This window comes from Aquarana catesbeiana, linkage group LG11 (genome assembly GCF_042186555.1).
Source record: "Aquarana catesbeiana isolate 2022-GZ linkage group LG11, ASM4218655v1, whole genome shotgun sequence".
NCBI lineage: Eukaryota > Metazoa > Chordata > Amphibia > Anura > Ranidae > Aquarana > Aquarana catesbeiana.
The window spans coordinates 212,333,776-212,477,954 of record NC_133334.1 but is presented as its reverse complement, the minus strand read 5'-3'; positions in this window follow the sequence as shown (position 1 = coordinate 212,477,954).

Below are 144,179 nucleotides of genomic sequence, written 5' to 3'. Positions count from 1 at the left end.
GGTAATTGTCTGGGAGCCTCCACCCGCGACCTAGAGGCCTCGTCAGGGTGGACGGACTCTTTTTCGGCGGTAATTGTCTGGGAGCCTCCACCCGCGATCTAGAGGCCGCGTCAGGTTGGAGGGACTCCTTTTCGGTGGTCATTGTCTGGGAGCCTCCACCCGCGAGTTAGAGGCCGCGTCAGGGTGTAGGGACTCCTTTTCGGTGGTAATTGTCTGGGAGCCTCCACCCGCGACCTAGAGGCCGCATCGGGGTGGAGGGACTCCTTTTCAGCGGTAATTGTCTGGGAGCTTCCACCCACGATCTAGAGGTCGCCTCAGGGTGGAGGGACTCCTTTTTCGGAGGTAATTGTCTGGGAGCCTCCACCCGCGACCTAGAGGACGCATCAGGGTGGAGTGACTCCTTTTCGGTGCAAATTGTCTGGGAGCCTCCACCCGCGACCTAGAGGCCGCGTCAGGGTGGAGGGACTACTTTTCGGTGGTAATTGTCCGGGAGCCTCCACCCGCGACCTAGAGGCCGCGTCAGGGTGGAGGGACTCCTTTTCGTGTTAATTGTCTGTAAGCCTCTACCCGCGACCTAGAGGCCGCGTCAGGGTGGAGGGACTCCTTTTCGATGGTAATTGTCTGGGAGCCTCCACCTGCGACCTAGAGGCCGCGTCAGAGTGGAGGGACTCCTTTTCGGTGGTAACTGTCTGGGAGCCTCCACCCGCGACCTAGAGGCCGCGTCAGGGTGGAGGGACTCCTTTTCGGTGGTAATTGTCTGGGAGCCTCCACCCGTGACCTAGAGGACGCGTCAGGGTGGAGGGACTCCTTTTAGGTGGTAATTGTCTGGGAGCCTCCACCCGTGACCTAGAGGCCGCCTCAGGGTGGAGGGACTCCTTTTCAGTGTAATTGTCTGGGAGCCTCCACCCACGATCTAGAGGCCGCCTCAGGGTGAAGGGACTACTTTTCGGTGGTAATTGTCTGGGAGCCTCCACCCACGATCTAGAGGTCGCCTCAGGGTGGAGGGACTCCTTTTTCGGTGGCAATTGTCTGGGAGCCTCCACCCGCGACCTAGAGGCCGCATCGGGGTGGAGGGACTCCTTTTCCGTGGTAATTGTCTGGGAGCCTCCACCCGCGACCTAGAGGCCGCATCGGGGTGAAGGGGCTCCTTTTCGGTGGTAATTGTCTGGGAGCCTCCACCCGAGACCTAGAGACTTCATCGGGGTGGAGGGACTCTTTTTCGGTGGTAATTGGGAGCCTCCACCCGTGACCTAGAGGCCACATCGGGGTGGAGGGACTCTTTTTCGGTGGTAATTGTCTGGGAGCCTCCACCCGCGACCTAGAGGCCGCATCGGGGTGGAGGGACTCCTTTTCGGCGGTAATTGTCTGGGAGCCACCACCCGCGACCTAGAGGCCGCGTCAGGGTGGAGGGACTCCTTTTCAACGGTAATTGTCTGGGAGCCTCCACCCGCGACCTAGAGGCTGCATCAGGGTGGAGGGACTCCTTTTCAGCGGTAATTTTCTGGGAGCCTCCACCCGCGACCTAGAGGCCGCATCGGGGTGGAGGGACTCCTTTTCGACGGTAATTGTCTGGGAGAAACCACCCGCGACCTAGAGGCTGCGTCAGGGTGGAGGGACTCCTTTTCAGCGGTAATTGTCTGGGAGCCTCCACCCGCGACGTAGAGGCCACATCAGAGTGGAGGGACTCCTTTTTCGGAGGTAATTGTCTGGGAGCCTCCACCCGAGACCTAGAGGCCGCATCAGGATGGAGGGACTCCTTTTTGGTGGTAATTGTCTGGGAGCCTCCACCCGCGACCTAGAGGCCGCGTCAGGGTGGAGGGACTCCTTTTCGGTGGTAATTGTCTGGGAGCCTCCACCCGCGACCTAGAGGCCGCATCAGGGTGGAGGGACTCCTTTTCGGTGGTAATTGTCTGGGAGCCTCCACCCGCGACCTAGAGGCCGCGTCAGGGTGGAGGGACTCCTTTTCGGTGGTAATTGTCTGGGAGCCGCCACCCGCGACCTAGAGGGCGCGTCAGGGTGGAGGGGCTCCTTTTCAGGGGTAATTGTCTGGGAACCTCCACCCGCGACCTAGAGGCTGCTTCAGGGTGGAGGGACTCCTTTTCAGTGGTAATTGTCTGAGAGCCTCCACCCACGATCTAGAGGCTGCCTCAGGGTGAAGGGACTCCTTTTCGGTGGTAATTGTCTGGGAGCCTCCACCCACGATCTAGAGGCCGCCTCATGGTGGAGGGACTCCTTTTTTCGGTGGCAATTGTCTGGGAGCCTCCACCCGCGACCTAGAGGCCGCATCGGGGTGGAGGGACTCCTTTTCAGTGGTAATTGTCTGGGAGCCTCCACCCATGATCTAGAGGCCGCATCAGGATGAAGGGACTCCTTTTCAGTGGTAATTGTCTGGCAGCCTCCACCCACGATCTGGAGGCTGCCTCAGGGTGGAGGGACTCCTTTTTCGGTGGCAATTGTCTGGGAGCCTCCACCCGCGACCTAGAGGCCGCATCGGAGTGGAGGGACTCCTTTTCCGTGGTAATTGTCTGGGAGCCTCCACCCGCGACCTAGAGGCCACATCGGGGTGGAGGGACTCCTTTTCGGTGGTAATTGTCTGGAAGCCTCCACCCATGATCTAGAGGCCGTGTCAGGGTGGAGGGACTCCTTTTCGGTGGTCATTGTCTGGGAGCCTCCACCCGCAAGTTAGAGGCCGCGTCAGGGTGGAGGGACTCCTTTTCTGTGGTAATTGTCTGGGAGCCTCCACCCGCGACCTAGAGGCCGCATCGGGGTGGAAGGACTCCTTTTCGGTGGTAATTGTCTGGGAGCCTCCACCCGAGACCTAGAGAGTGCATCGGGGTGGAGGGACTCCTTTTCGGTGGTAATTGTCTGGGAGAAACCACCCGCGACCTAGAGGCCGCGTCAGGGTGGAGGGACTCCTTTTCAGCGGTAATTGTCTGGGAGCCTCCACCCGCGACCTAGAGGCCACATCAGAGTGGAGGGACTCCTTTTTCGGAGGTAATTGTCTGGGAGCCTCCACCCGCGACCTAGAGGCCGCATCAGGGTGGAGGGACTCCTTTTCGGTGGTAATTGTCTGGGAGCCTCCACCCGCGACCTAGAGGCCGCGTCAGGGTGGAGGGACTCCTTTTCGGTGGTAATTGTCTGGGAGCCTCCACCCACGACCTAGAGGCCGCGTCAGGGTGGAGGGACTCCTTTTCGGTGGTAATTGTCTGGGAGCCTCCACCCGTGACCTAGAGGCCGCGTCAGGGTGGAGGGACTCCTTTTCGGTGGTAATTGTCTGGGAGCCGCCACCCGCGACCTAGAGGGCGCGTCAGGGTGGAGGGACTCCTTTCAGGGGTAATTGTCTGGGAGCCTCCACCCGCGACCTAGAGGCTGCTTCAGGGTGGAGGGACTCCTTTTCAGTGGTAATTGTCTGAGAGCCTCCACCCACGATCTAGAGGCCGCCTCAGGGTGAAGGGACTCCTTTTCGGTGGTAATTGTCTGGGAGCCTCCACCATCGATCTAGAGGCCGCCTCAGGGTGGAGGGACTCCTTTTTCGATGGCAATTGTCTGGGAGCCTCCACCCGCGACCTAGAGGCCGCATCGGGGTGGAGGGACTCCTTTTCCGTGGTAATTGTCTGGGAGCCTCCACCCGCGACCTAGAGGCCGCCTCAGGGTTGAGGGACTCCTTTTCAGTTGTAATTGTCTGGGAGCCTCCACCCATGATCTAGAGGCCGCCTCAGGATGAAGGGACTCCTTTTCAGTGGTAATTGTCTGGGAGCCTCCACCCACGATCTAGAGGCCGCCTCAGGGTGGAGGGACTCCTTTTTCGGTGGCAATTGTCTGGGAGCCTCCACCCGCGACCTAGAGGCCGCATCGGAGTGGAGGGACTCCTTTTCCGTGGTAATTGTCTGGGAGCCTCCACCCGCGACCTAGAGGCCACATCGGGGTGGAGGGACTCCTTTTCGGTGGTAATTGTCTGGGAGCCTCCACCCATGATCTAGAGGCCGCGTCAGGTGGAGGGACTCCTTTTCGGTGGTCATTGTCTGGGAGCCTCCACCCGCGAGTTAGAGGCCGCGTCAGGGTGGATGGACTCCTTTTCTGTGGTAATTGTCTGGGAGCCTCCACCCGCGACCTAGAGGCCGCATCGGGGTGGAGGGACTCCTTTTCGGTGGTAATTGTCTGGGAGCCTCCACCCGAGACCTAGAGACTGCATCGGGGTGGAGGGACTCCTTTTCGGTGGTAATTGTCTGGGAGCCTCCACCCGTGACCTAGAGGCCACATCGGGGTGGAGGGACTCTTTTTCGGTGGTAATTGTCTGGGAGCCTCCACCCGCGACCTAGAGGCCGCATCGGGGTGGAGGGACTCCTTTTCGGCGGTAATTGTCTGGGAACCACCACCCACGACCTAGAGGCCGCGTCAGGGTGGAGGGACTCCTTTTCTACGGTAATTGTCTGGGAGCTTCACCCGCGACCTAGAGGCCGCGTCAGGGTGGAGGGACTCCTTTTCAACGGTAATTGTCTGGGAGCCTCCACCCGCGACCTAGAGGCCGCATCAGGGTGGAGGGACTCCTTTTCGGCGGTAATTGTCTGGGAGCCTCCACCCGCGACCTAGAGGCCGCATCGGGGTAGAGGGACTCCTTTTCGACGGTAATTGTCTGGTAGAAACCACCCGCGACCTAGAGGCCGCGTCAGGGTGGAGGGACTCCTTTTCAGCGGTAATTGTCTGGGAGCCTCCACCCGCGACCTAGAGGCCACCTCAGAGTGGAGGGACTCCTTTTTCGGAGGTAATTGTCTGGGAGCCTCCACCCGCGAACTAGAGGCCGCATCAGGGTGGAGGGACTCCTTTTTGGTGGTAATTGTCTGGGAGCCTCCACCTGCGACCTAGAGGCCGCGTCAGGGTGGAGGGACTCCTTTTCGTGTTAATTGTCTGGGAGCCTCTACCCGCGACCTAGAGGCCGCGTCAGGGTGGAGGGACTCCTTTTCGGTGGTAATTGTCAGGGAGCCTCCACCCGCGACCTAGAGACCGCATCGGAGTGGAGGGACTCCTTTTCCGTGGTAATTGTCTGGGAGCCTCCACCCACGATCTAGAGGCCGCCTCAGGGTGGAGGGACTCCTTTTTCGGTGGCAATTGTCTGGGAGCCTCCACCCGCAACCTAGAGGCCGCATCGGGGTGGAGGGACTCCTTTTCGGTGGTAATTGTCTGGGAGCCTCCACCCGAGACCTAGAGACTGCATCGGGGTGGAGGGACTCCTTTTCGATGGTAATTGTCTGGGAGCCTCCACCCGTGACCTAGAGGCCACATCGGGGTGGAAGGACTCTTTTTCGACGGTAATTGTCTGGGAGAAACCACCCGCGACCTAGAGGCCGCGTCAGGGTGGAGGGATTCCTTTTCAGCGGTAATTGTCTGGGAGCCTCCACCCGCGACCTAGAGGCCACATCAGAGTGGAGGGACTCCTTTTTCGGAGGTAATTGTCTGGGAGCCTCCACCCGCGACCTAGAGGCCGCATCAGGGTGGAGGGACTCCTTTTCGGTGGTAATTGTCTGGGAGCCTCCACCAGCGACCTAGAGGCCGCGTCAGGGTGGAGGGACTCCTTTTCGGTGGTAATTGTCTGGGAGCCTCCACCCGCGACCTAGAGGCCGCGTCAGGGTGGAGGGACTCCTTTTCGGTGGTAATTGTCTGCGAGCCGCCACCCGCGACCTAGAGGGTGCGTCAGGGTGGAGGGACTCCTTTTCAGGGGTAATTGTCTGGGAGCCTCCACCCGCGACCTAGAGGCTGCTTCAGGGTGGAGGGACTCCTTTTCATTGGTAATTGTCTGAGAGCCTCCACCCACGATCTAGAGGCCGCCTCAGGGTGAAGGGACTCCTTTTCGGTGGTAATTGTCTGGGAGCCTCCACCCACGATCTAGAGGCCGCCTCAGGGTGGAGGGACTCCTTTTTCGATGGCAATTGTCTGGGAGCCTCCACCCGCGACCTAGAGGCCGCATCGGGGTGGAGGGACTCCTTTTCCGTGGTAATTGTCTGGGAGCCTCCACCCGCGACCTAGAGGCCGCCTCAGGGTGGAGGGACTCCTTTTCAGTGGTAATTGTCTGGGAGCCTCTACCCATGATCTAGAGGCCGCGTCAGGGTGGAGGGACTCCTTTTCGGTGGTCATTGTCTGGGAGCCTCCACCCGCAAGTTAGAGACCGCGTCAGGGTGGAGGGACTCCTTTTCTGTGGTAATTGTCTGGGAGCCTCCACCCGCGACCTAGAGGCCGCATCGGGGTGGAAGGACTCCTTTTCGGTGGTAATTGTCTGGGAGCCTCCACCCGAGACCTAGAGAGTGCATCAGGGTGGAGGGACTCCTTTTCGGTGGTAATTGTCTGGGAGCCTCCACCCGTGACCTAGAGGCCACATCGGGGTGGAAGGACTCTTTTTCGACGGTAATTGTCTGGGAGAAACCACCCGCGACCTAGAGGCCGCGTCAGGGTGGAGGGACTCCTTTTCAGCGGTAATTGTCTGGGAGCCTCCACCCGCGACCTAGAGGCCACATCAGAGTGGAGGGACTCCTTTTTCGGAGGTAATTGTCTGGGAGCCTCCACCCGCGACCTAGAGGCCGCATCAGGGTGGAGGGACTCCTTTTCGGTGGTAATTGTCTGGGAGCCTCCACCCGCGACCTAGAGGCCGCGTCAGGGTGGAGGGATTCCTTTTCGGTGGTAATTGTCTGGGAGCCTCCACCCACGACCTAGAGGCCGCGTCAGGGTGGAGGGACTCCTTTTCGGTGGTAATTGTCTGGGAGCCTCCACCCGCGACCTAGAGGCCGCGTCAGGGTGGAGGGACTCCTTTTCGGTGGTAATTGTCTGGGAGCCGCCACCCGCGACCTAGAGGCTGCTTCAGGGTGGAGGGACTCCTTTTCAGTGGTAATTGTCTGAGAGCCTCCACCCACGATCTAGAGGCCGCCTCAGGGTGAAGGGACTCCTTTTCGGTGGTAATTGTCTGGGAGCCTCCACCCACGATCTAGAGGCCGCCTCAGGGTGGAGGGACTTCTTTTTCGATGGCAATTGTCTGGGAGCCTCCACCCGCGACCTAGAGGCCGCATCAGGGTGGAGGGACTCCTTTTCCGTGGTAATTGTCTGGGAGCCTCCACCCGCGACCTAGAGGCCGCCTCAGGGTGGAGGGACTCCTTTTCAGTGGTAATTGTCTGGGAGCCTCCACCCATGATCTAGAGGCCGCCTCAGGATGAAGGGACTCCTTTTCAGTGGTAATTGTCTGGGAGCCTCCACCCACGATCTAGAGGCCGCCTCAGGGTGGAGGGACTCCTTTTCCGTGGTAATTGTCTGGGAGCCTCCACCCGCGACCTAGAGGCCGCCTCAGGGTGGAGGGACTCCTTTTCAGTGGTAATTGTCTGGGAGCCTTCACCCATGATCTAGAGGCCGCCTCAGGATGAAGGGACTCCTTTTCGGTGGCAATTGTCTGGGAGCCTCCACCCGCGACCTAGAGGCCGCATCGGAGTGGAGGGACTCCTTTTCCGTGGTAATTGTCTGGGAGCCTCCATCCGCGACCTAGAGGCCACATCGGGGTGGAGGGACTCCTTTTCGGTGGTAATTGTCTGGGAGCCTCCACCCATGATCTAGAGGCCGCGTCAGGGTGGAGGGACTCCTTTTCGGTGGTCATTGTCTGGGAGCCTCCACCCGCGAGTTAGAGGCCGCGTCAGGGTGGAGGGACTCCTTTTCTGTGGTAATTGTCTGGGAGCCTCCACCCGCGACCTAGAGGCCGCATCGGGGTGGAGGGACTCCTTTTCGGTGGTAATTGTCTGGGAGCCTCCACCCGAGACCTAGAGACTGCATCGGGGTGGAGGGACTCCTTTTCGGTGGTAATTGTCTGGGAGCCTCCACCCGTGACCTAGAGGCCACATCGGGGTGGAGGGACTCTTTTTCGGTGGTAATTGTCTGGGAGCCTCCACCCGCGACCTAGAGGCCGCATCGGGGTGGAGGGACTCCTTTTCGGCGGTAATTGTCTGGGAACCACCACCCGCGACCTAGAGGCCGCGTCAGGGTGGAGGGACTCCTTTTCTACGGTAATTGTCTGGGAGCTTCACCCGCGACCTAGAGGCCGCGTCAGGGTGGAGGGACTCCTTTTCAACGGTAATTGTCTGGGAGCCTCCACCCGCGACCTAGAGGCCGCATCAGGGTGGAGGGACTCCTTTTCGGCGGTAATTGTCTGGGAGCCTCCACCCGTGACCTAGAGGCCGCATCGGGGTAGAGGGACTCCTTTTCGACGGTAATTGTCTGGGAGAAACCACCCGCGACCTAGAGGCCGCGTCAGGGTGGAGGGACTCCTTTTCAGCGGTAATTGTCTGGGAGCCTCCACCCGCGACCTAGAGGCCACATCAGAGTGGAGGGACTCCTTTTTCGGAGGTAATTGTCTGGGAGCCTCCACCCGCGAACTAGAGGCCGCATCAGGGTGGAGGGACTCCTTTTTGGTGGTAATTGTCTGGGAGCCTCCACCTGCGACCTAGAGGCCGCGTCAGGGTGGAGGGACTCCTTTTCGTGTTAATTGTCTGGGAGCCTCTACCCGCGACCTAGAGGCCGCATCAGGGTGGAGGGACTCCTTTTCGGCGGCAATTGTCTGGGAGCCTCCACCCGTGACCTAGAGGCCACGTCAGGGTGGAGGGACTCCTTTTCTGTGGTAATTGTCAGGGAGCCTCCACCCGCGACCTAGAGGGCGCGTCAGGGTGGAGGGACTCCTTTTCAGGGGTAATTGTCTGGGAGCCTCCACCCGTGACCTAGAGGCCACTTCAGGGTGGAGGGACTCCTTTTCAGTGGTAATTGTCTGGGAGCCTCCACCCACGATCTAGAGGCCGCCTCAAGGTGAAGGGACTCCTTTTCAGTGGTAATTGTCTGGGAGCCTCCACCCACGATCTAGAGGCCGCCTCAGGGTGGAGGGACTCCTTTTTCGGTGGCAATTGTCTGGGAGCCTCCACCCGAGACCTAGAGACTGCATCGGGGTGGAGGGACTCCTTTTCGGTGGTAATTGTCTGGGAGCCTCCACCCGTGACCTAGAGGCCACATCGGGGTGGAAGGACTCTTTTTCGACGGTAATTGTCTGGGAGAAACCACCCGCGACCTAGAGGCCACGTCAGGGTGGAGGGACTCCTTTTCAGCGGTAATTGTCTGGGAGCCTCCACCCGCGACCTAGAGGCCACATCAGAGTGGAGGGACTCCTTTTTCTGAGGTAATTGTCTGGGAGCCTCCACCCGCGACCTAGAGGCCGCATCAGGGTGGAGGGACTCCTTTTCGGTGGTAATTGTCTGGGAGCCTCCACCCGCGACCTAGAGACCGCGTCAGAGTGGAGGGACTCCTTTTCAGTGGTAATTGTCTGGGAGCCTCCACCCGCGACCTAGAGGCCGCGTCAGGGTGGAGGGACTCCTTTTCGGTGGTAATTGTCTGGGAGCCTCCACCCGCGACCTAGAGGCCGCGTCAGGGTGGAGGGACTCCTTTTCGGTGGTAATTGTCTGGGAGCCGCCACCCGCGACCTAGAGGGCGCGTCAGGGTGGAGGGACTCCTTTTCAGGGGTAATTGTCTGGGAGCCTCCACCCGCGACCTAGAGGCTGCTTCAGGGTGGAGGGACTCCTTTTCAGTGGTAATTGTCTGAGAGCCTCCACCCACGATCTAGAGGCCGCCTCAGGGTGAAGGGACTCCTTTTCGGTGGTAATTGTCTGGGAGCCTCCACCCACGATCTAGAGGCCGCCTCAGGGTGGAGGGACTCCTTTTTCGATGGCAATTGTCTGGGAGCCTCCACCCGTGACCTAGAGGCCGCATCAGGGTGGAGGGACTCCTTTTCCGTGGTAATTGTCTGGGAGCCTCCACCCGCGACCTAGAGGCTGCCTCAGGGTGGAGGGACTCCTTTTCAGTGGTAATTGTCTGGGAGCCTCCACCCATGATCTAGAGGCCGCCTCAGGATGAAGGGACTCCTTTTCAGTGGTAATTGTCTGGGAGCCTCCACCCACGATCTAGAGGCCGCCTCAGGGTGGAGGGACTCCTTTTTCGGTGGCAATTGTCTGGGAGCCTCCACCCGCGACCTAGAGGCCGCATCGGAGTGGAGGGACTTCTTTTCCGTGGTAATTGTCTGGGAGCCTCCACCCACGACCTAGAGGCCACATCGGGGTGGAGGGACTCCTTTTCGGTGGTAATTGTCTGGGAGCCTCCACCCATAATCTAGAGGCCGCGTCAGGGTGGAGGGACTCCTTTTCGGTGGTCATTGTCTGGGAGCCTCCACCCGCGACCTAGAGGCCGCGTCAGGGTGGAGGGACTCCTTTTCTGTGGTAATTGTCTGGGAGCCTCCACCCGCGACCTAGAGGCCGCATCGGGGTGGAGGGACTCCTTTTCGGTGGTAATTGTCTGGGAGCCTCCACCCGAGACCTAGAGACTGCATCGGGGTGGAGGGACTCCTTTTCGGTGGTAATTGTCTGGGAGCCTCCACCCGTGACCTAGAGGCCACATCGGGGTGGAGGGACTTTTTTTCGGTGGTAATTGTCTGGGAGTCTCCACCCGTGACCTAGAGGCCGCATCGGGGTGGAGGGACTCCTTTTCGGCGGTAATTGTCTGGGAGCCACCACCCGCGACCTAGAGGCCGCATCAGGGTGGAGGAACTCCTTTTCTACGGTAATTGTCTGGGAGCTTCACCCGCGACCTAGAGGCCGCGTCAGGGTGGAGGGACTCCTTTTCAACGGTAATTGTCTGGGAGCCTCCACCCGCGACCTAGAGGCCGCATCAGGGTGGAGGGACTCCTTTTCAGCGGTAATTGTCTGGGAGCCTCCACCCGCGACCTAGAGGCCGCATCGGGGTAGAGGGACTCCTTTTCGACGGTAATTGTCTGGGAGAAACCACCCGCGACCTAGAGGCCGCGTCAGGGTGGAGGGACTCCTTTTCAGCGGTAATTGTCTGGGAGCCTCCACCCGCGACCTAGAGGCCACATCAGAGTGGAGGGACTCCTTTTTCGGAGGTAATTGTCTGGGAGCCTCCACCCACGATCTAGAGGCCGCCTCAGGGTGGAGGGACTCCTTTTTCGGTGGCAATTGTCTGGGAGCCTCCACCCGCGACCTAGAGGCCGCATCGGGGTGGAGGGACTCCTTTTCCGTGGTAATTGTCTGGGAGCCTCCACCCGCGACCTAGAGGCCACATCAGAGTGGAGGGACTCCTTTTTCTGAGGTAATTGTCTGGGAGCCTCCACCCGCGAACTAGAGGCCGCATCAGGGTGGAGGGACTCCTTTTCGGTGGTAATTGTCTGGGAGCCTCCACCCACGATCTAGAGGCCGCCTCAAGGTGAAGGGACTCCTTTTCGGTGGTAATTGTCTGGGAGCCTCCACCCGCGACCTAGAGGCCGCATCGGAGTGGAGGGACTCCTTTTCCGTGGTAATTGTCTGGGAGCCTCCACCCGCGACCTAGAGGCCACATCGGGGTGGAGGGACTCCTTTTCGGCGGTAATTGTCTGGGAGCCTCCACCCGCGACCTAGAGGCCGCATCAGGGTGGAGGGACTCCTTTTCGGCGGTAATTGTCTGGGAGCCTCCACCCGTGACCTAGAGGCCGCATCGGGGTAGAGGGACTCCTTTTCGACGGTAATTGTCTGGGAGAAACCACCCGCGACCTAGAGGCCGCGTCAGGGTGGAGGGACTCCTTTTCAGCGGTAATTGTCTGGGAGCCTCCACCCGCGACCTAGAGGCCACATCAGAGTGGAGGGACTCCTTTTTCGGAGGTAATTGTCTGGGAGCCTCCACCCGCGAACTAGAGGCCGCATCAGGGTGGAGGGACTCCTTTTTGGTGGTAATTGTCTGGGAGCCTCCACCTGCGACCTAGAGGCCGCGTCAGGGTGGAGGGACTCCTTTTCGTGTTAATTGTCTGGGAGCCTCTACCCGCGACCTAGAGGCCGCATCAGGGTGGAGGGACTCCTTTTCGGCGGCAATTGTCTGGGAGCCTCCACCCGTGACCTAGAGGCCACGTCAGGGTGGAGGGACTCCTTTTCTGTGGTAATTGTCAGGGAGCCTCCACCCGCGACCTAGAGGGCGCGTCAGGGTGGAGGGACTCCTTTTCAGGGGTAATTGTCTGGGAGCCTCCACCCGTGACCTAGAGGCCACTTCAGGGTGGAGGGACTCCTTTTCAGTGGTAATTGTCTGGGAGCCTCCACCCACGATCTAGAGGCCGCCTCAAGGTGAAGGGACTCCTTTTCAGTGGTAATTGTCTGGGAGCCTCCACCCACGATCTAGAGGCCGCCTCAGGGTGGAGGGACTCCTTTTTCGGTGGCAATTGTCTGGGAGCCTCCACCCGAGACCTAGAGACTGCATCGGGGTGGAGGGACTCCTTTTCGGTGGTAATTGTCTGGGAGCCTCCACCCGTGACCTAGAGGCCACATCGGGGTGGAAGGACTCTTTTTCGACGGTAATTGTCTGGGAGAAACCACCCGCGACCTAGAGGCCACGTCAGGGTGGAGGGACTCCTTTTCAGCGGTAATTGTCTGGGAGCCTCCACCCGCGACCTAGAGGCCACATCAGAGTGGAGGGACTCCTTTTTCTGAGGTAATTGTCTGGGAGCCTCCACCCGCGACCTAGAGGCCGCATCAGGGTGGAGGGACTCCTTTTCGGTGGTAATTGTCTGGGAGCCTCCACCCGCGACCTAGAGACCGCGTCAGAGTGGAGGGACTCCTTTTCAGTGGTAATTGTCTGGGAGCCTCCACCCGCGACCTAGAGGCCGCGTCAGGGTGGAGGGACTCCTTTTCGGTGGTAATTGTCTGGGAGCCTCCACCCGCGACCTAGAGGCCGCGTCAGGGTGGAGGGACTCCTTTTCGGTGGTAATTGTCTGGGAGCCGCCACCCGCGACCTAGAGGGCGCGTCAGGGTGGAGGGACTCCTTTTCAGGGGTAATTGTCTGGGAGCCTCCACCCGCGACCTAGAGGCTGCTTCAGGGTGGAGGGACTCCTTTTCAGTGGTAATTGTCTGAGAGCCTCCACCCACGATCTAGAGGCCGCCTCAGGGTGAAGGGACTCCTTTTCGGTGGTAATTGTCTGGGAGCCTCCACCCACGATCTAGAGGCCGCATCAGGGTGGAGGGACTCCTTTTCAGCGGTAATTGTCTGGGAGCCTCCACCCGCGACCTAGAGGCCGCATCGGGGTAGAGGGACTCCTTTTCGACGGTAATTGTCTGGGAGAAACCACCCGCGACCTAGAGGCCGCGTCAGGGTGGAGGGACTCCTTTTCAGCGGTAATTGTCTGGGAGCCTCCACCCGCGACCTAGAGGCCACATCAGAGTGGAGGGACTCCTTTTTCGGAGGTAATTGTCTGGGAGCCTCCACCCACGATCTAGAGGCCGCCTCAGGGTGGAGGGACTCCTTTTTCGGTGGCAATTGTCTGGGAGCCTCCACCCGCGACCTAGAGGCCGCATCGGGGTGGAGGGACTCCTTTTCCGTGGTAATTGTCTGGGAGCCTCCACCCGCGACCTAGAGGCCACATCAGAGTGGAGGGACTCCTTTTTCTGAGGTAATTGTCTGGGAGCCTCCACCCGCGAACTAGAGGCCGCATCAGGGTGGAGGGACTCCTTTTCGGTGGTAATTGTCTGGGAGCCTCCACCCACGATCTAGAGGCCGCCTCAAGGTGAAGGGACTCCTTTTCGGTGGTAATTGTCTGGGAGCCTCCACCCGCGACCTAGAGGCCGCATCGGAGTGGAGGGACTCCTTTTCCGTGGTAATTGTCTGGGAGCCTCCACCCGCGACCTAGAGGCCACATCGGGGTGGAGGGACTCCTTTTCGGTGGTAATTGTCTGGAAGCCTCCACCCATGATCTAGAGGCCGTGTCAGGGTGGAGGGACTCCTTTTCGGTGGTCATTGTCTGGGAGCCTCCACCCGCAAGTTAGAGGCCGCGTCAGGGTGGAGGGACTCCTTTTCTGTGGTAATTGTCTGGGAGCCTCCACCCGCGACCTAGAGGCCGCATCGGGGTGGAAGGACTCCTTTTCGGTGGTAATTGTCTGGGAGCCTCCACCCGAGACCTAGAGAGTGCATCGGGGTGGAGGGACTCCTTTTCGGTGGTAATTGTCTGGGAGCCTCCACCCGTGACCTAGAGGCCACATCGGGGTGGAAGGACTCTTTTTCGACGGTAATTGTCTGGGAGAAACCACCCGCGACCTAGAGGCCGCGTCAGGGTGGAGGGACTCCTTTTCAGCGGTAATTGTCTGGGAGCCTCCACCCGCGACCTAGAGGCCACATCAGAGTGGAGGGACTCCTTTTTCGGAGGTAATTGTCTGGGAGCCTCCACCCGCAACCTAGAGGCCGCATCAGGGTGGAGGGACTCCTTTTCGGTGGTAATTGTCTGGGAGCCTCCACCCGCGACCTAGAGGCCGCGTCAGGGTGGAGGGATTCCTTTTCGGTGGTAATTGTCTGGGAGCCTCCACCCACGACCTAGAGGCCGCGTCAGGGTGGAGGGACTCCTTTTCGGTGGTAATTGTCTGGGAGCCTCCACCCGCGACCTAGAGGCCGCATCAGGGTGGAGGGACTCCTTTTCGGTGGTAATTGTCTGGGAGCCGCCACCCGCGACCTAGAGGCTGCTTCAGGGTGGAGGGACTCCTTTTCAGTGGTAATTGTCTGAGAGCCTCCACCCACGATCTAGAGGCCGCCTCAGGGTGAAGGGACTCCTTTTCGGTGGTAATTGTCTGGGAGCCTCCACCCACGATCTAGAGGCCGCCTCAGGGTGGAGGGACTCCTTTTTCGATGGCAATTGTCTGGGAGCCTCCACCCGCGACCTAGAGGCCGCATCGGGGTGGAGGGACTCCTTTTCCGTGGTAATTGTCTGGGAGCCTCCACCCGCGACCTAGAGGCCGCCTCAGGGTGGAGGGACTCCTTTTCAGTGGTAATTGTCTGGGAGCCTCCACCCATGATCTAGAGGCCGCCTCAGGATGAAGGGACTCCTTTTCAGTGGTAATTGTCTGGGAGCCTCCACCCGCGATCTAGAGGCCGCCTCAGGGTGGAGGGACTCCTTTTCCGTGGTAATTGTCTGGGAGCCTCCACCCGCGACCTAGAGGCCGCCTCAGGGTGGAGGGACTCCTTTTCAGTGGTAATTGTCTGGGAGCCTCCACCCATGATCTAGAGGCCGCCTAAGGATGAAGGGACTCCTTTTCGGTGGCAATTGTCTGGGAGCCTCCACCCGCGACCTAGAGGCCGCATCGGAGTGGAGGGACTCCTTTTCCGTGGTAATTGTCTGGGAGCCTCCACCCGCGACCTAGAGGCCACATCGGGGTGGAGGGACTCCTTTTCGGTGGTAATTGTCTGGGAGCCTCCACCCATGATCTAGAGGCCGCGTCAGGGTGGAGGGACTCCTTTTCGGTGGTCATTGTCTGGGAGCCTCCACCCGCGAGTTAGAGGCCGCGTCAGGGTGGAGGGACTCCTTTTCTGTGGTAATTGTCTGGGAGCCTCCACCCGCGACCTAGAGGCCGCATCGGGGTGGAGGGACTCCTTTTCGGTGGTAATTGTCTGGGAGCCTCCACCCGAGACCTAGAGACTGCATCGGGGTGGAGGGACTCCTTTTCAACGGTAATTGTCTGGGAGCCTCCACCCGCGACCTAGAGGCCGCCTCAGGGTGGAGGGACTCCTTTTCAGTGGTAATTGTCTGGGAGCCTCCACCCATGATCTAGAGGCCGCCTCAGGATGAAGGGACTCCTTTTCAGTGGTAATTGTCTGGGAGCCTCCACCCACGATCTAGAGGCCGCCTCAGGGTGGAGGGACTCCTTTTTCGGTGGCAATTGTCTGGGAGCCTCCACCCGCGACCTAGAGGCCGCATCGGAGTGGAGGGACTTCTTTTCCGTGGTAATTGTCTGGGAGCCTCCACCCGCGAGTTAGAGGCCGCGTCAGGGTGGAGGGACTCCTTTTCTGTGGTAATTGTCTGGGAGCCTCCACCCGCGACCTAGAGGCCGCATCGGGGTGGAGGGACTCCTTTTCGGTGGTAATTGTCTGGGAGCCTCCACCCGAGACCTAGAGACTGCATCGGGGTGGAGGGACTCCTTTTCGGTGGTAATTGTCTGGGAGCCTCCACCCGTGACCTAGAGGCCACATCGGGGTGGAGGGACTCTTTTTCGGTGGTAATTGTCTGGGAGCCTCCACCCGTGACCTAGAGGCCGCATCGGGGTGGAGGGACTCCTTTTCGGCGGTAATTGTCTGGGAGCCACCACCCGCGACCTAGAGGCCGCATCAGGGTGGAGGAACTCCTTTTCTACGGTAATTGTCTGGGAGCTTCACCCGCGACCTAGAGGCCGCGTCAGGGTGGAGGGACTCCTTTTCAACGGTAATTGTCTGGGAGCCTCCACCCGCGACCTAGAGGCCGCATCAGGGTGGAGGGACTCCTTTTCGGCGGTAATTGTCTGGGAGCCTCCACCCGCGACCTAGAGGCCGCATCGGGGTAGAGGGACTCCTTTTCGACGGTAATTGTCTGGGAGAAACCACCCGCGACCTAGAGGCCGCGTCAGGGTGGAGGGACTCCTTTTCAGCGGTAATTGTCTGGGAGCCTCCACCCGCGACCTAGAGGCCACATCAGAGTGGAGGGACTCCTTTTTCGGAGGTAATTGTCTGGGAGCCTCCACCCACGATCTAGAGGCCGCCTCAGGGTGGAGGGACTCCTTTTTCGGTGGCAATTGTCTGGGAGCCTCCACCCGCGACCTAGAGGCCGCATCGGGGTGGAGGGACTCCTTTTCCGTGGTAATTGTCTGGGAGCCTCCACCCGCGACCTAGAGGCCACATCAGAGTGGAGGGACTCCTTTTTCTGAGGTAATTGTCTGGGAGCCTCCACCCGCGAACTAGAGGCCGCATCAGGGTGGAGGGACTCCTTTTCGGTGGTAATTGTCTGGGAGCCTCCACCCACGATCTAGAGGCCGCCTCAAGGTGAAGGGACTCCTTTTCGGTGGTAATTGTCTGGGAGCCTCCACCCACGATCTAGAGGCCGCCTCAGGGTTGAGGGACTCCTTTTTCGGTGGCAATTGTCTGGGAGCCTCCACCCGCGACCTAGAGGCCGCATCGGGGTGGAGGGACTCCTTTTCCGTGGTAATTGTCTGGGAGCCTCCACCCGCGACCTAGAGGCCGCCTCACGGTGGAGGGACTCCTTTTCCGTGGTAATTGTCTGGGAGCCTCCACCCACGATCTAGAGGCCGCCTCAGGGTGAAGGGACTCCTTTTCGGTGGTAATTGTCTGGGAGCCTCCACCCACGATCTAGAGGCCGCCTCAGGGTGAAGGGACTCCTTTTCGGTGGTAATTGTCTGGGAGCCTCCACCCACGATCTAGAGGCCGCCTCAGGGTGAAGGGACTCCTTTTCGGTGGTAATTGTCTGGGAGCCTCCACCCACGATCTAGAGGCCACATCGGGTTGGAGGGACTCTTTTTCGGTGGTAATTGTCTGGGAGCCTCCACCCACGACCTAGAGGCCGCATCGGGGTGGAGGGACTCCTTTTCAGCGGTAATTGTCTGGGAGCCACCACCCGCGACCTAGAGGCCGCGCCAGGGTGGAGGGACTCCTTTTCTACGGTAATTGTCTGGGAGCTTCACCCGCGACCTAGAGGCCGCGTCAGGGTGGAGGGACTCCTTTTCAACGGTAATTGTCTGGGAGCCTCCACCCGCGACCTAGAGGCCGCATCAGGGTGGAGGGACTCTTTTTCGGCGGTAATTGTCTGGGAGCCTCCACCCGCGACCTAGAGGCCGCATCGGGGTGGAGGGACTCCTTTTCGACGGTAATTTTCTGGGAGAAACCACCCGCGACCTAGAGGCCGCGTCAGGGTGGAGGGACTCCTTTTCGGTGGTCATTGTCTGGGAGCCTCCACCCGCGAGTTAGAGGCCGCATCAGGGTGGAGGGACTCCTTTTCCGTGGTAATTGTCTGGGAGCCTCCAACCGCGACCTAGAAGCCACATCAGAGTGGAGGGACTCCTTTTCGGAGGTAATTGTCTGGGAGCCTCCACCCGTGAACTAGAGGCCGCATCAGGGTGGAGGGACTCCTTTTCGGTGGTAATTGTCTGGGAGCCTCCACCTGCGACCTAGAGGCCGCGTCAGGGTGGAGGGACTCCTTTTCGTGTTAATTGTCTGGGAGCCTCCACCCGCGACCTAGAGGCCGCTTCAGGGTGGAGGGACTCCTTTTCAGTGGTAATTGTCTGGGAGCCTCCACCCACGATCTAGAGGCCGCCTCAGGGTGAAGTGACTCCTTTTCGGTGGTAATTGTCTGGGAGCCTCCACCCACGATCTAGAGGCCGCCTCAGGGTGGAGGGACTCCTTTTTCGGTGGCAATTGTCTGGGAGCCTCCACCCGCGACCTAGAGGCCGCATCGGGGTGGAGGGACTCCTTTTCCGTGGTAATTGTCTGGGAGCCTCCACCCGCGACCTAGAGGCCCCCTCAAGGTGGAGGGACTCTTTTTCAGTGGTAATTGTCTGGGAGCCTCCACCCACGATCTAGAGGCCGCCTCAGCGTCAAGGGACTCCTTTTCGGTGGTAATTGTCTGGGAGCCTCCACCCACGATCTAGAGGCCGCCTCAGGGTGGAGGGACTCCTTTTTCGGTGGTAATTGTCAGGGAGCCTCCACCCGCGACCTAGAGGCCGCATCGGAGTGGAGGGACTCCTTTTCCGTGGTAATTGTCTGGGAGCCTCCACCCTCGACCTAGAGGCCACATCGGGGTGGAGGGACTCCTTTTCGGTCGTAATTGTCTGGGAGCCTCCACCCACGATCTAGAGGCCGCGTCAGGGTGGAGGGACTCCTTTTCGGTGGTCATTGTCTGGGAGCCTCCACCCGCGAGTTAGAGGCCGCGTCAGGGTGGAGGGACTCCTTTTCCGTGGTAATTGTCTGGGAGCCTCCAACCGTGACCTAGAGGCCACATCGGGGCGGAGGGACTCCTTTTCAGTGGTAATTGTCTGGGAGCCTCCACCCGCGACCTAGAGGCCGCATCAGAGTGGAGGGACTCCTTTTTCGGCGGTAATTGTCTGGGAGCCTCCACCCACGACCTAGAGGCCGCATCAGGGTGGAGGGACTCCTTTTTGGTGCTAATTGTCTGGGAGCCTCCACCCACGACCTAGAGGCCACGTCAGGGTGGAGGGACTCCTTTTCGGTGGTAATTGTCTGGGAGCCTCCACCCGCGACCTAGAGGCCGCGTCAGGGTGGAGGGACTCCTTTTCGTGTTAATTGTCTGGGAGCCTCCACCCGTGATCTAGAGGCCGCGTCAGGGTGGAGGGACTCCTTTTTGGTGGTAATTGTCTGGGAGCCTCCACCCGCGACCTAGAGGCCGCGTCAGGGTGGAGGGACTCCTTTTCGGTGGTGATTGTCTAGGAGCCTCCACCCACGACCTAGAGGCCGCGTCAGGGTGGAGGGACTCCTTTTTGGTGGTAATTGTCTGGGAGCCTCCACCCGCGACCTAGAGGCCGCATCAGGGTGGAGGGACTCCTTTTCATGTTAAATGTCTTGGAGCCTCTACCCGCGACCTAGAGGCCACGTCAGGGTGGAGGGACTCCTTTTCGGTGGTAATTGTCTGGGAGCCTCCACCTGCGACCTAGAGGCCGCGTCAGGGTGGAGGGACTCCTTTTCGGTGGCAATTGTCTGGGAGCCTCCACCCGCGACCTAGAGGCCACGTCAGGGTGAAGGGACTCCTTTTCGGTGGTAATTGTCAGGGAGCCTCCACCCACGACCTAGAGGGCGCGTCAGGGTGGAGGGACTCCTTTTCAGTGGTAATTGTCTGGGAGCCTCCACCCGCGACCTAGAGGCCGCTTCAGGGTGAAGTGACTCCTTTTCGGTGGTAATTGTCTGGGAGCCTCCACCCACGATCTAGAGGCCGCCTCAGGGTGGAGGGACTCCTTTTTCGGTGGCAATTGTCTGGGAGCCTCCACCCGCGACCTAGAGGCCGCATCGGGGTGGAGGGACTCCTTTTCCGTGGTAATTGTCTGGGAGCCTCCACCCGCGATCTAGAGGCCGCCTCAGGGTGGAGGGACTCTTTTTCAGTGGTAATTGTCTGGGAGCCTCCACCCACGATCTAGAGGCCGCCTCAGGGTGAAGGGACTCCTTTTCGGTGGTAATTGTCTGGGAGCCTCCACCCACGATCTAGAGGCCGCCTCAGGGTGGAGGGACTCCTTTTTCGGTGGTAATTGTCAGGGAGCCTCCACCCGCGACCTAGAGGCCACATCGGAGTGGAGGGACTCCTTTTCCGTGGTAATTGTCTGGGAGCCTCCACCCGCGACCTAGAGGCCACATCGGGGTGGAGGGACTCCTTTTCGGTCGTAATTGTCTGGGAGCCTCCACCCACGATCTAGAGGCCGCGTCAGGGTGGAGGGACTCCTTTTCGGTGGTCATTGTCTGGGAGCCTCCACCCGCGAGTTAGAGGCAGCGTCAGGGCGGAGGGACTCCTTTTCCGTGGTAATTGTCTGGGAGCCTCCAACCGTGACCTAGAGGCCACATCGGGGCAGAGGGACTCCTTTTCGGTGGTAATTGTCTGGGAGCCTCCACCCGCGACCTAGAGGCCGCATCAGAGTGGAGGGACTCCTTTTTCGGCGGTAATTGTCTGGGAGCCTCCACCCACGACCTAGAGGCCGCATCAGGGTGGAGGGACTCCTTTTTGGTGCTAATTGTCTGGGAGCCTCCACCCACGACCTAGAGGCCGCGTCAGGGTGGAGGGACTCCTTTTCGGTGGTAATTGTCAGGGAGCCTCCACCCACGATCTAGAGGCCGCCTCAGGGTGAAGTGACTCCTTTTCGGTGGTAATTGTCTGGGAGCCTCCACCCACGATCTAGAGGCCGCCTGAGGGTGGAGGGACTTCTTTTTCGGTGGCAATTGTCTGGGAGCCTCCACCCGCGACCTAGAGGCCGCATCGGGGTGGAGGGACTCCTTTTCCGTGGTAATTGTCTGGGAGCCTCCACCTGCGACCTAGAGGCCGCCTCAGGGTGGAGGGACTCTTTTTCAGTGGTAATTGTCTGGGAGCCTCCACCCACGATCTAGAGGCCGCCTCAGGGTGAAGGGACTCCTTTTCGGTGGTAATTGTCTGGGAGCCTCCACCCACGATCTAGAGGCCGCCTCAGGGTGGAGGGACTCCTTTTTCGGTGGTAATTGTCAGGGAGCCTCCACCCGCGACCTAGAGGCCGCATCGGAGTGGAGGGACTCCTTTTCCGTGGTAATTGTCTGGGAGCCTCCACCCGCGACCTAGAGGCCACATCGGGGTGGAGGGACTCCTTTTCGGTCGTAATTGTCTGGGAGCCTCCACCCACGATCTAGAGGCCGCGTCAGGGTGGAGGGACTCCTTTTCGGTGGTCATTGTCTGGGAGCCTCCACCCACGAGTTAGAGGCCGCGTCAGGGTGGAGGGACTCCTTTTCCGTGGTAATTGTCTGGGAGCCTCCAACCGTGACCTAGAGGCCACATCGGGGCGGAGGGACTCCTTTTCGGTGGTAATTGTCTGGGAGCCTCCACCCGTGACCTAGAGGCCGCATCAGAGTGGAGGGACTCCTTTTTCGGCGGTAATTGTCTGGGAGCCTCCACCCACGACCTAGAGGCCGCATCAGGGTGGAGGGACTCCTTTTTGGTGCTAATTGTCTGGGAGCCTCCACCCACGACCTAGAGGCCGCGTCAGGGTGGAGGGACTCCTTTTCATGTTAAATGTCTTGGAGCCTCTACCCGCGACCTAGAGGCCACGTCAGGGTGGAGGGACTCCTTTTTGGTGGTAATTGTCTGGGAGCCTCCACCCGCGACCTAGAGGCCGCGTCAGGGTGGAGGGACTCCTTTTTGGTGGTAATTGTCTGGGAGCCTCCACCCGCGACCTAGAGGCCGCGTCAGGGTGGAGGGACTCCTTTTTGGTGGTAATTGTCTGGGAGCCTCCACCCGCGACCTAGAGGCCGCGTCAGGGTGGAGGGACTCCTTTTCGGTGGTAATTGTCTAGGAGCCTCCACCCACGACCTAGAGGCCGCGTCAGGGTGGAGGGACTCCTTTTTGGTGGTAATTGTTTGGGAGCCTCCACCCGCGACCTAGAGGCCGCGTTAGGGTGGAGGGACTCCTTTTCGTGTTAAATGTCTGGGAGCCTCCACCCGAGACCTAGAGGCTGCGTCAGGGCGGAGGGACTCCTTTTCAGGGGTAATTGTCTGGGAGCCTCCACCCGCGACCTAGAGGTCGCGTCAGGGTGGAGGGACTCCTTTTCGGTGGTAATTGTCTGGGAGCCTCCACCCGTGACCTAGAGGCCGCCTCAGGGTGGAGGGACTCCTTTTCGGTGGTAATTGTCTGGGAGCCTCCACCCGCGATCTAGAGGCCGCTTCAGGGTGGAGGGACTCCTTTTCGGTGGTAATTGTCTGGGAGCCTCCACCCGCGATCTAGAGGCCGCCTCATTGTGGAGGGACTCCTTTTTCGGTGGCAATTGTCTGGGAGCCTCCACCTGCGACCTAGAGGCCGCGTCAGGGTGGAGGGACTCCTTTTCGGTGGTAATTGTCTGGGAGCCTCCACCCGCGACCTAGAGGCCGCGTCAGGGTGGAGGGACTCCTTTTCATGTTAATTGTCTGGGAGCCTCCACCCGCGACCTAGAGGCCGCGTCAGGGCGGAGGGACTCCTTTTTGGTGGTAATTGTCTGGGAGCCTCCATCCGCGACCTAGAGGCCGCGTCAGGGTGGAGGGACTCCTTTTCGGTGGTAATTGTCTGGGAGCTTCACCCGCGACCTAGAGGCCGCGTCAGGGTGGAGGGACTCCTTTTCCGTGGTAATTGTCTGGGAGCCTCCACCCGTGACCTAGAGGCCACATCGGGGTGGAGGGACTCCTTTTCGGTGGTAATATTCTGGGATCCTCCACCCGAGACCTAGAGGCCACATCGGGGTGGAGGGACTCCTTTTCGGTGGTAATTGTCTGGGAGCCTCCACCCACGACCTAGAGGCCGCGTCAGGGTGATGGGACTCCTTTTCGGCGGTAATTGTCTTAGAGCCACCATCCGCGACCTAGAGGCCGCGTCAGGGTGGAGGGACTCCTTTTCAACGGTAATTGTCTGGGAGCTTCACCCGCGACCTAGAGGCCGCGTCAGGGTGGAGGGACTCCTTTTCAACGGTAATTGCCCGGGAGCCTCCACCCGCAACCTAGAGGCCGCATCAGGGTGGAGCGACTCCTTTTCGGCGGTAATTGTCTGGGAGCCTCCACCCGCAACCTAGAGGCCGCGTCAGGGTGGAAGGACTCCTTTTCGGTGGTAATTGTCTGGGAGCCTCCACCCGCAACCTAGAGGCCGCCTCAGGGTGGAGGGACTCCTTTTCGGTGGTAATTGTCTGGGAGCCTCCACCCGCGATCTAGAGGCCGCCTCAGGGTGGAGGGACTCCTTTTCGGTGGTCATTGTCTGGGAGCCTCCACCCGCGAGTTAGAGGCCGCGTCAGGGTGGAGGGACTCCTTTTCGGTGGTAATTGTCTGGGAGCCTCCACCCGCGACCTAGAGGCCGCATCGGGGTGGAGGGACTCCTTTTCGGTGGTATTTGTCTGGGAGCCTCCACCCGCGACCTAGAGGCCACATCGGGGTGGAGGGACTCCTTTTCTACGGTAATTGTCTGGGAGAAACCACCCGCAACCTAGAGGCTGCGTCAGGGTGGAGGGACTCCTTTTCGGTGGTAATTGTCTGGGAGCCTCCACCCGCGACCTAGAGGCCGCGTCAGGGTGGAAGGACTCCTTTTCGGCGGTAATTGTCTGGGAGCCTCCACCCGCGACCTAGAAGCCGCCTCAGGGTGGAGGGACTCCTTTTTGGTGGTAATTGTCTGGGAGCCTCCACCCGCGCCCTAGAGGCCGCGTCAGGGTGGAGAGACTCCTTTTCAGTGGTAATTGTCTGGGAGCCTCCACCCGCGACCTAGAGGCCACGTCAGGGTGGAAGGACTCCTTTTCAGCGGTAATTGACTGGGAGCCACCACCCGCGACCTAGAGGCCGCGTCAGGGTGGAGGGACTCCTTTTCGGCTGTAATTGTCTGGGAGCCTCCACCCGCGACACGGGGGGCCGCGTCACGGTGGAGGGACTTCTTTTCGGCGGTAATTGTCTGGGAGCCTCCACCCGCGACCTAGAGGCTGCGTCAGGGTGGAGGGACTCCTTTTTGGCGGTAATTGTCTGGGAGCCTCCACCCGCGATCTAGAGGCCGCGTCACGGTGGCTGGACTCCTTTTCGGTGGTCATTGTCTGGGAGCCTCCACCCGCGAGTTAGAGGCCGCGTCAGGGTGGAGGGACTCCTTTTCGGTGGTAATTGTCTGGGAGCCTCCACCCGCGCCCTAGAGGCCGCATCGGGGTGGAGGGACTCCTTTTCGGCGGTAATTGTCTGGGAGCCTCCTCCCGCGACCTAGAGGCCGCCTCAGGGTGGAGGGACTCCTTTTCGGTGGTAATTGTCTGGGAGCCTCCACCCGCGATCTAGAGGCCGCCTCAGGGTGGAGGGACTCCTTTTCGGTGGTAATTGTCTGGGAGCCTCCACCCGCGTCCTAGAGGCTGCGTCAGGGTGGAGAGACTCCTTTTTGGCGGTAATGGTCTGGGAGCCTCCACCCACGATCTAGAGGCCGCGTCAGGGTGGAGGGACTCCTTTTCGGTGGTCATTGTCTGGGAGCCTCCACCCGCAAGTTAGAGGCCGCGTCAGGGTGGAGGGACTCCTTTTCGGTGGTAATTGTCTGGGAGCCTCCACCTGCGACCTAGAGGCCGCGTCAGGGTGGAGGGACTCCTTTTCGGTGGCAATTGTCTGGGAGCCTCCACCCGCGACCTAGAGGCCACGTCAGGGTGAAGGGACTCCTTTTCGGTGGTAATTGTCAGGGAGCCTCCACCCGCGACCTAGAGGGCGCGTCAGGGTGGAGGGACTCCTTTTCAGAGGTAATTGTCTGGGAGCCTCCACCCGCGACCTAGAGGCCGCTTCAGGGTGGAGGGTCTCCTTTTCTGTGGTAATTGTCTGGGAGCCTCCACCCACGATCTAGAGGCCGCGTCAGGGTGGAGGGACTCCTTTTTGGTGGTAATTGTCTGGGAGCCTCCACCCACGATCTAGAGGCCACCTCAGGGTGGAGGGACTCCTTTTTTGGTGGCAATTGTCTGGGAGCCTCCACCCGCGACCTAGAGGCCGCATCGGGGTGGAGGGACTCCTTTTCCGTGGTAATTGTCTGGGAGCCTCCACCCGTGACCTAGAGGCCGCCTCAGGGTGGAGGGACTCTTTTTCAGTGGTAATTGTCTGGGAGCCTCCACCCACGATCTAGAGGCCGCCTCAGGGTGAAGGGACTCCTTTTCGGTTGTAATTGTCTGGGAGCCTCCACCCACGATCTAGAGGCCGCCTCAGGGTGGAGGGACTCCTTTTTCGGTGGCAATTGTCAGGGAGCCTCCACCCGCGACCTAGAGGCCGCATCGGAGTGGAGGGACTCATTTTCCGTGGTAATTGTCTGGGAGCCTCCACCCGCGACCTAGAGGCCACATCGGGGTGGAGGGACTCCTTTTCGGTGGTAATTGTCTGGGAGCCTCCACCCACGATCTAGAGGCCGCGTCAGGGTGGAGGGACTCCTTTTCGGTGGTCATTGTCTGGGAGCCTCCACCCGCGAGTTAGAGGCCGCGTCAGGGTGGAGGGACTCCTTTTCCGTGGTAATTGTCTGGGAGCCTCCAACCGCGACCTAGAGGCCGCATCGGGGCGGATGGACTCCTTTTCGGTGGTAATTGTCTGGGAGCCTCCACCCGCGACCTAGAGGCCGCATCAGAGTGGAGGGACTCCTTTTTCAGCGGTAATTGTCTGGGAGCCTCCACCCGCGACCTAGAGGCCGCATCAGGGTGGAGGGACTCCTTTTCGGTGCTAATTGTCTGGGAGCCTCCACCCACGACCTAGAGGCCGCGTCAGGGTGGAGGGACTCCTTTTCGGTGGTAATTGTCTGGGAGCCTCCACCCGCGACCTAGAGGCCGCGTCAGGGTGGAGGGACTCCTTTTCATGTTAATTGTCTGGGAGCCTCCACCCACGACCTAGAGGGCGCGTCAGGGTGGAGGGACTCCTTTTTGGTGGTAATTGTCTGGGAGCCTCCACCCGCGACCTAGAGGCCGCGTCAGGGTGGAGGGACTCCTTTTCGGTGCTAATTGTCTTGGAGCCTCCACCCACGACCTAGAGGCCGCGTCAGGATGGAGGGACTCCTTTTTGGTGGTAATTGTCTGGGAGCCTCCACCCGCGACCTAGAGGCCGCATCAGGGTGGAGGGACTCCTTTTCGTGTTAATTGTCTGGGAGCCTCCACCCGCGACCTAGAGGCCGCGTCAGGGTGGAGGGACTCCTTTTCAGGGGTAATTGTCTGGGAGCCTCCACCCGCGACCTAGAGGTCGTGTCAGGGTGGAGGGACTCCTTTTCGGTGGTAATTGTCTGGGAGCCTCCACCCGTGACCTAGAGGCCGCCTCAGGGTGGAGGGACTCCTTTTCGGTGGTAATTGTCTGGGAGCCTCCACCCGCGATCTTGAGGCCGCTTCAGGGTGGAGGGACTCCTTTTCGGTGGTAATTGTCTGGGAGCCTCCACCCGCGATCTAGAGGCCGCCTCAGGGTGGAGGGACTCCTTTTTCGGTGGGAATTGTCTGGGAGCCTCCACCCGCGACCTAGAGGCCGCGTCAGGGTGGAGGGACTCCTTTTCGGTGGTAATTGTCTGAGAGCCTCCACCCGCGACCTTGAGGCTGCGTCAGGGTGGAGGGACTCCTTTTCGTGTTAATTGTCTGGGAGCCTCCACCCGCGACCTAGAGGCTGCGTCAGGGTGGAGGGACTCCTTTTTGGTGGTAATTGTCTGGGAGCCCCCACCCGCGACCTAGAGGCCGCGTCAGGGTGGAGGGACTCCTTTTCGGTGGTAATTGTCTGGGAGCCACCACCCACGACCTAGAGGCCACGTTAGGGTGAAGGGACTCCTTTTCGACGGTTATTGTGTGGGAGCTTCACCCGCGACCTAGAGGCCGCGTCAGGGTGGAGGGACTCCTTTTCAACGGTAATTGTCTGGGAGCCTCCACCCACGACCTAGAGGCCGCATCAGGGTGGAGGGACTCCTTTTCCGTGGTAATTGTCTGGGAGCCTCCACCCACGACCTAGAGGCCGCATCGGGGTGGAGGGACTCCTTTTCGGTGGTAATTGTCTGGGAGCCTCCACCCGAGACCTAGAGGCCACATCGGGGTGGAGGGACTCTTTTTCGGTGGTAATTGTCTGGGAGCCTCCACCCGCGACCTAGAGGCCGCGTCAAGGTGGAGGGACTCCTTTTCTGCGGTAATTGTCTGGGAGCCACCACCCGCGACCTAGAGGCCGCGTCAGGGTGGAGGGACTCCTTTTCGACGGTAATTGTCTGGGAGCTTCACCCGCGACCTAGAGGCCGCGTCAGGGTGGAGGGACTCCTTTTCAACGGTAATTGTCCGGGAGCCTCCACCTGCGACCTAGAGGCCGCATCAGGGTGGAGCGACTCCTTTTCGGCGGTAATTGTCTGGGAGCCTCCACCCGCAACCTAGAGGACGTCTCAGGGTGGAGGGACTCCTTTTCGGTGGTAATTGTCTGGGAGCCTCCACCCGTGAGTTAGAGGCCGCGTCAGGGTGGAGGGACTCCTTTTCGGTGGTAATTGTCTGGGAGCCTCCACCCGCGACCTAGAGGCCGCATCGGGGTGGAGGGACTCCTTTTCGGTGGTATTTGTCTGGGAGCCTCCACCCGCGACCTAGAGGCCGCATCGGGGTGGAGGGACTCCTTCTCTACGGTAATTGTCTGGGAGAAACCACCCGCAACCTAGAGGCCGCGTCAGGGTGGAGGGACTCCTTTTCGGTGGTAATTGTCTGGGAGCCTCCACCCGCGACCTAGAGGCCGCGTCAGGGTGGAAGGACTCCTTTTCGGCGGTAATTGTCTGGGAGCCTCCACCCGCGACCTAGAAGCCGCCTCAGGGTGGAGGGACTCCTTTTCGGTGGTAATTGTCTGGGAGCCTCCACCCGCGTCCTAGAGGCCGCGTCAGGGTGGAGAGACTCCTTTTCAGTGGTAATTGTCTGGGAGCCTCCACCCGCGACCTAGAGGCCACGTCTGGGTGGAAGGACTCCTTTTCGGCGGTAATTGACTGGGAGCCACCACCCGCGACCTAGAGGCCGCGTCAGGGTGGAGGGACTCCTTTTCGGCTGTAATTGTCTGGGAGCCTCCACCCGCGACACGGGGGGCCGCGTCAGGGTGGAGGGACTTCTTTTCGGCGGTAATTGTCTGGGAGCCTCCACCCGCGACCTAGAGGCCACGTCAGGGTGGAGGGACTCCTTTTCGGCGGTAATTGTCTGGGAGCCTCCACCCGCGATCTAGAGGCCGCGTCAGGGTGGCTGGACTCCTTTTCGGTGGTCATTGTCTTGGAGCCTCCACCCGCGAGTTAGAGGCCGCGTCAGGGTGGAGGGACTCCTTTTCGGTGGTAATTGTCTGGGAGCCTCCACCCGCGACCTAGAGGCCGCATCGGGGTGGAGGGACTCCTTTTCAGCGGTAATTGTCTGGGAGCCTCCTCCCGCGACCTAGAGGCCGCCTCAGGGTGGAGGGACTCCTTTTCGGTGGTAATTGTCTGGGAGCCTCCACCCGCGATCTAGAGGCCGCCTCAGGGTGGAGGGACTCCTTTTCGACGGTAATTGTCTGGAAGCTTCACCCGCGACCTAGAGGCCGCGTCAGGGTGGAGGGACTCCTTTTCAACGGTAATTGTCTGGGAGCCTCCACCTGCGACCTAGAGGCCGCATCAGGGTGGAGCGACTCCTTTTCGGCGGTAATTGTCTGGGAGCCTCCACCCGCGACCTAGAGGCCGCGTCAAGGTGGAAGGACTCCTTTTCGGCGGTAATTGTCTGGGAGCCTCCACCCGCAACCTAGAGGACGTCTCAGGGTGGAGGGACTCCTTTTCGGTGGTATTTGTCTGGGAGCCTCCACCCGTGAGTTAGAGGCCGCGTCAGGGTGGAGGGACTCCTTTTCGGTGGTAATTGTCTGGGAGCCTCCACCCGCGACCTAGAGGCCGCATCGGGGTGGAGGGACTCCTTTTCGGTGGTATTTGTCTGGGAGCCTCCACCCGCGACCTAGAGGCCGCATCGGGGTGGAGGGACTCCTTCTCTACGGTAATTGTCTGGGAGAAACCACCCGCAACCTAGAGGCCGCGTCAGGGTGGAGGGACTCCTTTTCGGTGGTAATTGTCTGGGAGCCTCCACCCGCAACCTAGAGGCCGCGTCAGGGTGGAAGGACTCCTTTTCGGCGGTAATTGTCTGGGAGCCTCCACCCGCGACCTAGAAGCCGCCTCAGGGTGGAGGGACTCCTTTTCGGTGGTAATTGTCTGGGAGCCTCCACCCGCGTCCTAGAGGCCGCGTCAGGGTGGAGAGACTCCTTTTCAGTGGTAATTGTCTGGGAGCCTCCACCCGCGACCTAGAGGCCACGTCTGGGTGGAAGGACTCCTTTTCGGCGGTAATTGACTGGGAGCCACCACCCGCGACCTAGAGGCCGCGTCAGGGTGGAGGGACTCCTTTTCGGCTGTAATTGTCTGGGAGCCTCCACCCGCGACACGGGGGGCCGCGTCAGGGTGGAGGGACTTCTTTTCGGCGGTAATTGTCTGGGAGCCTCCACCCGCGACCTAGAGGCCGCGTCAGGGTGGAGGGACTCCTTTTCGGCGGTAATTGTCTGGGAGCCTCCACCCGCGATCTAGAGGCCGCGTCAGGGTGGCGGGACTCCTTTTCGGTGGTCATTGTCTTGGAGCCTCCACCCGCGAGTTAGAGGCCGCGTCAGGGTGGAGGGACTCCTTTTCGGTGGTAATTGTCTGGGAGCCTCCACCCGCGACCTAGAGGCCGCATCGGGGTGGAGGGACTCCTTTTCGGCGGTAATTGTCTGGGAGCCTCCTCCCGCGACCTAGAGGCCGCCTCAGGGTGGAGGGACTCCTTTTCGGTGGTAATTGTCTGGGAGCCTCCACCCGCGATCTAGAGGCTGCCTCAGGGTGGAGGGACTCCTTTTCGGTGGTAATTGTCTGGGAGCCTGCACCCGCGTCCTAGAGGCCGCGTCAGGGTGGAGAGACTCCTTTTTGGCGGTAATGGTCTGGGAGCCTCCACCCGCGATCTAGAGGCCGCGTCAGGGTGGAGGGACTCCTTTTCGGTGGTCATTGTCTGGGAGCCTCCACCCGCGAGTTAGAGGCCGCGTCAGGGTGGAGGGACTCCTTTTCGGTGGTAATTGTCTGGGAGCCTCCACCCGCGACCTAGAGGCCGCATCGTGGTGGAGGGACTCTTTTTCGGCGGCGGTCTGAAGACGTCAGGAGACGAAGCGCGCACGACGGACCCACGCTTGCTGTGTCACTTCCTGCAGACTAGTGGGAGGATTGTAGCACATCTCCAGCTGATCGCTGCTTCCCCCAAGTCTGTACCCACTTTGAGGACAGTGACTGAGCACAACATCCAAACAAACACTGGAGCGTCAACCCCCCCCCAGTGGTCATTGGGTGGGTGAAGGATAGCTCATTTTTTTGGACTTGTGCGTTCTTTCAAGTAATTTTTTTGAACTTTATTTTTACATTTCTTATTTTATGGCTTTGGATTTTAAATTATTTTAAATAAAAATATTTTTTTGGGACTGTATCACACTATGGAAGCCCTTTTTCTTTATTCTCTGACATATAAGGAGTAATTGCAGCATGCAAATTGGAAATACTTGGAACATAGCAGCAACCAGCAGCAAAGCCCTTGTGTAACAGTACAGGCCTGATACCCCTGTAGGGGTTCCGACATCTGGTGAGTGAGCAATTTAAGGGGGATCGCAGAAGTCACCGTTCAACCCTGTATACACGAAAGTCACTCCGAAAAATATGTGTCTGATTGTCGCATGAACTGCATGGGACTTTGCTACATACTCCTATTATTACCACCATTTATGAACTGTATGAATATTGAGATCCCTAGATACACCCACTGTGCATGTAATCCTTTTCCCTTACAGGAATTAATTTATTGGGTTTCTATATGGTTTTTTTTTTTTTTGCTATACATATTATGCTTCTAATGTGCAAACAGTGGTAATGTATTTTGTGGCTTTGGAGAAAGCATACGGACTCCTTAGGACTATATGGGATGCATAATGGGTTTCTTCTGATATACCACCACTCATGTAGGAGGCATACAAATATAAACTGACCCATACGCATACACCCCAGCCATTGAACTGCAATTCTTACAGTTCCTAGTATTTTATATCAGGAGGTATAACACTGAATCTCTTCTGTACACCAACTTGAAGATCTGGGTGATAATCAAAAAATAACGTTTGTATAACGTTCCCCTGTATAGGCTGAGCCAAACAGGTTTTCCGGTAGCGCCATTTTCCCTAATATTTCTTAGTATCATTATTTTGCAGGACACCCCTAGCGAGTGTCCCTGTGTAAGGGAGGCAGCAACCTGTAAAGCTTTACACATATATCTATCCTAAGCGCGTTTTTTTACTATTACTTATCTTTTTCGGCGGTAATTGTCTGGGAGCCTCCACCCGCAACCTAGAGGCCGCATCGGGGTGGAGGGACTCCTTTTCGACGTTAATTGTCTGGGAGAAGCCACCCGCAACCTAGAGGCCGCTTCAGGGTGGAGGGACTCCTTTTCAGCGGTAATTGTCTGGGAGCCTCCACCCGCGACCTAGAGGCCGCATCAGAGTGGAGGGACTCCTTTTTCAGCGGTAATTGTCTGGGAGCCTCCACCCGCGACCTAGAGGCCGCATCAGGGTGGAGGGACTCCTTTTCGGTGGTAATTGTCTGGGAGCCTCCACCCGCGACCTAGAGGCCGCGTCAGGGTGGAGGGACTCCTTTTCGTGTTAATTGTCTGGGAGCCTCTACCCGCGACCTAGAGGCCGCGTCAGGGTGGAGGGACTCCTTTTCGGTGGTAATTGTCTGGGAGCCTCCACCCGTGACCTAGAGGCCGCCTCAGGGTGGAGGGACTCCTTTTCGGTGGTAATTGTCTGGGAGCCTCCACCCGCGATCTAGAGGCCGCCTCAGGGTGGAGGGACTCCTTTTCGGTGGTAATAGTCTGGGAGCCTCCACCCGCGTCCTAGAGGCCGCGTCAGGGTGGAGAGACTCCTTTTCAGTGGTAATTGTCTGGGAGCCTCCACCCATGACCTAGAGGCCGCATCAGGGTGGAGGGACTCTTTTTCGGCGGTAATTGTCTGGGAGCCTCCACCCGCGACCTAGAGGCCTCGTCAGGGTGGAGGGACTCCTTTTCGGCGGTAATTGTCTGGGAGCCTCCACCCGCGACCTAGAGACCGCGTCATGGTGGAGGACTCCATTTCGGTGGTAATTGTCTGAAGTATATTTTTTTTCCTGGCATTATATACTATAAGCAGGAAATATAAAAAAAAAACATAGATATTGGTATACTGTAGATTACCCCATGATGTTTTTCAGGCATGAGTAGTATACTATACATTACATGAAAACCATTTGGATGCCTCCGTTTTTATCAATACTCGCGACAACACGAATCTGCAAGACAGGGTCTTCATTTGGTGGAGCAAATGCCCGGCAGACAGGACAAGTTGGGGTTCGTCGAAGCCATCTGTTAATACAATCAGAATGGAACGTGTGAGAACATGGTAATGTTCGGGTGTCCTCTGCATTATACTCACCGAGGCAAATGGAACAGGTAGGCTGCTCCATTGCCGGTGGACTCTGTGGCGCTGGGTGTTGTCTCCTCCGAAGTTGTCCTCTTTTCCGGTGTGCAATTGCCTCCTCTCCGCCCTCCTGACAGGATCGCCTTCCACGGGACCGACGTCGTGAAGCTCGTGGCATGGTGGTGGTAACTGATGCCGGTGTACCTGAAAAAACTAAAAAAGTTTAATAATAATAATAACAATATATACAATAATAATACGATAGCAATATATTTGAATAAAAAACGCTAATAATCTCAGGAGACACAATCTGACGACGTGACTCGGTCAGCTTCCAGTGCAGGAATGTTTTGAAAAAACTGCAGTCCCGTTTGAACCGGTTTGCAGCCCACTGTGACATCACACACCTCTTACCAGCTGACACTTTTCATGCCTGAAATCTTTGACTGGGAAGGAATACCTCGGTCATGTAACACTGTAGCCAAATACATTTAATATCATTTCATAGATTTTACATACAATTAAACTGTACTATGGCCATTTTAATGACTGGGTATGCTGGGCATAATTCTCAGTATCTCTTCTTATTCTGTATGTATGGACCCTGCACAGTACCACTTCTATTTTCCCCTATGCTGAGTATAATTCTCAGTATCTCTTCTAATGCCCCGTACACACGGTCGGACTTTGTTCGGACATTCCGACAACGAAATCCTAGGATTTTTTCCGACGGATGTTGGCTCAAACTTGTCTTGCATACACACGGTCACACAAAGTTGTTGGAAAATCCGATCGTTCTAAAGGCGGTGGGAAAAACACATACGTCGGGACTATAAACGGGGCAGTAGCCAATAGCTTTCATCTCTTTATTTATTCTGAGCATGCCTGGCACTTTGTCCGTCGGATTTGTGTACACACGATCGGAATTTCCGACAACGGATTTTGTTGTCGGAAAATTTTATATCCTGCTCTCAAACTTTGTGTGTCCTATCACACATTTTCCATCGGAAAATCCGACCGTGTGTACGGGGCATTATTCTGTATGTATGGACCCTGCACAGTACCACTTCTATTTTCCCCTATGCTGAGTATAATTCTCAGTATCTCTTCTTATTCTGTATGGATGGACTCTGCACAGTACCACTTCTCTTGTCCCGTATGCTGGGTGTTTTTTCCAGTATCATACTTACCTAGGTGGATGCTGCATCTGTCCCCCGGCCCCTCTACATGGAGAACCGAGTGATCGAAAACTGTAGATCCCTCGGTTCTGACAGCTCCGTGAGCAGAGAGCTGCAGACTGTCAGTCACCGCTCTCTGCTCTGCCCCCTCCTCACTCACTGGAGCGCTGGGATGTAGAGGGGTTGGAGTGTTCGGCTCAGGCTCTCAGCAGCTCACTGGGAGGCTGATCCGGGTGTTGGTCCAGGGATCTGGCGGATCCCAACTTCCATTGTTGTGATGACATGGATTTCTGGACCGACTTCTGTGACGTGTCACAGGAGCGCAAAACGTGCTTTGGCTGTACTTCTTTAACCGCTTCTGGACCACCTCACGCAGATATACTGCGGTAGAAGGGCATGTACAGGCAGATTAACGTACCTGTACGTTGCCCTTTAAAAGGCGGCTTGCGGGCGCGCGCGCCAGGAGCTCCGTGAGAGTGATCGCTGGTCCCGTGGAGTCGATGTCCGCAGGGAAACCCGCGATCGTCTCACGGAGAGGAAGAACGGGGAAATGCTGATGTAAACAAGCATTTCCCTGTTCTGCCTAAATACACTGTCACTGATCACAGCTCCCTGTAATCGGGAGCGGTGATCAGTGTTGTGTCACACACAGCCCCTCCCCCCCACAGTTAGAATGACTCCCTAGGATACACTTGACCCCTACAGCGCCACCTAGTGGTTAACCCCTTCACTGCCAGTCACATTTACACAGTAATCAATGCATTTTCAATTGAACTGATCGCTGTATAAATGTGAATGGTCCCAAAATCACGCTAAAAGTGTCCGATCTGTCTGCCATAATGTCGCAGTCACGATCAAAATCATCAAAATGCCATCAAACTATTCCCTATTTTGTAAACGCTACAACTTTTGCGCAAACCAATCAATAAACGCTTATTGCAATTTTTTTTACCAAAAATATGTAGAAGAATACGTATCGGCCTAAACTGAGGAAAAAATGTTTTTTTAATATATTTTTTGGGGATATTTATTATAGCAAAAAGTAAAAAATAATGTGTTTATTTCAAAATTGTCGCTATTTTTTTGTTTATAGCGCAAACAATAAAAACGGCAGAGGTGATAAAATACCACCAAAAGAAAGCTCTATTTGTGGGGAAAAAAGGACGTCAATTTTTTTTGGGAGCCACGTTGCACAACCGCGCAATTGTCAGTTAAAGCGACGCAGTGCCGAATCGCAAAAAGTGCTCTGGTCTTTGGGTAGCCAAATGGTCCGGGGCTTGCCAACCAGGCCAATTCTGACATTTTTCTCCTACAAAAAAAAATCCTACAAAAATCATCATTTTTTTTGCTAGAAAATTACATAGAATCCCCAAACAGTATATATATTTTTTTTAGCAGAGACCATAGAGAATACAATGGCGGTCATTGAAACTTTTTATCTCGCACAGTATTTGCACAGCAATTTATCAAATGAGTTTTTCTGTTTCATGCTTTAAAAAAAACCCCAAAACATTAAAGTTAGCCCAATTTTTTTACATAATGTGAAAGATAAAGTTACGCTGAGTAAACGTTCTGTGCCCCATTGGGTAGTGTGCGCCCCCTGGTGGGGATCTCTGTGCCCCCATTGGGTAGTGTGCGCCCCCTGGTGGGGATCTCTGTGCCCCCATTGGGTAGTGTGCGCCCCCTGGTGGGGATCTCTGTGCCCCCATTGGGTAGTGTGTGCCCCCTGGCGGGGGATCTCTGTGCCCCCACTGGGTAGTGTGTGCACCCCGTCAGGGATCTCTCTATCCCCACTTGGTAGTGTGTGTGCCCACAGGTGGCCCCCTGTATCCTAGCAACGGTAAACACTGGCCGGCCGGGCCGCCCACTATGTGGAAATCCGTGACATAAGGACGCCCGTCCGGTCTGAGCCAGTTACAAACATAGGAGCTGTCATATGAGAGGGGAGACTTACAGTGGGCAAGTGGTGACCCAATAAAGATACCAGCCCAGGAGACTGATGGGGCCTCTACTGGTCCCGGGCCCTCGTGCATGGCCAGTCCGCCCCTGGTTACATTACATTTATCATTTGATATATAATAAAGTACATTTTGTATTTTTACTAATTCAGTTCAGGTTATACTTTGTTACTATACCTCAGTGCCTTACTATTATGCTCCTTATGGCAGCTTCTCCTACCTGTCGTCTAAAGGGTGCGCAGCCTATTGCATTAGGGTGTGCACCCCAAAGCTCAAATACACATGTGTGTGTGTGTGTATATATATATATATATATATATATATATATATATAATATATATATATGAACTTTCCCAGTCTTAGTTCATAGGGTTCATATTGAGTTGAGGCACTGATGTTGGATGAGAAGGCCTGGCTCGCAGTCTCTGCTCTAAATTATCCCAAAGGTGTTCTATCGGGTTGAGGTCAGGACTCTGTGCAGGCCAGTCAAGGCCAGTCTGCTCTAATTCGTCCCAAAGGTGTTCTATTGGGTTGAGGTCAGGACTCTGTGCAGGCCAGTCAAGTTCCTCCACCCCAAACTCGCTCACCCATGTCTTTACAGACCTTGCTTTGTGCACTGGTCCAAATCATTTGGTGGAGGGGGGATTATGGAGTGGGGTTGTTTTTCAGGGGTTGGGCTTGGCCCCTTGGTTCCAGTGAAGGAAACTCTTAAGGCGTCAGCATACCAAGACATTTTGAACAATTTCATGCTCCCACCTTTGTGCGAATAGTTTGGTGATGGCCACTTCCTGTTCCAACATGACTGCACACCAGTGCACAAAGCAAGGTCCATAAAGACATGGACTTAGCAAGGGTGATGGAAAATTAACTTCAAGTGCAAAAATTCACATTATAAAATAGTAACTAAAACATATAAAATTAAGCGTAACAATCTAAAAAATAAAAATTCCAAAGTGCTATAATGGTGGGAACCTCCCAACTAAAAAGTTGTTGCACTTGAGGTTAATCTGTATGCCAAATATCTATAGGAGGGGTTTCCACCATCCCTGCTAAGTTTTTAATGTATGTCTTATTTTCAGTTTGATGTTATATGTGAAGTTACATATCATAGAGACCGGTATTGTGGTAACAATGAAGTTTATTGAGATTTCCATACATTGGGGGGTTCTACCATTATTGTTAAGTTATTGATCAGTAAGTTAGTGCTGCACTTTTTTTTTTCTGGTGTGGAACACATAACAGTGCTTAGCGGCAGACCTTTCCCTGACACTTTTTTATTTAACTACCTCCAGTAGTTTGTTGTAAATAGTAGTGTGGTGATTACCTAATATACAAAAGATTGGCATGTGGCATTAATAAACATCAACAGATTTCAGTTGTGCCCCACCAGGCCGGCCCCCCCATGGAAAATGTGCCCGTCTGCCGAGTTCATCGCCCCATCCCTGCACTCAGTGCACTGATGGGCACTGATTGACACTGATGGGCACCACTGATGGGCACTGATTGACACTGATAGGCACCACTGATGGGCACTGATTGACAGCACTGATTGGTACGGATAGGCACCACTGAGGGGCACTGATTGGTACGAATAGGTACCACTAATGGGCACTGATTGACAGCACTGATGGGCACTGATAGGCAGCAATGATGGGCACTGATAGGCAACAATGATAGGCAGCACTAATGGGCCCTGATTGGCACAGATAGGTGGCACTGGCAGCACCAATGGCACTGTGAGTCAACACTGATGAGCACTGATAGGCAGCACTGATTGGCACTGATGGGTACTGACAGGTGGCAACGATTGGAAGTAGGGATGAGCCGAACACCCCCCTGTTCGGTTCGCACCAGAACATGCAAACAGGAAAAAAATTTGTTCGAACACGCGAACACCGTTAAAGTCTATGGGACACGAACATGAATAATCAAAAGTGCTAATTTTAAAGGCTAATATGCAAGTTATTGTCATAAAAAGTGTTTGGGGACCCGGGTCCTGCCCCAGGGGACATGGATCAATGCAAAAAAAAGTTTTAAAAACGGCCGTTTTTTCAGGAGCAGTGATTTTAATAATGCTTAAAGTCAAACAATAAAAGTGTGATATCCCTTTAAATTTCGTACCTGGGGTGTGTCTATAGTATGCCTGTAAAGGGGCGCATGTTTCCCGTGTTTAGAAAAGTCTGACAGCAAAATGACATTTTGAAGGAAAAAACTCATTTAAAACTACCCGCGGCTATTGCATTGCCGACAATACACATAAAAGTTCATTGATAAAAACGGCATGGGAATTCCCCAAAGGGGAACCCCGAACCAAAATTAAAAAAAAAAAATGACGTGGGAGTCCCCCTAAATTCCATACCAGGCCCTTCAGGTCTGGTATGGATATTAAGGGGAACCCCGGCCAAAAAAAAAAAAAAGACGTGGGGTTCCCCCTAAATTCCATACCAGACCCTTTAGGTCTGGTATGGATTTTAAGGGGAACCCCGCGCCAAAAAAAAAAAAAAAAAAACGGCGTGGGGCCCCCCCAAAAATCATACCAGATCCTTATCCGAGCACGCAACCTGGCAGGCCGCAGGAAAAGAGGGGGGACGAGAGTGCGGCCCCCCTCTCCTGAACCGTACCAGGCCACATGCCCTCAACATTGGGAGGGTGCTTTGGGGTAGCCCCCCAAAACACCTTGTCCCCATGTTGATGAGGACAAGGGCCTCATCCCCACAACCCTGGCCGGTGGTCGTGGGGGTCTGCGGGCGGGGGGCTTATCGGAATCTGGAAGCCCCCTTTAACAAGGGGACCCCCAGATCCCGGCCCCCCCCCTGTGTGAAATGGTAAGGGGGTACTTACCCCTACCATTTCACTAAAAAACTGTCAAAAATGTTAAAAATGACAAGAGACAGTTTTTGACAATTCCTTTATTTAAATGCTTCTTCTTTCTTCTATCTTTCTTCATCTTCTGGGTCTTCTGGCTCTTCTGGTTCTTCCTCCGGCGTTCTCGTCCAGCATCTCCTCCGCGGCGTCTTCTATCTTCTTCTCCTCGGTCCGCTCCGCACCCATGGCATGGGGGGGAGGCTCCCGCTCTTCTCTTCTTCTCTTCTTCTCTTCTTCATTTTCTTCTCCGGGCCGCTCCGCACCCATGCTGGCATGGAGGGAGGCTCCGGCTGTGTGACGGCGCTCCTCGTCTGACAGTTCTTAAATAACGGGGGGCGGGGCCACCCAGTGACCCCGCCCCCTCTGACGCACGGTGACTTGACGGGACTTCCCTGTGACGTCACGGGGAATGCCACAGGGAAGTCTATTCCTCTAGTCCCCCCCTCCCCCCTACACATCCCGACACTGGACCCGATCTCACTGTAAGGTGACATCACTTCTAATGACACTTACTATATCTCCGGTGAAAAAGGCTGTAGTTGTAATCTCCAAATAACCCGCTGTAGGGCGCTGTGCCTCTTCTATGACGAGCGGCTCTAAGACACTCCCTGACGCTGGTAATCCCCGGAGGAAAATGGCGCCGCTCAGCCGTCTCGTGCTCGGTCTGACCGTTTTCCGCCCGCCCCCTCCGCCAATCAGAGTAAACGCCCCCCCCCCCCCCCGCATGGGTCGCCATCTCAGCCATGATGTCCAGTGACAGGAGAAGACATATAGCTGGATTCGGCGTTCTTCGCCCTCCAGCCCGCAGGTGGCAATAGAGAGCGCCGCTGTGCAGTGAGGGAAGGCTGTGCCCGTTCTCACTCATTCTCTCCCCTTGTCACTGGAGGGAAGAAGATGTTTCTCAGTCTGTGTGCGGGGGTGGGGAGACAACTTACCACAGTCTCTCTCTCTCTCTCTCTCTCTCTCTCTCTCTCTCTCTCTCCTCTCTCTCTCTCTCTCTCCCCCTCTCCCTCTCTCTCTCTCTCTCTCTCTCTCTCTCTCTCTCTCTCTCTCTCTCTCTCTCTCTCTCTTGTTTGGTGGTATTTGATCACCTCTGCGTTTTTTTTTTTGCTCTATAAACATAAATAAGACCAACAACTGAGAGAGAAAAAAAAAGTTTTACTTTCTGCTATAAAACATTTCCAATAAAAGTAAAAAATAAAAAAATGTTCTTCATCAATTTAAGTATTCTGCTACATATTTTTGTTAAAAAAAATACCAATAAGCGTATTTTGATTAGTTTGCGCAACAGTTATACCTTCTATAAACAATGGGATATATTTATGGAATTTTTATATATATATAATTTTTTTACTAGTAATGACAGCGATTTTTAGCGGGACTGCGAACATTGTGGCGGACAAATTGGACACTAAGCCGAGGTTCACATTGGAGCGATTTGTCATGTGATTTGAGAGATCAACTCGCCTGACAAATCGCAGCCTATTGGGGACAATGGCTCTGTTCCAATCAGTGTGACAACGATGTGCTAAAGTCGTTTCTGTGCTACTTTTGCCGATTTCAGGTGCGGCTTCAATAGACATCTGTACATGAAGACTCACACATGTCTATCAAGTAGCACCTGAAATCACGCTGACCTTGCTGCTTTGAAATCGCGCTACTTCAAATGAAATAGCGCAATTTCAAAGTAGCATCAATGTGAACCAGGGCTAAGTGACGCTTTCTGGGGACCAGGGACACTAATACAGTGATCAGTGCCTAACCACTTCAGCCCCGGAATATTTTACCCTCTTCCTGACCAGAGCACTTTTTGCGATTCAGCACTGTATCGCTTTAACTGACAATTGCGCGGTCGTGCGACGTTGTACCCAAACAAAATTGATGTCCTTTTTTTTCCCACAAATAGAGCTTTCTTTTGGTGGTATTTGATTGCCTCTGCGGTTTTTATTTTTTGCGCTATAAACAAAAAAAAGGGACAATTTTGAAAAAAACACAATATTTTGTACTTTTTGCCATAATAAATATCCCCATTTTTTTTTTTAAAGCAATTTTTTCTCAGTTTAGGCCAATATGTATTCTTCTACATATTATTGGTAATAAAATTCGCAATAAGCGTATATTGATTGGTTTGCGCAAAAGTTATACGGTAGCGTCTACAAAATAGGGAATAGATTTATAGCATTTTTATTTATTTTTTTTTAACTAGTAATGGCGGCGATCTGCGGTTTTTATCGGGACTGCGACATTATGGCGGACACATCGGACAATTTTGACACATTTTTAGGACCATTGGCATTTATACAGTGATCAGTGCTATAAAAATGCATTGATTACTGTAAAAATGTCACTGGCAGTGAAGGGGTTAACACTAGGAGGCGATCAAGGGGTTCATTGTGTTCCCTAGTGTGTGTTCTAACTGAAGGGGGGAGGGGACTGACTAGGGGAGATGACAGATCCCTGTTCATACTTTGTATGGACAGACGATCTGTCTCTTCTCCCCTCAGAGAACTGGGATCTCTGTGTTTAATCATTGAGACTGCCGGGCACTCGCATCAGCTCTGGGGGCGAGCTGCGGGCGTGCGCTCTTAGTGGCCACCAGAGGGAGCGATGTAACATAACGGCAATTCGCCTGCCCGTGCCATTCTGCCGCAGTACAACGGTGGCGGCTGGTTGGCAAGCGGTGAAAATATGCACTGTCACTGTACTAATTACACTGGCAGGGAAGAGGTTAACATCAGGGGCGATCAAAAGGTTACCCGTGTTCCTTGGGGGTGCTTTCTAACTGTGGGGGAGGTGATTTGACTGGAGGAAGACAGAGATCCATTTTCCTGATTAGCAGAAACACAAGATCTCCATCTTCCCCTCTGACAGAATGGCAAACTGCCTTGTTCACATAGGTAGACCGCCGTTCTGTCTGCCTCAGGAGCAATCAGCGGGTCCCAGCAGACATCAGGTCCACTGGACCCACTGATTGGCTTCTGCTGTGTCCAATCACAGCGGGTCGCCGGCGGGGCCCCTATCCAAAAAAAAAAAAATCATGGACAGGACAGGTACAGGATTTTGCTCTGAAGGGCCGCCCTGCCGCAGTATATATATGTGGGACGGTCCGGAAGCGGTTAATAAATCCTAATTGTATCCTTTTTGGGAAATCGCTCATTCCAGTGCTGCTGAGACTCTGGTCACATGGTTGCTGCAGAAAATATGGTTACTATTTAAACAAAGCTACTGATTGGCCAGTTCTGCCTGAATTACAACATGCTAAAGCTAGGTGCACACGTGAGTGTCGGCTTCTTCAGTTGTGTTTGCATGTGATTTTCATGTATGTTCATGTGTAAGGGTTTTTGTTTCAGCCAATTGGAAGGAGGTTACTTGGAGGAGGAGACTGGCTATTAGGCACAAAAACACGTGTTAAGTGTGTTTTTCAGGCGCTCCAATTGATTTCTGTTGGGCTAAAAACATGAGATCCTTCCCCAAAGAAGTGTCTGTACTTCTCTGGGATGACAGCACATCACTCACATGAGAATGGGCCTCATAGAATGGAGACTTTACTGTTCAATGTTGTCATGTATTTGGAAACATGGGACACATTTCTCCAGTCTGTGACCAGCAACATACGAGGCTGATAGTAAGCCAAATTGAAGTACTTATAGTAGTTGCATTTTAACCACTTGATGCAAAATCTCATACCTGTACGTCATTCTGCTACAAGTGGTTGTATACCGGGTGATATGCAGCTGCAGGCATCACCCCGCTACTGTTTTTTTAGAGCTGGCGGTCGGCTTTCTTGTGATAACAACCAATGCGGGTAAGCAGCCGCTCAATTGTTATCACAAGCAGCTGGAGGGGACGTCCCCATCGCCGCTATGTCCGGGATCTCCGTCCCACCAGGAGGCCCCAGCGACCAGCCGATATGTCCGCTGGCTGGCCGGATACCCAAACAAAGCGAATCGGCTTTTATCGTGTCTCTTAGGATATAGTAACCCCTAAGCAGCGGCACAACCGGTTTACTCGGCAGCCAACATCGCCAGCTTTAAAAAAAAAGTCAGCATTCAAAAACGCCGATCTTGGTGTTTTGACTACTTTTAAATGCAAAGGAGGGATTTGGGGCCTTATAGATCCCAGATCCCCCCCAAAAAATAAACTCCAAAACGCTGCAGTTGGTCCTCACTTTACAGCTACTTATTTGGGTGATCTAGGGCTGGGGAAAAAATCGAATTGAATCTTGAATCGAGTTGAGAGGTTAAATCGATTCAAATTTTCAGCAAATCGATTTTTAAATTTTTTTTTTCTCACCAGGGCCGGCGCTGACTCCGCGCCGATCCTGAGGAGCTGCGGGCAGGAGTTTTTAGGTGAGGCCGCGGCTTCGGCCTAGTCCGTGAGGCCGGACGCTGCTGACTAGGCCAAAGCCACGGCTTTGCCTAAAAACTCTTGCCTACAGCTCCTCAGGACCGGTGCGGTGTCCATCAAAAAAAAAAAGCTTGATTCGAATTGTGAATCAAGTTTTTTTTTGGAGAAAATCGCCCAGCTCTAGGGTGATCTCTTCTTGACCCTCAGGTTCAATTTTGAGTATTTAAATTCTGTTGTTGAGGGAACCCACCCTGATGGGACGGGTTTTTGATTCGCTATAAGCTGTAATCCTTGACTACTAACCCCAGTGTTTTTATCAATTATTTAGTCATACCCTCCAAAAAAATACCTGACAGTGACTATTGCTGACACAGGGATGTTTACACTGAGGCGCTTTGCAGGTGCTAAAGTGCTAAAAATAGCGCCTGCAAAGCGCCCTGAAAGAGCCGTTCAATGCAATCCAATTTGAAAGCCCCGAGGGCTTTCATACTGGAGCGCTGTGCTTGCAGGGCGGTCTAAAAAGTCCTGCAAGCCACATCTTTGGAGCACTGTAGGAGCGGTGTATTTACCCCTCCTAAAGCGCCCCTTCCCATTGAAAACAATGGGGGAGCGCTCCTAACCCGCCTGCAAAGCGCCGCTGTAGCGGCGCTTTGTGGGCGTTTTTTTGGCTGCTAGCAGGGGGTTAAATAAGCGCCCGGTGACTGACGGAGGTGGAGCCTTATGCTCCGCCTACCCTCCTCCGCACTGCTTTCCGTGAATCTTCTTCTCAGCACTGGGGCGGGGTCTGGCAGTGACGTCAGGAGGAAGGAGAGAGAGAGAGAGGGGAGCACGAGGGGAAACCCCCAGGACAGCAGGTAAAATTATTTAATACATTATATCGGTGTTATGGGCACAGTGTTGGCATTTGATGGCACAGTGGCTACAATTGATGGGCACAGTGGGTGCATTTGAGGGCACAGTGGCTACAATTGATGGGCACAGTGGGTGCGTTTCAGGGCACAGTGGCTACAATTGATGGGCACAGTGGGTGCGTTTCAGGGCACAGTGGCTGCGTTTGAGGGCACAGTGGCAGCAATTGATTGGTACAGTGGCTGCATTTGAGGGCACAGTGGCTGCGTTTGATGGGCACAGTGGCTGCGTTTGATGGTGCACAGTGGCTGCGTTTGATGGTGCACAGTGGCTGCATTTGATAGGGCACAGTGGCTGCATTTGTTAGGGCACAGTGGCTGCGTTTGACAGGGCGCAGTGGGTGCGTTTGATAGGGCACAGTGGCTGCGTTTGATAGGGCACAGTGGCTGCAATTAATGGGCACAATGGCTACAATTGATGGGCACAGTGGCTACAATTGATTGGTACAGTGGCTGCGTTTGATGGCACAGTGGCTACAATTGATGGGCACAGTGGCAGCATTTGATGGGCACAGTGGCTGCGTTTGAGGGTACAGTGGCTGCGTTTGAGGGCACAGTGGTGTATGGGCGTGCTTGGCAGAGGGTGGAGCGGCGTGTCATGTCCCTTCACCCTCTGCCAATCACGCCCATACACAGCAGCGCCGCTACAGCAAGGCGGCCGCCGTGGGCTGCATGTGTGCGGGGAGCGGCCGCGGGAGCCGGGAATCGGATAGATGGGTGGGGACTTTCTCTCATGCGGGGGGGGGGGTGGCGTGTGACTCACGCCCCCATAAGCGGCCGGTGACTGACGGAGGTGGAGCCTTATGCTCCGCCTACCCTCCTCCGCACTGCTTTCCGTGAATCTTCTTCTCGGCACTGGGGCGGGGTCTGGCAGTGACGTCAGGTGGAAGGAGAGAGAGAGGGGAGCACGAGGGAAACCCCCAGGACAGCAGGTAACAATTATTTAATAAATTATATCGGTGTTATGGGCACAGTGTTGGCATTTGATGGCACAGTGGCTACAATTGATGGGCACAGTAGGTGCATTTGAGGGCACAGTGGCTACAATTGATGGGCACAGTGGGTGCGTTTGAGGGCACAGTGGCTACAATTGATGGGCACAGTGGCAGCATTTGATGGGCACAGTGGCTGCGTTTCAGGGCACAGTGCCTCCGTTTCAGGGCACAGTGGCTGCAATTGATGGGCACAGTGGCAGCAATTGATTGGTACAGTGGCTGCATTTGAGGGCACAGTGGCTGCGTTTGATAGGGCACAGTGGGTGCGTTTGATAGGGCACAGTGGCTGCGTTTGATAGGGCACAGTGGCTGCAATTAATGGGCACAATGGCTACAATTGATGGGCACAGTGGCTACAATTGATTGGTACAGTGGCTGCGTTTGATGGCACAGTGGCTACAATTGATGGGCACAGTGGCAGCATTTGATGGGCACAGTGGCTGCGTTTGAGGGTACAGTGGCTGCGTTTGAGGGCACAGTGGCTACAATTGATGGGCACAGTGGTGTATGGGCGTGCTTGGCAGAGGGTGGAGCGGCGTGTCATGTCCCTTCACCCTCTGCCAATCACGCCCATACACAGCAGCGCCGCTACAGCAAGGCGGCTGCCGTGGGCTGCATGTGTGCGGGGAGCGGCCGCGGGAGTCGGGAATCGGATAGATGGGTGGGGACTTTCTTTCATGCGTGGGGGGGGGGGGTGGCGTGTGACTCACGCCCCCATAAGCGGCCGGTGACTGACGGAGGTGGAGCCTTATGCTCCGCCTACCCTCCTCCGCACTGCTTTCCGTGAATCTTCTTCTCGGCACTGGGGCGGGGTCTGGCAGTGACGTCAGGTGGAAGGAGAGAGAGAGGGGAGCACGAGGGAAACCCCCAGGACAGCAGGTAACAATTATTTAATAAATTATATCGGTGTTATGGGCACAGTGTTGGCATTTGATGGCACAGTGGCTACAATTGATGGGCACAGTAGGTGCGTTTGAGGGCACAGTGGCTACAATTGATGGGCACAGTGGGTGCGTTTGAGGGCACAGTGGCTACAATTGATGGGCACAGTGGCAGCATTTGATGGGCACAGTGGCTGCGTTTCAGGGCACAGTGCCTCCGTTTCAGGGCACAGTGGCTGCAATTGATGGGCACAGTGGCAGCAATTGATTGGTACAGTGGCTGCATTTGAGGGCACAGTGGCTACAATTGATGGGCACAGTGGCAGCATTTGATGGGCACAGTGACTGCGTTTGAGGGCACAGTGACTACAATTGATGGGCACAGTGGCAGCATTTGATGGGCACAGTGGCTGCGTTTGGTGGGCACAGTGACTGCGTTTGGTGGGCACAGTGGCTGCGTTTGATGGCACAGTGGCTACAATTGATGGGCACAGTGGCTGCATTTGATGAAACAGTGGCTGTGTTTGATGGGGCACAGTGAGGCTGCAATTGATGTCCTTTTTTCTGAATTTTTTAGTTTGTTTGCGCCTCCCCCCCAAAAAAAAATTTTGAGCACCAGTCGCCACTGGCATGTGCAAAGTGCTCCATGCATGCTAAAATCAATGCAAACCCATTAAACAGTCCACATTTAGTGAAAGTGCATTAATATGCAGATCATGATATTGCAATAAAGTGCTCCATCAATGCTGTAATCAATGCAAACTCATTAACCGCTTCAGCCCCGGAAGATTTTACCCCCTTCCTGACCAGAGCGTTTTTTGCGATTCGGCACTGCATCGCTTTAACTGACAATTGCGCGGTCGTGCGACGTGGCTCCCAAACAAAATTGACGTCCTTTTTTTCCCACAAATAGAGCTTTCTTTTGGTGGTATTTGATCGCCTCTGCGATTTTTATTTTTTGTGCTATAAACAAAATAAGAGCGACAATTTTGAAAAAAACGCATTATTTTTTACATTTTGCTATAATAAATATCCCCCAAAAATATATAAAAAACATCTTTTTTTGCTCAGTTTAGGCCGATCGTATTCTTCTACATATTTTTGGTAAAAAAAAAAAATCGCAATAAGCGTTTATTGATTGGTTTGCGCAAAAGTTATAGCGTTTACTAAATAGGGGATAGTTTTATGGCATTTTTATTAATAATTTTTTTTTTTACTAGTAATGGTGGCGATCAGCGATTTTTATTGTGACTGCGACGCTATGGCGGACATGTCGGACATTTTTGACACATTTTTGGGACCATTGTCATTTATACAGCGATCAGTGCAATTAAAAATGCACTGATTACTGTGTAAATGACACTGGCCATGAAGGGGTTAACCACTAGGGGGCAGGGAGGGGTTAAGTATGTTCTAGGGGAGTGATTACTAACTGTAGGGGGATGGGCTAGCAGTGTCATTACTCTGATCACTGCTCCCGATGACAGGGAGCAGTGATCAGTAACACTTGTCACTAGGCATCTCCCAGTTCATCCTCTCCGTGAGCCGATCGCGGGTATCCCCGCGGTGATCGAGTCCGCGGGACCCGCGACCCGACTCACGGAGCTCCCGGCCAGCGGCGCCTACGAAATGGCACGGCGGGGAATTCAAATGGACGTACCTGTAAGTTCATTTGCCCAGCCGCGCCATTCTGCCGACGTACATCGGCGTGCACCAGTCGGGAATCGGTTAAAGAGGAGTCCCGCCCCCACCCTGTGAAAACATTAAAACTCAGCAGCTACAAATACTGTAGCTGCTGACTTTTAATATTAGGACCGCAATGTCGACACCTCAGCCTATTTTCGGATTGGCTCTCTGGTTTTGCCACCATCATTCAAAGGGGGGGCAGCACAGTCTCCCGAGAGTGGGGAAAGGTACCTGTCAAAAACAGGTACCCGTTCCTCCCTCCCCCCTGAAAGGTGCCAAATGAGCCTAAAGAGGAAGGGGTGTGGTTTATAGATGATAGGGTGGGTCTTAAACAGGAAGGGGTGTGGCCTCGGCAGGAAGGGGTGGGATGTATTTAAATTAGGGGGGTGCATGAGTTTAGTCAGGCCTAGGGCAGCACAAAACCTAAATTCACTACTGCCTAGGACACAGCGCAAACTGATCTCTGTAAAGAGCCAATGACGTGGCTCTTTAAATGTGTCCAATCACAGCTGTTACAGTGCCTTGAAAAAGTATTCATACCCCTTGAAACTTTACACATTTTGTCATGTTACAACCAAAAACCTAAATGTATTTTATCGGTGATTTCATGTGATAGACCAACACAAAGTGGCACATAATTATGAAGTAAAAGGAAAATGATAAACGGGTTTCAAATTTTTTTACAAATAAATATGTGAAAAGTGTGGTGTATTCAGCTTTTCGACTTCGTAGAACCACCTTTTGCTGGAATTACAGCTGCAAGTCTTTTTGGGGATGTCTCTACCAGCTTTGCACATCTAGAGAGTGACATTTATGCCCATTCTTCTTTGCAAAATATCTCAAGCTCTGTCAGATTTTATGGAGAGCGTCTGTGAACAGCAATTTTCAAGTCTTGCCACAGATTCTCAATTGGATTTAGGTCTGGACTTTGACTGGGCCATTCTAACACATGAATATTCTTTGATCTAAACCATTCCATTGTAGCTCTGGCTGTATGTTTAGGGTCGTTGTCTTGCTGGAAGGGGAACCTCCACCCCAGTCTCAAGTCTTTTGAAGACTCTAATGCCCCGTACACGCGGTCGGATTTTCCGACAGAAAATGTTCGATGGGAGCTTTTTGTCAGAACTTCCGACCGTGTGTAGGCTCCATCAGACATTTTCGGAAGAACGGAGGGGGAGAGCAGCAGAATGGAGGGGGACAGCAGCAGAACAGAGGGGGACACAGAGGAAGAATGGAGGGGGACAGCAGAATTGAGGGGGACACGGAGGGGGACAGCAGCAGAACGGAGGGGGGCACGGAGGAAGAACGGAGGGGGACAGCAGCAGAACGGAGGGGGACACAGAGGAAGAACGGAGGGGGACAGCAGAATGGAGGGGGACACGGAGGAAGAACGGAGGGGGACAGCAGCAAGACGGAGGGGGACAGTTGTAGAACGAAGGGGGACAGTAGCAGAACGGAGGGGGACAGCAGCAGAACGGAGGGGGACAGCAGAATGGAGGGGGAGACGGAGGAAAAACGGAGGGGGACAGCAGCAGAACGGAGGAAGAACGGAGGGGGACACTCTCCCATATCCCATGCACTCCCCTATACCCCAAAGCACACATTTGTCTCCTATATACTCTCCTATACCCATAGCACTCTCCTATATACCCCATAGCACACTCCATGTGTCCCCCATACACTCTCCTATATCCCATGCACTCTGCAACATCCCATAATGCACTCCATTTGTCTCCTATATATATCCTATACCCCATAGCACACTCCATGTGTCCCCTATACACTCTCCTATATCCCATGCACTCTGCAACATCCCATAATGCACTCCACTTGTCTCCTATATACCGTATTTATCGGCGTATAACACGCACCGGCGTATAACACGCACCCCAATTTAGGAGGGAATTTTAAGGAAAAAAAAACTTTTAGGAGGGAAGTTGAAGGGAAAAAAACTTACATTTAAATGCCCATCATTGCAGCCTTGTCAGTGCAGCCTTGCCCCAGTGCAGCCTTGTCAGTGCAGCCTTGCTAGTGCAGCCATGTCAATGCAGCCTTCCCCAGTGCAGCCATGTCAGTGCAGCCTTGTCAGTGCAGCCTTGTCAGTGCAACCATGTCAGTGCAGCCTTGTCAGTGCAGCCATGTCAGTGCAGCCATGTCAGTGCAGCCATGTCAGTGCAGCCTTCTCAGTGCAGCCTTCTCAGTGCAGCCTTGTCAGTGCAGCCATGTCAGTGCAGCCATGTCAGTGCAGCCTTCCCCAGTGCAGCCTTGTCAGTGCAGCCTTCCCCAGTGCAGCCTTGCCCCAGTGCAGCCTTCGATCCCCTGTCCCTGCTTCCCGGGCTTCAAAATCGCCGACCGCGATTTGAAAATGGCGCCGCCGGCGCCGAAATACACAGAGCCGGTCCTCGGCTCTTTCCGGCGGCTCTCGTTCACTTTCGGCTCCACTCGTAGTCCCGAGAGGAGCTATCCGAGTATGTTCGGATAGCTCCGCTCGGGACTACGAGTGGAGCCGAAAGTAAACGAGAGCCGCCGGAAAGAGCCGAGGACCGGCTCTGTGTATTTTGGCGCCGGCGGCGCCATTTTCAAATCGCGGCCGGCGATTTTGACATTTTGACAGCTCGGGAGCGCAGGGTATCGGCGTATAACACGCACCTGCGACTTTCCCCTGATTTTAAGGGGAAAAAAGTGCGTGTTATACGCCGATAAATACGGTATATCCTATACCCCATAACACACTCCATTTGTCTCCTATATATATATATATATCCTATACCCCATAGCACACTCCATGCATCTCCCATACACTTTCCTATACCCCATAGCACTCTCCTGTATCCCATGCATAGTCATGTGCAGGGGGTATGCCAGGTGTGCCTGGGCACACCCTAATCACTACGTGCATTGCAGTGTACATTCCCCGTACTGCCTAGGCTTCCCCTGTATTGCCCCCACCTGCCCCGCAGTGCTGCTGGCTTCCCTCCTCTCCTCCCAGCTGCTGCGGGGGATGTTTCAGGATGGAGAGCGGGAGAAAGGGGCTAGTAAATATGTAATTTACCAGCCCCTTCCTTTTCTAAATGAACACACTTACTCACTGTGTTCATTCATAACTGAAGCATAGTAAACTGGGGCTATAATAAATTGGACTCAATACTACACTTAGTGGCACTTCTTTCTCTTCTTTTTATCTAAAAGACTTCAAAAAAAGGTGGGCTCGGGGCGCCGGACACTGTGCCCTGAGCCCACCCAGTTGTGTGACAATAGCGAATTAATATTTGCTGTTTTCACACTGATTCTCCTCTTGGCCAATTAGGAAGCGGGTCTTGAGACCCGTGGGTTTACCTAATCATTTTTTTTTTTGATAATTCTCCCTTGAGGGGGCGTGACAGGGGGTGTGTCCTATGCCTACATTCTTTTGCTAATAAGTGTCCCTCGTTCCCATCTCAAAAAGTTGGGAGGTATGTTGATAGAGCAGTGTCAGGAAAGAAAAATTACATTGAGTATCATATAAACTTTTGGTGTTTTTCTAGCCAAGTAATTTTCTGTGTACCAGGGCACGCGTAAACCACACTCAACCTTACAAAATGCATTTTGTGATGTATACTCTATACAAGTGTTGCACATTGTCCAAATATTTCAAAATGAAAGTGTAACTAAAGGCAAAACTTTTTTTTCCTTCTTAGTTTTGGATAGAGCATGGAGGGATTAGAATATTTGTCAGTTTTTATTTCTGTCTGTGCCCTCGTTAAGGAGATTCGCCCTTTTTATTTGTCCTGTTTACCATTATCATTGAAAGTGAAAGTAAAAGAAAATCACAAATTTTGGATTGTTCCAAAAGTAGGGGAAATCTTCCAAGGAATTCCCTTAATTTGCAAGGATTTCTTCTCACTTCCTGTTTGGATATGGGACAGGAAGTGAAGGGAACAGATGGTCAAAAAAAATCTCCCTTACTCTATGTGAATTAAAAAAAAAAAGTTTTGCCTATAGTTCTACTCTAAGCAACGTATTACCATCTATTGGGACACAGATGTGTTTTTGATTTATGCAAATATTTTATCCTCTGTGTTGCTAAATCGTACACACCCCTATAAGTAATCAAAGCAGATCTTACAGTAAATGCAAGAGCCAGTCAAATTCCCCAGGCTCCTACCTTTTATTTTTTAAATCACCTAGTATTAGTAGGTGTAAAATGTACCTGTAAAAAAAGGGTTTGATTCATACTTACCTTACCTCGTCTTCTACATTGCTGTGTGTTAGTTTACCATCCTTCCAGGAAGATTCCTGGGGAAATTTTGTGAAAAGTCACTGCAAATCATTGCAGGAGCGATTTTGATTTTGGTTGCTCTGTAGACCCCAGGTTATAGCCAGGAGTGTGATGTCATCCTTGCATAGGATCTGCAGAAGTATAAACCTTACATTTTCTTTGTACAGGTACATTTTACACCCACTATTAATAGGTGATTTGTGAATTGACATTGTAAGTGGACCATGCATTTTATTTTAAGGTCTCTTTTCATACAAAATGTCCTGCTGACCATTTATATGTCCCCAAATTTTCAGTACAACCACAATAAAAGGTTTGGTTACAAAGAAGCCCTAGAAAAGGACAAAACAATTAGCAGTGCAAATAGCATAGGGGCAGTAGCTGAAACTGAATTTTCATCTTTACAGTGGATATAGTATCCTATACAATGTAACTGTTAAACAATTCCTTGGTTTGTATTGCAAAAAGCAGACTATTAGGCTCTATTCACACTAATGCGTTTTTTGATGCATTTTGCAGAAATGCATGGGAATTTTTTTTAACATGGGTTCCTATGGAACATGTTCACATCAATGCATTTTTGTACCTCTGCGTTTTTGGAAAGGGTCAGGGACTTTTTTTCATGCTAAATGCAGCTTTTTGCATGTAATAGAATTCAATGGACCAGCATCAAAAATGCAAGTACAACATTTTTACAGCGTTTTTACAGCGTTTTTGCGGCGTTTTAACGCAAAACGCAGCAAAAACGCTGTAAAAACGCTGCTTAAAAACGCGGCAAGCACCACAAAAAACACTGCAGAAACGCTCAAAAGCAACATGCATAGATGTGAATCGAGCCTTCGGCCTTGTTTACAAGGGAGAACTACAGTTGCCACCTCATCCCTTTAAAACCGAACACATATTAATTGCACAGGTTCTAAGGCAGATTAGGGTGGTAATTAAACTTATCTGCATTAAACTAGCCACAGAACCTGTGTAATTAATATGTGTTCGAGTTTAAAGGGATGAGGTGGCAACTCTAGCTACAGCGCATGCCCCAGTGTTCCACTGGTGTGTGCGTTACATCCCGCAGGGATGTAAAATTGGGGCCAGTGGCCATGTCCATGCACTTGCTGCGTCCCAATTGACATGAATAGGACTGCCTGTATGGGGATGAACAGATTACTTATGATTCCCAAATGGTCCCTGCATACCTCCCAACTTTCTGAATGAGAATGAGGGACACCTATTGCAATTTTTCCATTGCTTTTTTATTTTTCACTATAGCTTTCAAAGTTTGTAAAAGACCCCCCAAACCATATATTTTCTGAAAGAACATTAGAATAAAAAGAAGTTGCTACTGATTTTAAGGTCCCATGATATTTGTGCAAATGTTTATCAAATCAATATTTTTACCAAAAATCCAATAAAATCATGATTAGCAGATAAATACACAGCACATTTTACAAAATTCCTACTAAATATAAAAGCTTAACCTGCATAAATAATAAATAACAAATATTTGTAATTTTCACATTGCTCCTTTTTGCAAAATGGTGAAAATCAAACGTAAGCAAAAATGTAAATATCCAAATTTCTCAAAAAATCTGAAGGTTTTCATTCCCTTACAGCTTTCAGAATTTGTGAAAGACCCACAAAACCATATATTTTCTGAAAGCATATGATCTCTAGAAAAAAAAGAAGGTGCTACTGATTTTTTAGACCCCGCTGTATTTGCGCAAACGTTTATTAAACCAATATATTCGCAAGCAATACACTAAAACCATTATTAGCAGATAAAAACTAGGGATGCACGGAATGGGTTTTTTGGGGCCGAAACCGATATCGAAAATAAATCTTCCTTGATCCCGAAAACCGAAACCGATACCGAAACAGCACGGAAACTGAAAGTGACTGTTTTTAAAAAATATTTTTATACAGGAGATGGTCAGAGACTGGGGACATGGTATAGGAGATTGTCAGAGACTGGGGACGTGGTACAGGAGATTGTCAGAGACTGGGGACATGATACAGGAGATTGTCAGTGATTGCAGACACATTACAGGAGATGGTTCACAAGTGCCTGTCAGATGCAGCCTACCAGTCAGTTGTAGCAGCCTGTCTGTGCCCGTCATGCAGCCTCACCAGTGCCTGTGTCCATATGTAGCAGCCCGCCAGTGCCCATGCCATGCAGCCTCACCAACGCCAGTGCCCCTCATGTACAGCCTGCCAGTGCCCATGTTATGCAGCCTGCCAGTGCCCATGTTATGCAGCCTGCCAGTGCCCATCATGTACAGCCTGCCAGTGCCCATGTTATGCAGCCTGCCACTGCCCATTATGTACAGCCTGCCAGTGCCCATGTTATGCAGCCTGCCAGTGCCCATCACGTACAGCCTGCCAGTGCCCTTGTTCTGCAGCCTGCCAGTGCCCATCATGTACAGCCTGCCAGTGCCCATGTTCTGCAGCCTGCCAGTGCCCATCATGTACAGCCTGCCAGTGCCCATGTTCTGCAGCCTGCCGGTGCCCATCATGTATAGCCTGCCAGTGCCCATGTTCTGAAGCCTGCCATTGCCCATCATGTACAGCCTGCCAGTGCCCATCATGTACAGCCTGCCAGTGCCCATGTTCTGCAGCCTGCCAGTGCCCATCATGTACAGCCTCCCCAGTGCCTGGTAATGCTATGTCACGCTCTGTGTCAGATCTAAATTGCTGTGCAGCCAGTTTCATCCCGGTACGCCCCTCAGAGTCTCAGAGTCTCCCCTCCCTCCTCCTCCTCCTCCTCCTCCTCTCACTCCTGTCCTACACAGCCTCCCCAGTGCCTGGTAATGAATGTCACGCTCACACGCCCAATCTGGAGGTTTTCATTTTTCACTTACAGCTTTCAGAGTTTGTAAAAGACCACCCAAACCATACATTTTCTAAAAGCACATGGCCAGTAGAATAAAAAGAAGGTGCTACTGATTTTTTGAAGCAGCGCGATATTTGCGCAAATGTTTATCAAATCAATATTTTTGCTAAAAATACACTAAAATCATTAATAGCGTACATAAACACAACATAACAAAATTCCTGCTAAATTGCTACTAAAGCATCATTCACATATTGCATACTAAAGTGTACGTCCATGGAGGGCCATGGGGGGTCATGTTTACCTGCACAGGGATGCACAGTTGTTCCATGCATCCCTGTACAGGCAGTCTCATTTATGTTGATTGGGATGCATAGGCCTAGCTGCTGTTCCCAATCTGACATCCATGTGGGTGTGGGTACATGACCCCGAACACAGACAGTGTTAGTTCAGGGACATGCATGCGGACCTACATGGATGTAAAATTTGGAGCAACGACTCTGTTCGTGCAGGTGCTACATCCCAAATGACATCAATGCGACTGCCTGCACAGAGATGCATGGAACACCCTGTATGCCCAGAGTGAATAAGGCCTTAGGCCCCTTTCACACAAGCAGACCGATTGGTCAATCGGTCTGTCAATTTTTCGGACCACCCATTGTTCTCTATGGAGAGGCTGATGTTAATGGACATGTGTCCGTTTACACCTGCCTGCATCCGATCCAGTCCAGTCCGCTAAAAACAGACGGATGGGGATACTATTCCCCATCCATCTAGCAGATCAGATGGAAATGACCAGGCGGTCTGTTTCCATCCGACCGCACCATAGAGAATAGCAGGCTGTGTCAGTGTCCGCTCTGCATCAGCGGAGCGGACACGGACCTGTCATCCGCCTGCTCAGTGGGGATCAGCAGACAGATCCTCCGCTGAGCAGGCGGATCTGTTTGACAGAGTGAAAGGGGTCTTACCAGCGGCGGCCGGGCGCAGGTACGTTTGTATTTTTTTTTCAAGCCGCATGATTAGAGCCTGAGGCTCTAATTGGCTTGAAAAGGCTGGGCTCAGGGCGCAGAGCATTGGACCCAAAACCCGCCCACTTGTGACAATAGCAAAGTAATATTAGCTATTGTCTTCCGGCTTCTCCTCCTGGCCAATCAGGACGGATCGGTTTGGCCGGGAGAAGAAGCTGAGGAAGCCGTGGAGGGGTGTGGGGTAGGGGGGACCGTCACCGCGGAGGGGTAAGTGCGGGGGCACCATCACCGTGGAGGGGTGATTGCGGGGGAGCTTCACCTCAAGCCACAACTTTACACCCACCCGCACCGCTCACCCCCACGCGCTCCCCCCGCTACGCTCTCCTAGCTAACAGATAACAGGGACCTGTGTAGGGAGAAGCTGCAGGCAGCGGGAGGGAAGAAGAGATGGATCGGGGGGTGCGGGGGCAGCATGGGGGGGTGATCAGAGGTATTGGGGGGGACACATCTGGACCCCCCCCAAAGCTAATGCAGCACCTGAAGCCAGCGGGAGCGGTAGAGTAGGGATCCTGGCTAATGATGGTGGCTGCGGGGAGCAGGTTTGCTGGGGGGGTCGGATCAGGTGTAGGGGGGGTAATTAGTACTGGGGAAGAAGAAGGGGGGTGAAGGGGATAAGAGAGGAGAGTTGGGGGAGTAGTTATAAGTGAAAGTTACTTGCAGGAGGTGGAGAAGCAGGGGACAGGGAGGCGGCGGCTTGGGTGGGGGGGGGACGTTCACATTAGGGGTTAATAACTCTGATCAGCGGGTTGTAATCCGCTGATCAGAGTTATATAATTGTTCAGCAGGGTCTGCTGAACAATTCTGATATAAGTTTATGGTCATTAAAGTGACCATAAGCTTATAGGAGAGGGAGATATTAGGTCTGTACGGTACGGACTTGGCCACCTGCGGGCACTTTTTAGGTCCGTACATCTGGCAGTGAAAGGGTTATAGGAGAATTGTACAAAAAAAAACGATTGGTTAAACCCACAAGTGCATTTTTTACCACTAATATTCCTTTATATTGGCTAATGAAATAACAAATGCAGCAATTTAGAAATTGGATGAAAGGTTTAGCACTGTAAAACACTTTTTGAAAGATAAGTAGTGCATTTTATATACAACTATACAGTTTAGACCAAAATGAGGGATAGAGGGACTTTGTTCCAAATCAGGGACAGTCCCTCAAAATCAGGGATGGCTGGGAGCTATGCCCTTGCACAGGTGTACACTGTAGTACACATGTGTGAACAAGGTCTTAGCAGCCTTTTTTTTTTTTTTTTGCAGAGATGATGTTAAGTAATGTCAAGTTTGTCCACTAGATGGCATCTTTTGGCTTAGCATTTTTTTAGAGCGCAGCATTGTTTCTACTATATACAAAGTTATATATGAGAAAGGCACAGGTTATGTTCTTTTTCCTTGCAGTTTGCTTTCTACATCGATTTTGTTAAACTTTTAGTTCACTATGCATAACACTGACCTTTATCGGATATTTAGCTACTTCTGCACACTAAACTTGGTCTCACTTTGCAGATGTTCTATGTAATGAAATAGCAAAAGCTCAGAATTTTGTGTCCAACCTGGGCTATGTTTGTGGGGGTTTCCTGAACCCTTCAGCCACAAAATAAAGGTGGGTTCTTTATTATTCCAACCACAAGTCCTAAATTAGTGACACTGGATCATGTGCAACAGAGTCATTACCCAGTGCAGCAAATGCTTCTTGGAAAGACAGGTTTATGGTGAACTAGGAGCGTTGGGTAGGAGTAGGGGAAACTGACAATGCATTGGAGCTTGAAGTGAAGGGGTGATGATACTGGATAAGGTAAGGTTTTGAATAGGTGGACTCTTTGTTCTTCTTTATACAAGGGAGGGGTGGCTTTATCTGGCTTTCCTCACAACCAATGTGCCACAGTTAAACTGGACCTTCCCTGCTAAATTCATCTTGGTGAGGGTATAAGCCTTTAAAAGGGCAGAGGTGCAAAGTCTAGGTATAGGCACCAGATCTTCACCAGAGCATCCCATAAGGAATGGTATATTTACTGGTAGGTGTACAAGGTTGCGGCCTTCAGATACACCTGTGACAGTGTTGCCAACCATTAGTATTTTTAATGGCAGCCAGTAAAAAACTGCACTTTTCTCCTGCCAGTAAATCCCAGTAAGAGGAAAAGGTTGGCAGTAAAAAAATATGGCTGTGACGATTGGCTCAGAACTGCACATGCGCAGCTCGGGTCCAGAGGCGGCCGAGACCATCCAAGTGTCTGCTACAGTGTGTTTGGGCAGTACCGGTGGGGGGGCGGGTCTGGCCGAGGTGGTGCCTGAGCGTGTCATGTGATGTCATAGTGCAAGGGAGCCGAGTGGAGCCTGCAAAGCCTCATGTGCAGGTCTGTGGGACGGGAGCAAGGCAAACCGGGAGTGGGACTGTCAGTGCTGCTTGGACTGGAGGGGACTGAAGTGACCACCTGGCATGGAGAGAGACTGTCACTGTGACTCAGGAGGGGACATGTGTTGGTGATCTGTGCTGCTGTACGCTGCCCAATTTCATGTGTGTGTGCCTGTCCATTCTAATTTCCTGCCCTCCTAAATCCTGTCCCAGAGCCACTTACTATATTAAAAAAAATAAGAAATATGCTTTTTGCTTTAATATCTACCTTAAATCACATTGCTAATTGCATATTGTACTTATTTGTAGCCTAAATACTGAAATTTGCACTCAAAAGTGTAATTTTGTAAATTGTGGAAATGCCAGTAAAAACGTGGCTGTGCCAGTAAATTGTGGGTGTCGTGTCAGTAAATTTCAATCTGGTAGGTTGGCAACACTGACCTGTGAATACGAGAGCAGACCAAGGAAAGAACCAGAGCATGTCACAAAGTCGACAGACAATAATCAGAAACAGGGGCAGGCGAAAGTTCAGGTCAGGCAGCTGACAAGTGTAGTCAAATACGCTCCCGAGTCTAGCATTTGCATCCATAGACAGAATGCCGGACTCGGCCCCGCCCCCCAGCACCCGTGTCATTGGATTTGATTGACAGCAGCGGGAGTCAATGGTTGCACTGCTATCAATCTATCCAATCAAGAGATGAGTGGTTATTTTATATTGTTTTAAAATAAAAACTTTTTAAATGGCATTGCCCAATGAGGATCTTTTCTGTCATTTCCATCCATCTGCATGAGGGTTTTATTCCATACGAGACGTTGTTTCTACATGAGACGTCAGCCTACAGACTTCCATACTAGAGATAGGTGGTCAACTTCTAGGAGTGAGTGCACATCCAAGTGGGGCACCCAGTTTGAGCACACAGATTCATTATTGAGCATGAGCACTTTATATCACCAGTAATTGGGACTGTATATTACATATTTGTGTGTAATTAATTTGCAAAACACCAAGCTCAGTGGATTATTTAATTTAGTAAAAAATTGGTGTTGTTTGTAAATTTTGGCGTCCTACCTGTAAATTTCACTTCGGGGGGGTTGGCAACACTGATCGCGATCTACAGGTTGCTGACCCCCAAGCTAGAGGTAGTTGACTCCATTCTGGTAGACCCGAATGTCCTTGGACAGCTTGGTATTCGGACCTGATTGCTCTTTCTGCCAAAGGTCGCTGGCCCCTCCTGGCTTTGCCAGACCCTAGGGCCCCATCCCAACCTCTGTCGCTAGCTTTAACAGCTTGAAAAGTGTGTTCAGCTGGAATAAAGGGTTGTTGGAGAAAGTCATTTCCGCTAAGTTCTGGCTTTGGAAGCCCTCTTTCTGATGTATCTACCATCATTCTTGTCAGGTCTTCCTTAAAATCCAACTCCAGGATTTACAAAAAACTTACACTTGCAGCTGGGCCCCTTGCACTGCATGAGTTAAATGTTCAATAACTTTAGGGGATGAGGAAGAAGCTTCTAAATTGCCCTCTTGGAGTCCTGCACCGAGAGGGCAATTTATCAAAACTAGCAAGCAACTGAACAAGCTGAAAATAGAATCTGATTGGTTGCCAGGCACATGCTCCAGATTCTGGCTACAAGAGTTTTGATACATTCATCCTGTGTATTTTAGACTCCCGACCCCTGTACTCTGTGTCTTATTCACTAGTCCTGTCTTGGCACTCTATATTTTTGCATTCCTAAACTCTAACCTGTTTTACACACTTCTGAGCCCTGCATTCTGTACGTTATGTACTCCTGAGTCCTGCACGAAGTGTACATGGTAAAAAAGGTACATGCATGTAGCATATGGCAAAAAGTAGTAAAAGTAAAGTGGTAATTTACAAATAAAACTGGATAAAGCTGTGTATACATGGATCAAAATTCATCTGGTTCAGCGGGGACTGGCCAAATTTTGATCTGTGTGTGGTCTTTCCGTTAGATCGACTTCTGTCAATCGGATGCACTGAAAAACTTTTGGCAATCACGAGTTGCAGCCAATCAGCTACAGCCACTGATCAGTGTTTTACGTGTTCATTTTTTTGCCTTGGGTTTGTGGTCATGGAAAAACCCTTTTGTGTGTAAATTTGCTGTACGTATTCTGCTTTAACCATTTTGGTATGTTAGATTTATAGACACACTTGGCTTCTTACTGAATCAGCACTTTTTGTGCAGATGGTCATTTTAAATTATTTTTCTTGGCAGAATTATAAGATTGAACTTGTCTACTAATGATGTCACCTAAAAATAAAGTAGTGAGAGTAGAAGGCTGTACACATCATAACAGATGTGAATACAAGTCAGTGCTAGTTGTAACTATTCTCTCAAGATCAAGAAAGAACTACCGTATATACTTGAGTATAAGCCAACCCAAATATAAGCCGAGGCACCTAATTTTACCACTAAAAACTGGGAAAACTTATTGACTTGAGTATAAGCCTAGGGTGAGAAATGCGCAGTTACTGTAAGTGGAAAAGAGGGTCAGCAATGCCCATTTGCAGCCTCACTGTGCCCATTTGCATTCCTCACTGTGGCCATTTGCAGTCATAGGTCCCCTGAACTTCAAACTCGGTAGTTAAGGGTTCCTAGATGCCCCCTAGCTGCAGCCAAAATTTGGGGTCTCCAGACCCAAAGGGTCCTGAAATGACATTGCTGCAGATGGACACAGTTGACCGACTTTGGGGCCCCGTATCTCGGGGCCACTTGGTGCTAGTGTTATGGAAATGATTAAGAGCTCCAATCGAGCCCAAGGTTATCTGCTGCTGTCTCTAATTTGAAAGTGTTGATATGCATGCATATAAAAGTAAACACTCTGAGACACGCTCAGCTCCGCTACTTCTTACACTTCTAATTTATTCAAGGCGGTGTTAATGTTTTATACACACAAATACGTCATTGCTATGTTAGTCTAATAGGTACATCTCATTGGTTAAGATAGAAAAAGAAGATGGAGAATCTTCATAACGAGGTTTGGCTGTCTTTGGTTTTATCTTCAGTTCCGCGTTCTTCTGATGTGTGGGATGCAGGGGGTACCCGCCATCTTGAGAAAATATAGGAACAGAGCAAACCTGTATACTTATATAATGAGTAAGGAGAAAAATATGTATGCACATAAGAAAATAGACATTTTCAGATTACTATTATTATTATCTACATCACATTCCTTCACAATCCCCCCTAAAATGACTATTTTCTCTTTTCTGTCCCTAATACTAAAGGTCCTACTTTTAGCCTGGCCCTTCTCCTCAGCAACTCTTTTTGGCTGTATATAGAATTGGGCAGCAACTGTTCACTTCCCTCCTCGATACAGCTGGAGAGGTGCAGTCAGGCGCTATCTATCCCTATAACCCCATAGGATTGTGAGGTTATGGACAGGGAGTGACTGTAGAGGAGTGAAGGGTTTGTCATCTTCCATCATAAGGGGGTCCTCTTCTTCTTGGTGGAGAAATGTAGGTGTGCTATTGTCTACAGCCTTGTTCATTAACTTTTTTACAAAAGGTAGAATACAGCATACAATCAGGGCTAAAAGAACCAGGATTATTAATACCGTTACCCCTATCTGGACGAGCACCTTCTGCCACCCACTCATCCAGCTAAAGTATTGATCCCATGGGTCTGTGATACCTGAGTTCTTCTTCAACTCTAGTGACAGATCTTCTAATTTCTTTATAGCTAAAGTAACCTTACCATTTGGGCCAGTATTATCAGGAATGTATGTGCAGCAAGTTCCTGTTTTTTTCTATCATTTTACAGACACCCCCCTTCTCGGCTAACACCATGTCTAAGGCCATCCGGTTCTGGAATGTCATGTAGGAAGTGGGGGCTAACTGGTCAGCAATTCCCTGGAGGGCGTCTTTAGTGTAATTTACGAATCTCTGTTGGTTATAATATGTGTAGTGTCAGGTCACCTAGAGGCTGGGTGACAGATGCACACCGTTGGGATCAGGAGTGCACCGCAAGGTAGTGGACCCTATGGGTGACTGCTGCGGCTTGAACCCTGGGAGGTTCAGGAAGCAGGTCTACTGGATCACTGACACAGATCCCACTGGGAGCTAGAGCATAGATTCCCCAGGGCGCGGAGTCTAAGAGCCAGCAGGTGTTCACCAGAGCCTCTAGTGGTGAGGATGGACTGCGCTGCAGTCTGGCTCCAGGTCGCAGCCCCCAGGGTCTCACAGCTCACGCTCACGGTAGACTACAGGAGAAGAGGAAGGAGGCAGCAGGCTGGAACATCAGGGTCACAGGCAAACAGGGATGGTCGGGAACACGCCAAAGTCGGTAACAGGAATCAGATGTGGGAAACACAGCAAGTACACACAGAGCTAACACACAATGGTTGATCAGCACTGCTGGCTTGCAGTGCACAGGTTAATATAGGGTTCCCTGATAGGGCCTGGGGTGGGGCCATGCTTAGAGGAGAGGTTACAAAAGCAGTCAGGTGAGGGTCAGCTGGTCTCTAGAGATGAACACATGGAGACAGGTATGCTGATCGACAAACTTTATTGCATAACCATGACATGTAGTTAATCCAATCTACATTCTTGCTGACAGTTGTTATGGGGATCAAAGACTCAAAACCAGCTTTTACCTGATCCCTGGCTTTAAACTCATCAGGGACCCCCCTTGTAACCCCTATGACATGTATGTATACATGAGGATCAAAGCTTCCGGAGAGAGCTGCTCGCTTCCTCCTCTGACTGTGTGCTGGGTCAGTGTATGTATCAGGGGTATCTTTGGTTAGGATATTTTCATCTTTTTTTTTTTTTTTTTTTTTCCTAATGCACTCTGTGGTCGCCCAGTCTGGCCCTGTGTTCCAACCCACTGGCTCCCACAGAAACCACAACTCTGTCCCCAGTAACTGTCTCTGTGGCATACATATATGTCCTTACCGTCAGGGATATCACTGTACCAATGGCATCACCATGAAGGGTCAAACGGACAAGGTACTATGTCACAGTAATCTAAGGTAAAGGTGGTCACATGTGTACCTGAAGAGTTCCACCAAAACGTAATTATGTTATCATTTTTGTGATGGCCACCTCCCGGGCCCCTCCCCCCTAGATCAAACAGAAAAAGGATATGCAGCACCCGAAAACACGCTCTCCTGCAGTGATAAGCGTGCATTCAGGTGTTGTTCCTGGCCAACTTGACTGAGGTGGCTGTGGTCAGCAAAACTTGGAATGGACCATCATAACTTGGCTCAAGTATCTCCAGACAGTAGTTGGTGTGTTCCTGTATCTAATTCAGGATCTGGAATGGAAGAAAACACCTGGACATGCATTCAGGTTAATTCTCGTGATAATGTGGTTACATAATTAGTCAACACATCAGACTGCAACTGTAACTGTTGTGGAAAGTAACAACCAAGTCTGGGAGCTGAACCAAACAAAATTTCATAAGGGGATAGGGCATGTTTCCCCTGGGGGTGTGTCTGACACTGAACAGGGCAATGGGCTAACTGTCTGGCCAACTCATGTTAGTCTCTTGGGCCATCTTTAACATCCTGTTTTTAGTGTCCCATTCATCCTTTCTACCTTCCCGCTACTTTGAGGGTGGTATGGGATGTGTAGTGCCAACTGAACCCCCAGTGCTGCCCAAATCTCTTTTGTAAGGGTTGCTGTTAGGGCTGGTCCCTGATCTCTCAATATCACCTCTGGGACCCCAAATCTACATACTATCTCACTCAGTAGTTTCTTAGCTGTGGTCCTGGCAGTCATGACCACTTCCACTAGGGCGTATTCGAATCTGCCACTTCTTGGCACTTGGGAATGATCAATTTGCATCCTCTGGAATGGGGTATAGGGCTTTTGCCAGGTGCTTCTTCTGTGCTTCTTCTGTGCATCCTGGGTTGCATTTGGTGCAGATAATGCATGATCTGCAGAAGTTGTCAGTCAGTGGAGTAACTCTTGGTGCAACACTTGTTGATAAGAGAGTTCATAAAAGTCTTTGTCAAGTGGGCAGCTCCATGTGCCCATTGCACCACAGCTGGGTACATACTCCTGGGTAGACAAGGCTTCTTGTTGCACTCGAATAGTCCATTTCTGAGAGTTGCTCCTCTCCGTTTCCAGCTTTCCTTCTTATCCGGACTTGTTGTTTCCTGTAGTTCTTTTAGATAAACTCTATCCACTGGGAAAGTCTGTAAGGTAAGCACGGGGTGGTCTTCTTCTACCACCCTGCTGTCCACTTCCCGTGGACTACCAGCTGTCTGTTTGGCAGCTGAATTGGCTAGATGATTGCCTTAAGCTTCCTTTGAGTTCAGTTTGTCGTGTGCTTTTACTCATAATAGTCACTTGGGTTGTGAGAAGCAAGGCATCAATCAAGTTTTCACAGGTGTTCCTGCAGCCATCAGGAATCCTCTGTCCTAGATAACACCATTATCATGGGCAATGCTGAAAGCATATCTTGAGTCCATATGAATGTTGGCTCTTTTTCCCTCTGCCCATTTACATGCTGCAGTAAGTGCTTACAGCTCTGCCTCCTGTGTAGACATCACCGGTGGTAAGGCTTCAGCTTGTAGAACAGTGTTTTCAATGGTGACCGCGTGTCCTGTGTGGTCATGGGGTGACAAGTCAAGACTCTACTCCTCCTCCTCCTTTCCCCCCTCGAGAAGTGGAAGAAGGGTGGTAGGGTTCAGTGTTTGACAACTTAATAGAGTAATGCTGTCCAGTAGGAGGGAACACAGGAGTCTCAAGTGTCTGGTAGTGGACAAGTGTTTCGGCTGGATCTTGGTTGAATATGGCAACAACGTCATGGGGAGCAAGCAGAACGAGGCAGTGTCCGAGGACCAAGTTCAAAGTTTTGTCAAGCAAGGCTTGTGTAGCAAACCACTTCGCAGACACAATAGGCCTCCTCTTGCTACCGCATCCAGCCGACAGGAATAGTATCCTATGGGGCGTAGGCTGATGCCGTGTGATTGGGTGAGTACACCTGCAGCATGTCCCAGACGTTCGGATACAAAGAGCTTGAGCGTTTTGTCGTAAGCTGGGAGCCCTAGCGCCGGGGATGGCGCACTTAAAGGCTTCAAACTTTAGATATTTCTTCAGGAGACATCTGGAAGGGGTCTGTTTGCAGAGCATCAGTAGGAAGGCTTCTGGAATCCATGCTCTGCACTAGGAAATCAGTCCAAGGAAAATGACAGGTGTTGAGCACCACTGCAATTTGGGCTTTGAGGCTCTGCAGCCCTGGTTGGCAAGATAGCACAACAGGCTTTCTGAGGTGACTTCAACAGGGGGTAAGTCAGCTGCACAAAGGAGAAGGTCATCAACATGTTGGAAGAGAATCACTTCCGGGTGTTCCTCTTGTCATGTGTCAAGGATGATAGCCATAGCTTTTGCAAACTGGCTTGGAAAGTTCTGTGCCCCTTGTGGCACAACTGTTTAGGTATGTTGCCGTTTCTTTCCGTGGATGAATGCAAAAAGGTACCAGCAGGAGGGGTGAGGGTGGACACTGAAGAAAACGTTTGTAAGGTCCACCTCTGTGAGGTATTTTGCAGTCAAAGGCATCCACAGCAGGTACCTGGTTCTCCTTTAGGATTCTCTTCTTGAGGTTATTGTGGTTTCCGGGGCAATGATGTGCCCTCTTTTAGCTTGACTGAAACTGGTGGCACCTTTTAGTGACCGTTGTCTTCCGGTCCTGTGGATCATAGGCACGCAGGGATTCTGTCAAGTACTTCCTGCAGTATTGAACTTGAAGTTTTTGCTTCATTAAGTGTCATCAGGAGAGGCAGAGAACACAAAGCAGATTAGTCTTCTAAAGATAGGGGAGTATGTAACTTCATCTCCCCTTCAGGCATGTCCTGATTGAGGCCTGTAGTCTGGACAACACATCAGCTCCTAGTAGATTCAAGGGACATGTAGAGGACACCACAAATCTGGCAAGCAAATCAGGAAGTGGACTGGAGCGGGGCACCCCATCCATTCCTACGCAGGAAACATCAATAGTGGAAAGGAAAGAATTATTAGGCAGGTTCACCGCCCTCAACACACTTTTGGCTGCACCCCTGTCAATGAGGAAAGTGGTAGGTTTTTCGTCTGGGACATCTTGGGGCTCTGCATTCTTTTCTGAAGTGACCCCGTTTCCCACAGTTGCAACAGGTGATCCTTTCCCTGGTATTGGGCAGTGGTGGTGGACTAGTGTAGGCGGGATCTTCGTCATGGGTTACCATGGGGGGCGTTGGTTTTTTACCTTTTTTATTTTCTATACCTCTGGTCACCAACAATAAATCAGACATTTTCATTGAATGGTATTCAGGGTGGGCCACCATCAGGCCTTTTCTGATATCCTCTCTGAGCCCTGAAACAAAAGCAGTTGATAACATGTGTGTGTGTGCCTTTATGAGTCTAGCATGATACTTCTTCACAGACTCCCCTTTATCTTGGGTAATATCTTGGATTGTGGTGGTCTGATCCGTCAACTTCTCCTTTGCCCAGTCGTGGAGTTGTGCACAGAACTCCACGCCTGAGGTGTAGGAAGTGGCACTTGTCAGGCAGGCATCATTGAAGGCCATCTGCATAACTGGCCAAAAGACATGTCCTGCTTTGATTCGGCATAGGCTGATCAAGTCTCTCCAGGCAGCTGAGTAAGTTTCTTGTATCTGCACTATCCTGTGGTAGAAGGGAATTGGCTGCTTCTCTGGGTCAGGCAGACTTGTCACTAAGGCCGCTGCTTGTGATAGAGTAAAAGCGACATACATCACTGGTGCCCCTTCTGGTAACCGAGACTGTTGTTGAGGCGGGGGCTGGCAAGAGGCACTGTTCCTTACGGTTGCCAGCATGTGTTTGAGATCCTCTCGGAACTGAGAGTCTGGAGCCGGATTGGGGGTTAAATCAGTGGGTGTCTTTGCTGCCTGCTGTTGGGCTTCCCACTCAGATGCTTCTTCATCATTAACATATCCGGCCTGGGAACGTGATGCTCCCGTATTGGGGAAGACAGGTGTGTGGATTGAACCATCTTGGTTTAAAACAGGGAGGGCTGGGTACAGGCTGTTTAAGCTTACTGGGTGTACCAAGATGGCCGCCGGCAGGAAGTGCACTGGACTGGGTAGAAAGTGAAGGCATGGGTGCACTAAGATGGCCGCCGGGCTGAGTTGTCACAGTGGGTTGTGCTTGGGTGGTGAGAAAGGAGTGGTTGTTAGATGGAGGGCAGTGCTGTCCCTCCCCTCCTTTGTTTCAAGTTCCAACATATCATCAGCTCTGTGATACACATACATAATACAATCGCCATCTTTCTTAACTTCCTTTATCCAATTTTCTTTATCACACAGGATTTTTCTCCCTGTTTCTTCAGCAACATAACTTTCGCCACTTCTTTCAACTTTGTTAACTATTTTAACATCTTCTTCTCTCCTTCTTTACAATATCACTTTCTTTTCTCTCTCTGTTTCTCGGCTAACGGCTTGAGAGGAGAATACATACAACCAAGGGGTTAATATTTTTCTCAGCGTTCTTATCAAAAATTCCTTCGGTGGGGGCACATACTGCGCTCCTAGCTTCTACTGTTTGCTATAACCCTGTAATGTACGGTTAATCTCAGAACAAGAACAAACACATCAGGGGTAGTGAGGAGCAACGGCCCGCGACCCAACAGATCCCCCGGGCAGCCCCCCCTCCGACCTTAACCAGTCCCCAACCCCTCTCGTGTATAGCAAACAATAAACCACAAATACACTCAGGACAGGACACTACACCTGCCACTCTCTGAACCGTAAAGTCTCAGCAGGCTAAGATAACCACAAGGGCAGACCACCCTGCAAAAATAAACCTGTTTATAGACGTTTTTTCTACAGCTCTACACCAAGAGGCCGACAACTCGTCTTGGGGTGAGACTTCTGTAACACTTTCAGACTGCAAAGCCAGCAGCTGAGATAACCCTCAAAGGTTCGTCGAACCCAGAGTAACCCGTCTATAAACGCTTGCTACAAGGGAAACCATCTCATACCAGAGGCCGAAAGCTCATCTGGAGATGAGACCACACATTCACACATGTAGTACTTTTAGACTGCTGAGTTTCGTAGCCCAAAGAATGGCAGACAGTGAACAAATACAGTCAGCAGAAACCCATTGACAGGTTCGTTAAACAACCTCAGGCGAGGAAATACCTGCCTCTAAGACAGTCTCAGCATACCGACAGAATCCAGCCGTCAACCGAAAGATAAGAGAGTCGTACAGTGGTAAGAATATAAATCAAACTTACCGTACTGTTAGGGCTGCGCAAACCCCACTCTCATCAATCGATTAACGCCCGAATGCTTGTCGCGGTATAGCTTCGACTGTAGCCTGAGGTCCCGGGTTTCGGCACCATCTGTTATGGAAATGATTAAGAGCTCCAATCGAGCCCAAGGTTATCTGCTGCTGTCTCTAATTTGAAAGTGTTGATATGCATGCATATAAAAGTAAACACTCTGAGACACGCTCAGCTCCGCTACTTCTTACACTTCTAATTTATTCAAGGCGGTGTTAATGTTTTATACACACAAATACGTCATTGCTATGTTAGTCTAATAGGTACATCTCATTGGTTAAGATAGAAAAAGAAGATGGAGAATCTTCATAACGAGGTTTGGCTGTCTTTGGTTTTATCTTCAGTTCCGCGTTCTTCTGATGTGTGGGATGCAGGGGGTACCCGCCATCTTGAGAAAATATAGGAACAGAGCAAACCTGTATACTTATATAATGAGTAAGGAGAAAAATATGTATGCACATAAGAAAATAGACATTTTCAGATTACTATTATTATTATCTACATCACATTCCTTCACACTAGGAACCTCAAATTTTGTGTGCAAACTCAGTGGAACTAACACTACAACATATCCAAAGCTGGGGTTCCTAACACAGAAATACAGGGCCCCAAATTCGGTTCAGAAAATGTCAAGCACTTTTCTGCAGCAGAGAATGACATTTTCTGAACCGACTTTGGGGCCCCGTATCTCGGGGCCACTTGGTGCTAGGAACCCCAGCTTTATGTTGTAGTGCTAGTTCAACTGGGCATGCATACCAAATTTGGGGTTCCTAGCACCAAGTGGCCCCGAGATACGGGGCCCCAAATTCAGTTCGGAAAATGTCACTCTCTGCTGCAGAAATGTGCTGAAAAACTTGGCTTATACTCGAGTATATACGGTAATTATCACACTAAAGGTATACAGAAAGCATAGGCAAAAGATGAAGGCCCAGCACGTAGATTTGATTCATCTGTCAAATAGGCTTTCTGTATTCACAGATATGCAAGCTGGCATAACCTGAGCATGCACATGTAGACACCCACTGAGAGATGTGGCACCAAGTGGGCTTCTTGGGTGTGCTATAGCTCTATCATTTTCTAAAAGAATATGTAAACTTTTTTTTTTTTTTAAAACAAACATGTCCTTGCTAGAAGATAGTAATTGGGATTATATCTTAGGAACTAGGGTTGTCCCGATACCGATACTAGTATCGTTATCGGCACCGATACCGAGCATTTGCCCAAGTACTTGTACTCGGGCAAATGCTCCCGATGCTTCCCCCGATACCTGGAAGTCAGCGGTGATCGGCGCCTGGGGAAGTTACAAGATTCTCCCCCAGCGGCTTTCAGCGGCTTTAGTGACATACAGCGGTGATCGGTCACCGCTGACTGTCACTGCATCTTCCTCCATGCCCCCTCCGTTCCTCTGTCCCCCTCCGCTGTTCCCCTCCGTTCCGCCGTTCCCCTCTCCTTCTCTGTCCCCCTCCGCTGTCCCCTCCGTTCTGCTGTGCCTCTCCGCTGTCCTCCTCCGTTCCGTCATTCCCCTCTCCTTCTCTGTCCCCCTCCGCTGTCCCCTCCGTTCTGCTGTGCCTCTCCGCTGTCCCCTCCGTTCTACTGTGCCTCTCCGCTGTCCCCCTCCGTTCTGCTGTTCCCCCTCTCCTTCTCTGTCCCCTCCATTCTGCTGTCCCTCTCCACTGTCCCCACCGTTCTGCTGTCCTCCTCCTCCTTCCTTTGTGAATGGACAGAGTCAGCTGAGGCTGCAGAGAAAGGGAATGGGGAATCTCTATCCTCTGTCTCTTTCTCTGTCTCAAGGGGGAGATATCAGAGGTCTGTTAAGACCCCTGATATCTCACCAAAGCCCCTCAACAGGGCTGATTTAAAAAAAAAAAAACACATATTGCAATAAAGAATAAAAAAATATTATTATAAAAAATAAAAATTGTAAAAAAAAAAACAAAAAAAACCACACACACATACACCGTTCACCCCCCCCCCCCCCCCCCCCCCGAAAAAAAAGAAAGCACTGTTAAAAAAGAAAGAAAAAAAAAAACACTGTCACGTGACATTAAAAAAAAGTATCGGTACTTGTACTCGGTCCTAAAAAAAGTGGTATCGGGACAACCCTATCAGGAACAAAGAACACGGAGGAAAAATGGGTATGCTTTAACTCCCTGCCGACCAGCTCATGCCGATATACATCAGCAGAAGGGCACGTACAGGCATATTAACATACCTGTACGTTGCCCTTTAAGACGCTGCATTGTGGGCGCACACGCCCGCCGCAAGCTCCGTGAGTGTGATCGTGGGTCCCGCGGACTTGATGTCTGTGGGAATACCCGCGATCGTCCCACAGAAAGGAAGAATGGGGAAATGCTGATGTAAACAAGCATTTCCCCATTCTACCTAGTGACACTAATCACAGCTCCCTGTGATCGGGAGCAGCGATCAGTGTCGTGTTACATGTAGCCCAGCCCCCACAGTTTGAATCACTCCCTAGGACACACTTAACCCCTGCAGTGCCCCCTAGTGGTTAACCCCTTCACTGCTAGTCACATTTACACAGTAATCAGTGCATTTTTAATCGCACTGATCGCTGTATAAATGTGAATGGTCCCAAAATAGCGCCAAAAGTGTCTGATCTGTCCACCATAATGTCGCAGTCAGGATAAAAATCACAGATCGCAGCCATTACTAGTAACAAAAAAAATTATTATTAAAAATGCCCTAAAACTATCCCCTATTTTGTAGACACTATAATTTTTGCGCAAACCAATCAATAAACGCTTATTGCGATTTTTTTTTAACCAAAAATATGTAGAAGAATACGTATCAGCCTAAACTGAGGAAAAAGAATGTCTTTTTTTTAGGCAGTGCATCCCAATGGGAAATAAATTTAAAAGAGCTAATAAAAGTCCTGGGTGGCTTAACTCCAACATAATTCACAGATTATATATTCACAGATATGCAAGCTGGCATAACCTGAGCATGCTTGTGGGCTGCTTGGGCGTGCTATAGCACTATCATTTTCTAAAAGAATATGTAAACATTTTTTTGTTTTTGTTTTTTTAAACACAAACATGTCCTTGCTAGAAGATACTAATTGGGATTAAATGTTAGGAAAAATGGGTATGCTTTAACCCCTTGCCGACCGGCTCATGCCGATATACGTTGGCAGAAGGGCACGTACAGGCATATTAACGTACCTGTATGTTGCCCTTTAAGATGCGGCATTGTGGGCGCGCACGGACTCAATGTCTGTAGGGATACCCGCGATCGTCTCACGGAGAGGAAGAATGGGGAAATGCTTGTTTACATCAGCCTAAACTGAGGAAAAATAATGTTTTTTTAAATATTTTTTGGGGGATATTTATTATAGCAAAAAGTAAAAAATACTACGTTTTTTTCAAAATTGTCACTCTTTTTTTGTTTATAGCGCAAAAAATAAAAAACACAGAGGGGATCAAATACCACCAAAGGAAAGCTCTATTTGTGGGGAAAAAAGGACGTCAATTTTGTTTGGAAGCCATGTCGCACAACCGCGCAATTGTCAGTTAAAGTGACGCAGTGCCGAATCGCAAAAAGCGATCTGGTCTTTGGGCAGCCAAATGGTCCGGGGCGTAAGTGGTTAAAAGCATATTAAAAAAGGGCATTAGCCAGTGCATCCCAATGGGAAATAAATTTAAAAGAGCTAATAAAAGTCCTGGGTGGCTTAACTTCAACGTAAAAATGCATATAAAAGCAAAGGCGAAGGCCTTCAAAAAATACAATGCTGATGGATCATCATCAGCATTCCAGCTTTACAAAGAATGCAACAAGAAATGTAAGGGTGCAATCAGGGCGGCCAGAATAGAAAAGGCACATAGTGGAGGAGAGTAAAAAAAATCCCAAGAAATTCTTTAAGTACATAAATAATAAGAAAGGGAGGTCAGATTACATTGGTCCCATAAAGAATGATGAAGGGGATCTGGTTACTAACTATGGAGAGATGGCGAAGGTATTGAATTTATTCTTCTCCTCAGTCTTCACAGGGGAATCAGAGGGCTTTAGTAACCAAAACTGCAATGTTTATCCTCATGACACGTCACAGGAAGCACCCTCATGGCTCACAGAGGACAGAATTAGAAATAGATTTTCAAAACGTAACACTAATAAGTCACCAGGACCAAATGGCTTGCAACCGAGGGTCCTTAAGGAACTCAGTCAAGTAATTGCCAGACCATTGTTCCTAATTTTTACGAACAGTCTACTGACTGGAATGGTGCTAGCTGATTGGATAAAAGCCAATGTAGCACCAATATTTAAAAAGGGCCAAGATACATCCCTGGGAATTACAGACCAGTTAGCATAACATTAATTGTATGCAAGCTCATGAAAGGGATGATAAGGGACTATATACAAGATTTTCGTAATGACAACGGTATCGTTAACAGTAATCAGCATGGATTCATGAAGAATCGTTCTTGACAAACCAATCTATTAACCTTCTATGAGGAGGTGAGCTGCCATCTAGATAAAAGGAAGGCCCATAGACATGGTGTATCTGGATTTTGCAAAAGCATTTGATACAGTTCCCCATAAACGTTTACTGTACAAAGTAAGGTCCGTATGGCATGGACCATAGGGTGAGTACATGGATTGAAAACTGGCTACAAGGGCGAGTTCAGAAGGTAGTGATAAATGGGGAGTACTCGGAATGGTCCAATGTGGAAAGTGGGGTCCCCCAGGGTTCTGTCCTGGGACCAATCCTATTTAATTTATTTATAAACGACCTGGAGGATGGGATAAACAGCTCAATCTCTATATTTGCGGACGATACTAAACTAAGCATGGCAATAACTTCTCCACAGGATGTGGAAACCTTGCAAAAATGTAAAATAATGCATTTGGGTGGCAAAAATATGAATGCAATCTACTCATTCAGGGAGAACCTCTGGGGGAATCTAGGATGGAAAAGGACCTGGGGTCCTAGTAGATGACAGGCCCAGCAATGGCATGCAATGCCAAGCTGCTGCAAGCAAAGCAAACAGAATATTGGCATGCATTAAAAAGGGGATTAACTCCAGAGATAAAATGATTATTCTCCCATTCTACAAGACTCTGGTCCAGTCGCACCTGGAGTATACTGTCCAGTTCTGGGCACCAGTCCTCAGGAAATATGTGCTGGAACTGGAGAGAGTCCAGAGAAGGGCAACAAAACTAATAAAGGGACTGGAGGACATTAGTTATGTGGAAAGGTTACAAGCACTGAACTTGTTCTCTCTGGAGAAGAGACGCTTGAGAGGGGATATGATTTCAATGTACAAATACCGTACTGGTGACCCCACAATAGGGATAAAACTTTTCAGTGAAAGGGAATTAATAAGACACGTGGCCATTCACTAAAATTAGAAGAAAAGCGGTTTAACCTTAAACTACGTAGAGGGTTCTCTACTGTAAGTGAGGTAAGGATGTGGAATTCTCTTCCACATGCAGTTGTTACAGAGGGGAGCATCCATAATTTAAAAAAACAATTAGATAAGCACCTGAACAACCACAACATACAGGGATATACAATGTAATACTAACATAAAATCACACACATAGGTTGGTGTCTTTTTTCAACCTCGCCTACTATGTAACTATATGTCATACTTACCTCGCCTGTGCAGTTGGTTTTGCACAGAGTGGCCCTGGTCTTCCTATTCTGGGGTCCCTCGGCAGCGCTCCTGGCTCCTCCTTTTCTTGAGTGCCCTGTGCGGGCGCGCTCCTATGTCCTGCTGCTGCGTCCATTTATACAGACAGCAGGACACGGCTCCGCCCCCCAGCTCCCACATTATTGGATTTGATTGACAGCAGCGGGAGCCAATGGCTACGCTGCTATCAATCTATCCAATCAGGACCCGAGACGCTGGCTGGAATAGGTGTGCTCATCCCCGGCACAGGAACGATTGGGCTCAGCTTAGTAAAAGGGGGCTCTGGGGGGCTGGCGCACTACAAGAGGTTTTTCACCTCAATGCATAGAATGCATTGAGGTGATAAAGCGCAACGGGTTACAACCCCTTTAAGCACCCTGTTGCACCTTCACCATTTCATCCAGGACTGGTTTTAAAAAGGTGGGCATACTGGGTAACTGCTCATGACCCCTATATGCAGAGCAGTAGTGGTGCTGGAACACAGATTGACACTGCTGTGAACAGGTACCTTTTTTCAGCTGTCTACTCCCTGTGCCCACCATTGGCACCAATGAAAGGGAAAGTATGCCCTGTGACAGTAGTAAGGTTTGACAAACCCCAAACTGAATGGGGAAACACAGGGCCACCCTCATTTCTCCAAAATTTGCAAGTCAGCAATGAAAATAGTCACATTTATATCTTATGTCTATGGGGGAGAAGGTAACGACTTTATTAGGCCACAGACCAGATTAAAGCACTCTTGAACAAAAACACATCGGTTTATGACACATTTTAAATAGCAAAGACATCATAAATCCCATTTATTCCATGCTAACAGAAAATCAGGATGTCCTAATGAGCAAGAGTATGGAAAGTGTCTTAAAGGAGTCATGTCATAAATACCCTATCGTAAATAGCTCGGAGAATAGTCTGAGGAATACACAGCTGTCAGATTTGGAATAATGATCTCTACTGACATCCCGATGAACTGTACAAAGGTAATTTCCGTACCATTTCTACAATTCCTGCTATGATGGAATTGTATTCTTAAAAAGTGATTACACTGATGAATAAAAAGATCGGATAGACACCAAACATGTATATGCTACAACGTCCAGCAGGAGAATGAAGCACATAGCATCTCCTAAGAAGAATATGCATATGATCTGTATCATATTTGATCTCGACAACATCATAATTTTATTCCATTCAATAGCATCTTGGTTGTCAGATTGCAAATGCTTGTAATCTGAGAATATAGATAAAGTAAGAAAGGTTAATATGGGGGAAGGGGTCTTCTGGGCATCACAAAACATCCTTCCAGCTCATGCCCCAGATCCTTAGATTGGTTATGTTAATTCTGTAAACGCTGTTTGCAAGAACCTAAGATAAAGAATTGTTTTGCAGCTAAGGAGCTCTCGATACCATTGGAGCTATAATTGAATGCTAATGCCCCGTACACACGGTCGGATTTTCCGATGGAAAATGTTCGATGGGAGCTTTTTGTCGGAAATTCCGACCATGTGTAGGCTCCATCGGACAGTTTCCATCAGAATTTCCGTCACACAAAATTTAAGATCTGGATCTCAAATTTTCCGACAACAAAATTCGTTTTCGGAAATTCCGATCGTGTGTACACAGTTGTGACGCACAAAGTTCCACGCATGCTCGGAATCAAGCAGAAGAGCTGCACTGGCTATTGAACTTCATTTTTCTCGGCTCGTCGTATGTGTTGTACGTCACTGCGTTCTTGACGTTCACAATTTCCGACCAACTTTGTGTGACCGTGTGTATGCAAGACAAGTTTGAGCCAACATCCGTCGGAAAAAAAAACATGGATTTTGTTGTTGGAATGTCCGATCAATGTCCGATCATGTGTACGGGGCATAAGAGTCATTCATTAGAGCCAGTGACTAAGATACCAAAATGGATTTACTCTGCACTGAACCAAAGACCAGGCAACTTTGTAAGTACATTTCACTTTTAATCCCATTTATTTTTTGTTGCTTATTGTCTGTAGATATTTTCTTGCACTGTTTTTCTTTCCCTTTCATTACCCTCTTCTCGCTGGCCATATGTATATATGCGGCCTCTCGGTGGGTGGTGGGCTTTAATGCAGAGAGGCCGCATATATGTGGCCCTATGTAAACATCTTTCTGTGCTTTGAGCATGCACCCTGCTTGTTCCCAGCATTACCTTTTCACGTTTTTCCTGTGAGGAGATACCACTTATCAGCATTCCTCACCACACACTCTGTCAGTGTGAGAGAGGAAAAGCCAATAAATGGTACTTCCTTGTTTACATGTGATCGGCTGTGATTGGACACAGCCGATCACATGAATAAAGAGCCATGGCTGCGGCTCTTTGCCGAGATCAGGGTCATGTCCCAGGAACATGGCTTGCCCACGATCGCCGTGTGCCCCCTAGGGCGTGTAATTGCGGCTAAACTGGGCACCATCATATGACGTCGTCCTAGAACGAGAGCCGCACCGATCCGCCGTCATTTGATGGCATACGGGAAGTGGTTAATATTATGAAGACCTCATGTTAAACAAAAACTGAACCCAAGAACAAAAAATGTATTATATTGCAGCCCATTGTGATCAATAGATGTAGTGGCTGCATTTGTTTCCTTTTTAATTCAAGCGAATAATGTTTTCAGCAAATACAGAAAACACCTGTTGATCTTGCCAGAAATACAGCATTCTTGTCACTTCCTGTGAGCTGCACTGAAGAAAATCTTCCTTCCTAGCTATATCTTCATTAAACTACTAATAGCCCTGCTTCCCATGTATTGAAGATGAAAAGATACAGACATGTAGTAGTCCATATCAGGAGAGCAGCCTAGGGTGAGAACCTATCTCTTTCCATAGATACAGTGGAGGCGTGAGGCAGCCACACATATACAAGTAGTGCCAATTGAATTTTGGGGGTGCTATGAGGGTGCTTAACCACTTGCCGCCCGCCAGCTGTCACATGACGGGGGGGGGTGTCATATGACGTCCCTCCATTTAAACAGGGAATGCGTACAATCGTGTGCGCGCATCCCTGTTCCTTCTGTGGCGGTGTGTCATGGGGACACCGCTCGCCACCGAGGGGGGTGAACAGCCATTGGGCATGGCTGTTTACCATGTGATCGGCCATGATGAAGTCATGGCCAATCACAAGTGGTACCGCCCCACTTTGCACGGCGCATGCGCGCAATCTCGAGCTCGCTGCGCGTGGACGTCGGTGGCGGCGTGTTCCCGGGAACACTGCTCGTCACCGACGCTGGTAAACAGCCATTGGCCGGACTGTGAGTACCTATCACAGTCCATATGAGTACCCGAGTACCTGAGTACCTGTCACAGTCCATATGAGTACCGAGTACCTGAGTACCTATCACCGCCCTTCAGAATACCAGAATACCAGTCACCAGCCCATCAGAGTACCCGAGTACCTATCTGTAGCCCATCAGAGTACCCGAGTACCTGTCACCAGGCCATCAGAGTACCCGAGTACCTGTCACCAGGCCAACAGAGTACCCGAGTACCTGTCACCAGGCCATCAGAGTACCTGAGTACCTGTCACCAACCCATCAGAGTAACCGAGTACCTGTAACCAGCCCATCAGAGTACCCGAGTACCTGTCTGCAGCTCATCAAGTTACCCGAGAACCTGTCTCCAGCCCATCAGAGTACCCGAGTACCTATCTGCAGCCCATCAGAGTACCCGAGTATCTATTTGCAGCCCATGGCTCATAGAATATACGTTGGGGTGTTTGCTTTCCAAAATGGGGTCATTTTGTGGGTAATTCCACTGGGCTGGTGCTCAAGGACCTTCAAAAGTGTGATAGGTAGAAATTAAATGAGATGTGTAATTTATGCTCCTAGAACGCCTGAAGGTACTACTTCAATGTTGGGTCTCTGTATGTGGCCAGGCAGTGTAAAAGTCTCACACATGTGGTATCGCCATACTTGGGAAGAGTAGCAGAATGTATTTTGGGGTGTAGTTTTTGCTATATACATGCTATGTGTTAGAAATATCTTATAAATTGACAACTTTGTGTAAAAAAAATGCAGTTTAATTTTTTTTCCACATTTTCCAAAAACTCCTGGAAAAAAATGAACTGTTCAAAAGACTCATTATGCCTCATAAATTATACGTTGGGGTGTTTGCTTTCCAAAATGGGGTCATTTTGTGGGCAATTCCATTGTCCTGGTGCTCCAGGGCCTTCAAAAGTGTAATAGGTGGTTGAGAAATGAGATGTATTAAAAAGGCTCAAGCGCTGACGTGGTTAAAAATTACTGCTACGGAAACCAAATGGTTAATATGAGATAGCTAAATAATATAGCTGCAACCAAAATAAGTAATAAGATCAATATATAGTAGAATAGTCAGTTGCGTTCATATTATCCTCATATTCCCATTAAGATTAGTGAAAGGTAAAAAGAGGTGAAAAATGCTTCTAAAAATACCTCCAAATATTCTTAATTTGAAAATTCTTATAAATTCTAAAGTGGAATATAAATCAAGCTTATCCCACCATTATAAGCGTGATGTGCTCACAAAAATGCATTAGTGATAAAACATACTATAATGTGCACGTGCTCTAAAACATATCTGCTATTTATAAAAGGAATATAAAATATATCTAAATAAATATATACCGTGCTACTTGACACTTCCAAAAAATAAATAAATACAAATGTGCAAAGATATACAGAAATATCTTCCTTTTTCTAGAAAAATCCTTCATATAAAGTGCTCACAGTTCATCAGGTGTTTGTAACCAAACCAATTAGTGTCAGTTATATTGTGACAATATTGAAACAAAAATAGTGTCAAACAAGTTTTTTTACTTTTACTTCTTTCGCTTCTTCTTTAATTATAATCGCTCCTCCACTCAACTCCCGGACATGTAAAGAGAAAATTGCACGAACTGATGTACCAGTACGGCAATTTGCGCAGCCGAGCCACCTTGGCGCAGTATAACAGCGGCGACTGGTCAATAACTGGCTTAAGCACCCACCTGGCGCTGCCCTTGCCAGGGACAAAACCAAGGACAGACTTCGTCCGGGGACAGTGTCCTCAGCCCGGGGACTGTCCCTGGAAACCGGGGACATCTGGTCACCCTAATCTACACCCCCCAATCCCAGCTCTAGGTGACCCCCTACTTAGAAAATCTGTTTCCAGTCTGTATGATGCTGGCTGCGTATGGTCAACCTGTTAAAGCGCAGTCCTACAAAGCCCAACCCACACAAATTGATCACAAAGTTTATGCCCACCATTAGAACTCTAAACAAATGCAGGGGTAGATGGAAGGTTCACCAATCTCTTTGTAGAATAGGTAAGTGCTATACGAAGGAATAAAATAAAAAAGATATACATTTTATTTCATAAATCTAAATGACCAAGCAGCAGTGTGTTCTCATCTCCATTAGGGGGAGACAGTGTACATTTTGTACATGTCCAGACATGTCCTGATTGTTTATTACAACATTCCAATAGGGTTGTGCATTGCCTTTTGTAATTCCATATTTATTTATGTAATAAAGAAAAAAGGTTGTAGATGTGTCATCTTATATGTTAAGTGGTTTGAATGTAAATACATTTTTTAGAAGACAATATTTATTATCTAAATCTGTTAATAACAGTTTATACAATGGGTCCAGGCTATTATTTAAATTTCTAATGCAAACTATCTATTCACTTCAAAAATTGTTAAACACATTTTTAAATGATTCCATGTGTGCCTCGTGCTTCCAGTTCAGCCACACTGGACAGACAACATGCGGTGTGGCAGGTAGGCAGTTTTGACCATTTTAAGTTTTTTTTTCTTATCGAGTTCCCCTTTAACATGCATATAGAACATCAGTCTATATAACAACAATTGCTATAGAATGATTCACAGAAGATGTGTATACTGTTCAAGATGAGTGCCACATCCCAGGCTCCACTGCAAAGTCCCTGGGTGATGGTTGAACTCATTGCACTCCAGCAAATTTGTCAGAAAAGGAAATGAATCACAGCATTCTGTGCTGCAGCAACTTTTCTTGTTCTTTTAATATCTGCAGGCGTCACCTTAAAAATACGTGACCAATGCGTTTGAACGCATATCTAAACCCCCCAAAAAATTGGATATATTGCAGTGTTAATTTCGCTGGTGAAAATATTTTTGTCATAGTTTTCGTCAGCTGCATGTTTTCAGTGGTGATAACTAAACAAAAATAAAATTAAAATGAATTCAACTAATGAAAACTAGGACGCAAATCAATTCTAAATTTCATTTAGTCAATTACAATATCCAGTCAATTAAAATCGAATGGGTATAGTAAAATTGTAAGGCCCCTTTCACACATGCGCATAGCTCCCAAATGCCCCTGATTTTGAGGGACTGTCCCTGATTTGGAACAAAGTCCCTCTGTCCCTCTTTCCTCCTCTTTTGTCCCTCATTTTGGTCTGATCTATATAGTTTTATATAAAATGTGCTACTTATCTATCACAGTGCCATCCAATTTCTAAATTGCTGCATCTGTAAATTCCAAAAGCCAGTATAAAGGAATAGTAGTGGTAAAAAAAAGCACTTGTGGGTTTACCTAATAATTTTTTTCTTGTATAAATCTCCTTTAAGAGGGCATAGCAGGGGGGGTGTCCTATGCCTACAAGCTTTTGCTAATAGGTGTCCTTTGTTCCCATCTCAAAAAGTTGGGAGGTATGCATGAGGACCGTTTATTTCATCAGTTCAGTCACATCAAACTGGATGAAGTATTCATCGTTTTTTCATCCGTGCTCATCAGTTTTTTTTACATCCACTGCAAATGCAAAAGCGGTTGAAAAACTGACCATTTGTCAGTTTACATCCATTTTTCGTCCGATCTGTTTCTTTAACGGAAGAAAAAACAGAAAATTGTTTCATACTTACCGTAATTTTCTTTTCCTGGTGCCTATCCATGGCAGCATACCTGTGACAAGCTCCGCCTTGGCTCCTCCCTCAGGACCAGTGAATATTATAAAAGAAAAGGATTAGTGCACTCCCAGGATTCTATGTTATATAGCATACCAAGGGTGGGATTGTGTGCTGCCATGGATAGGCACCAGAAAAAGAAAATTACTATAAGTATGAAACAATTTTCTGTTTTCCTGGTGCCTCCATGGCAGCATACCTGTGACAAATAACTAGCTGAAATGGGTAGGATGATGCATAGTAAAAGGTTTATTTGAAAAATAATTAAAAATAAGCAAATGCTGGCCTGGTAGTCTGTCTGCCAGTTTCTACAGATGAGAAAGCTGCCAGGACTACTCTGTAAAGTCTCATAATACACCTTCTTAACCAACTTGATTATCCATGAAACTATTGTACTAGAGCAGGGATCTGCAAACTATGGCTCCCCAGCTGCCGCAGAACCACATGTCCTATGATATATTGTAAAGCTCTGATATTCACAGACATGACTAGGCATTATGGATACTGCAAGGCCCCAGATGATGCTTCTTTGCCCCTGTCTATTGTTTTTTTTTGAGTATTACAAATAGGTTAGATGAAAGTTTGAAGGGAGTTGTAGCTTGAAGATAGTGTCTTAGTACCGAAGTAATATCGTCTTCATGAAGAAGGTCAAAATTGGATCTAAAAAGATTGGCAGGGCCCAAGGCTCGGAGATAGAAGAGGAAGAGGAGAACTTAGGGATGAATCCATGTACCGTTCTAAGTTCCACTCTATCCGAGTACAAAAAATAATATTATTGTCTTCTGATCCCAGAGCCTGAAGTTCTGATACTCCCCACCCCGATGCCATCACCATAAAGAAAAATAGTTTCCAAGTGAGATTCCACTAGGATGCTGAATCAGATGGGGCAAAAGATTGTTTGGATAAGAGCTCCAGAGTGATATAGAGATCCCAAGTGGGAAAGATTTGTTTTAATGGGTGGGCTTATCTTCTTGACTGTCTTGAAGAATTTGATTATTAAAGGATCTTCGGCCCATCTCTTGTTGTCACAGCAGAGATTGCCACCAGCTGTACCTTCAAATTGCTTAATCCTGATCCTAAGTCAGGGTCTGCTTGCAGGAAGCCAAGGAGTTGGGAGGAAGAAGGTACATCAGGATTGAAGTTTTGCCATTCGCTAAAGATCTAAACTTATTCCAAACCTTGTCACACGTATCGTTCATTGAAGGCTCCTTTGCTTTGAGCAGAGTTAAAACAACTCTGGAGGAACATCCCAATGATTAAAGACTCTGTTTGAACCTTCACCTTAGAATGTTAAATCTGTGAGGATTCTTATGGGTGTGATGCCTCGAGCCAGAAGAATCAGAGGAATATTTACCGGAGGCTGGACACTAAGAAATATTGCCCTAGGGATTCGTGGGTCTCCCTGTAAATTTGGCAGGACTGTTATCACCGTTTATTGTTGATATTGCAAGTCTTGAGAGAATTTTCGAGGTAGGAGGCCAGGGGAGGCCTCAATTGGATTGCATGCCCAAGGACTTGACAGGGCATCTATTGCTTCTGCCCAAAGGTGAGGTAGATGTGAAATAAACCTCCACAGCTTGGTATTGCTGGCTGTAGCAAAAGGATGCAGTTCAGGAAAGGTCCACTGGCCCACAATCCAACTGAATAACTTTGGTTGTTGGGACCATTTGTTGGGATCCAGAAATCCTTGGGATAGGTGATCGGCGTCTGTGTTTAAGTGGGCTGGAAGATAGACTACTCTTAGGTCCTTCAGATTCCCCTCTGCCCAAATGAAGATGGGTTCCACTTCCCTTGGTAAGGAACTGTTGTTGGTTCCGCCTTGGTGATGTATGTATGATATTGCGGCTCTACTGTCTATCCAAATAAGAACTGATTTGTCCTTGATCTGAGAGAGCAAATGCTGTCAATGTGAGATTAGCCGCCTGGATTTCAATGATATTTGCAATGATGTCTGCCTCATTGAACACCCATCTATCTTGAACCAACATCTGGTTGCAATGTGCTTCCTAGCCTATTGCATTGGTGTCTGTGGTAACTGTGGTCCAGAAGACATGCCTTAATGGACGTGGCTTTACAGGCATCTCCCTCTTTGTCCACTAGGGCAGACCTCTGGGCATCAAACTTGTTTGATATATGGACTGGGATAGACGGTTTGCTCCCTTGCTTCAGGAATTCTAGATAAAAGGTGCCTGAGGTATCCATGTGTCCATGGGGCCATCTGGATACAAAAAGACAAAAATCCCTATTAAGTTGAGCTAACTCGAGGCTGTTATGTAGGACCATGTCCTCACTCTCCTTACTTTCTGAATGATCGCCCACACTTTCTGAGATGGCAGGAGAAAAGATGGCTCGTTTTATGATTTACCATCCAACCGTATCTTGATAGTGTAGGCCACAGAATCCACCTGTGTTCCATTAGCTGGGCTGCATCTTTTTATAAAAGGAGGATATCGTCTAGTTAGTGATAAGAACTAAGACCCAGTTCTCATAAAGAAGCTTGGATAGTGATCCAAGCCCTAGTTAGGGCTCTGAGGGAAGTGCAGGGCCCAAAGGGGAGACTCTGGAATTGTAGATGGGCCTGGTTGACCGAAAATCTCAGATACTACCGTAACAGTTGTAGTATGGGTGTATGCAAGTAAGCATCCCTGAATCCCCGGGTACATCTAATTCTGCAGTTCTGGAGAATCAAGTCTGACTTTCCTCCTGTGACACTGGAAATGGCTTTCTGTAACCTTTCTACAAAGAGTGATTTACCATCAAAAAAAGGGTATTTATACTGATTTTGTTTTGACACAGTGTCAGCTGCCCATAGTTCTTACCACAATACCCATATGGCTATCACAAGTAGTGACATTGATCTTACAAAGTAACAAATTGTATGCATCGCCGTCTCACCAGTGAATTCTGCTGCGAGCCATAATTCGTCCAAAGCCTTGACTATATTTTCCCAAGGAACATTTTGATGAATCACTGTTTCCATGTTTTTGGTCCATGCCCACAGGGCTTTGGATACAGATGAGGCAATTGCTGACTTCCAGGCGTTTACCCGCCATTTGGTAAGCTCCTTTAAGTTGGGGTCTATTCATCTGTCGAAAGGATCCTCAATTGAAGGCTGGACATAGGGCTGAACTAGGAAAAAGTTGAAGTCCAAGGGCCGAGCTCTTCTGAGGTATCCTCAGATGGCCCCCCATCATCCAGCTGTCTAGGAGGGATACTTGCTGAGTGGTGAGAGGATTCTCTCGAGGATGGACCAGGAAGAGTTTACTTCTCTGGAAGAGATTGAGCTAATTGCTGCAATGGAACTGCTGTTGCTCGTTCTGCTATGTATTGCCCATATTTGAGTAGGACAGCTTACCTGTTAACCCTCTGACACCCTGGGTCCTATTTACGAAAGGCAAATCCACTTTGCACTACAAGTGCAAACTACAGGTGCAAAGTGCACTTGGAAGTGCAGTCGCTGTAAATCTGAAGGGTAGATCAGAAAAGAGGGGAAGCTCTGCTGATTTTATCATCCAATCATGTGCATTCTAAAATGCTGTTTTTTATTTTTCTTGCATGTCCCCGTCGGATCTACAGCGATTGCACTTCCAAGTGGATTTGCCTTTCATAAATAACCCCCTCTGTCTGCTGCATAAACTCTAAAACAGCTTTTGCAGACCAGTTGGCTGGTAATGGGATGACCTCGCATGGTCGGCATTTAGGGATTTGAGAGTTGGTGAATGTGAAGAACCTTGGGGGTGATTTACTAAGAAGAAGGCACTGCACCAGTTCATACATTAATTGGTTCGCCGGAAAAGTCATTATTTGAACATGCGAACCGGCGCACATTGAAGCACAAATAACAATAATAAATACCCGCATATGTAAACTGCAACTGGCACTAGGGTAACTGTGATTTTCTCATTGATAATAGCGCACGCCCAATACAATTGGTTAATTTCATCTCATTGGATGTGTCTTGTTAGACAATTAGTAGGTGTTCTCAGTTGATTAACCCTGTTGATGCTAAGCTCATTCCTATCACTTCTAATATATCTTTGAAATGTGTTTTTTCTTTTTTTACCCAAATCTTTCAATACATTACAAAAAACAGAGAAGTGTTTCTAAACCCAATAAATTAATATTTTCAGACCTTGATCTTTAAAGGTGACCATGCACTGCAATCAGTTAGATCTTAAATAAATTAGATTTACTGCAAGAGCCTGTTTGATTTCCTATATTTTGAATTAATTGTTCAAGTATGTCTTCCTATTACCTATTTTGCCTAAATATCGAGTTTTGTACAAAGATAGGCCAATCAGATTGCATAGTGCATGACCATCTTAAGTGACAAATTTGGAATGTAGATGTGCCATGACCCACTTGTATTTTCCTAACGATATTTCTTGGGCATTATACAAGGCACATGAAAAAACACTTTTTTTCAAGACATGCTGCTAGACCATTATTATGTCTCCAGAATTGGGAGTGTGGCATCTACCCAACTTCTCTCTGCTGGTGGACACAAGAACCTATATCTAGATAGATAGATAGATAGATAGATAGATAGATAGATAGATAGATAGATAGATAGATAGATAGATAGATAGATAGATAGATAGATAGATAGATAGATCACACACATTTACACACACACACACACTGAAGCAGGAAGCAATATACATTGGCCTGGAAGTGAATCTGTACACAGGAAGTAGGTGTGTGTTTTGAGGCTAAATCATTTAGACATACACACATGACCCACACAAACACCACCCCATGTAAAAATAAATAAAAAATTATCTTAATTTGCAAATAGGGATCATCTCTTCCTCAGAGAACAGTGAGCGAGGCATGGTGGTGGGAAGAAATTAGAAGCAGTACAAGCAACTTCCCGGAGGGCGTGATGTCATTCCTGTGTGCTGGCCACCGCTTCCGGATATGTGCCACGGGTACATATCTCTGCACACACAGCAGTTGTGCATCTCACATACACAGCGGTCGCGCATCTATCTGCAGGAACCCAATTTTTATGGAAATTAATAGGAAAGCAGATGCAGATTTCCAGGACTGGACTAATAAATGTTTATAGTGAAAGGCAACTGGTGTTTTCTATTAAACAAGGTCTAAATGGGATATTGACATGCATCACAGTTGAACTTAGGAATGTGTCTTTGCAAAGTTAAACTAAATGAAATCCTTTCTTATTTTTGCTTGGGGATAGAGTGCAGATGATTAGAAGTCTTGTCAGTTTTTTTGGGATGTCTGCACCCCTGATAGGGTGAAGAGACCTCCCAAATTTTGCTAGTTTCTCCTTCACATTTATTCACTTCCTGTCACATAGCCAAACAGGAAGTTGGGTTAAACCCCTACCAATGTCTTTCCTTGGGGACACACAGGTCAATCTAAATAGTTTCCACATTAGGTAAATTGCACTCTAGCATTTTGCTGTGTACACCCCAAATTATTAGTTATCTTGGACTTTGGGGTTTATTTACTAAAGGCAACTCCACTTTGCACTACAAGTGCACTTGGAAGTGCAGTTGCTGGAGATCCAATGGGGACATGCAAGGAAAATAAAAAACAGCATCTTTGCTTCTACATGATTGGATGATAAAATCACCAGTGCTTCCCCTCAGATTTACAGCGAGTACACTTGTATTGCAGAGTGGATTTGCCTTTAATAAACCCAAAAATACCAAATAATTTGGGGTGTACACAACAAAGTGCTAGAGTGCAATTTGCCTAATGGGGATACTAGTTAGATTGACCTGTGTGTGTCCCCAAGGAAAGACATTGGTAGGGTTTTACCCTCACTTCCTGTTTGGCTATGTGACAGGAAGTGAAGCCAATTTTCAGAAACACTCACTTGGTTTCCCTCAAAGGCCCCCAATCAGAATAGGATTGTCTTGAGCTAGATTTTAGCTCAGTGTTTTAAATCAGTGGTTCTCAACCCTGTCCTCAAGTACCCTCAACAGGCCATGTTTGCAGGTTTACCTTAATCTTGCACAGGTTCTTTAAATCACAGTCAATGGCTTGGTATTTTGGACAGCTATTTAACTAAGATAAATTCCCATAACATGTCTTGTCAGGGGTACTTGAGGACTGAAGCTGAGAACCACTGCGCTAAAATGGAAAATTGAATACTTACCTCTCTGCAACTTTCCTTTCCTGGTTCCTATCCATGGCAGCATACGCACAATCCATGCATATGCTACCATGAAGGCATCAGGAAAGTAGCTTTTAGACAAATCACACCTTTTTTTTTTTTTTTGCCATGCCAGGCCTAGTTAAGCTGCAGCTGGGAAATCTGTTGCATGAAACTTGTTTGGGGGGGAGTGTAAAATGCATTACTTGGATTGAGCATGCATCTGCAAAACAAATTATTAACAAAACACATAAAACGTAACAATTTGCTACAAATTTTATTGGTCAACAAAACAGGACTTGGAAAAGAGCAAGGAAAGCAAAAAACACATGCATGTTAAAGCGGAGTTCCACCCAAAAGTGGAGTTTCCGCTTTAAGCACTCCTCGCCCCCTTACATGCCACATTTGGCATGTCATTTTTTTGGGGGGGAGTGGGTACTTCCTGTCCCACTTCCTCCTTCCTGCTCTTGGCCGCCTAGGTGACTCCTCCTCTCCCCCTAAGCGGCCCCTCCCTGTCTGCAATCTTCTGGGACACGTGACAGGTCCCAGAAGATTGCCTGGCCACTAGCAGAGGGCAGCACGACTCGCGCATGTGCAGTGCGTGACCGGCCGTGAAGCCAAAAGCTGTCATGGCTGGGTGCCCACAGTGGCTATGACGGCACGGCGAAGAAGAGGGGGGAGAGGAGCGAGACTCCGGGTGGCCGCATCGCTGGACCGTGGGACAGGTGAGTGTGTGTTTATTAAAAGTCAGCAACTACACTTTTTGTAGCGACTTTTTTTTTTTTTTTAGAACTTTATTTAGGGAATACAGATTATACATAAAATTCAACAATACAATATGACAGTCACCTGTTTCTGTTAGTATTTTTTACACACAAAAAAATAAAAGAAATTCAAGTATATATTTGTTTAACAGCAGGCATTGTTCCTTTGAAATGTATTATTGAGGCAGGTAATTGTAGGTTAACGGTTCCAGCTTGATTTATCCATTGGTGCCCTCTATCCGAAATTAAGTAATAAGCTGAAACTAAGCATAACTCAAATGAGGGTGCTCCAACCACATATTGTAACTAACTATGTGACCTCCCGGGGGGTCACACCAGTCTATCCCTGTTGTCTGAGTAACGCTCTGACATCTTTTAGTGAATTAAGTCTATGTATTGCATTATATAAAAATTATGGTGTTCAATCCTACAAACATAGGAGTGGCACCAATATGGGATACTGCAATCCGGGGTTTTTTTTTTTTACCCCCTTCCTCCTTTACTGATGGGGAAAAGGGGCAAAGGACACTAGTAGTGCCAAAGAAGGAGAAATGGAATAGAAATAAGGGGAAACAGAAGTGGAAAAGCAAGAAGGAAGGAGGGGTAGGCATAGGGTTCCGGCGAGGCTGACGACCAGCAGCCCCGAAGCATCTAGGGAACGGGCACCTATGTGTACAAGTTGTATTCATCTGAAAAGCGGAACACATTCCAATGTGTCCAGCGAGTGCCATGTTCCTCCTCTTTTTCCCTGAGAGCAGCTGTGAGGCTCTCCATTTGCTGAATATCACAGACCCTGCTAAACCATTGTGTCACTGTTGGAGTGGACTGTTGCTTCCACATGCTGGGAATACACGCCCTAGCCGCGTTCAAGAGGTGTTTCAGCAAAGATTTGCGATACCGCTTACTAGACATCGGAGTCAGATTCAGGAGTACTGCCGCTGGATTGTTCTGGAGAGCCACATCAGTGAGCTTGTGAATGATTTCCAAAACCTGTCTCCAGAAAGGAGTCAAGGCCGCACATTCCCAGAAGATGTGGATTAATGTGCCATTTTGTGTGCCACATCTCCAACATAGGGGACTGTGCCCCGGGAAGATGGATGCCAGCACCCAAGGGGTCCTGTACCATCGTGTCAGGATTTTGAAGGTAACTTCTTGGTATTTGCTACATAGAGAGGATTTATGTGCAAAGAAGAGGATTCGGGTCTTTTGGTCTTCTGTAAACGTGATGTTTAGGTCTCTCTCCCACTTCCCTAAGTATGGGGGGATCCTGTTGGGACATATGGGTCAGTAAAATGTTGTAAGAATGAGAGAGAGATTTCCGAATTGGCTCCTCGCCCATGCACAACTCCTCAAAGGGTGTAGGTTGTCTGCAGAAACCCCTGACCTCTGGAAGGGATCTGAGGAAGTGTGACAATTGTAGGATCTTCCATCTGCCCAATATGGAGGTATTAAAACTAGGGTATATGTTAGATGGGTCATTCCAACCTGTAGGCCCACAAAAAGAGGAGGCTCTAACTAGTCTCCGATCCGAGTGTAGCCGAAAGGACCTATCGGAGAGGCCTGGGTTGAAATCCAGATGTCCAATTATGGGTGTCATTGGGGAAGGAAAATTGGGCGTCTCCGCCACTCTGGAGTATCTACGGAGTTCCTCCAAGGTGGTATTAAGCAATGGGTGGGAAGGTAAAAATCTGGAAGAGTGGGTTCCACTCCAGGGTAGACCCTCAATGGGAAACGGAATTGTTTCCTGTTCTAATCCAATCTACAGCTTATGTGATGAGTGCCTGCACCAGTCTACAATTCTGTTCATGTGGACTGCTGTGTAATAAAGAGCTGGGTCAGGGAGGCCAACGCCACCTCTCAGTTTTGGTCTTTGTAATAGGGATCTCTTGAGCCTCGGTGGTTTGCCCTGCCAGACATATCTGACAAATACTGAGCGTAACTTACGGAAGAAGTCCTGTGGTATCTTAACAGGCAATGCCTGGAGGAGGTAGAGCAGTCTCGGCATGATGTTCATTTTATCTACCGAACCAGGAGACCGCCAGGCCCCTCCATCTGTCTAGGTCTGAGGAGAACACACTCAGGAGTGGTTGAAAGCTGACTTGATAAATGAGGTGTAGATCAGAGGGGATTTTTGTGCCTAGATATTTGATGGCCTGAGAAGACCACCGGAAGGGGAAATTGCCGCTAATGGAGGCCCGGGAACTAGGGGTAAGAGTGATGTTTAGCGCCTCTGACTTTTGGAGGTTAATTTTGAAATCCGATAATTCCCCGTATTTATGTATTGCCGATAGTAAGTTTGGGAGAGACGTATGAGGATCTGAAATGTAGAATAACAGGTCGTCCGCATACGCGGCAATTTTATGGTGATAAGTGCTCGTCTCAAGTCCCCTGATGTTCGGGTTAAGCCTTATATGTTGTAATAAGGGCTCTAGTGAAATTATAAAAAGGAGTGGGGAAAGTGGACATCCCTGCCTCGTACCTTATCTTAAAGGGGCTAGAAGTAATCCCATTTACCCGAACTGTTGCTGTGGGAGAAGAATATATGGCAGAAATCCAGGATAACATGGGAGCCGACATGCCAAGGCGTCGCAGGGTGGCCAAGAGGAAAGTCCAATTTACCCTGTCAAACGCCTTTTCGGCGTCCGTAGATAACAGAATGAATGGGATGTTGAGGCGTTTAGCCCTAGCCACCACATTTATCGTCCTGATGGTATTATCTCGAGCCTCTCTGTTACGGATAAAGCCTGTTTGGTCTAGAGGGATTATGCGTTGGAAAACTGCACCTATTCTCTCAGCCAGGATTTTTGTGAATAGCTTCAGATCACAATTAAGAAGGGAGATAGGCCTGTAACTCGCGCACATCAGCGGGTCTTTTTCAGGCTTAGGGATGACAGATATACTGGCTTGCAGGATATCTGTAGGTATGGCGTGATTATCCAATATAGCATTGAAAGCATTAACGAAGTGAGCTGCCAGTTGAGTTTGGAAGGTCTTATAATAGGTGATGGTGAAACCATCGGGGCCTGGCGCTTTCCCCGTCGGGGTGCTGGCTAAAGCCTTTGTGAGCTCATCTGGGGTAATAGGCTGTGAGAGCAAGTCTATCTCCTCTTCGTTGAGGCAAGGTAGTTTCGCCACTGCAAGATACGCCTCTATACTATTTTGGTTCCGTTCCCCCGAGGGAGAGGAATGTAAATTGTACAGGGCTTCATAGAATAGCCTGAAAGACTCAGCCATTTCTGCGGAATTGTGAACCTTGGATCCTGTGGAGGAAGATAAGGCGGTGATGTACGAGAGGTTGCGTTGGGTCCGTATGGCGTTTGCGAGTGTTCTGCTGCACTTATCTCCGAACTCGTAAAAGGTTCTGTGTATCCTCAAGAGGTTATTCTTAGCGTGAAACAGAGAATGCTCTCTGATTTGCTCTCGGTTACTTCTGCCTCTGTGGCCCTGTCTGGATGGTGTTTGTGACGTTTTTCACAATCGTGTAGTTTTACAAGTAACTCAGATGCTACTGACTTTTAATAAACTAAAAAACGTGTGGAACTCCGCTTTAATTTGAGACACTAACAAAATATGGTTTGGAGGTCTGACCATTTTGCAGACAAAATTAACAGGAGTTAAAAGGACTGCGCCCACAAACGGACAGTCTCTTAAGGATTTAAACGTTTAGTAGTCACAACAGCTTGAGGAAGATTTTGCAAAATAATGCAGTACAGACAATTAAATCAAAGTGAAACTAAAAACCTACAAACAACACAGATTGACAAAATCAAAAATATTTCAGTGAAAAATATCCCCCCCCCCCGCCCCCCCGAAAAAATAAAAAAAAAAATAAAAAAATAAATAAATACTTGCTGTAAAACACATCTGTTTTGCAAAAACATAACAAACAAAATACAAAGAGAAAATATATGTGTTACAAACTCTATAAGGACACCCAAATGTACTCTCTTGACACACACACATTGAAAACACACACGGTCCATGAAACACACAAAATGCAAGTTCACCCAATGTAGAGACAGAACTTCAAAGTGGGTACACCTGTTAAGGATATCCTTGAATTACTAACCATAAAAACACACTCTCTGCCCAAAACAACCCAAATTCAGCTAGCACAAAATAAGCCACCCCTGTCCAAAATTAAGCACATCATCCAGCATGCTACAAAATTACAGATGTGACAAACAAAGAGCCTAACATGGGCAAAAGTTATACAACAAATACTATTGCAGTCTATGGGAACTGACTTGTTAATTTTGCGAGTCCCCACTTGGCTGGCTTATAATTCTAGTTATTGGCCTTAAAATGGGTATGGGGGCCCAGGTCCCACCCTGAGGGACATACAGTGGGGACGGAAAGTATTCAGACCCCCTTAAAATTTTCACTCTTTGTTATATTGCAGCCATTTGCTAAAATCATTGAAGTTCAATTTTTCCTCATTAATGTACACACAGCATCCCATATTGACAGAAAAACACAGAATTGTTGACATTTTTGCAGATTTATTAAAAAAGAAAAACTGAAATATCACATGGTCCTAAGTATTCAGACCCTTTGCTCAGTATTTAGTAGAAGCACCCTTTTGATCTAATACAGCCATGAGTCTTTTTGGGAAAGATGCAACAAGTTTTTCACACCTGGATTTGGGGATCCTCTGCCATTCCTCCTTGCAGATGCTCTCCAGTTCTGTCAGGCTGGATGATAAACGTTGGCGGACAGCCATTTTTAGGTCTCTCCAGAGATGCTCAATTGGGTTTAAGCCAGGCCTCTGGCTGGGCCATTCAAGAACAGTCATGGAGTTGTTGTGAAGCCACTCCTTCGTTATTTTAGCTGTGTGCTTAGGGTCATTGTCTTCTTGGAAGGTAAACCTTCGGCCCAGTCTGAGGTCCTGAGCACTCTGGAGAAGGTTTTCATCCAGGATATCCCTGTACTTGGCTGCGTTCATCTTTCCCTCGATTGCAACCAGTCGTCCTGTCCCTGCAGCTGAAAAACACCCCCACATCATGATGCTGCCACCACCATGCTTCACTGTTGGGACTGTATTGAACAGGTGATGAGCAGTGCCTGGTTTTCTTCACACATACCGCTTAGAATTAAGGCCAAAAAGTTCTATCTTGGTCTCCTGAGACCAAAGAATCTTATTGCTCACCATCTTGGAGTCCTTCAGTGTGTTTTTTAGCAAACTCCATGCAGGCTTTCATGTGTCTTGCACTGAGGAGAGAGTTCCGTCGGGCCACTCTGCCATAAAGCCCCAACTGGTGGTGGGCTGCAGTGATGGTTGACTTTCTACAGCTTTCTCCCATGTCCTGACTGCATCTCTGGAGCTCAGTCACAGTAATCTTTGGGTTCTTCTTTACCTCTCTCACCAAGGCTCTTCTCCCCCAATAGCTCAGTTTGGCTGGACGGCCAGCTCTAGGAAGGGTTCTGGTCATCCCAAACGTCTTCCATTTAAGGATCATGGAGGCCACTGTGTTTTTAGGAACCTTAAGTGCAGCAGAAATTTTTTTGTAACCTTGGCCAGATCTGTGCCTTGCCACAATTCTGTCCCTGAGCTCTTCAGTCAGTTCCTTTGACCTCATGATTCTCATTTGCTCTGACATGCACTGTAAGCTGTAAGGCCTTAAATAGACAGGTGTGTGGCTTTCCTAATCACATCCAGTCAGTATAATCAAACACAGCTGGACTCAAATGAAGCTGTAGAACCATCTCAAAGATGATCAGAAGAAATGGACAGCACCTGAGTTAAATATATGAGTGTCACAGCAAAGGGTCTGAATACTTAGGACCATGTGATATTTCAGTTTTTCTTTTTTGATAAATCTGCAAAAATGTCAACAATTCTGTTTTTTTCTATCAATATGAGGTGCTGTGTGTACATTAATGAGGAAAAAAAAATGAACTTAAATGATTTTAGCAAATGGCTGCAATATAACAAAGAGTGAAAAATTTAAGGGGGTCTGAATACTTTCCGTCCCCACTGTATATCAATGTCACCAATTTGGACAACCCCAAAAACGAAACAAGGAGAAGTGCCTTTAAAAATGTAAAATTGCTTAAAAGCCAGTAACTTGGGGGAGGGGCTTACTCTGCCTGTAAAGTGGTGCATCTGTAGCATGTATCCAAAATGCTGATCCAAAAATAGCCTGCCCCCCCCCCCCCCCCATACATACAAGGCCATTTGGGTCTGTTAAGGCTTAAAATGAGAACCCCCACGTGAAAAATACCACCCCAAACTAAAAAAATATTGTGCCCCTCCCACACACTAACAAACCCCTGGCCAAACACACAGCAAGCCAGCCCATGAAAGGGGGGTGGATGGTTGGTGGCAGGAGGTGCTCGGGCACCCCAAAAGTCAACCACCTTGTTCCCATATTCAGGGGGCCAAGGGCCTGTTCCACACAACCCTAAGCTGGGGTTGTGGGGGGCTGCAGAATGGGGGCTTTACAGAATGTGTAAAACCCCTTTAAACTAGTGGGTACAAGGTGCTTTGTGGTTGGTATTGGGCTGAGCCCAATATGTCCCAAAGGAATCCAGCTATGTTGAGTGCATGTGACCTTGTATGGTTCAGGAGGGGGTTGAGTGATCACTCTTCTCGCCCCTTTCCTAGCTGGCCTTGTTGTATGTTCTGAAAAAGGATGTGGTTTGGATTGGTGAAGGCAGCTCACAGCCTTAGGAGAATAAAGTGGTGTGTGGAGTTCCCCTTTAAAAGCAAAAGTTAGCCCATGGGAATCCAAGGGGTTAGAGGGGGGAGACAAGAGCATTGGAGAATGGAGTGTGGAGTTCCGCTTTAAAAGCAAAAGCTAGCCCAAGGAAATCATATGCATTAGAGGGGGAAGGTATCCAATCCCAGGCAGACAATAGGGGAGATAGAGCGTTGCTGTCACTGGACGCCCACAAGGCGTTTGATAGCGTCGAATGGGACTATCTATGGGCAGTGATGTGAAAATTTGGAATTGGGGAGGGCTTTATCAAGTGGGTACAGTTACTCTATTCGTCTCCTATAGCGGCCATTAGAGAGGGAGGAAGGATTTCATCACCCTTTAAACTATACAGGGGTACGAGGCAGGGGTTCCCCCTGTCTCCGCTCCTGTTTGCTATGGCCATTGAGCCCCTAGCGGCTACGGTACGCGCTAATCCCTTGATACAGGGTTTTAGATATGGAGACATTCAGGAGAAGGTAATTATGTATGCAGATGACACCATGCTGCTACTGGGTGATACATCTAACTCACTGACAGAAGCAATGAGAGTAATTAGACAGTTCGGGAAATACTCAGGCTTAGTTATTAACTGGACCAAGTCCTCTCTGCTGCTGCTAGACCGTGACCCGCCCCCAACCCAACAAAATATGCAGGACATACCAGTCTCGACATCCTTCAAATATCTGGGTATACAGGTTACAGCCCGTATATTGGACTATGTTAATCTTAATCTAACCCCATTGATCAATAGATGTCGTGTTCGGGTCAAAGTGTGGAGTAAATTAAAGCTGTCCCACGTAGGCAGAATAAACTTAATAAAGATGATCCTTATGCCACAACTACTATATGTGCTCCACAACTCTCCAATGGTTATTACTCTGAAAAAGTTTAGAATCATCAACTCCCTTTTCCGTTCCTTTATATGGCTTTCAAAGCCTCCTAGAATTAAACTAGAGCAGCTACAACGTCCTAAAGACAATGGAGGTTTAGCATTGCCTAACCCCTAGGTTTATTATTTGGCCTCCCAGCTACAGCACATCGCTAGAGCCATAGGTCCCAGGGAGGACCTGGAGATGAACCTGAGAGACCCTATCGGCCCACATACTCCGGTTCACTTCCAGGAGAGAGGTAGTGGATGGTTTAGAGGCCTTACAATATAACAAATCCAATAAGCTTTTCCCAACCTACGCACTTATGCAGAAAATCTGGAACAAGGTCAGGATGCTGCAAGGGGTGGAAGGCTTCACCAAGTATAGCCCCATCTGGGAAAACAATCACTATTCAGAAATAGCTAAAATACCCTATGGCTCTAAATGGCAACAGTACGGGGTGTCCCATATAGTCCACATACTTAGAGACGGTAAATTGAGACCCTTCTCGGAGCTCAGGGAGGCCTTTCAATTGCCGGGCTCTATGCTCTTTTATTACAGACAACTTAAACATGCAATAGATGCACAAAGGGGCTCCGACATTTGGAACCTGCAACCCACTCCTATTTTCAACCACCTACTTGCCATAACCACGTATAGAGGATTTATATCTGACTGCTATACCATGCTTCTGAACCTCTTCCTAGGGGACGCGCCTCTGAGAGTCGTGTCCCACTGGGAACGAGATGTTGGCTCTTTTGAGGAGGAACAATGGGAGGAAGCCTTGCAGGCAGTCCCCAAGTGTTCGTTAAACGCTGCTCAGAAGCTCTCACAGCTCTATATTATTTCCAGAGTGCACTACACACCGGCTAGACTGGTCCGTATGGGTTTGGGCACTGATCCTACCTGCACCAGATGCTCCAGAGACCATGGTGATCTTATACATCTCCTGTGGAGATGCCCAAAATTGCACCTTTATTGGAACGAGGTCATTAACACCATTAATAGAGTTTTCCAAATAGTGATACCTTTGGATCCCAAACCATGTGTGCTGGGGATTGTGGATGATCTACTGACTGAGGATATCCTTAGACAAGCTATCAGAAGAGCTTTGTTTCAGGCCCGTCTGCTTATCCTCAGGCACTGGAGGTCCGCGAGTCCTCCCACGGTACAAGAATGGATTTCACAAATGGGAGCCACAATCCGTATGGAAAAAATTATATACCAGCATAGGGGAGCGACACAAAAATATGAGAAACTATGGGCTCACTGGTTGGATACACCAGGTCTAGCGCCAATAGATTTGGTATATGATCGCTTATTCTAAAGGTGGCCCTTATTGGTTTCAATTCTCATGGGATGTATGTTATGCACTATATAACTAGCCAGTATGCTAAGAGGTGACAAGCAAAATATCCATTGAAGGAACGTGGATAGCCCACAGAAGGATTTATCTGATGAGAGATTATGTTCCTTCTTTTCTCCTCTTTGTTTTCTCTTCATCCGATGTAATGGAGTATATACCCCCTTTTTCTGTGCTTTTTTTGTTTTTCATCTTATTACATATGTAAGATGTGACTTCTACTCTGTAAATTGCTGTATGCGCTCTGGAACTGTATACACTTATTCAATTTTAATAAAACCTTTTGTTTGAGAAAAAAAAAGAGGGGGAAGGTAAATGCTCTTTTAGGAGGAACTAGAAGAGCGAGAGTCGTTTTACATAATTTTAACAAGGTGCATGTCACATTTTGGCCTCGCAGTGAACAAACGCATGTGAACGAGCTCAACAGCTGCTTGCGCATGTGCACTGCTTACATTGATCTCACGCAGTTCTAAACAAACTTGCGGGCACAGGCTTTCTCTGAAAAAGTTGCTTTCTCATTCTATTTTGGGCATATTTGTTACTTGGGCAGTTGTTACTAAACTGCCCAAGTAACAAATATGCCCAAGATAGAATGAGGTAATGAGGTATATTATGGGGTAAACACATCACCCCATAATATTGGCCACTCCATCTTCTGTTAATATTGAATATTGAATTGAATCCATAGTGGCACACAGATTGCACTTTCCCGTGCGCCGAGATCGCTATAGTAAATGGGGTATTTGCGCTTTGTTCCCGGTGCACTGTTTTGTAAATATGAAAATGTGCGTTGCGCCTCGCCTTGCGCCTCTACTGATGGCACACGGCTTTTGTAAATCAGCCCCAACTGCTTGCATGGTATTCTAATCTGGATGGGGCCTTCATAGGTTTGTTTATGTCGCCTTGATGTCCGCTTGGACTTCTGGCGTACAAGGCTGAAATACATGAACGTACCAGCATAAGTGCTCTCTTTTTTCTTTTTTTTTTTACTCACCTGGACGACGGCCCCTACCTTAAATGCTGGAGAGGGTTTTGTTCGGGTGGCTTACTGCCTATTTTAGGCAACAGACAGAAAAAGCAGCTAGAGAGAGCAGTTAGCGACTGGTATTTCAGCTGGAGCAAGGAAACGGTATTCTTGAAGAAAGAAAAAGAAAGAAATTACATTTACTGTTGGCAAAAAACAGGGTCCCCTCCAGGGGCTTCCCGCATAGACAACCTCCTCAGAAGACAACAGGCTGCCATGCTGAATGCCCCCCAGTAATAAACAATGGAGAGGGGAGGGACATCTGTGGAAGATACAACCCTCTAAAAATGATTTTGACAAACAAGGGCCACCTGACTCAAAAAACGGATGATGACGGATGCGGATGTAAACTGATGTAAATGGATGATCATCCATTTACATCAGTTTTTCCATAGAGATGCATTGATGTCCGTTTCTCACCTGTCAACGGATGGATGAAAAATGGACAATTGGACAGCATGCGTGAAAGGGATCTAATGTATTATTTAAGCATTTCTCTAGAATTTCCAAACTCATTATGGACTCCTGGAGTAAAAAATCTAATAACATGTTATTATTTATAGTATTAAAGGGGTTGTAAAGCTTTGTGTTTTTTCACCTTTATGCATTAAGGTGAAAAAACACCTTGCACTTTCAGGCCCCCCCGAGCCCCATGGGCGCAAACCCACGTTGCTTTCCCCCAGCTCCTGTGGGCTCTTCATTGGATGATTGATAGCAGCGCAGCCATTGGCTCCCGCTGCTGTCAATCAAATCAATGACAAGGCACGCCGGGGGCGGGGCCGAGTGATACACGACCGCAAGCTAACCCCCTTGGGAGAGCGCTTCCCAGAAGGGGGTTAGCTTTTGTGGGGAGGAGCCGAGACAGCCGCCGAGGGACCCCAGAAGACGAGGATCCAGGCCACTCTGTGCAAAACGAACTGCACAATGGAGGTAAGTATGACATGTTTTTTATTTTAAAAAAAAAACAAAAAACGAACCTATACAACCCTATTAAGGTTTGAACATGCACTACAGACACAGATTTAGCTGTTGTTTCAAAAAACAAACACAAATTTAGCTTTTTGCCAAACAGGAATTTAAAATATAAATAAATAAAAAAAACTGCAAACTCTATTGGCTGTAATGCCAGGTTGGAAGTGGGGATGGGGAAGTAAATGGGAGTGAGGGAGTGCAAGGGCAGAGAAATGGATGGGCTGTTAATTTGCACAGTGCTAAGCACTATTACCTTGCTGAGAGGGGAAACACTAACCCTGTCATATCCAGACAGATATGAATCCAATGGATGAGTACCTCTTTTGTGGTTTGCAGGGCATTGTTCCAGAACTCCCAGGCATCAGACAGAAAGAGGGAGCCTGTGTCTCTTAGTCACTACAGCTTGCTGATAGAGTCAGAGGGCTGGGGCTTTAACAGACAGGCAAATCTCAGAGTAAAGCGGAAGTTCAGGTGGCTACTGGAGATTTTAGTAGACTAAAAGGTACTGGAGATTTTAGTAGACTAAAAGGTACTGGAGATTTTAGCCGACTAACATAAGACTCAGTGGCGGCCTGTCCATAGAGGGCGCATGGGTGCCACCCCCCTATCCATGCCTCCAGCCCCGTGATCTACATATCAGGGCACCGGATCATTGCGTGACGATAGCAAATTCATTTTCACTATTTTCACACTAATGTTCCTCCCCGCCAATCAGGAGGCAGACCTGTTTGCCGATTGGCCAAAGCGTCAGGCGATTCTATTGGATGCCTAGCACTTTGGCAGAAGAAGATACACGCGGCGGAGGAAGCTTGAGGAGCGGACACTGGAGCCGCCGCTGCCCACACTCCAGGAGAGGAGGGGACGCCACACAAGCAGGTAAGTGCCAGACCACTTGCGGGGGGGGGGGCTGCTGTCAGTGGCACGCCGCCCAGGGGGGTGTTTGTTTGCCGCCCACCCAAAAGAAGAACCCACCAGCCACCACTGATAATACGAAAACTAAAACAATTCAGATGACTTAAATGGCATTTTAGTCAATAAGCTATGACTAAAACTGAATCAAAATTTTACGTAAAACTGACAGTGATATATTTACCAATCCATAGACATTAGACTCTGGATTTTTTTTTTTTTTTTTTAAGGGGAAGAACCTTTTTAGCAAGTAAAAGCAAAAATATCTCTTGATCTTGATAGAAGTCACCTTCTGTGTGCTATAAAAAGTAAAAACATTGATTTCTTTCTTGTGCATTTCCTCAATATGCTCAGATGCAGGCACAGGCCCCTTAAAGCGTTTGTTACCCTAAAAAAACAAAAAGAAAAAATGAACCTGTTCCTTTAAAGCATGTTATACAGCACAGTGCTTGTGCTGTGTAATTTGGTCTCTGTATCACCTGAAATACCTGGTTGATCCTGCCTGGTTCTGCCCTCCCCCTTGTAAACTGACCACGGTTTATCATGGCTGCTGAGCCCTGACAATGTGGTCAGTTCACATGCCTCCATCATCCGCAGCTCTCCTGTGTGCTCTCCCCCGTCCTCTCCCCCTCTCCTCCCTGCCTGTCAGCTCGTGACACTGCCCGCCCCCTCCCCTCCTGCTGCTGAAATTAGATTTACATTTTCATACAATCCTGTGTTTAATAATGTAAGATGCCCCTGTGTGTGTGCTTTATAAAAAAAATGCTGTTCTATACCTGATTTCAAAGCACCGCTCGGCGCTCACATGACCGACTGCCTCTCTCCTCCTCTCGTCCAGACTGACGTCAGCGGAGGATTCTCGGCCCCTCCCACTGTAGCTGTCATATCGAGAGAGGGGAGAGGTGGCCTGTCAGGTATAGAACAGAATTTTATTTTTATAAAGCACGTACACAGGAGCACCTTACATTAATAAACACAGAGAATGGAAGGAGGCAACAAAGTGGCTTAACAACCACTTTAACTCAATTTCTCACAACTTCCTGCATTCCTGGATTCTCCCAGGGAAGATCAGTTTCCCTGCTTTCTTCTCACAGCTGCTCAGTGAGGCCACACATGATGAGGTAGATGTAGCTGGGCAAGTGTTTTACAGCTAGGTGTTAGGCCCTCCACTGTCAGAACCAGCTTGCAGGCAGCCGGAGCCTAATAGTGTGCAGCATCACCAGAAGATGTAGTTACTGTAGGGAGCCCCTCTCCAATTCTTACCAGGGTACTGCAATTCCCATGTGGTGACCCTGTGTACTCAGGTCTGGGATTCCTCAAGTTGTTCACCTGTGTTACCAGAGCTACCCTAAACTTTACTAGGGGATGTTGTTCATGAGGATAAGTAGCTGTGTCATAGGTGTGCACAGCCTATTGCATTAGGTTGTGCACCCCAAAGCTCAAACACCACCAATGAGTGTGTATATATATATATATATATATATATATATACATACTGTACATATATATATATATATATATATATATATATATATATATATATATATATATATACTGTGTATATATATATATATATATATATATATTGTATATATTGTAATAGTGAGAGTCCCTGTCTCTAAGGAAATGAAGCAAAATTGGACACAGAGTCTGCATGTCGGCGGACTTCAGGGCTACAGAGCATAGCTTTGAAACAGAGAAAACTGTGTTGGCAATTTCTCCGGATTTTGCTATGTTCAGATGGGGCTCTGTAGTTTGGAGATCCCGCAGAGACTTGGGTGGGATGGGATCTCCAACCCTGTATCCAGGTCTTATGGATAACCAGCAGGTTGTGTGCCCAGGTGCACACAGCCCATATAACAAGGGGCTGGTGAGAGCAGAGGGTGGAGGATGGTGGAGAGTGAGCAGCCAGTGAGTCCCGGGGGCTGGAAAGAATCGCCAGATCTGTTGAGAGCAAGCAGAGGAACTGCTCACAAGAGAGCCAGGTGGCTCGGTAGGTTTTTCTTATTTTTGGAGTGCTTAATGAAGTTAAACCCCTGCGTGGGAATCCTGAATGGACCTTTTGCTTTTTCACCTAATAAACTTGGGCTAACAGGCCCTTAACTATAACGCCTGTCTGATGTGGACTCACTGCACCAATAGAGCATCTATCCACTTGAGCTAAACACACCAATATCACAATATCACACTATATATCTATAGATAGATAGATATCTAGATCTAGATCTAGATATATATATATATATATATATATCATACATACACACACACACACACTCACTTACTGGCCATTTTATTAGGTACACCTGTTCAATTTCTGAAGTTTAAACCGAGCATCAGAATGGGGAAGAATGGAGATGATCTTCTGGGATTTTCATGCACAACTATCTCTAGGGTTTACAGAGAATGGTGCAAATAAGAGAAAATACCCAGAGAGCTGCAATTATGTGGACAAAAATGCCTTGTTGATGTCAGAGGTAAGAGGAGAATGGGCAGACTGGTTAGAGATGATAGAAAGGCAATAGTAACTCAAATAGCCCCCCATTACAACTAAGGTATGCAGAATACCATCTCTGAATGCACAACACATAATAAGGTTCAATATTGAGTTGGCCCACCCTTTGCAGCTATAACAGCTTCAACTCTTCTGGGAAGGCTGTCCACAAGGTTTAGGAGTGTGTCTATGGGAATGTGTGGGAGGTATGCACATCAGTCCTGGTGCACATGATTCATCCACAAGGCATGTGAACAGAGGCTGAGACCTGGGAAAGGAGACACTCGTTGAATCCAGCGGTGGCCCGTCCATACGGGGAGTAAGGGTGTCGCCCCCCTAGTCCATGCACCCGGCCCATGATTTACATGCAGGGCACTGGACGCATGGATTACAATGTTTTTTTTTTTTTAGGAGCATGTGATTAGATCCAGAGGCTCTAATAGGCTTCAAAAAAGAGTGGATTCCCACCCCCTTGTGTGACAATAGGGAATTAATATTCGCTATTGTCTTCCTGCTTCTCCTCCAAGCAAATCCCATCTCAGGAAGCGGGCCAAGAGGAGAAGCAATCCTATTTGGCTGCCGAGGAGGAGGAGGGAGGAGATGCAGGGGAAGCTGGACCACCCTGAAGCCGAGAATGGAGGAGACCCAGTGTGAAGCCGCCTCCTGACGTCCGGAGGAAGCCCGTGATCTAGATGGGGTAGGTAAGTTCTGGGACAGATCGATCGACCGGGGGGGGTGAGAGATCTGTCTGACCGACTGCCTTGGGAGGGGACTGCCCCCCCCCCCAAATATACCACCAGCTGCCACTGGTTGAATCTCTGGAGGCATTCTGTGGAGGCCCCCCCCCCTTTCCAAAGCATCCTGGGTACTGTGGAGAAGGCTACTTGCCTATAGCTGTAACTGCTAGCAGGGACTGAGCCACTGAGAACAGGACACCAAGTGTACACATTCAATATCACACTCATGCAGCACACTATACTGCACTTATTACAAACCTAGACTGCACCTATACCAACCCTATATTGCATTATACTGAACCTTTACCCCATATCTACCTTGCACCTGTGCTGAGACTATACCATATGTCAGGGTTCTTGTACAGCAAATGCTCATTTCCGTGCAGCAGGTGCTCATTCTTATGCGCATGTGCAGTATCGTGAGCATAAAAGCCTAAGTAGACATGCAGGACAAGAATGTGCGTACGCGTGCACACATCCACATATCGTGCCGCCCAGTGGCCTATTTAAACCTGAGTCTGCCTGGCCTCAGTGCTGGATTGTCTTTAGCTCTGGTTATTGTGTCCCTGGTTCTTGAAAGTTTACCTACCTTGTTCCTGACCCGGGCACACCTGACATCTCTCTTGGATCACCCCTGTTATATCTGCTGCTTGCTTGTGTTACCAACCTTGGCTTGGATTTCTGACCACGTCTCCACCTCCTGACTTGGTACTTTGCTGCCAGCATGTTACTGACATGTGCCTGTTGCTAACCTTGAACTTGACCCTGACCCTGCATCTCTCTGCCTGATATTGGTGTTGTGACCAGACTCCATACTACCACTGGAAGCATTAGCTCACTACAACAGCTTCCTGGTACCTGCTCCCTTCCACTGCCCTAGCAGTCCTTGTCTTCACTACCAGGGGTGCTTGGACAAGAATTGCGCAAGCAGTCATCCTCGTCACCTCAGGCTCTACAGTCAGGTACGTGACACCTTACTCATACTGTACCTATACTGCATGCAGGTTTACTTTAATTAAGTGCACCAATGCTCTTAAGGGCTTATTCACACTTGACAAAATTTCTAACGCTTAACAAACGCTCATATAGCGTTTGTATGGCGTTAGTATGGGTGTCAGACAGGCGTCAATGAGCTTTAGTATGGGCATAAGACAGGCGTTTTACAAGCATTAATGAGGAGTTAAAAATGCTCCCCAAATGCCCTATGGGCAGTTTAGAAGCATCTGACGAGTGTTAAAACAGCTCCACAAATGCCTATTCCATTACAGTAAATGAAGAATCTTATCGCCCCACAACCGCCTGCCAGAGCATTTGCGAGGCGTTATCATAGACTTGAATGGAAGGCGTTGCAAGGCTTCAAACTCCTCCTGACTCGATATGAGGCTTGAAGCAACGCTAACGCTTACTGCGAACAGTACTATGTGCTGTCTATTGTATCTTGTGCATGGGCGTTTGAGGGGCCTTTTTAACGCCTCTCAAACGCCTACTCTTAATGCCAATGTGAACTCAGCCTTAAGGGCCTCAACATCTCAAATGACTGCCCCTCCCATAATAATTATTCTACCCCTTCTAAGTCCCCTTTGTTCCCCTGCCCTGCAACCCCCCATACCCCCAACCCCCTCATCCTCCTTTTATTTTGGACAGTGCATACCCAGTCCATCTAGGACTAGGACTATTTAGGACTATTGTCATAAATGCACTCTGATAGTATAGTTTCAGCATTAAGTAGATTAAACTTTACTACTGCTCACTGCTGTACTTGAGGTGGCCTTGCTATTGTCTACTCTATGCTGATATGGAAGCCAAATGTAATCTTATGCCTAGTCCTTAGTGGTAAACACTTTGTATGCTAACTTGTGTTATTACCATCAGGGGTTTGGAAATTAAAAAAAAAAAAAACTACTTGTCCAAGGGACTAAATCGGTTCCCAATCTACTTGTCCCTCGTGACAATTTACTTATCTTGACAAAAGATGGAAAATATGAAGGGTTGATGTTTTTTATTAGGCAGAGGTGCTTTTAGGAATGTCTGGGTCTTTTAAAAAACGAAAGGGGCTTTATGGCGACTTAAACTTTTAATGTTTATAACATTGCTCTGTTTATCTCCTACACCCCCTGTTTGAAAATACCTTGCAATAGGTCTACCAACTGCTTTTTGGTGGATGCAGTACATGAATTAATTAACATTAATTCCCTAAGCACGACTTGGAGATCAGAGTAGGCATGCAGATTTCTCATAGTAACATACCAGAGCTCTAGCCAATGTACCCTTTCTTCTGCCCAGGCCAAGTCTCTGCTTCTGTCCCTGTGGATTTGTCCAATAATAGAGGGATACTGGCCTCACAAGGAAGCCTTAAAAGTGTCCCAGATCTTTCCCAGGGAGGAGGTGGTCATATACAGAAACTTATACTAACATGTCTTGTTCTCTATCCATGGTTCGACCACAGGTCCATCAGATCCAGTAGCAGATTATCTCCACCAAAAAGGCCTCGGGGCCAAAGACAACCCCAGAGAGATCGGTAAATGATCGATTAGGCCCCGTGGGAGGATAGCCACAAGACACACCTTAGAGAGCAGGGAGGACACATTTAAAAGATCAATGCGTTACATAGATCTGTATTTGGCACAGTGGCAAGTATACATCTTCTCAGAGGGGTGACGCCAAAGCCAAACATGATGCAATAGATATAGGTCGGCCCACAGGCATAAATCTGAGCCCCAGCAATCATTAGTCAGAGTTTGTTTATACAGTGCCTTGCAAAAGTATTCACCCCCCTTGGCATTTTTCATGTTTTGTTGCCTCACAACCTGGAATTAACATGGATTGTTTGAGGATTTGCATTTTAATTTACAGAACATGCCCACAACTTTGAAGATGTTTTTATTGTGAAGCAAACAACAAATAGGACAAAATAACAGAAAAAGTCAATGTGCATAACTATTCACCCCCCTAAAGTCAATACTTTGTAGAGCCACCTTTTGCGGCTATCACAGCTCCAAGTCACTTTGGATAAGTCTCTATGAGCTTGCCACATCTTACCACTGGGATTTTTGCCTATTCCTCCTTGCAAAACTGCTCCAGCTCCTTCAAGTTGGATGGTTTGTGCTTGTGAACAGCAATCTTTAAGTCTGACCACAGATTTTCTATTGGATTGAAATCTGGGCTTTGACTAGGTCATTCCAACACATTTACATGTTTCCCCTTAAACCACTCAAGTGTTGCTTTAGCAGTGTGTTTGGGGTCATTGTCCTGCTGGAAGGTGAACCTCCGTCCTAGCCTCAAATCACACACAGAGTGGTACAGGTTTTGCTCAAGAATAACCCTGTATTTAGCACCATCTTTTCCTCATCTTTTCCTGGCCGGTTTCCCAGTCCTAATAAATCTATCAATGGGTCCGCGCTTCAGACTTTTAAACACTGCTGCCCCCCTATGTAGGTAGGGAACACCTCAGTGTTACCCCAAAGAGGTTAAAATCAGAATATAGGGGATGGCGCTGTGTAAAACAGAGAGTGTAAAAGTGAGTGTTTTTAAAGTGACAAGTGCTTTGTTGCGTGATACAATCCTACATAAATAAAAAAATTAAATAATAAAATATTTAAAAAATAAATTATAATGACAAAAATAAATTATAAAAATTAAAAAATGTGAATGGACCAAAAAATAATCCATATTATAAAGTGATAAATCCTTATTGAAATTACAAGTAACTATATTCCTAATACATTAATATATGTATTGAGCAACCTCAATCCTTATTTATCTAAATTGTAAGGCATGTGTTAATAAAACTGCAAAGTGACAAGTGTTAAAGCTGAAAAGGTTTAGTAGTGCAACACACACACTACAATTATGTGAAAAAAACGTTGAAAATTAAAACCAATCCATAAAACAAGTGTATCAAAAAAATGTGTATCAGAGATATATCAAAAATATATATATAAAAATGTGTATCAAAAATTATGTGTCAAAGAATATATGTAGTCCCAAATAGTTCATATAGTGATACAATATACAGTGCAATAGATCGTATAGCGCATTTCCCAGAAGATTCTTCTTTATCACTGGAGATCCATGCAATACTTTTAGCAATTTCCCCCCAATCTGATTGCACTCACCGGAGCTCCCTGCCCCTGCAGGGGTATGAGCGTGTGATGTTAGTCCTCTGCCTTTAATCGGTCCGATCCCAGTATCCCAGTATCCTTCCACTTAGCCCAGTCCAGGTGAACCACTCGTTGAGGAGGGGAGGGGGACTCACTGCCCCTTGCTGCAGCACATATCCCAACCAGGCATCCACTTGCATGTGTTAGATAAAAAATAAAAATAGCTTCATAGCGTAACTTTGTTGGTAATTATAATTTTTATTCTGTAATGCAGTCCAACAATACGACTGAATCCACTTGAGCCAAATAAAAGGTTTAGAAATAAACGTTAAATAAAAGGAGAGGGAGCTCACAGGCTCACTAACTCTCCACACAGTCCGGGGACGCAGCGCTGTTGGAAAACTACCGCTTGCGTTCCACCGGTCTGGTTCCCGGAACCACGATACGCGGAAGTGACGTTGTACGTGCCAAGATAATCCCGCCTTACGCGTTTCGTCATACGGACGAGCGCCTCCGATGATGTCCGTATGACGAAACGCGTAAGGCGGGACTATCTTGGCACGTATATATTTTATTATTTAATTTTTTTATTTATGTAGGATTGTATCACGCACCAAAGCACTTGTCACTTTAGTTTCCCAGTCCTGACTGCTGAAAAAATCCCCACAGCATGATGCTGCCACCACCATGTTTCACTGTGGGGATGGTGTTTTTCGGGTGATGTGATGTGTTGGGTTTGCGTCAGACATAGCGTTTTCTTTGATGGGCAAAAAGTTCAATTTTAGTCTGATCAGATCAGAGCACCTTGCTCCATACATTTTGGGAGTCTCCCACATGCCTTTTCGCAAACTCAAAACGTGCCATTTTGTTTTTTGCTGAAAGTAATGGCTTTCTTCTGGCCACTCTGCCATAAAGCCCAACTCTATGGAGCGTACAGCTTATTGTCGTCCTATGTACAGATACTCCAGTATCTGCTGTGGAACTCTGCAGCTCCTCCAGGGTTACCTTAGGTCTCTGTGCTGTCTCTCTGATTAATGCCCTCCTTGCCCGATCTGTGAGTTTTGGTGTGCGGCCGTCTCTTTTCAGGTTTGCTGTTGTGCCATGTTATTTCCATTTGGTTATGATAAATTTGATGGTGCTCCTAGGGATCATCAAAGATTTGGATATTTTTTTTATAACCTAACCCTGACTTGTACTTCTCAACAACATTGTCCCTTACTTGTTTGGAGAGTTCCTTGGTCTTCATGGCAGTGTTTGGCTAGTGGTGCCTCTTGCTTAGGTGTTGAAGCCTCTAGGGCCTTTCAAAAAGGTGTGTTTATGTAATGACAGATCATGTGACACATAGATTGCACACAGGTGGACATCATTTCACTAATTATGTGACTTCTGAAGGTAATTGGTCGCACCAGAGCTTTTTATTTTTTTTTATGGGCTTCATAACAAAGGGGGTTAATACATACGCACATGGCAATGATCATTTTTTTATTTCTGAAAAATAGTTTTATGTATATATTTTTCTAATTTTACTTCACCAACTTAGACTATTGTGTTCTGATCCATCACATATAATTCAGATTAAAAAAAACTGAATACTTTTGCAAGGCACTGTAATGCCCCGTACACACGGTCAGATTTTCCAACTGAAAATGTTCGATGGGAGCTTTTGTCGGAAATTCCGACCGTGTATAGGCTCCATCGGACATTTTCCATCGGAATTTCCGTCACACAAAATTTGAGAGCTGGTTCTCAAATTTTCCAACAACAAAATCTGTTGTCGGAAATTCCGATCGTGTGTACACAATTCCGACGCACAAAGTTCCACGCATGCTCGGAATCAAGCAAAAGAGCCGCACTGGCTATTGAACTTCATTTTTCTCAGCTCGTTTACGTCACCGCAAATTTCCGACAAGATTTGTGTGACCGTGTGTATGCAAGACAAGTTTGAGCCAACATCCGTCGGAAAAAAATCCATGGATTTTGTTGTAGGAATGTCCGATCGTTTGTACAGGGCATTAGTAAGGAGCTACACTTTACATTTTGTTTTCAAGGTGTGGATAGAGACTGAATGCTTGTGTATCTTTTATGCATCTTTTATGTCACTGACTCATTCCATTCAGGACCGGAAGAAGTCCAGGTCCCAGCAGTTTGGCAGGAGGCTATTGCAGACATCACCGCTTGCAAGCTGACAGGATCTTACGAAGCTGCATAAGTGGGCACCGCTGGAGCCACTATTGCTGTGTGCAGGGTAGATCGCGACCTATCAGTAGATTTCGGCCAGGTGACTGGTAGATCGCGGTCTGGGCTTGCTAACCTGCCATCCTAGCGCATCAAACAGAGTGCAATGCAGAGGGACTACTTGTAAAGTTGGAGCTGTAGTAGGGAGCAAGAGCCACAAAAGCAGATGCCTCCTCTGTTGTTATGGCTTCTATCCCATGCGGAAACATACCAACTGCACTCCATCTCTTATTCCTGCTAGCAGTCTCCAGTGTGGTGCCAGTAGCAGGAAAGAAGAGATCCTCGGGTCAGTGTGAAGCAATACACTGGACATAATATTATAGGGCTGCTTTCACGCTGATGTGCTGCGGTTTACCCACCCCGTGGATTTTGGGTAATTCCATTGTCCTGGTGCTCCAGGGCCTTCAAAAGTGTGAAAGGTCGTTAGGAAATTATATGTGCAATTTATGCTCCTAGAAAGCCTGATGGCGCTCCCTGTTTGGTGGACCTCTCTATGTGGCCAGACTGTGAAAAAGTCCCACACATGTGGTATCGCCATACTCCGGAGGAGTAGCTGAATGTATTTTGAGGTGTAATTGAAAGTATGCATATGCTGTGCATGAGAAATAACTTGTTGTTATGAAAATTTTGTGTAAAAAAAAAAAAAGAAAAAAAGAAAATAATAATTTCTTAATTTTCCCAAGAATTGTGGGAAAAAATTACAACTTCAAAAAACTCACTATGCCTCTTACTAAATACCTTGGACTGTCTACTTTCCAAAAAGGGGTCATTTGGGGGTATTTGTACTTTCCTGACATTTCAGGGCCTTGAGAGATGAGATAGGCCATCAGTGCATCAGGTGTGATCAATTTTCAATGATTTGCACAATAGCTTGTAGATTCTATAACTTTCACACAGACCAAATATTATACACTTATTTGGGTTATTTTTACCAGAGATATGTAGCAGTATAAATTTTGGCCCGAATTTATGAACAAAAATTATTATTTGCAAAATGTTATTATAGAAACTAAAAAAAGTGTTTTTTTTTTCAAAATGTTTGCACTTTTTCACTTATGTTGCAAAAAATTAAACCCAGTGGTGATAAAATACCACCAAAAGAAAGCTCTATTTGTGTGAAAAAAAATATTAAAATTTTGTTTGGTTAAAGTGTTGCATGACTGAGTCATTGGCATTCAAAGTGCGAGAGCGCTGAAAGCTGAAAATTGGTCTGGGCAGGAAGGGTGTATAAGTGCCCTGTATTGAAGTGGTTAAAGGTACAGGGTCACACTGAACATCCAGCACGTTGCACTATGGCAGCAAGGGCGTCAGTGCGTTGCTTGACCAATATATTCAAGGTGCAAAAAAGTAGCCACTCCCACCTATAACTGGTCTTAGTAACAAGGAGCACTGGAATGGTATTCCAATATGTCAAACAATTGTTCTTTAACCACTTCAGCCCAGGAAGGATTTACCCCCTTCCTGACCAAGCCCTTTTTTTACGATACGACACTGCGCCAATTTAGTGATAAATATAAAACCAAGCGCTGAAATGGATAAAACGTGATGTAAAAATTTTTTTTGATATAAATTGATATGTAAAAAAAATATGATTGAACAATGTAGATTAAGCTGCTATCAATTAAAAAGGTGATCAGAATCCCAAAAAATATAAAAGAAATATAAATATATTGATGCGCTCTAATAACTGGTCAATCAATGTGCATCTGACACCGTGTGAAATTGCAAAAACTGTGCAAAATACAAATGTGATAAAAAATGAAAATACGACGTAAAAATTGCGCAAAATCGCTCAATGAATAGATTACTGGAAAGTGAAAATAATGTTAAAGTTCCCTAACAATTGCTCAATGAACTAATAAATGCAAGAAATCCCCATAATGATCAGTATACAATCGGTGATAATAATAATAAGAAGGAAATAGTAAATGCCGATCTAGTGAATATATAATACAAATAAAATAAATTACGATTATTGGGAAAATTGTTCAGCGGAGATAGACTAGTCCAGGAAATTAGTATGATTAGCCCAGCAGTTCATTCCTAATTCAAATAAGGCAATCAGTTTCTGTAGTAGTTGTTGTTCATGACTTTAACTACATCCAGCTTCAGCCAAAATAATGTTGATAGTTTGGTTCTCAATACAGGATAATTTATGAAAAACAAACAAAGAAATAGATCATTGCATGATGAACTGGAAATAAAGGACAAAAGCAAACAGCACAGTGATACACTCACATGCGCCCAGTCTGATTAAGGCATACAGGCATGCAGATCGCAGTCAGCCTCGCCGACGAGGCTTATTCTTAAGAAAGTCACGTGGTCAGTGATGCAACGCGTGGGAGGAGCCTGGGATGTTCACTGCTGTCTGACACATCTAGCCGAGCAGCAGCGACTTTTTTGATAAGCCTCGTCCACAGCGGCTGACTGACTGACTTTCTTTCAGTGGTATTTGATCACTTCTGCGGTTTTATTTTTTGCGCTATAAACAAAAAAAAGAGTGACAATTTTGAAAAAAATGCAATATTTTTTACTTTTTGCTATAATAAATATCCCCCCAAAATATATATAAAAAAACAAATTTCTTCCATAGTTTAGGCCAATATGTATTCTACATTTTTTTGGTAAAAAAAATTGCAATAAGCGTATACAGTAAAACCTTGGATTGCGAGCATAATTCGTTCTGGAAGCATTCTTGTAATACAAAGCACTTTTATATAAAAGCAAATTTCCCCATAAGAAATAATGGAAACTCAGATGATTCGTTCCACAACTATTTATTCATAAGTCCTTCAGTCTATAGTCCATATAAAAATATTATAGCGATGTGATAGGGTGTGTAACCATAAAATGTCGATCCACAAATGGTAGCCTCCACAAGGGATTAGAAGCAAAATCCAGCAGGAGTTGGAGAGTATAAAAGAGAAGAGAGACGCCTCTAAGTGTAGCAATATGGTTACATTTAATGAAGGTACAACATTTAGCAACTCACATGGTTGATGATTAAAAGAGGTACATTTAAGTATGCAGGCATCCAGGGTAAAGCTGTCCACATGGGCCATTCTCCACACCACTGGCTCTCATCGCTGTCAGTCTGCAATCGTGACTGGAAAGACTACCCTGCAATAGAGCGATCTGAAAGAGAGGCTTAAAGCGCTCATGGAGCGCAGTGTGGAAGGAACGATGTCGATGGCGGTGTGGAGCATGGTCTATGTGGAAAGCTTTACCCTGGATGCCTGCATACTTAGATGTGCCTGTTTTAATTATCAACCATGTGAGTTTCTAAATGTTGTACCTTCATTAAATGTAACTGTATTGCTACACTTAGCGGCGCCTCTCTTCTCTTTTATACTCAGTTGTGACATGACACTACTTGTATATCAAGACATCGCTTGTATATAAAGTCAAAATTTATTTGTCTTGCAAAACGCTCTCAAACCAAGTTACTCTCAAAACCAGGGTTTTACTGTATTGATTGGTTTGCGCAAAAGTTATCGCGTCTACAACATAGGGGATAGATTTATGGCATTTTTATTTATAATTTTTTTTTATTAGTAATGGCGGCGATCTGCGATTTTTATCATGATTGCGACATTGTGGCGGACAGATCGGACACTTTTGACACTATTTTGGGACCATTGGCATTTATACAGCAATCAGTGCTATAAAAATGCACTGATTACTGTGTAAATGTCACTGGCAGGGAAGGAATTAAACACTAGGGGGCGATCAAGGGGTTAACTGTGTTCACTTAGCATGTTCTAACTGTAGGGGGGATGGGCTCACTAGAACATGACAGAGATCACTGCTCCCGATCACTGGGAGCAGTAGATCCCTGTCATGTTGCTAGGCAGAACAGGGAAATGCCTTGTTTGCATCTCCCCGTTCTGCCTCTGCGTGCCATGATCGTGGGCAACTGGCGGACAACGAGTCCACAGGACCCACAGGCACGCTCCCATGGCACGCGGTGGGAGCGCACCCAGTAGCCACGGATAATGCAGAGACCTATGGGTACATTGTTTTGCGCACCCATGCCACTTTGCTGGCGTATATCGGTGTGAACCAGTCGGTAAGTGGTTAAAGAAAACTCTGTGAAGTGGACTCCCATTCACCTCCATTGAGCCTGATGCTGTACCTACACACTTCAGCAAAGGCATCAAGTGGAAAAAAATGTAAACCTCCTGGCCAGGCCAGGTGAGACCAAGGCAGTGGAAAGCCAGACCAGACCAGACCTGGTAGGATTTTCTATCAACGGTGGAAGCAAGGCTGCTACTATCATGTAATCTAGCTTATAACTCTCAGCTTCCTCTTGCAAAGTAGTGTGCCCCTAACTCCTAAAATGATTGTAAAGGCAGGTTTTTTTTTTATCTTAAAGTGGGGTTCCACCCAAAAAAAAAAAAATACTTGAAAAATCCTAAAAAAAAAAACCCAAAAAAAATTTTGATTTTTTTTTAAACTTACCTCTAAATGCCTGTTGCTAGGGGGTCCCTCGTAGTCTGCCCCTTCCAGTGCCTGGGCTTGTGACATCACTTCACCCTCGGCACAGGAAGGGCTCCGCTCTGCTCCATCATCGCTGTCAATCATCTGGGACCCATTACAGGTCCCAGGTGACTGAGTGGCCAATCACGGCGCACGGCGCCGCTCGCGCATGCGCAGTGGGTGCCAGGCTGTGAAGCCACAGCCCGGCGCCCACAGTTGCAATGCCGACATCACTGGACCCAGGGACAGGTAAGTGTCCAATTAAAAGTCAGCAGCTGCAGTATTTGTAGCTGCTGACTTTTATTTTTTTTTTTTTTTTTACCCGACCCCCTGGGTGGAACTCCTCTTTAATGCATTCTATGCTTCTATTCTAACCCCCCTAATACTTAACTGAGCCCATCTCTATCCAGCGATGTTGCATGAGAGACTCAGCTTCTCTCCCTTCTCATTGGCTGAGACAGCAGCAGGGCGCCATTGGCTTCCACTGCTGTCCAAGTCAGTAAGCCAATGAAGAGAGAGAGGGGGCGGGTAGAACTGCGGCTCTGTGTCTGAATGGACACACTGAGCAGTGGCTTGGCTCGATGCCCCCATAGTAAGCTGCCTGCTGTGGGGGAACCCGGCAGGAGGGAGGAGCCAGGAGCGCCAGTGAGGGACCCAAGAAGAGGAGGATCTGGGCTGCTCTGTGCAAAACCACTGCACAGAGCAGGTAAGTATAACATGTTTGTTATTTTTAAATAAAAAAATGAGACTTTAGTATCACTTTAAATGTCATTAGCTTTATGTGTTGGATGGTGAAAGTGTGTACTTTCATACACGAGGTTGATTTTAGGTGTAAGTAATATCTACTAGCACTGCAACCTTTCTGGCTTTGAACTAGTCTGGTTCTTACAACATTTGTCTTGTTTGTAAATGCTATGCGGATGTTCAGTGTGGCTACTCTGCATGGCAAACAAAACCTTCCTCTGCTGCCAACCCTGCTCTGCATTGTTGCAGGATTTGGCTGTCAGTTGATAATAAATATACAGTATTGTTACAATGTTACAATTGTGACAATGTATTTTTTAGTGTTTATATACAGATCAGATAAAAATTGTTCCAATTGAACCCCTGATTTACTCCTTCATCTCCTTCTCACACTAGCTATATTTGCATTTTTTAATTTATTTGTATTGACCATTTATGTAAACTTTTCATGTTTCTGTGCGTTTTATCACTTTTGTTGTGTTGTAATTTATAAATTGGCATGGCCTTTATATAGTAAACTTTTATATAATTTGTAAATAACTTATGTTATAAACATGGCTATCTCTTCTACTTCTGCTAACAGGAGAATATGCAACTAGTACATGTTCCTTGTAGCTCTTCTATTGTGGATCCCCAGGTAGCAATGACAATACTATACTGTCAATGGGGACTGGCACCTTCTTTCTAGTTATGGATGCTGCTTTACAAAGAAATCTCATGCTTTTGTTCATTTCTTGTTTGAACACCCTGTCGTGGTTTCACTAGAAACTTTTATAACAAACATTATTTTACTACAGAAGCCGCCCCACAATGTTTGAAGAAAGCATAACTGCTTCACACTTTAAATGCATATACAAATACAGTAAAACCTTGGTTTGCGAGCATAATTTGTTCCAGAAACATGCTTGTAATCCAAAGCACTTGTATATCAAAGCATTTTTTTACAGGGTATAAAAAAGAAGAAAGGCACCTCCAAGTGTAGCAATAAGTTGCTAAATGTTGTACCTTCATTAAATATAACCATATTGCTACACTTAGAGGCCCCTCTCTTCTTTTTTATACTCAGTTGTGACATGATGCTACTCTTATATCAAGACATCGCTTCTATATCAAAGCTAAATTTATTAAAACAAGTTGCTTGTCTCTCAAACCAAGTTACTCTCAAACCAAGGTTTTACTGTATGTGATGTGAAAGGCTCTTACTTGAAGAGCTACTCATTTTTGCAACAGGCAGAAAAAAAAATAATTGACATTTTAAAAGATTGTATCAAGTTCCCATTAGGAGAGAGGTTAAAAACAGGGTAACCAGTAATACTACACTGGACGTACACTAAGATTTACACTGCAAGCACATTCATTTCTGAAATGCTTCACCTTTTCAGCTATATACACTCTCAACAGCTGAAGGAATTCCCAAGCACCGTCCTAACTATACAATGTGGCAGGTGTGTGAATCACAAGAGCAGCTAATTACAAATTCTGTGGCAGTAAATACAGGTTAGCCTAAATACTTCAATGGTGTATTCAGCTGAAGTTCCATGTCAATGTTTCATTCCATTTAAATGTGATATTCCAGTCCAGTGTAGGCAAAGACTGTCAGAGACTCCAGACTTACTAAGTGCCAGTTCACACTACTGCGCTCTGCGAGATCGCATGTGATTCACACCGCACTGCAGTACAAATCACATGCGATGTCCATGCGATGCGAATTTCAGCCATACAAATTGTATGGCTGATAATCGCATTCGGACCAAACTCGCACAGGCCCCTATTTTTGGTCCGCACCAGAATCGGATCGCATGGGTGTTCACTCACATGTGATCAGATTCTTGTCTGAACTTACAATTCGCAGTGCAATATGCGAGCTGAAATTGGGGTGTCATTAACAATGTATTGACACGCCCGGCAGTTCGCATATGACAGTGTGAACTGCCGTGTGAGTCGGGTGCGATGCGGGAACAGGTGCGATGTGATGCAGTGGATTTGCAGGGTTCCTGCGGCTGGGTTCACACTACTGCGAATTGGATGCAGGTTTCCCCGCATCCAATTCGCACAGCAGGAGATTGTGACTGGCTGCCTTTGGAGCCGGTTCACATATCTCCGCAGCGGCTCCGGTGCGATTTTCATAGGAGCCCTGTGCATCTTTTGGTCTGTTTCAGGTCTGAATTCAGCCAAAAATTCAGGCTGAAATTGGACCTGAAACAGTGAACAAGGATGCACCAGACTCCTGCTGTGAGCCGCTGCGTGCCCATATGTGAACCCAGCCTAAAGGAAATGGTCAGAAGTTGAGGTCATGCTATAGATGTGGTTGGAGACATACTTGCCTGTAGGAAACAGTTTAAGAGGAAGTAAAGCGCCATTTTATTTTGTTTTGTTTTTTCTGACCTACAAAAGTAAAGGCATAATGTGCTAGTGCCCTGTTTCCCCGAAAATAAGACCTAGCGTGATTGTCAGTGATGGCTGCAATATAAGCCCTACCCTCCAAATAAGCCCTAGTTAAAGTCCTTATAGGTCTTATTTTCAGGGTAGGGCTTATTTTCAGGGAAACAGGGTAGGGCTTATTTGGAGGGTAGGGCTTATATTGCAGCCATCACTGACAATCACGCTAGGTCTTATTTTCGGGGAAACAGGGTATGCATCGCATACTAGCACATTATGTGAAACTTACCTAAAAACGAAGCCCTTATCACCGCTGAAGGCTGCATCCATCTTTGCCCATCTTCCTTCACGGCTATGTGACTGGCCGGAGCTGCATAACATCTCTCCATGCATGCTCGCGGGAGCCGCCGGTCACGGCACAAGACTCTGATGATTACAGTACCTATAGGTAAGCCTTATTATAGGCTTACCTATAGGTACAAACAATACATTGAAGTTTACTTCCTCTTTAAAGATTAGAGATATGTTACATGAGACTCCTAGAGATCACCGTCATCACAGACCCTTTACAAAATAAAAACTTCCACTGCAGATTCCTGGGGTCCAATGGCTTCATGGTAGGCACCAAAGCTCTGAATGTGACCCCTGGGCCACAGGATTGGTGCCAGGAGTCTAAATTATGCATTTACAATACTTTCCACGAACTGTAAAACTTTTACTGTATATCTAATACAATAAAACCACTCACCATTGTGCCAAAAAATGGATTATTCCATTCTCCCTCTGGTTTCAGAGACATGTCATATAGCACTTACAGTACCAGAGCTGCCAGTTTAGTCTGAAGACTACAAATTATGGGGAGCTATATGCATTGACATTACAGAGCTAAAGTGTTACTAAACCCACAACAGTAAAATTGATCTGTATATGCAGTAAAGCATGCTTGTTATACTCACCGTGGAATCCAAGAGGTTAATCCTCTACGTTGTGTAAAAAAGGCTGTTTGATCCTGTCTTCTCTGATCATCCCATTCTTTTACTGTCCCCAATCCATCTGCTGAAAGTACAGAGCCTTGGAGGCACACTGGACATGCTCAGTTTGAGGTGTATTGCTAGAATTTTTTTGGGAGGGGGCATGTGATCAGCACAAGATAAATCAGCATTGTCCAGACAGAGGGCCAGGGGTCATGGAATGGAAACTCCTCCTCAAAAGACTGCTATATACTGCTGATGAGAAAAGGTATTTAGCAGTTTATGTTTACCAATATAATTTCATTTCCATGTTCTGTGTACTATGGGAGACCAGATATAGTGACTGCAGGGTCCTGGGTTTAGTAACACTTAAGTAAGATGGAATGTCATAAACCTAGAGCTTGTTTCCTTCATTGATCCGAAACTGTACCAGTCACTACTTCATTCATTGATGAACATCCATCATCTCTCCCCTAACTTGGCCAGAAAGCTAAGCATGCTGGGAAGTGTTGTACAAGGGTAGGAATCTTGGTCTCAATGCTGCAGTCATATTTCTCCTTCATTAGTGTTAATTTATCTAATTACAGGAACCCATAGCCTGTATTTTCTGTAGTAAGTTGGTAAAGTAGTTACTGCTAAAAGTGTTTTCTTAGCCCGACTATGCCCACCCTTTCCTCCTATCTCCTCCATTGATAGAAGCCATGCTATCACTTCTATGAATGAAATACAATCTATGAATGGAGAAAGCAGAGCTTTTAATCTTCTACCCATCCTCCATTCATAGATCTTTTTTCATTCATAGAAGCTATAGTACATCTTCTGAATAGAAGAGGTTGGTGGAAAGGGCAGGCATAGTCTAGCACTTTTGATGAGTGTCTGTCACTTCTCCTTACTCTATTAATCCCTGCTGCACCAGAAGATTATGGCTGTGAGTATGGGGGGGGGGGGCAATAATTCAGATGAGAAAGATTCCTACTAAACCATGAGACAAAAGAACACATGACACTGTGGTAATGTCCCTTGTGCTGATTTTTTTTTTACTAAACTTAGGCTTAAAGCAAACCTCGAGGTGCATGCAAAAAATGTTGCCTGCTATGTGCAAATGTTGTTGGAATAAGCAAGTAGATAACACTAGCTGTTTCTTTTCTGTAAAATATATTAAGAACAAGATCCACATCTACTCACTCTTTCATTCTCTTTTTTGCCAACAGCTCCTCAGTATATACTCATGTTCTTTACATTCCCTAAATCCCAGGATTAGGCTACGGTTACCCTAGCATGAGTTGGCAAAAAAACTGGCATTTTCACAAGGGGAAACCCCACCCAGCAATGCATTGTAAGAGATGAATGAATCACAATCAATGATGCAACAGCAGAGCAAGAACTCATTTAAACTTGAGTTACCTTATACTAAAATATGCCAATTATAAGCTGTATGATTACAGTGTGTTTAAAAAGGTCAAGGGCAAATGATTGCCCCATCTTTATAAAGATCACTCTCAGGTGTGTAACCTTTTAGATCATTGGGCTCCCTAGCAAAATTTTGACGGGGCCCCCTGGCGACCTCTCTCTTTGGCATCTGCATTGTCCACTGAGACAGTAGTGTAACTGATCCTAAAATAAAGCATGTCTAAATCAAAGACAGGTAGCATGAGACCTGTTAGCATTGTTAATACACAGCTAGGGGCCAATGTTGTATACATAACTTGCCAGAAGGTGCAGCATTACAGAGAATAAACTTTTAATTCTCAGCTAACTGCTCTGTCCTCACTAGTTTACCAGGCTTTAACTGCATTAACTGATCCTTTTGTAGTTTAAGATCTAAAGTCCTTGATGTAAATTCTAAAGCCACCCCATACCAGCCACATAGGCTCCTATAGCTACAGTTACACCACTGATCACCCAGCACCTATGTTTGCTATGAGCCTTCTTATTGTCATCTTTTAAAAAGGAAAATAAAATAAACTTTAAAAAAAAAAGAGAACTTTTGGGAGCTATGTGACTGACCCTATTCCACAGAGTCAAAAAGGGAAATTTTGTCAGATCCAAGCTGTACAGAGAACTAATGCCGCATACACACAATCGGAAATTTGGCCAGCAAAAGACCGATGAGAGCTTTTGGTCGGAAAATGCGACCGTGTGTATGCTCCATCGAACTTTTGCTGGCCGAATTCCAGCCAGCAAAAGATTGAATTTTTCGGTCGGAAAAAGTTCCTATCTGAAAATGCGATCGTCTGTAGCAATTCCGACACGCAAAATTCCTACGCATGCTCGGAAACAATTCGACGCATGCTCGGAAGCATTGAACTTCATTTTCTCGGCTTGTCGTAGTGTTGTACGTCACTGCGTTCATGGCGGTCGAAAGTTCAGCAAACTTTTGTGTGACCATGTGTATGCAAGGCAAGCTTGAGCGGAATCCCGTTGGAAAAGCCATCATATCTTTTTCCGACCAAAATCCCGATCATGTGTACGCGGCATTAGAGGTTGCAGATAAAAATGTCTCCATCCATTGTGTGCAAGCCTAGAATAACCTTAAAATATTTTTATATTACACTTAGCATATTATAAGGACAGATTAGGCAATTTTTGTTCTATCTGCTTATTGCTGTGTGGGCAGTAGCTGACAGGGCTGACCACTATGTGCTCTGATATTAAAATAGTTGGAATAGCAGATTCAGTGGTACAATAACCATTATTGTTTGTGGTTACTGTAATATATTTCTACTGGCTTCTAGGCAATTCATAAATTCACCATGCCACCCAAACTATCATCTTTTAGTGGTGGCAGAGCAGGGCTTTCAGATATGAGCAGCATTATCTCAGAGCTCCAACACTGCTTAGACATCCTCATCTTTTCCTGCTGAACCCTGTTTGCTATTATCACTGCAATTGCATCTTGACCATCCTCTCTGTGAATGCTCTATACTGACAAAAATAAGTGGGAGTTGACAAGGCGTATGTCCTTTTTTCAGCACCCCAGGAGAAACAAACCACTCACTCGACACTGAGGGACCCCTTAGGGACTGCAGATCACCTAATTGACAGACAGATTTACTCTTTTCTCATCTAAGCCAACTACCGTGGGCCCTCCACCCCCCAAAATACACACACTCAACATAAAGAATCAGAACCAATTTACCAAAAAATACAATATTATAACAAAAGCAAGATTATGATTATATTTACAGGAGTTGAATCAAAACCAAAAAAAAACAATCACAAACTGTAAAATATTCACAGAGAACACATAAGTACTGAACTGACACAACAAAACAGAAATGTCCTGAGGAAGTCACATAGTGTTATGAAACACGTGGAGCAGTTGCCAGGTTAACTTGATTAACAGCCGAAACCGGAATTGACGTGGGAGCCATGGCCCCACTGTACACAGAGGCATTTTTTCTTTTAATGATTCTTGTTTGCAGAGTGTGGCAATACCTATCCAAACCCGAAAGGGGCCACACGTCCATTTTTTCTAATGTGAGTTTCACTTGAGATAACCAAACCACAGTTTAGAGAAACATTAATGTTATCACTGGAGTTGATGTTGGATTGACCCTTAGAGGGGAAAGCGCATTTGACCTGAGTTTCAGGTCTACAAGTTGAGGTGAGAACATATGTCACTATAATGCCCCGTACACACGGTCGGATTTTCCGATGGACAATGTCCGATCGGAGCGTGTTGTCGGAAATTCCGACCGTGTGTGGGCTCCATCGGACATTTTCCATCGGATTTTCCGACACACAAAGTTGGAGAGCAGGAGATAAAATTTTCCGACAACAAAATCTGTTGTCGGAAATTCCGATCGTGTGTACACAAATCCGACGGACAAAGTGCCACGCATGCTCAGAATAAGTAAAGAGATGAAAGCTATTGGCCACTGCCCCGTTTATAGTCCCGACGTACGTGTTTTACGTCACCGCGTTTAGAACGATCAGATTTTCCGACAACTTTGTGCGACCGTGTGTAGACAAAACAAGTTTGAGCCAACATCCGTCGGAAAAAATCCTAGGATTTTGTTGTCGGAATGTCCGAACAAAGTCCGACCGTGTGTATGCCCTATAAGAGTGAATTGTCAAGACATACTGTAAGTCTTCACATGGTGCAATAAATTCACTCAAGATATCACAATTTGCTTACTCTGATGCCCCGTACACACGGTCGGACTTTGTTCGGACATTCCGACAACAAAATCCTAGGATTTTTTCTGACGGATGTTGGCTCAAACTTGTCTTGCATTCACACAGTCACACAAAGTTGTCGGAAAATCCGATCGTTCTGAACGCGGTGACGTAAAACACGTACGTCGGGACTATAAACAGGGCAGTGGCCAATAGCTTTCATCTCTTTATTTATTCTGAGCATGCGTGGCACTTTGTCCATCAGATTTGTGTACACACGATCGGAATTTCCGACAACGGATTTTGTTGTCGGAAAATTTTATATCCTGCTCTCAAACTTTGTGTGTCGGAAAATCCGATGGAAAATGTGTGATGGAGCCTACACACGGTCGGAATTTCCGACAACAAGGTCCTATCACACATTTTCCGTCGGAAAATCTGACCGTGTGTACAGGGCAATAGAGTTCTGATTGCTGCTAATTTATCACTTATCTATTGATACTGTATGGGAATATATTTATTTGATGGAGGCATATTTACTGTTATATTGATTTTGCAGAGCACTGTACATCTATTCTTTTTTTGAGGTTGGCACAGCATATTGATGTGTGCGTATTTATAGAGATACAGTAATATAATTTATAATAACATAGAAATGTTAATAAAGTACTAAAAAAAATCTATATCAGCCACACTCTCATCAGTTCCAGGAGGATTCTAGGAAATATTTAACTCAAATACATGTCTGTAAATCCCCCCAAAAAATAATTAGATAGCGTTGGCCCTTTTTAAAATGTATGGTATACAGATTAGTACCTGTATATATGCTGTATGTTCACTTTTGGACTTGAAACCGGAAATTGCGTTTCGAGTCCAAGCGACGTCACTTCCGGTTGGTTATCTGTGGAACGCATGCCAGAAACGATGCTTCCTATTGCAATTTCTTGCTAATACATGCGTGATTTTAACCTACATTTTTATCTCATTTTGGGTAATATTATCTACACATGACTGTCATGATTATGGGAGATCTTCTTTGCATCCTGATGTGAATTTGCCATCCCTGGCAAACAATCTAAGCCAGAACAACCCCTAGACTGAAAAGCTAGGGGTCTATTCCATCCAGTGAGTGGGGACACAGTGGATCTCCTAGACTGAAAAGCTGGGGCCCATACTATCCAGTGAGTGGGGACACAGGGGATCCCCTAGACTGAAAAGCTAGGGGTCCATTCCATCCAGTGTTTGGAGCACTATTGCACTTTATTGATTGGAGCACATCATTCACCATTATATAGACATTTACTTATCTTTATTTATCAATTTGTTTAATTTTTTTTGTTCATCTGGTTATTTTGCACTATTATGAGCGCTGTAACGTACAGTATCAATTTTTTTTTAATTTTAATTGATTGTTGCTAATATAAAGGACAAGATTATCATTGGAAACTCCAGAAACACTGAGCAATACATGTGTGCCTCAATGCTTAGGAATGCTTCATCCTTCAACTGCATGTCATATAGTTTGTGAATGAATACAAAGTTCCGCTGGGTTCACATAAATTAATGCTTAATGTACCTCTGCCAACATAATCATATTGTGCCAAGCTGTGATACCTGCCCAACTGTTTAATTAGAATCCTTGCCAATATGACGCAAGTTTTAGGGATGGGTTAAGCAATAGAAACTTATATCTCTTATACAGCACAAGACTATCCCCACCCTGTATGTGCATCACAGTCTAATAACATTGGGTTCCCATGTATTAATAAAGGATCTCCTTTATTGATATTTGCAATGAAGAAATAATTGTCTGTGGCCATTTTAATGTTTTTTTGCAAAACTTTCATTGATGTTTTGTAATAGTTACAATACCTACTCATAAGTGTGTGAATATATTTAAACAAAGCACACAAGACCTTATTTTAACAAACCAAACCGGAAGTTTGCACTTTCAGACGATGATCAGCAATGACAAGTTTACACATTATGTGAAGTAGAGATTCTCTCTACTAATATTATGTGCCATCTCAGATTAGTTAACTGGCTTAAAGTGGTTCTTAATTAAGTTCTAAGTGTTTCTTACCTTAACGCATTCTATGCATTAGGGTAAAAAATGCCCTACTACCTGTCCCCCCATCCCTAAACACTTACCTGATGCCTTTCACTGATGCCCCGTCTGCAGCACTGCTCCACTTATCCTTGGTCACAGGAGAGACAGGCAGTACTGGATTTATAAGGGGCAAAAGGGGCAACTGCTCTGGCCCCCCTGACAGAAGGGGCCCTCTCTATACAAAAATAATATAAAACAAGATAAAAATCATATACAATAATAACAAATAGACTATAATAAATTAATATAAAATATATAATAATAAGAAAATACTTTCTTGTATTAAATGTATCTTTGGAAGTAATATTTTGCCAGCCATTATTTGTAAATATTTTACTCTGGACTGGTATACTTTATCATTTTTAAAAACAAATTTTGGCAGCTCAAGCAAACCACACATTAGAGCACTATGACTGTGTGTGCGTGTGTCTGCGCATGACCTCAAAACGATGTTGTGTCATGCATTTTAAAAATGTGTGACTGACACTGAGAAAGTACTCTGTATACACTGTATATGAGTGACCCCCAAAACCTGAAGTGCATTGGGCCCACCAAGGTCTAAATCTGGCCCTAGAAGCAGGCAGCAGTGGGAGCCATAGGCTCCCACTGCTGTCATGGCTCCCACTGCTGTCAGTTAAATCCTGTGAGGAGGGAGCAAGAGGCCTGGCCAAGACACACGCAGCCTGGCTCAGGAGCATGCCCACAGCTTGCTATGGGGGCACCCACAGGAAGAAGAAGCGGACAGCAGGGGAGAACAGGTAAGGAAGACGCAAGGGCGCGCTCAGTGCAATATTGTTGCGCAGAGCAGGTAAGTATAACATCTTTTTTATTTTAATTAAAAAAAAATGTTGTTATCACTTTTTAAAGCATATCTAAACACAAAAACAATATATAACATATTGCTGCTCATCGGTCTTTAGGGGGGACTGGCTGCTTTTGTTTTTGTTTTTTTTGTTTTTTTTCTATATTTTCACCTGGTGATCCTGTCAGTAACACTTCATGTCCTAGGGTGACAATGGTTCCTCATTCTAACAGTATAGCATGAGAAATTCCTTGTACACACGAGCGGAATGTCCGACAGAAAAAGTCAGACGGGAGCTTTTCATCATATATTCCAATCGTGTGTATGCCCCATCGGACTTTTTACGTTGAAAATTCTGACGGACCTAGAAAGAGAACATGTTCCAAATTTCGGGAAAATCGCTCGTCTGTATGCTGTTCCGACGTACCAAAAATGATGCATGCTCTGAAGCAAGTACGAGACGGAATCTATTGGCTACTGGCTGTTGAACTTACGTTTTCTAGTCCCGTCCTACGTGTTGTACGTCACCGCATTCTGGACGGTCGGAATTTGGTGTGACCGTGTGTATGCAAGACAGCTTGAGCAGAATTCCGTCGGAACTCCGTCGGAAAAACCTTCAGAGTTTATTCCGACGGGATAACCGGTCGTGTGTACAGGGCATTACAGGGGCACAGGAAGGTTTTTTAATGGCTATTAGAGGTTACAGTAGACAACTTTGAGTATATATTCTAAAGCAGCACTTTAATTTTAAATGAAGTAAAGCTTCTCTTATAATGATGGTAGTTACAGTATATTTACCACTAAAGGACCAAAAAGACCTTCCTAAGTAATCCTGTGTGTGGTACAATATGTAATGATATTTGAAAAAAAAAAAAAAGGAATTTGGGACTTTATATGAAGCATGCGGCCGAATTGAACAGCATGAACAGAGAGTGGCTGGTGGATATACAAAGATAAATGACCCAATCACATAGTGTTATGGCATGTACAAAGTAACATAACATGAACCAGTATCATGATTATAAGGTTTATTAAACATAACAATCATATAGTAATAAAAGTAACATAGGTAACATGAATAGTACATGACATTAACAACATGATGTCAGAAAAGAGGGGGACCACCAGACACCAAATTCTATGTTCACGTATTGTAATAAGTTCATAAAAATAACTTGGTAAAGGCCAGTAAAAAACAACAGAATAATAAACATGTTGTGGAATATCACTCTTGGATAAAATTGGTATTCTAAGCATCTCTATAGCTCGACGAGTTTCATGGATACCTCCAATCTTCAGGAGCAGATGCCATAATCTATAAACATAACATAAGGTAAATTGATAGAACTGGCCAATTAGCAAGAGGGGACTTGAAACATAGAGGGGCTTGAGAGGCAGAAAGAGCAGGAGTATTATCAGTAACAACGATGCTAATGTATGTTGAAAAATAAGTGATAGGAAAGGTGGAAGATCACATCGTAATCCATTGTAGTGTACCAATAACAACTATGGTATAGGTAATGTAAAAAAAAAGAGGGGGATGATCTCCTAATAAACATAAATGGTAAGATAGGATGGTGTACCATATTGATGCAATAATAGTGAAAAATCAACCTACGCATATAGCTGGAAATGTGAAAAAGCAACCTAAATACAATGTATCAAATGGTGATTACCTTGGTATAACAAGTATTCCCATCTGACCTGACTGGTGCTTTGTGACTGTGAACACCGCTCAGCAGGGACCCAACTAATCCACATGGGGGGAGTATAAATATACTCCCATGTGTCCAATGGGTATCCGCCAACGTCACGCTCCAATCTGCTCCTGCAGATTGGAGGTATCCATGAAACGCGTCGAGCTATAGAGATGCCTAGAATACCAATTTTATCCAAGAGTGATATTCCACAACATGTTTATTATTCTGTTGTTTTTTTACTGGCCTTTACCAAGTTATTTTTATGAACTTATTACAATACGTGAACATAGAATTTGGTGTCTGGTGATCCCCCTCTTTTCTGACATCATGTTGTTAATGTCATGTACCATTCATGTTACCCATGTTACCTATGTTACTTTTATTACTATATGATTATTATGTTTAATAAACCTTATAATCATGATACTGGTTCATGTTAAGTTACTTTGTACATGCCATAACACTATGTGATTGGGTCATTTATCTTTGTATATCCACCAGCCATTCTCTGTTCATGCTGTTCTATTCGGCCGCATGCTTCATATAAAGTCCCAAATTCCTGTTTTTTTTTTCATCAATCCATTAGGGATGGAGGCATTCTACGGCGTATGCCCTGGCCTCATATAAAGTCCCACATTTTCCCCCCTCTTTTTTATATACATATTAGGGATGTAAGTTTGCGTTCCCTACTATCATATATATTTCTTATTCTTGGTATTGTCCATCACTAGCCTATTTATTATAATCAATACCATATATCCCTCTTGTGATTTCTGGCCCATTAGTTTTTACCGTAGAGGGGCTAGGAGAGTGACCTAAGTGACTTTGCTATGTTTCCCTGATAGTTACACTCCTTCTTGATGTCTGTGGTTGTGTTGTGATGGTGGACTGGGCTGATGGGCACTACTTTGGAGCTGCGATGAGCACTTGCGTCCCTCCCCTTCCCCCTCCACCCTGTTTGACGCGAGCGATCGGGTGGACGTCCTTACTGCGCATCGACGCCACGCAATCAGCGTCCCGCATGTGACGTCGGGTTGACGTCATGACACCGTGCGCTGTTTTTTCAATCTAGGCGGTCTTTGATGGGGGAATTTTGGCACCTTGTACCGGGCGGCTCCCCTTCGCTCGGGTATGGGCGCTTCCTCCCCCTAGTCAACCGTCCGCGTGACGTTGGCGGATACCCATTGGACACATGGGAGTATATTTATACTTCCCCCATGTGGATTAGTTGGGTCCCTGCTGAGCGGTGTTCATGGTCACAAAGCACCAGTCAGGTCACATGGGAATACTTGTTATACCAAGGTAATCACCATTTGATACATTGTATTTAGGTTGCTTTTTCACATTTCCAGCTATATGCGTAGGTTGTTAGTGCATTTTTCACTATTATTGCATCAATATGGTACACCATCCTATCTTATCATTTATGTTTATTAGGAGATCACCCCCCCCTTTTTTTTTACATTACCTATACCATAGTTGTTGTTGGTACACTATCATGGATTACGATGTGATCTTCCACCTTTCCTATCACTTATTTTTCAACATACATTAGCACTACCTTTTTTATTCATATTTCCTATTCCATTATTTTTATTTTATTTTATTTTATGCTCATATTCTTCACCTTTTAGGCACTTGGGTTGCCACCCCGCAGGGATCTCTCTCCCACACTGTTTTTTCCACTCTTACCCTTGGGTTATACCGCCTCAGCTCCCGGGAGGATGACTGTTCCCCAGTGGGTCCTGGCCTATTGCACTGCCACATACCACCACAGCTCAATTGTAAGTTGTCTATGGGTTATATATATCCACAGCATCGTTGTTACTGATAATACTCCTGCTCTTTCTGCCTCTCAAGCCCCTCTATGTTTCAATTGCCCTCTTGTTAATTGGCCAGTTCCATCAATTTCCCTTATGTTATGTTTATAGATTATAGCATCTGCTCCTGAAGATTGGAGGTATCCATGAAAAGCGTTGAGCTATAGAGATGCCTAGAATACCAATTTTATCCAAGAGTGATATTCCACAACATGTTTATTATTCTGTTGTTTTTTTTCTGGCCTTTACCAAGTTATTTTTATGAACTCATTACAATACGTGAACATAGAATTTGGTTTTTGGTGGTCCCCCTCTTTTCTGACATCATGTTGTTAATGTCATGCACCATTCATGTTACCTATGTTACTTTTATTACTATATGATTGTTATGTTTAATAAACCTTATAATCATGATACTGGTTCATGTTATGTTACTTTGTACATGCCATAACACTATGTGATTGGGTCATTTATCTTTGTATATCCACCAGCCATTCTCTGTTTATGCTGTTCAATTCGGCCGCATGCTTCATATAAAGTCCCAAATTCCTTTTTTTTTTCATCAATCCATTAGGGATGGAGGCATTCTACGGCGTATGCCCTGGCCTCATACAAAGTCCCACATTTTCCCCCCTCTTTTTTATATGTAATGATATTTAACAAAATTTTAAAACCTAACTCTTAGAGGTAACCTCTCCTGTTAATAATTGTGGCAATACATGAATAAAAAGATTTTTAAAAAATGCCACTGCTACAAAAATAGTTTGTTAGCTATTATACACAAGAAGGAGGCTTGGTGCAAACTAAATTGATGTCTATCCACTAAAAGGGAAAAGAGGTTGCGATAGACTAGACACAAACGTACCTCCCAACCTTCTGAGATGGGAAAGAGTGACATCGATTAGCAAAACGTATATATGCAAAGGACCCATCCCTGCCAGTCCCCACACGGATAATTAATACACAAAAAATATTAGTTAATTCCACAAGTGCCATGCACACAACCAATATTCACCCATGGGACTTTAAAAGAGGCATAATACAAAAGTCATAAAATATCAATTTATTGTACAAAGATTGGACACATAAATGTATAAAGTACACATGAAAATGTTTGGCTTATCAAGCCAATAGGTTACACACAATATATACTGTACATCAAGCTGGTATATTTTCAAATACATGCTTTACATATTGTTTATGTGCACTACTTTACACTTATAGCAGACACCTTCCTAAGATATATTTATGTACTGTTACTTGGGTGCCTATTTAACCCCTTCCCGCTGACCATACGCACATCTGCGTACTCGGCTTTCCGGGGTTATACTGGGATGATGCCCGCAGCTGCAGGCATGCAGGCATCATCCCGGTACCGTTGTTTCGAGCCGGCGATCGGCTAACGGTATATAACAACCGATGCGGCTAAAAGCCGCTCGGCTGTTATACCGGAGGAGCGGGAGGGGACATCCCCCCCCTCCTGCCGCCTCCCGCCGCTCTTACCGGGCCTCCCGTGCGATCGGGAAGCCCGGTGTCCAATTGGCCGCCTTCGGCGGCTGGGGGTGGGCTGGAACGAAGCTGTGGGCGGCTTCGTTCCAGCCTTCTCAATGTAAACGTGGAAGCGACGTCATGACGTCACTTCCCATTTACTCGGCTGCCAATGGCGCCGGTTTTAAAAAAATATACAGTGTTCAGAATTGCCATTTTCGGTGATCTGAATACTGTGAAGTGCAAAGGATGGATTGGGGGTCTTTTAGACCCCCGATCCCTCTATAAAGAGTACCTGTCACCACCTATTACTGTCACAAGGGATATTTTCATTCCTTGTGACAGCAATAAAATTTTTTTAAAAAATGTTTTTTTTAAACACAATTTACAAGTATAAAAAAAAATAAAATAAAAAAAAATTAAAAAAAATTTTTTTAAAGCGCCCCCGTCCCCGCGAGCTCGTGCAGCGAAGAAAATGCATACGGAAGTCGCACCCGCATATGTAAACGGTGTTCAAATCACACATGTGAGATATCGCCGCGATCGTCAGAGCGAGAGCAATAATTCTAGCCCTAAACCTCCTCTGCAACTTAAACCTGGTAACCGTAAAAAAAATTTAAAGCGTCGCCTATGGAAATTCATAGGTACCGTAGTTTGTCGCCATTCCACGAGTGCGTGCAATTATAAAGGGTGACATGTTTGGTATCTATTTACTCGGCGTAACATCATCTTTCACATTATACAAAAAAATTGGGGTAACTTTACTGTTTGGATTTTTAAAAATTCATGAAAATGTCCCTTTTCCAAAAATTTGCGTTTAAAACACCGCTGCACAAATACCGTGTGATATAAAATATTGCAACAATCGCCATTTTATTCTCTAGATTATCTGCTAAAAAATATATATATAATGTTTGGGAACTCTAAGTAATTTTCTAGCAAAAAATACAGATTTTAACTTGTAAACACGACATTTTAAAAATAGGCTTGGTCATGAAAGGGTTAAAATATACAGCAGATAGTATAACCTAGGAAGGGGGCACTAGACAGACAGAGGCATCTACAGCAAACAAGTGGACATGCAGTCCATATACTGAACAAAACACTGACACTGATTGGAGGATAGGGCAAACCAGAGTTAGGCATGGCAGCATGATCCTAGCAAGCCAAACTAAAGTAAGCCATCGCCCACATTTTATGATGAGTAAATTTAGATATATGTCCATAAGGGGCAGCTGGTGCTCAATATTTTTGGGGGGAATGCGACAATCCCCCCCCCCACGCGGGAGACCGACGGGAACGGGGCGAGGATGATGTGTATTTCAATCTCTTCGTTCAAACCCCCAGGACTGGCTATCCAGGGTATAGATCCAGAAAGTTTCTCTTTCACATAGGCGTTTGTTGTGTTCAGCTCTGGGGAGGCTTTTGGGAATGGATTTCAAGACCCAGACTTGTAGCCACTTTGTGGAGCCTTGGTGGAACTCCTTGAAGTGTCTGGGTATGGTGAGCTTGGCACCTTCTTTGATCGACCGCTTGTGCTCACCAAATCTTTTGCATAATATTCATACTGTGCAGCCCACGTAGAGCAGGCCGCAGGGGCAGGTAAGGCAATAGATTACAAATTCAGATGAACAGTTGTAAAATTATCCCAGGTGGTAAGTCTTGCCCTTGGTGGTGAATTGTTTTTGTCCGTGTTTAACGAACTGGCAAGTCAAGCATTTTTATTTACGGCATTGGTACATCCCCTTAATGTCCCAAAAAATGAGGGTGGATCTTGATTATGTCTTGGTGGTTTTTAGTTTTCTGGGTGCTACTCGGCTTTTTATCTTTTTGGCTCTTCTGTAGGTGATGTTAGGTCTAGTGCTTAGAGAGGATTGAAGGTGAGGATCCTCTAGTAGTATACCCCAGTGTTTGCAGAAGATGTGTTCCATCTTTTTGTGTTGTACGTGGAACTGGGTAATAAATCTGGTCGTTTGGGAAGGAGTTGGTCGTTGATGTTTAGTGGGATGTGTATCTTCAGTGAAATATTCGTAGGCTTCTTGTACAAGCTGAGGAGGGTATCCTTTATCCAGCAATTTTTGTTTGAAAAGGCTTCCTTGTTCCGCGTAGTCTTCTGGGCGTGTACAATTGTGTTTCAATCGTCAGAATTGACTTTTATGCCTTGTACACATGGGTGGACTTTTCAGCATCAAAGGTCCGACGGTCTTTCCAACGGACTTTCGACAGACTTTTGACGGACTTCCAACTGACTTTGGAACAAACGGACTTACCTACACACGACCACACCAAAGTCCGACGGATTCGTACATGGTGACGTACGACCGGACTAAAATAAGAAAGTTGATAGCCAGTAGCCAATAGCTGCCCTACCGTCGGTTTTCATCCGTCGGACTAGCCTACAAACGAGCGGATTTTTTGACCGGATTCGAGTCCGTCGGAAAGATTTGAAACATGTTCCAAATCTAAAGTCCGTCTGATTTTCGACCAAAAAAGTCTGCTGCAGGTCCGATGAAGCCCACACACACGGTCGGATTGTCCGATGGATTCGTCCCGTCGGACCAGTCCAGTCGAAAAGTCCGCCCGTGTGTACACAGCATTAGGATTGTTTGCTATCCACCTGGGATGGTGGCAGCTCTGGAAGTGCAGATAGGTGTTGCCAGCCGTAGGTTTGATGTAATTCTTGGCATATATGGTATTACTAGTGTGGCATAGTTCCAGGTCCAGCAGAAGTCTTTGAAGATGAAACGCGTCGGGTTTCTATGACTATACCCCCACCATCACTTACTGCGCTGTTTTATACCATCCTTTACCTTTTTTTATATTACTTTGTCATTTTTGAACCGAGTTTTTACTGCCCTTTTTTGTAATTTTTTTGAAATTATTCCCCAATAAAACGTTACAACGTTTTCTAAAAAAGGATTTACACTATGTGGAGGTTTTTTCTCCTCTGTTTACTTGTCCATGTGATGGGTCGCCGAGGAAACGATTGCCCGATGACTGAAGCAGAATCCTGGAGGTTCCCGATTCCGATTTGGCACATCATCCGATGACATCTGATGAGACTCCGCATAAGATCACCATACGGATCATCGCACCATACCGTTTGACGGTGCAAGCTCGCTTGACTCACCGCCAAGGGCCTGTGAGTCCACCTTGTCTGGTAAGGGCATCCCTTTGCTTTTTCCTCTGTGTTGAGACCGTCTGAATGAGTGAAGAATCCTTCCATACTTAAGGATCCCTTCATACAGCTCCTATACATTCCACAGGAAGACTGCTTGTTTTCAGACTGTTGTGGGGTTAAATATGAGCACTCCATCCACCTAATGATGGACTTTCAGCATTCACACATACTCACCTTTTATGGACTTTTCACTCTCTGGTTTTGCTCCGATGAACACTATTTTTGCTGAGTTATACACACAAAACACTGTGATACTCTGTTCACTTATATTATTGCACTTTGCTTTGGAATATGTTACCCTATGTATAATATTCATATTCAATGATTATATAGGTCAAAATACAGTATTCACTATTTGTATGTGTTTTCGCACACCTAAGTATCTATCACTGTTGGATACTTTTCACATTTTACTTTATTTCTTCCTTTGATTCTTTTTTGGTGTCCTGCAAAGAAATCATCACCAATATAATAGACATACATCTCAGAATTTGATACCCCTCTATAGAGACCACTGTTATCTGATTAATAACACGTGTTCTGTTATCTGTTAGCGCCACACTTTATTATTATTTCCAGGTCCAGGAAAGCAAGTGTGTCTGGGTCGCACACTGAGGAGAATGACGGAACCAAATTATTGGTGTTACAGTAGGCTACGAATTTTTAAACCCAGGAACGGGGGCCATCCCAAATAACAATTATGTTATCTCTGTACCTGCCGAAGTACACTATGTGCTGGGAGTAAGGGTTATTGTACCAGATGAAGTTGTTCCCACAGGCCCATTGTAAGATTAGCATAGCTGGGGGCAAAATTGGCCCCCGTTGCTGTGTCTTGGACCTGTAGGTAGTACTGGTTGTGGAACAGAAAGTAGTTGTGAGTCAAACAGGACTGTGTGAAATCAAGAGTCACTTGAGCCTGTCTGGGGTTAATTAGGGGGTCTTGGGAGAGAAAGTGTTCCACCGCCTCAAGTGCAATGTCATGCGGAATGGATGTACAGTGGGGACAGAAAGTATTCAGACCCCCTTAAATTTTTCACTCTTTGTTGTATTGCAGCCATTTACTAAAATTTTAAGTTCATTTTTTTTCCTCATTAATGTACACGCAGCACCCCATATTGGCAGAAAAACACAGAAATGTTGACATTTTTGCAGAGTTATTAAAAAAGAAAAACTGAAATATCACATGGTCCTAAGTATTCAGACCCTTTGCTGTGACACTAATATATTTAACTCAGGTGCTGTCCATTTCTTCTGATCACCCTTGAGATGGTTCTACACCTTCATTTGAGTCCAGCTGTGTTTGATTATACTTGCTTAGGAAAGCCACACATCTGTCTATGTAAGACCTTACAGCTTACAGTGCATGTCAGAGCAAATGAGAATCATGAGGTCAAAGGAACTGCCTGAAGAGCTCAGAGACAGAATTGTGGCAAGGCACGGATCTGGCCAAGGTTACAAAAAAATTTCTGCTGCACTTAAGGTTCCTAAGAGCACAGTGGCCTCCATAATCCTTAAATGGAAGACGTTTGGGATGACCAGAACCCTTCCTAGAGCTGGCTGTCTGGCCAAACTGAGCTATCGGGGGAGAAGAGCCTTGGTGAGAGAGGTAAAGGAGAACCCAAAGATCACTGTGGTTGAGCTCCAGAGATGCAGTCCAGAGATAGGAGAAATTTGCAGAAAGTCAACCATCACTGCAGCCCTCCACCAGTCGAGGCTTTATTGCAGAGTGGCCCGATGGAAGCCTCTCCTCAGTGCAAGACACATGAAAGCCCGCATGGAGTTTACTAAAAAACACCTGAAGGACTCCAAGATGGTGAGAAATAAGATTCTCTGGTCTGATGAGACCAAGATAGAACTTTTTGGCCTTAATTCTAAGCGGTATGTGTGGAGAAAACCAGGCACTGCTCATCACCTGTCCAATACAGTCCCAACAGTGAAGCATGGTGGTGGCAACATCATGCTGTGGGGGTGTTTTTCAGCTGCAGGGACAGGACGACTGGTTGCAATCGAGGGAAAGATGAATGCGGCCAAGTACAGAGATATCCTGGACGAAACCTTCTCCAGAGTGCTCAGGACCTCAGACTGGGCCGAAGGTTTACCTTCCAACAAGACAATGACCCTAAGCACACAGCTAAAATAACGAAGGAGTGGCCTCACAACAACTCTATGACTGTTCTTGAATGGCCCAGCCAGAGCCCTGACTTAAACCCAATTGAGCATCTCTGGAGAGACCTAAAAATGGCTGTCCACCAACATTTACCATCCAACCTGACAGAACTGGAGAGGATCTGCAAGGAGGAATGGTAGAGGATCCCCAAATCCAGGTGTGAAAAACTTGTTGCATCTTTCCCAAAAAGACTCATGGCTGTATTAGATCAAAAGGGTGCTTCTACTAAATACCGAGCAAAGGGTCTGAATACTTAGGACCATGTGATATTTCAGTTTTTTCTTTTTTAATAAATCTGCAAAAATGTCAACAATTCTGTGTTTTTCTGTCAATATGGAGTGCTGTGTGTACATCAATGAGGAAAAAAAATGAATTTAATTGATTTTAGCAAATGGTTGCAATATAACAAAGAGTGAAAACTTTAAGGGGATCTGAATACTTTCCGTCCCCACTGTATATAATGATTGCACAACCAGAGATAGCCACAGGTAGGAAGGTTCCCATTGGCATGATTGTAGGATCTCAAGGAGGTGGATGCCATTGCGTATAAATGCAGGTAGACTCTGTGCCAGTGGCTGCTAGAAGTGGTATATATATATATATATATATATATATATATATATATATATATATATATATATATATATATATATAGAAAGAAAGTTGGTAACGCTTTCCATGGCAGCCACAATAGGGCGACCAGGCGGGGCATCTAAGCCTTTATGGATCTTCGGGAGATGGTAAAAACATAGTGTATGGTAATTGTCCCATTTCAAAAAAGAGGCTTCCATTTTGTTGATTGTGCCTTCTTGGAGAGACTTGTCTACCATGCTGTATTGGGGTAAGGGATCACTAGGAAGTTTGGTGTATGTGCCAGAGTCAGAAAGGAGTCTATAGAATTCTTGTAGGCAAGCACTTCAGTCCTGAATGACAATCCTACCTCCTTTATCAGCAGGTTTATGATGATATCTGTATTGTTGGTCAGTGATTTGAGGGCGGAGCGTTCTCCTGGAGTGAGGTTGTGGTTATATGAGGAAATAAGAGACGGCTTGCACGTGCGCTGGATGTCAGAGAAGACTACCTTGTAAAAGCTTTGTATGTAGGGGCCCTTGGCCTGGATGGGGTTTAAATAGATTTGGGTCTCAGAGTTGTATGTTGTAATGGGGGTGAAGTGGGAAGATGCTGGGTTAGATAGAGGGCATATTCATCGTCATCTCCTGTGTATAAATCCTAAAGGAGTGCTAGACCTGAAGTATTCATAGAGGGGTCAGGTGTCAATACTGTGGAAGTGTCGCTAGGCTCAGTATCCCCTGTGAAGGAGTTTTTGTTTTTTGGATCTCTGTTCTGCGCCCCGAGCCCACCTTTCTTTGAAGCCAATTAGAACCTTGGGCTCTAATCATTTTCTTAAAAAAAAAAAAAAAAAACCCTATTGGAATCCATGCGTCTGGTGCCCCGCACGTAGATTAGGAGGCTGGACGCATGAATGGGGGGGCGGCGCCCGTGCGCCCCCTATGGACGGGCCACCACTGGTGTCCATGCCTGTTGGCTGGCTTGCACATTTGACCATGACCATCTAGGTTGGCAGCATGTCCAAGGGCATAAAAGGATTGCTGGTGCATGTGAGTGAAATATGGAGAATAATCTGGAGCGTGATTGGGGCCCAACAAGGGAACTCAAGTGTAGGAAGATTTGGGGACGGGACCAGAAAACACATGGAGAAAAGCAGTTCTGAGGAAGCAGAGGGAAAGCTGCAAGAAGGATGTGCCAACACATAGTCAAGTGATCAATGCCTTGTTTACAGCCGAATACAGCACAGAGTATCTGCAATCACCCAACTGGATGAAAACACAATTAGATCACTAACTGTGTTTTTTAAAAATGACCATTACCTGTTAAAATTCCTAAAAAAAAACATGCTCCCTTTCAAGTTACTACTGAAATTTGTTTGGAACAACTGTAGAAGTCTGGAGAATCAGAAACTCATTATTATTCTAAATCATTCTAATTAAATCTTGGTTAGAATTAGATTGCCAAATTGTATTGGATATTTGTACTGAGTTCAACTTGACCCAACTGACTGAACTCACTTAGAATTACTTCCTGTTCAGAGGTTTACTTAACTAATGTCCATGACTGGTAGCAAATTCTGTGCTGCTGTTGATGCCTCAGTAAAAAAAAAAATCCCATTTAGCAATGCAAACTTGCCACAAATTTGTGCTGAATTGCCCCGTACACACAGTCGGATTTTCCGACGGGAAATGTGTGATAGGGCCTTGTTGTCAGAAATTCCGACCGTGTGTAGGCTCCATCACACATTTTCCATCGGATTTTCTGACACACAAAGTTTGAGAGCTTGCTATAAAATTTTCCGACAACAAAATCCGTTGTCGGAATTTCCGATCGTGTGTACACAAATTCGAAAGTGCCACGCATGCTCAGAATAAATAAAGAGATGAAAGCTATTGGCTACTGCCCCATTTATAGTCCCGACGTACGTGTTTTACGTCACCACGTTCAGAATGATCGGATTTTCCGACAACTTTGTGTGACCATGTGTATGCAAGACAAGTTTGAGCCAACTTCCGTCGGAAAAAATCCTAGGATTTTGTTGTTGGAATGTCCGATCAATGTCCGACTGTGTGTACGGGGCATTAGTCTTGTTAGCGTGCTGCACATTTTCACTGGCAAGTTGTACACTTCAAGAGCACTTGAAGCACAAGTTCTAGTTGACACTCCAATTTGTAGCAAATTTGTGTAACAAGTCTCTAGCAAGAGCAAAGTTGCAGTGGCGGATCTAAAGCGAGAGCTCTGCAAGTCTACAGCATGAAAATTCAGCCACAGTGATCCCTGTGGTGGGATGACTATTGCACAACATAACTGAACCAGTACTTGCAGCAGATTTGCAGAATGTTTGCAAAGAAAGTTGATCTGGAGTCATGCAATGCAGACTTGCTGAAATTGTGCAACAAACTTGTGAAGCCTAGCATATCTATCAATAGCTTAGCAAGTCAATTTCAAACTTGCAGCACAATTACTTGCTATCTGGGTTAGTACAGTGACAGTGCATATTATTAGCACTGATCACTCTATTAGTGTCACTGGTGATGTCAACATCAGTTAGTCAGTTTCCACTCAGTATCAGTTAGTATCAGATTTTCCGCCACACCATCACAGTATCACTATAAGTCGCTGATCACTGCCATTACTAGTAAAAAAAAAAAAATTCCATATATACACCATAGTTTGTAGATGCTATAACTTTCACACAAACCAATCAATATTGATGGGGGGGGGGTTAACAAAGACATGTAGCAGAATACATTTTGTCTAAAATTTATGAAGAACTTTGATTTTCTAAAAAATTTATTTGAATATGTTTTATAAAAGAAAGTAGAAAATATCGGGGTTTTTTTGGGTCTTTTTTTGTTTATATATCTCAAATAATAAAAAAAAACAGTGTTCTTCAAATTCCACCAAAAGAAAGCTCTATCTGTGTGAAAAAAATTATATCAATTGTGTTTGGGTACAACATTGTATGGCCGCAAAATTACCACTTAAATTAGTCGCGCTAACGAAAGTGGGTGAAAGCTACAAACATTAAATGCCACAAATACTGATGACATGAATGCCTCAATATCATGTACAGAGATTGTGCACCTATAAATCAAAAAAACGTGCAAACATAAATAATACCTCACTGTTAGATACAGAGATTGTGCACCTTTAAATCAAAAAACGTGCAAACATAAATACATTGAAAAAATGTCCATACAGTAAATCAACATGGAAGTGAAATCGTGAGGTTGAATTAGAAAAAGGGTCCATAAAGTGAAAAAAAAGTTCCTCAGTGATGAGTGATGCAAATATTCTTAAAGTGCCAAGTGCGTTGATGGAACCTCCACCTCAGACAAACACTGCCGCTTACCAGAGAGCGATGGTCCCTTATTACAGGGGACCACGCTAAGCAGATGGCTGCACCCTAGCCAGGGATCTCACAGGCAGGCACCAAATGTCTCAGCGTCCGTGGGGATCCATACCATCAGTCACAGCAAGGTGATGTATTCCCAAGAAATAAAACACATAAGGTGCTCCACATAGCGTAAATCCTTTATGATTTATTAAATTTGTAAAAAACGGGGCATGGCTGGAGAGCACAGGGGTTGGGGCTGGAGCGCACTGGGGTGTTGTTGATACTGGGGGGCCAGAAAGAACAGGGGTGGAGAGCACGGGGGCTGGAGAGCACTGTGGGGGCAGAGAGCACTGGGGAGGAGTGGAGAGCACTGGGGGGGCAGAAAGAACAGGGGTGGAGATCACGGGGCTGGAGAGCACAGGGAGGAGCAGAGAGCACTGGGGGCAAAGTGGAGCGCACTGGGGCATGGCTGGAGAGCACAGGGGTGGGGGCTGGAGAGCACTGGGGTGTTGTAGACATTTGGAGGCCAGAAAGAACAGGGGTGGAGAGCACGGGGGCTGGAGAGCATGGGGGTAGTGGAGAGTACAGGGGTGGGGGCTGGAGAGTGATGGGGAGAGATGGAGAACACTGAGGGGGCCAGAAAGAACAGGGGTGGAGAGCACGGAGGACTGAAGAGCAGAGGGGGAGCAGAGAGCACAGGGGGAGCAGAGAGCAATGGGGGGGCGGAGTGGAGAGCACTGGGGGGCTGGAGAGCACTAGGGGGCAGAAAGAACAGGGGTGGAGAGCACAGAGGGGTGGAGAACACTGGGGAGGGGGGCTGAGAGCACTGGGGAGAGTGGAGAGCACAGGGGTGGGGGCTTGAGAGCGGTGGGGGCTTGAGAGCGATGGGGAGAGCTGGAGAGCACTGGGTGGGGCAGAAAGAACAGGCGTGGAGAGAACTGGGGGTGGGGGTTGGAGAGCACTGTGGGGGGAGGGCATGGGGGGCAGGGAGCACTGGGGAGGAGCCAGGGAGCACAAGGAGGGGCTGGAGAGCACAGGGGGGACAGCAAAAGAAGTTGGATGGGTGGAGAAGCAGGGTGGCTGCATATAGAGGAATTGACTTTTCCATATTTCCCCATCTAGCCAATGAATGCCTGATAGCTCCTCCTATCCAGGCACACAGTGGGGGGCTGCATGGGCACTTACTTTCTCTCCAGTTGTGGGGGTCAGCCAGGCAGCTACAAGAGATTCCTCTTCACAGTCTTGGGGACTGCTGACTCGAATAGGCGGCCCAGCAGATGTAGAGCGGCCAAGTAAGCGGCACGGGCTGAAGGAGCAGCCCCAGCCACCTTAGGGCCCCACATGGACATGCTGCTCGCACATCTTGTGGAGATGGCACCTGGAGCTGGGTGCCGTCATCTGGACACTGCCGCCACCTAGGGGCCTTTGCTGTCCTGCTCCTTGCACCTGCTGTTATCAGATCAGATGCTCCATGACGAGGCCGCTATTGGCCAGTACCCGATTGGTCAGTCAGCCCCTGGGCCACAGAGCCCCAGCGGGGGTAGGGTGAGCCACCGGCGCCGTAATTTGTGTATGATCACAGGCAAATTAGGAGGCCGCGAGGCCCCTGTGATTAGGCGAGGCCTTAGGCGATTGCCTAATTTGCCTAATTATAGAGCCGCCTCTGCCGGCTCCCTGCACACCTCTCTCCCTAACCTTCTGAAGGAATTGGATGTCTATGGAGGCACACCCTTGCAGAAAAGAAAAGTCTACCGGTCTCCAACCTCCCCTCACAGACGGTTCAAAACACACCTGTAGAAAAGAGAAAATTCTATTGGCCTCCAATGTCCCCTCATAGTCAGTCCAAAACCCGCCTGCAGATAAGAGGAAAGTCTACTGGCCTCCAACCTCCCCTCATAGCCTGTCCAACACCTGCCTAAAAAAAAGGCTGCTGGCCTCCACCCACCCCTTATAGCCAGTTTAACACACTATTTTTGTTTCTTTTTTCTGTTTCTTTTTCTTTTGTCTGATTCTTTGATGTTTGTGGATTCTTATGCAGGGGGGGCTAATGGCACTACTGGTCATAGGCGTGCGAACAGGGTGTGCCAGTTGTGTCTGGGCACACCCTAATCGCCTTGTATGGTGCATATTCCCTCCTGTTTAGACCACTGATATTTCATCCCCCCAAAAAATGTTACAAAATACATTAATTGATTTAAAAATAAAATAGAACTAATGACACTGTCCACTGCCCTACTGACACCATCAGTACATATACACATGCATATGTATTTGAGCTTTGGGGTGCACACCCTAATGCAAGAGGCTGCGCACACCTATGCTACTGGTCTTTAAATTTCTTGCCATCTGCTGTTGATGAAATAGAACACGCAATCATGCTCCTGGTCTTCTTCTGTAAATTCAGGCTTCTGAATTCACATGATTTTCTCCATTTCCATCTCTTCTTCCAGGTTTATCGGTGGGCTCTGTGAAGAGAAGACTCATTATTACTCAGGAATATGTACAATGATGGTCTTTCTATTGGAACAACCAGGGTCGCACCTGCGACTGGGCCCTGGCGTTCTGCTAGTATGGGGGGGCCCGCCGGCGCCGCCAGAAGGATCTTCTTCTTTTTACCCAGAGGTGATGATTGGAGAGCGGACTGCTCACCCAGCGTCTCCGCCCATTGAGTTCTCAGCTGCACTGTGTATTACTGTATACTGCCATAGTAACTGCACAGCGGACCGCTCACCAAGAGCCACTGAGTTTGCAGCTGAAAATCTACATAGCCATCGGGAGGCAGAAGCTGGTTCCTCTTGTCAGTTGACCAGGTGGCGTGAAGGGGGAGGAGCCGGAGAAGGTCTCCACTGTCTGAAGAGATTCCTTCTTGGTGACCTGTAGATACGTGGAGGGAGCCGGAGCATACATGGAACATGATGCATAGAGTCCCAAGCCGAAAGTGAGAGAGCGAATGCCATAGATCCCAACCCCTAGCAATACTGCTACTGATCCCATCACCCCCCAGACTGCCACTTCCCCCACACAGCCCTGGCACTGCTCCCATCCCACCACCAGTGTCACATCCATCCCCCACACACACACCAACACTGCTACTGATCCCCCCAGTGTCTGCCACTATACCCCACCCAGCATCTGCCAATAAACCCCCCAGTGTCTGCCACTATACCCCACCCAGCATCAGCCACTAAAACCCCCAGTGTCTGCCACTATACCCCCCAGCATCTGCCAATATACCCCCCCAGTGTCTGCCACTATACCCCCCAGCATCTGCCACTATACCCTCCCAGTGTCTGCCACTATACCCCACCCAGCACCTGCCACTATACTCCCCCAGTGACTGCCACTATACCCCCCAGCATCTGCCACTATACCCACCCAGTGTCTGCCACTGATCCCCCCAGAATCTGCCACTATACCCCCATGTCTGCCACTGATAACCCCCAGCATCTGCCACTATATCCCCCCAGTGTCTGCCACTGATCCCCCCAACATCTACCACTATACTCCCCCGGTGTCTGCCACTGAACCCCCCCTAGTGTCTGCCACTGATCCCATCCCCCCAGCATCTCCCGCTATACCCTGCAGTGTCTGCCACTGATTCCCCCCCAGTGTCACCCACTGATCCGACCCCCCCAGCATCTGCCACTATACCCCCAGTAGCTGCACTGATCCCCCTAGTGTCTGCCACTGATCCCCCTAGTATCTGCCACTGACCCCCCCTAGTGTCTGCCACTGATCCCATCCCCCCAGCATCTGCCACTATACCCCCCCAGCGTCTGGCTGTTGACTTTGGCTTTAAATGATGCACAGCTGTCACATGGATAACATTAAGATGTGACTTTCATACAGCTTTTGCGTTTACATTGCCGCCTATGGCACTCAAATCGCATAAAAAGTCGCATCAAAGTAGTGCAGGAACCTTTTTTAAAGTCACTGCGACTTTAAGTCGCAAATATTTGAATGGCTTCCAATAAACTACATGAGCTGCCACTTGCCATGTGACTTTATGTGTCCAAAGTCACATGACAATTTGCACTAGTGTGAATGGAGCCTACAAGTGTATGTAAGGCCAAAATAGAAAGCAATAATAATGCATTTTAAAACTACAAAGAAAAGTTTTGCATTTACAAACACTTTAACATTATCACAAATTATGTTGTATAAGGTTCACTCAGATATAACTGAATTGATTTTTTTGTAGGCCCCCCATATAACATAGTTGCTTGTACATTTGAGAGGAGATTTGTTTAGAGATTGCCTAGTCGCATGGAAGGCTGAAGACTTCCATTGGAATGGCTAAACATGGTTGGATTGTAATGTATCAGAATGTGTATGGACACACTGCAATATCTGTAGACGCACTCCGACAGATCATTTTCAGATCATCCAAAATCAGTTTCATTGGATATTTGCTAATATTTCCCCAATATGTGTCCTGGTGCCAGATATGTTTGCTAAGTGCGTGATTGTACATGTATAGGGAGAGTTTTTATAGGATAGTGGTGTACTCACCCCAGTCAGTCTCACCCGCTGTCTTCTTTCCTGTGTGCTGACATCTTAACTATGGGCACCCCGGCTGTGACCACTTGGGGCTTCACAGCTGGGTGCCAACTGCACATGCGTGAGCAGCGCTGCGCATCGTGAATGGTGGATGCAGTCTTTTGGGACTTCTTACATGTCCCAGAAGACTGTAGGGGGGAGGGAGAGAGGAGAACTTCTGCTCCGATCGCCTAGGCGATCGGAGCAGAAGTGGGAGTGGGTACCTGTCAAAATTGGGCGGGGAACGAGTCCTTAAAGCGGAACTTCCCCTTCTGGGTGGAGCTCCACTTTAACTATTCCTGGTGGGATCTCTAGGTAAGTAACTTTGTAACAGATTGAAAAAAAAAGATTTTCTTTACTAAACTTTATATAATGAGTCATGATGCCAAATATGTACATATAGAGATTTTGAGTTGACTTACCCTTTTAAAGCCCCAGTAGGGAATGCAGTGTGGGTAGACACAGGTGGGGGAAGATCAACTTTGGCTTTGCCTCGGTAGAGTATTTAAAAAGAACTAATGCAAAGTGTTTTCCCTCTCAGATTAAGTCCTGCCCACTGTAGAAGCTGTAAGTTAGGTTGTGAGAAAGGTAGGTGTCACTTACAGCAATATTCTTAGAGGATAACCATTTAACCTCTTACACCGACCTCTCCCACAAAATATGTAGAAAGTGAAGAGTCACTTACCTTTGTCTGGAAGGTACCATATGTCTGAGTGCAGAATGCACTGGTACCAATTTCCTTAGGTATTTTGTTCTCGTTTAGGGCTTCTTCATAGTTTTCTTTGTTCTTAGCCAGGATTTTGACAGCCAGCAGCTCATCAGTGGAGGCGTGTGATGTCAAAACCA